Source organism: Rutidosis leptorrhynchoides, chromosome 6, assembly GCF_046630445.1.
Source record: "Rutidosis leptorrhynchoides isolate AG116_Rl617_1_P2 chromosome 6, CSIRO_AGI_Rlap_v1, whole genome shotgun sequence".
NCBI lineage: Eukaryota > Viridiplantae > Streptophyta > Magnoliopsida > Asterales > Asteraceae > Rutidosis > Rutidosis leptorrhynchoides.
Window position 1 is genome coordinate 78,980,305 of NC_092338.1, and position 144,179 is coordinate 79,124,483.

The 144,179-nt window shown below is 34.6% G+C and overlaps 1 protein-coding gene across 1 annotated transcript; it reads left to right on the plus strand.

Moving 5' to 3' along the window:
- The first annotated feature begins 67,499 nt into the window (after window positions 1-67,499).
- On the plus strand, window positions 67,500-69,190 carry LOC139853798 (heat shock cognate 70 kDa protein-like). Its single transcript, XM_071843152.1, has 2 exons — window positions 67,500-67,719; window positions 67,806-69,190. The coding sequence occupies exons 1-2, from the start codon at window positions 67,500-67,502 to the stop codon at window positions 69,188-69,190; spliced, it is 1,605 nt and encodes a 534-aa protein (XP_071699253.1).
- The last annotated feature ends 74,989 nt before the right edge of the window (window positions 69,191-144,179 follow it).

Below are 144,179 nucleotides of genomic sequence, written 5' to 3' on the forward strand. Positions count from 1 at the left end.
TTTAGATGTTTAATATACCCGCAATGAAATAAATAAAACCCCCAACGAAATAAATAAAACCCCATCGTATATGTATTGGTCGAGATTAATCTTGACCCACGGTACCGGTGTTGTCAAATGACGTGTTGCGTACATAAAGTACCGGTGTTGTCAAATGACGTGTTGCGTACAATCATGGGATCTTATGATTAATCTTCTCGTGTTGTTTACGGGTGATCCTGAACCATATAAAATTGAATTATATAAAATATCATGTTATCTTAGAAAGATGTGATTTTATTTAATTTTTCCCAATTAATCCCGAAGTTAAACAAGTCTTGGATAACCAATTTTGTTTCGGTCATAGTTTCTTCGTTACAAATCCGTTTTCGTTGATTCAACTTGCCATCTCCTTGGATCGAGTCCCTCTTTAAGACTATGAACTGAAAATACCTTGGTTTGTATTCAAAATCACACGGAATAGGTGAAACTTTAGTGAAACTTATGAAGTTAAACATTTTCCTTTATGTAAACAACCTTAAATGATTATTTTTCTAAAAATACTTATACTTTGAATTAAATCATGAAATTTTTATGTGTTATCATATTCATATTAAAAATCATTTTTCCAGAAGATAAACTTCCAATTCAAAGTTTAAGATGGTTTTTAATTATCCAACCCAAAACAGTCCCCGGTTGCATTCCGACGTCGTAAAAACAGTTTTTAAGGTGTTCTTTGAAAAACCAAGTTATACCTTGTTAAATTAGCATGTAATTAAGTTATATTACAGGTCTTGAAGTATTTTAAAAGTTAAGTTAGAAGGATCTATTTAGTTTGCAAACAAGTTTGAAAACTTTCAAACTATGTTCTTGTTGTTAAAATTTTATACCACAAAATAAGATAGCTATATATATATATGAATCGAATAAGGTTATGAACATAGTTACTACCTCAAGTTCCTTGGGCAAGGTTGCTGTAAAAGAGGAGTAAGAACCTAGAACTAAAAGGGTGATGGAATTGGATGAAAGATTGGAAGTAAGTTTGTGTTCTTGGAAGGATTCTTGAAGTGTTTTTGTAAGGGTTTTCTTATGGTGATTAAGTGATGTTTTTGAAGCTAAATGATGGGGAAAATGCTTGGAGATGATCAAGTATGAAGTTAAGAGTATTTTGAGAGAAAAATGGGAGTGTAAGTATGAGAAAATGGGGTAAAGAAATGGTGTGCATGCATAAAAACGTTTTTAGGTTATAAAGGAAAAAAAAGATACCTAACTTTGTTTTCTTGCTAAATAATTCATGCTACTTGACAAATGGTTGGTTCCACATGTTTCTTAATCATTTAAGGCTGCTAAGGAGCAGATTTTTATTGGTATATACCAATAGTAAATACATCTAGAAGCTGCGTATGATACGGGTACATATACCCTAGATATACGTGTAGAAATCTTTGAGAAAACGGAACGAGGATTCAAATATAGCTATCTTTTGTAAATATACTTATATTGTTTTATGTATGTAAGCCCTTTAAAAGTGATAAAATACATATCTATACGATGCATGTATAAGTATTATAGGTTATAAGTATTTATGTCGAAGAACGTTACGTATAGTTATCGTTTTGAAAACTTAAGTTAGTAGTTTCAAAATATACTTATAACTCATTGTTATTAGTACCCAATGAGATGTTAAACATCCTTAGATCATGTTAAATATATATAAATACATATATATACATAAACGTATAATTATCGTATGTTATATAGTTCGTGATATCATCGGTCAAATTGAACGGTCAAACGTTGTGTAAAACTCTTTTCGAAGACATAAGTCTCAACAATTTGGATTGCTTGTCATGTTGGTAAGGTTTAATTTATGTAAATATTAATCTTATAAATATAGAATGATCGAAAAAGTGCGGGTCATTACAGTACCTACCCGTTAAATAAATTGCGTCCCGAAATTTTAAAATTGTACCTATTTTGCGTCATCGGGAAACAAGTGTGGATACTTTTGTTTCATTTGATCCTCTCGTTCCCAAGTAAACTCGGGACCCCTTCGAGCATTCCAACGAACCTTAACGATCGGTATGTTGCTCTGCTTGAGCCGTTTAACTTCACGATCCATGATTTCGATTGGTTCTTCGATGAATTGTAGTTTCTCGTCGACATGGATTTATTCAAGAGGAATGGTGAGGTCTTCCTTTGCAAGACATTTCTTAAGGTTCGAGAGGTGAAAGGTATTATGTACTCCGGCGAGTTGTTGCGGTAACTCGAGTCGATAAGCTACCGGTCCAATGCGTTCGATGATCTTGAACGGGCCTACATATCTTGGGTTCAGTTTACCTCTTTTACCGAAACGTATTACACCTTTCCAAGGTGACACCTTTAGCATAACCATGTCACCGATTTGAAACTCTAATGGTTTCCTTCGGACATCGGCGTAGCTCTTTTGGCGACTACGGGCTGTTTTCAATCTCTCCTTGATTTGTACTATCTTCTCAGTCGTTTCGTGTATGATCTCGGGACCAGTTAATTGTCGATCTCCTACTTCATTCCAACAAATAGGAGATCTACACTTCCTTCCGTACAATGCTTCGAATGGCGCAACTTTAATGCTCGCATGATAACTATTATTATACGAGAATTCTGCTAATGGTAGATATTTATCCCATCCGTTTCCAAAATCGATCACACATGCCCTGAGCATGTCTTCAAGAGTCTGAATCGTTCTTTCACTCTGCCCGTCGGTTTGCGGATGATACGCGGTACTCATATCCAAACGAGTTCCTAGGGCCTCCTGTAGTGATTGCCAGAACTTTGATGTAAATCTACTATCACGATCGGATATAATGGAAATAGGTATTCCATGCCTTGAAACAACTTCCTTTATATACAATCGTAATAGTTTCTCCATTCTATCCATTTCCTTTATAGGCAAGAAATGTGCAGACTTGGTGAGACGATCAACAATCACACAAATGGTGTCGTATCCCCAGGCAGTCTTTGGTAACTTCGTGATGAAATCCATGGTAATACCATCCCTTTTCCATTCTGGGATTTCTGGTTGTTGAAGTAATCCTGACGGCTTCTGGTGTTCAGCTTTGACTTTGGAACAAGTTAAACATTCCCCAACATATGTTGCAACGTCTGTCTTTAAATTAGGCCACCAATAATGCGTATTAAGATCTTGGTACATCTTTCCAACTCCAGGATGTATCGAATATCTTGTCTTATGTGCCTCGTTCAATATCAACTTCCTTAATCCACCCAACTTCGGTACCCAAATACGATTTGCAAAATATCGAATTCCATCTTCCCGCATAACGAGTTGCTTCTCATACTTCTTCATTATTTCATTTCCTATATTTTCTTTAGTAAGTGCTTCTCGTTGAACTTCTTTGATTTGTGAGTTGAGATTCATGCGAATTTTTATGTTCATCGCTCGTACTCGAATTGGTTCTCGTTCCTTTCTGCTTAATGCGTCAGCCACTACATTCGCTTTCCTGGGATGATAGCGAATCTCACAATCGTAGTCGTTTATCAGCTCGACCCACCTACGTTGCCTCATGTTCAGCTGTTTCTGATCGAAAATATGTTGAAGACTTTTATGATCAGTAAACACAGTGCATCTAACCCCATATAAGTAGTGTCTCCATATCTTTAACGCAAACACGACTGCTCCCAGTTCTAGATCATGCGTCGTATAATTCCGCTCGTGAATCTTCAATTATCGAGATGCGTATGCAATAACTTTCTTTCGTTGCATAAGAACACAACCAAAACCTTGTCGCGAAGCGTCACAATATATTTCAAAATCATCGTTCCCTTCAGGTAACGATAAAATAGGCGCCGTAGTTAACTTCTTCTTCAGTAATTGAAATGCGTTCTCCTGCTCCGAGGTCCATTCGTATTTCTTCCCTTTTTGCGTTAATGCTGTCAACGGCTTAGCTATTCGGGAAAAATCTTGAATAAACCTTCTATAATAACCGGCTAAACCTAAAAATTGGCGTATCTGCGTTGGTGTCTTAGGAGTCTCCCATTTTTCAATGGCTTCAATTTTTGCTGGATCAACCTGAATTCCTTTGCTACTAACAACGTGGCCAAGAAATTGCACTTCTTTCAACCAGAAAGCACATTTAGAAAATTTAGCATATAGCTGTTCTTTTCTTAACAACTCTAATATCAACCTTACATGCTGCTCATGCTCTTGCTCACTCTTGGAATAGATAAGAATATCATCAATGAAAACGATAACAAACTTATCTAAATATGGACTACAAACTCGATTCATGAGGTCCATGAATACAGCTGGCGCATTCGTCAATCCAAGCATAACCAAAAATTCGTAATGACCGTAGCGTGTCCGAAAAGCAGTTTTCGGTATATCTTCTTCTTTGACATGTAATTGATGATAGCCCGATCTTAGGTCAATTTTCGAGTACACACATGATCCTTGGAGTTGATCAAATAAGTCGTCAATTCTCGGTAGTGGATACCGATTCTTGATAGTTAACTTATTTAATTCACGATAATCTATACACATTCGAAAAGATCCGTCTTTCTTCTTGACGAATAAAATTGGAGCTCCCCACGGTGAAGTACTTGGTCGTATGAATCCACGGTCTAGTAATTCTTTTAACTGACTTTGAAGTTCTTTTAATTCGGACGGTGCAAGTCTATATGGAGCACGAGCCACTGGTGCAGCTCCTGGTACTAAATCTATTTGAAATTCTACAGATCTAAATGGAGGTAATCCAGGCAACTCTTCCGGAAATACTTCAGGAAAATCTCTTGCCACAGGCACGTCATTGATGCACTTCTCTTTTTCTTTCTTTTCGACTTTATTAACATGTGCTAAAATAGCATAGCACCCTTTCTTCAAGCACTTTTGAGCTTTCAAATAACTAATGAGTTTTAGCTTTGAGTTACACTTCTCTCCATAAATCATCACCGACATTTTATCCTTACAAGGAATGCGAATTGCCTTCTTGGCACACACAACTTCAGCTCCTACTTTGGACATCCAGTCCATGCCGACTATTACATCAAAACTTCCTAATTCTACGGGTATCAAATCAATCTTAAATGTTTCTCCGGCTAAATTTATTTTACAATCACGGCAAATTTTATCGGCTTTAATTAGTTTACCATTAGCTAACTCAATCATGTACTTAGCATCTAGAGGTAATGATGAACAATTCAATTTAGCGTGAAAGTCTCTACACACGTAACTTCTATCAGCACCAGTATCAAATATAATAGATGCGGATAAGTTATTAATGGTAAACGTACCCGTAACAAGCTCCGGGTCTTCACACGCCTCTCTAACATTAATAACAAATGCTCTCCCTCGTGCAGGTCCGATATTTTTCTCTGGATTCGGGCACTGGCTCTTATAGTGACCTTGTTTTCCACACCCATAACAAGTAATGGTAGCCAAAGCAGTTCTATTTGCATTGGTGGCAGGAGTCTTGGTACCATTTGTATTTATAACGAGAGCCCTACAATCTTCAGCAAGATGACCCTTTCGATTACATTTGTTGCATACCACATTACAGTAACCAGAGTGATGTTTGTGGCATCGGTTGCATAAAGGATTTTGTCCTTTATAACCAAAGCTTAAACCACTACCCGCACCTTGCGTGATTTCTTGTTTCTTAAAAGATTGTTGTTGGTTACCTCGATCATAATTTCCATTCCACTTTCTTTTGTTACCTGATACCTTCACATCAGTATTGGATACTTTCTTATCCATGATGACCTGATCCATTAGCTCGTTTGCCATGGTTATAGCTTCATGAATTGTCTTAGGTTTCGATGCTGTAACGTTTGCCTTGACCTTTTTGGGCAAACCATCTTTGTACATTTCAATCTTCCGTTCTTCGGTTGGAACCAATTCAGGACATAGCAAAACTAATTCCATGAATCGCTGATTGTAGTTGGTGATTTCAGTACCAACAACCTTCAGACTTCGTAATTCATCTTCCAACTTCCTAACCTCGTTCCTTGGACAATATTCGTTGATTAACATTGTTTTGAATTCTTCCCATGGAGTATCATAAGCTACATCTCCTCCTACAGCCTTCACATAATTTTTCCACCACGTGAGTGCACTATCTTGTAAAGTGCATGATGCATACTTGGTCATGTCCTTTTCAACACAACCACTGATTTTAAACACAGTCTCCATCTTTTCTATCCATCGGGTTAAACCGATCGGTCCTTCTGTTCCACTGAATGATGAGGGCTTGCAAGCTTGAAAAGTTTTGTAAGTGCACCCCACACGAGGATTTGGGTTAACTGCAGCACCTCTTGCAGCCTCGACCCATAACATTCTGTCGTTCACTCGTTGATTGATGAGTTCCTGGATTTCTTGTTCCGTCATTCGGTTCAATCGCGCCATATTCTTCTATAAGAATGAAAAGAAAATAATTATTCACATGGAATATTATAGATGTAGTGTATATTTACAGTACATTATAGCTTATTAATAATATGAACCAGGTATTATTATAAAAGCCTTTTCTTCTTATTAGCGTTTTATAATTATATCTAGGGTAGTACCTACCCGTTAATGTCCATACTTAATAGCTTAGTACAGAATCAATTACTACCATCTAAATAATACTTAACCATGGAAAATTATTGCATTTCACACTTCACTATTTTACATATGCTTATCTTACATCGAACATTAAACAAACCACACTAATAATATTATACAAAACATTATATGATCCCATGGTTTAATACGGCAGCGCATCGTTTGGTCTATTTTCTAGGACGTTTAGGTTCAAAGAATCGCTTAACGCTTATCCTGGCTGTCTGCCTATATTTTGGCTGTGGGACTAAAGAACTGGATGCCGGGATAGAACGAATAGGAATAGCGGGAATAGGGGTGGTAGTGTCTAGTGGAGTTGGTGCCACATCATCCTTACTAAACTCGGGATTTGAATTTTCTAATTCATTAGCCTTTCGTTCCTTTCCTAGTTCGAACTCGTCTTTTGTAATTTCCTGTATTTCTTCCTCGGGTTCACTTTCCTCCTCGGGTTCACTTTCATCCTCGGGTTCACTTTCCTCCTCGGGTTTACTTTCCGGGTTCTCTATAGTCGGTTCATCCGGAATTTGTGAGTCTTCCCCAAAGATATTATTTTCGTCATCGGATAGGTTAATGACTGGAACACCATCTGAAGATTCTGGTTCGGAGTCGCTGAACGTGATGATAAGTTTTGAGCCCGACATCTATCACACAACAACTAACCCATTAGTACTACATAATATTTACATATAAATTTTAACCAACAATGATAAGCAATGGTTTTTAAATCAAACCCGGTCAAAGTCCAGACTTACTAATGTATCCTAACGACTTATCAGTTAGACACACTAATGCAAACCTGGTTCGCTAAGACCACCGCTCTGATACCACATGTCATAACCCGTCCTTAACCATAAGAACGTGTTAGATAACGTATGATTTCATTGCGAGGTATTGACCTCTATATGCGATATTTTTTTTAAAGAAAAACTGCATATATTATACATTACAAACCATGATCCTTATTTTTGATACAAGCTTTGGACAAAATAAAGATGATTATCGTTTAGTGATAATCTTCGACTTACAAACTTTACAAATGATAATAACAACCCGATTTCTAGCATATTTTACAACACAAGTTCTTGGATATGCAGTCTTATTTTTGACACAAATATGCGTACGCAAGATCCTGCTTAGATTCAACATGATGCAGCGGAAGCTTCTAATTATCACCTGAGAATAGACATGTTTAAAACGTCAACATAAAGTTGGTGAGATATAGGTTTAATGCCGGCAGCGATATAAATATAGACCACAAGATTTCATATATAAACATTTTAATAAAAATATTCTAAGTGGTTGAGCACTTGGTAACCATACTTAACATTTAATCACGTCGCATATTCCCTTTAATATGAAATCTTACTACACCGTACCAAGTGTAGTCACAAAACGAAGTACTGTGCAACCGTTGAATACTGGTCGTCCAGTCCGGTTGGGGTTGTCAGGCCCGATAGATCTATCAACAGGATTCGCGTTTACAATACCGCTGTAAATATTAGTTACCAAGCTACAGGGAAGTATGCCAGTGGTACAACTCAACGTAGAATATATTTTTCAGTTACTTGTGTCCATATTGTAAAACATAAAATACATGTATTCTCATCCCGAAATATTTAGAGTTTAAAAGTGGGACTATATACTCACCTTCGTCTTGAAGATATATATATATAATTTGACTTGGTCTCCGGTTGATATCACGAACCTATCCATATATAATATATCAATACCTTTTCTTTTTAAACAAACGTCACATATATATACTTGTTATACTTTTAATACTTTGAATAATTCCTTAGTCCGTAGTTAGCAGTTCGTTGTTAGTAATTCAATTTTAATGGTTCATTTTTAGATGTTTAATATACCCGCAATGAAATAAATAAAACACCCAACGAAATAAATAAAACCCCATCGTATATGTATTGGTCGAGATTAATCTTGACCCACGGTACCGGTGTTGTCAAATGACGTGTTGCGTACATAAAGTACCGGTGTTGTCAAATGACGTGTTGCGTACAATCATGGGATCTTATGATTAATCTTCTCGTGTTGTTTACGGGTGATCCTGAACCATATAAAATTGAATTATATAAAATATCATGTTATCTTAGAAAGATGTGATTTTATTTAATTTTTCCCAATTAATCCCGAAGTTAAACAAGTCTTGGATAACCAATTTTGTTTCGGTCATAGTTTCTTCGTTACAAATCCGTTTTTGTTGATTCAACTTGCCATCTCCTTGGATCGAGTCCCTCTTTAAGACTATGAACTGAAAATACCTTGGTTTGTATTCAAAATCACACGGCATAGGTGAAACTTTAGTGAAACTTATGAAGTTAAACATTTTCCTTTATGTAAACAACCTTAAATGATTATTTTTCTAAAAATACTTATACTTTGAATTAAATCATAAAATTTTTATGTGTTATCATATTCATATTAAAAATCATTTTTCCAGAAGATAAACTTCCAATTCAAAGTTTAAGATGGTTTTTAATTATCCAACCCAAAACAGTCCCCGGTTGCACTCCGACGTCGTAAAAACAGTTTTTAAGGTGTTCTTTGAAAAACCAAGTTATACCTTGTTAAATTAGCATGTAATTAAGTTATATTACAGGTCTTGAAGTATTTTAAAAGTTAAGTTAGAAGGATCTATTTAGTTTGCAAACAAGTTTAAAAACTTTCAAACTATGTTCTTGTTGTTAAAATTTTATACCACAAAATAAGATAGCTATATATATATGAATCGAATAAGGTTATGAACATAGTTACTACCTCAAGTTCCTTGGGCAAGGTTGCTGTAAAAGAGGAGTAAGAACCTAGAACTAAAAGGGTGATGGAATTGGATGAAAGATTGGAAGTAAGTTTGTGTTCTTGGAAGGATTCTTGAAGTGTTTTTGTAAGGGTTTTCTTATGGTGATTAAGTGATGTTTTTGAAGCTAAATGATGGGGAAAATGCTTGGAGATGATCAAGTATGAAGTTAAGAGTATTTTGAGAGAGAAATGGGAGTGTAAGTATGAGAAAATGGGGTGAAGAAATGGTGTGCATGCATAAAAACGTTTTTAGGTTATAAAGGAAAAAAAGATACCTAACTTTGTTTTCTTGCTAAATAATTCATGCTACTTGACAAATGGTTGGTTCCACATGTTTCTTAATCATTTAAGGCTGCTAAGGAGCAGATTTTTATTGGTATATACCAATAGTAAATACGTCTAGAAGCTGCGTATGATACGGGTACATATACCCTAGATATACGTGTAGAAATCTTTGAGAAAACGGAACGAGGATTCAAATATAGCTATCTTTTGTAAATATACTTATATTGTTTTATGTATGTAAGCCCTTTAAAAGTGATAAAATACATATCTATACGATGCATGTATAAGTATTATAGGTTATAAGTATTTATGTCGAAGAACGTTACGTATAGTTATCGTTTTGAAAACTTAAGTTAGTAGTTTCAAAATATACTTATAACTCATTGTTATTAGTACCCAATGAGATGTTAAACATCCTTAGATCATGTTAAATATATATAAATACATATATATACATAAACGTATAATTATCGTATGTTATATAGTTCGTGATATCATCGGTCAAATTGAACGGTCAAACGTTGTGTAAAACTCTTTTCGAAGACATAAGTCTCAACAATTTGGATTGCTTGTCATGTTGGTAAGGTTTAATTTATGTAAATATTAATCTTATAAATATAGAATGATCGAAAAAGTGCGGGTCATTACACTCTATGCATGGGACGTATATTTATGAGAACTGGAAATGAAATTCTTGTGGTCTATTAAAATGATGGAAATAAATGATTATGATAAACTAATGAACTCACCAACCTTTTGGTTGACACTTTAAAGCATGTTTATTCTCAGGTGTTAAAGAAATCTTCCGCTGTGCATTTGCTCATTTTAAAGATATTACTTGGAGTCTTTCATAGCATATTTCGAAGAACGTTGCATTCGAGTCATTGAGTTCATCAAAAATTATTATTAAATCAATTTATAGTTGGATAGTGGATATTATGAAATGGTATGCATGCCTGTCAATTTTTGATGTAAAGAAAGATTGTCTTTTAAAAACGAATGCAATGTTTGTAAAATGTATCATATAGAGGTCAAATACCTCGCAATGTAATCAACTATTGTGAATCGTTTATAATGTATATGAACGGGTCCTTTCATCTACCACTTCTTGTTACTACCATCACTACTCTAGGTGATTATCGTCATCACTACTTATCACTACAATTGCGTACCACTTGTTATCATAATTCGTTACTCTTTACGTACCTAAAGACATTATTGTTTGACTTGAACCGCATTGACGTGAACAATCATTTATACACTTCCCTCGGGAAACGCATCTTCAGAGTTGCACTATTTCTTTCGATTAATACAAGTCATGTTAGAGATGCTGTTACACTCTATTCATTTTAAATCTTCATGATTACACGAACTTGAAATTATGGAGTGATGTGGGAATGGAGGTATGAGTTAGCATAATATAACGACACTCGATCAACGTGGTTATATTATGGTAAGTCATACCAAAGTTCTAATGACACGTGATGGTGATTGGACTCGATCAACCTAATCACCACCATGTGCCATGTACATGACTTCATTTTTTTGGATGGATATCCGAAAACTCCGAGAATACTGATAACAACCATACCCGAGACACATCGTCGATTATTGTCGAACCATATTTGTGCTTCCGAATGAATGACGAATTCTTTCGACTTCAAACATGTGTTACACGTGTACACTATCTTGTTTTCGCGCAGTTTTATCGACGAACTACAAAATGTTTGGTATGCTCACATCGAGGTGGAAACTTCTCTCGCATTACACTCGTACTTCCGTTTAAGGAAATCTTTTATCTAAATTCTCAATGGATAGAGAGACTCTTCACATTATAATAGTATTCGCCACGAGGGGGAATAGTCCTAATAAACGTTTTCAGAAACCGATAAAAAACTTACTCTAACAAACGTTTCCGAAAATCGATAGATCTTCCGCGGCGCGAAATTCTTGAGAAACGAAAACTTGTTCAAATATATCTTAAAGAAATGTACCTCGTCTCGAATCGAGATTCTCGTTTCACTTCTAGATTTTTGGAGTGCCTTACAAAAAGCCTCGGGACCACGTTTAGACATGAGTACCTCACATCAACCACAACCCGACGGACCGAGCAAACATACGATTCAAACCTTGGAAATTGTAATACGAATTTGTGTTATCAACTTCAAATTTACTTGAGAAAAGTATTTGCCTTTAGCCGAATTCTAGTACTACAATAATTTTCATTCGAGTATTAACGCCATACTTTTCGAAAACTCATATAGCCGTAATTGTCGTTTTCTTAATTGTTGAACCGAAGTAGGTGACAATCAAACCACCGGACCCGAACTCATTCATGAAACAACCGAGAAATTGTTCAAACCCGAGAAAGGCTCAAGACGGCCGTAGTCGCCAAAAGAGCTATGCCGATGTTAGACGTAAACCTCTCGAATTCCAAATGGGGGACCCCGTAATGTTAAAAGTCGCACCTTGGAAAGGTAAAATCCATTTTGGGAAACGCAGAAAGCTAAATCCGCGATATTTTGATCCTTTTAAAATCTTGGGGCGTTTTGGGCCCGTTGCTTACCGTTTCGAACCCCCAACATAATCGAATTCTGTTCATCCTACATTCCATGTATCAAACTTAAAGAAGTGTCTTACCGAACATGAACTTGTCATTCCTTTCGATGAGCTTACTATCGATGACAAACTTCACTTCCTAGGAGAACTAGTCGAAACTATGAATCGTTAAACCAAACTCTGAAACAACATAAAACCCCGACTGTCAAAGTTCGTTGAAATGCCCAAGGGAGTACCTTCACTTATTCGTAGAAATTGCAATGCAAAGGTTTCGAAGAAGAAACAACGACTACTACTTCCAACCAAATTTCGGGACGAAATTTCTTTTAAGGTGTAGGTAATGTAACATCCCGCGTTTTTTCGTTAAATTTATTTTTAACACCGTCTTTTTTTTAGATAATATCTTTTGTTATCTAAATTCGTGTCTTTCGTTAACTAACGTTCTTAATATTTTCTTTATTGGATTATCACACCTCTCGTTACTCTAGTGTATTTAAATCATTCGTTCGGTTAATTCACGCGCCTGCATCCAAACTCGAGGGACTAATGTTGTCAAGTGAGGAAAGAGGTTGTAGTGACCCAGAAAATTTTGACTAATTTTAAATCAAACTCTCGATACGATATTGTATTTTCAACACGATAAGCAAAGTCTGTTAGGTTGGATCTCAAAAATTTTGAACTATTTCATATGTTCAAATGACCTTCGACTGTTCTCGACGATTCACGAACAACTAAATGTATATATATATATATATATATATATATATATATATATATATATATATATATATATATATATATATATATATATATATATATATATATAATTTGAAATATTAATTGAAATAATATATGAGTTAATTATTGGAAATAAATATGTAAAATAATATGAGATATAATGAAAACTATTATTACAAATGTGTATATATATATATATATATATATATATATATATATATATATATATATAAATACTACTTGTAAATATATAAAATAATATTAAATCTATTTGTTTAAAAATATATAATATATATTTATGTGATAAAACTTGTTATTTAAAACTGATTATATATAGAGAGAGAGTAAATGGAAAATGAATGATTTTGAGCTTAATTAGTAAAAGTCAGTAACACTCGGTTGATGTTTTGTTAGTTTTAATATAGATATTGTACATGTTCATGAAGGATTGAAATAAAAGTTGGACTGTAAATTGGTTACGAAGATTTTAGTTTTGACAAAAATATTTTTAGCTTTTTAGTTTAAATTTTAGTACTCCGTACATAAGATTTGGAACATAAAATAAATAATTATCAAACCTTTTTGATCAGGTTTCAAACAGTTAATGAGTGAAATAATTAAATATATTTAAGCTAAAAATTTGGGATTTTTAGGAACACTTTTACACGTTAACTGTTTAGCAATGGACACACTCCGTGAAAACTGTTAGCATGAAACAACAAAATTCCTCGGCTGCTTTACTATTACTTACAGTGCCTCAGAGTTTATGATTGATTACTATTACCTTTATTATATTATTATTTATGTTATATATACACATACATTCAGTGTATGATGAACCAAAAACACCATTACCCTTCAATCCCCTATGGTAACCGAGACCCAACCAAGATCACTACCACCTTCACCCTACCACCGGACACCACCCTACACCTCAGCACATCCACCACTAGCGGCCATATCAACCACCACAGTCACCCCTTCCACCGTGAGCAAACACCATCATTAAAACTCCATCATTTATCCACCACCTCAACCCTTCTCCTTTCCAAACCGAGACCTCCTTTGATTCACATGTATCCGTGTAGCCAACACCACCAGAGCCATCCTCTTCAACCGTTACCACCACCGTTGTTTTATCACTCTCTTCCATCCTCTCTCTCTCTCTCACTCTACTCTCTCTCCTATTGTAACCAAGAACCAATCCTTTACTTTTTCCTGATCAAAGACATCAAACCACAAGAACCACCACATCATCAACCACCACAACCATGTTGCTACAGCTGCAACTGCTATTTTTTTTGTTTTCTATCGTGAACACACTACCACCACTCACCAAATTCTGTTTATCGATACAAGCTACTACTACAGCCATTTTTTTTCTTTTTCTATTACAATCAAGTCATCATTACATCCTATTATTTTGTGTCTTGTTCAAGCTCATTCACAGCTATTGCAACTGCAATACAGACACGAAGATGACTAACGGTGATGATAATCGATGATGAAAATTGAAATGAAGAAGATGATGAATGTTGATGATGATGAACAGTAACCGTTTTGCACTTGCTCTCTTCCATTTCCATTTCGAATATAGTGGACGATGTTGTATGATGTTGAATAATAATGATAAACAAAGAAGAAGAAAATGGTAGAAAAGGGAATAAAGCTGACTAGAAAATGTTAAATGGGTTTTGTAGAAGACATAAGCATTTATAGGTTATGATAAATTAATTTACGAATTAAATCAGAAAGCATAGGTGTGGTTCAACGGTTTTCTGATTGTTTGTAGGCAAGAGGTTCCGGGTTCGAAACCATGGGTATACAAATAGATTTTTTTTTAATAAAAGCTGTTGGGCTGTTTGTTGTTGGTCTTTTTGTTGTTGGGCCGAGATCTAAGTTTGCTGTTAGGCCGTAATCCAGTTTAAATCTTTCTGTTGAGCAGAAACAAAAACAGGATAAAATGGGTTAAAATAATTTACGTATCAATTAATTCAAAAAAAAAAAAAGAAACAGTAGGGGAATGGTTTAAGGGTGTTTGTGCTTTAGCGAGAGGTCTTGAGTTCGAGCCTTGTTTGGGGCAATTCTTTTTGGAAAACTCTTTAAGGTAGTTTATATTATGATTATTATTGTTAACATTAATTGTTATTATTAATATCATAACGCAATTTATTATTATTATCATTAATAATAGTATTACTATCATATTTATAATTATTATTATCATTATTATTATAAGTATTATTATTAATATTATTAATATGATTATCATTATTTATATTGTTATTATTAAAAATATTATTATCACAAATATATTATTAGTATTATTATTATTATTACAACTATGTTATTAATAAAAGAATCATTATTAGTAAAACTAACATTTTATCATTAGTATTAAAAACATCATTTCTAGAAAAATTATCATTATTAAAGTTATTATCTTTATTAAAATTTTCATTTTTAAAATTAACATATTTATATTATTATCACTATTATTACTATTATTATTATTATTATTATCCTTAATCTAGTATTATTACAATAATTAATTTAACAAAATGATCTTAAAATAAAAATATATAATTAATACACATAACTTAATTATATTACTATTTTTATTTGTTTAAAATATATAAAATAAATATATTTAAGTAAATAATGAAACCTATAAGTTGTTAATATAAAAATGTTATTACTAATAAATATATATATAAATTTGTTCGATTACAAGGTGTTAATATATATACTTGATATAGGTGCGTGAATCCGAGGTCAACCCTACACTTGTTAAATGACGTCATATGTATTTTTACTACAAAATACAGTATAGTGAGTTCATTTGCTCCCTTTTACTCTTTACATTTTTGGGACTGAGAATACATGCGCTGTTTTTACAACTGCTTTATTAAATGCTTTTGAAATACATTTTGAACTGCGAATACATGAAATGCTTTTATAAATGTTTGATGAGATAGACACAAGCAAAACATTCCTCAAATGAATTATGTGGACGTGATAATTGCCACCATTGAATTATGTGGACGTGATAATTGCCACAATTGATATGAATATTTTTCTCCTGATTATTATTGCTTGGTAACCTAAGAATTAGGGAACATCACTAATTTTGAGAATTAGTGCACGCCTAATTGACGCGAATCCTAAAGGTAGCTACCGGGTTTAACACCCCCACCCAGAATGTTCACTAGACGGAAGGGCTAGTGGGCGTGGTGTTTAGTACTTCGAGGTTTATATATTATACAGACGAGATGTTCTGTTTTGGGGATATTATTTTTGCGCATTATATGTTAAGGTCGGTTACCAAGCCAAGCTATGAAAGCAATGAAAAGTGAATGTTATGTACCGAGAGAATGATTTTATACACAAGTTATGTGTATGTTATCTTTGTGCACAAGATATGTGTACGGTTACTAAGATTTATGAAAGATGATTTGGTACACGAGAAAGGTGTACTGTATTTAAAAGATATCGCATGTACATTACAGGTGGGTATAGGATTCGGGCCCATTTGTACCATGCAGGATTTAAATCTTGTGGTCTATCAAAATGATGAATTTTATTATTTTATGATAAACCTATGAACTCACCAACCTTTTGGTTGACACTTGAAAGCATGTTTATTCTCAGGTATGAAAGAAATCTTCCGCTGTGCATTAGCTCATATTAGAGACATTACTTGGAGTCATTCATGACATATTTCAAAAGAAGTTGCATTCGAGTCATTGAGTTCATCAAGATTATTATTAAGTCAATTATAGATGGATATATTATGAAAGGGTATGCATTTCCGTCAACTTTCGATGTAAATGAAAGTTTGTCTTTTAAAAACGAATGCAAGGTTTGTAAAATTTATCATATAGAGATCAAGTACCTCCCAATGAAATCAACTATTGTGAATCGTTTATAATGTATATGAACGGGTCCTCTCAGTTGGTATCAGAGCAGTGGTCTTAGCAAACTAGGTCTGCATTAGTGTGTCTAACTGAAAAGTCGTTAGGATGCATTAGTGAGTCTGGACTTCGACCGTGTCTGCATGTCAAAAGTTTTGCTTATCATTTAGTGTCGAAAATTATTTGCTTATCATCCTTAAAGTCTAGACACGTCTTACTGCCTCTATTGCATAGATTGTGTATAGATAAATTCATATCTTAGCGTATCTGTTATTGTTACCTTTGCCAGACAGCTTCCGTAGATTTCTCCGTAACTTATGGGATTTTAGTACTATATATGCATATGTAAATTATGTATTGCAGGGTACTAATCTACATCATATAATCTATTTCTTATCGAAAAATCCTTCATCTGATCGTACGAGATGAATCCCTCAATGTAAGACCCTAATCAGTTTGTACAGCAGTGTAAATATGTTACATAGAGTGTGGGTGATGTTGTGCAGTTAAACAGAAGTCACTGAGTGAGCTGAGCCTAGTGCGCGCCGCGTACACTAAAGGGAGCGCGCCGCGCACCCCTTACTGTAGCCGGGTTCCAACTTTTTAAATCAGATATTTTGATGGGCATTTTGATAAATTCACTTATAGACGAATTAAAGGCCCTAGATCAGTTTGGTTGAGCCTCATTACTCCATTTCTAACCACCAAACTTCATCCACTTAAATCCTAGTGAGAGAGTGTGATTCAAGTGTGAGAAAGCTCAAATCGAAAAAGAAGAAGAAGCGGGTTTCGAGTTTTAGCTCGAGCATTAAAGTTGTTCATCTCCTCGTTAGCTTCGTTTTGATTGTGGTGGTAAGCCCTAAACTTGATTACCTTAGTTTAATGTGTTTAAGGGTTAGGGTTTGGGTTAGTGTTGCACATAAAACCCATTTGTAAGTAATTTGGGGGTTTTGGGTAAGTTTGGGTCATGAAGACCCAAATGGTGACTAACCTAGGGTTTTGAAAGGGTAAATGGGTCTTAAAGGTCTAGCAAATCACTAGTACACTTATAGTTAATGTTAGTGGGTGTCATTTGGGTTGTGGATGACCCAAATGGGTGTGTTGACCTTGAAATGGGTCAAATGGGTCTTTAATGACCTAAGTGGTCTTGCATGTGTGAAAATGAGTTAAATTGGTGATTTAAAAAAATGTAATAAGACCATATTTGACTAGAGTTAGGGTTTTTGGTGAAGTTGACCCATTATTAGGGTTAATGGTGCAAAATGGGTCGGGATTGCACTTTGGGTCAAAATGACTTAGGAATGGTGAAAGAATTGGTTGACCGACTTGAGTTTGCGTTTGATAATATGTATAACGTGATAGGTGCGTTACTTTGAGGTTTCGCAAGCTCGGGTATATTTTCACAAGACTTTGAGGTGAGTGGAATAATTATATGCGTATGTATATAATGTATCTATTTGTTGTAGCGTGAAAGGTGTAGTGTCGAGGTGTTAAGACACCACGTTTCACGTGAAGGGTGTAGCATCGAGGTGTTAAGATGCCACTCGGGTGTAGCATCGAGGTGTTAAGATGCCACCTAGGAGTGTAGTGTCGAGGTGTTAAGACACCACTCCGTAAAATAATGAGTGTTGCATCGAGGTGTTAAGATGCCACTCGGGGTGATGTGCCGAGGTGTTAAGGTGCCACCCTAGGGGTTAGTGGTGCTAGGTGTTAAGTACCCCAATGGATGTTATGAACACCGATGGCGTTTTCGGGAGCGCCATTCCCTTGTACTATTGGTCGACCATGGTTACTTGTGTTGTAAGCATATTATATCATTTCGAGTTATATTATTATGCGGTTGTTACTAGCTTGTGGTATTGGAAATGTCCCGTTCTTATTGATTAAAAACGTTCCATATTAATTGATTTCGTTGCGAGGTTTTGACCTCTATATGAGACGTTTTTCAAAGACTGCATTCATTTTTAAAACAAACCATAACCTTTATTTCATAAATAAAGGTTTAAAAAGCTTTACGTAGATTATCAAATAATGATAATCTAAAATATCCTGTTTACACACGACCATTACATAATGGTTTACAATACAAATATGTTACATCGAAATCAGTTTCTTGAATGCAATTTTTACACAATATCATACAAACATGGACTCCAAATCTTGTCCTTATTTTAGTATGCAACAACGGAAGCTCTTAATATTCACCTGAGAATAAACATGCTTTAAACGTCAACAAAAATGTTGGTGAGTTATAGGTTTAACCTATATATATCAAATCGTAACAATAGACCACAAGATTTCATATTTCAATATACATCCCATACATAGAGATAAAAATCATTCATATGGTGAACACCTGGTAACCGACATTAACAAGATGCATATATAAGAATATCCCCATCATTCCGGGACACCCTTCGGATATGATATAAATTTCGAAGTACTAAAGCATCCGGTACTTTGGATGGGGTTTGTTAGGCCCAATAGATCTATCTTTAGGATTCGCGTCAATTAGGGTGCCTGTTCCCTAATTCTTAGATTACCAGACTTAATAAAAAGGGGCATATTCGATTTCGATAATTCAACCATAGAATGTAGTTTCACGTACTTGTGTCTATATTGTAAATCATTTATAAAACCTGCATGTATTCTCATCCCAAAAATATTATATTTTAAAAGTGGGACTATAACTCACTTTCACAGATTTTTACTTCGTCGGGAAGTAAGACTTGGCCACTGGTTGATTCACGAACCTATAACAATATATACATATATATCAAAGTATGTTCAAAATATATTTACAACACTTTTAATATATTTTGATGTTTTAAGTTTATTAAGTCAACTGTCCTCATTAGTAACCTACAACTAGTTGTCCACAGTTAGATGTACAGAAATAAATCGATAAATATTATCTTGAATCAATCCACGACCCAGTGTATACGTATCTCAGTATTGATCACAACTCAAACTATATATATTTTGGAATCAACCTCAACCCTGTATAGCTAACTCCGACATTCACATATGGAGTGTCTATGGTTGTTCCGAAATATATATAGATGTGTTGACATGATAGGTCGAAACATTGTATACGTGTCTATGGTATCTCAAGATTACATAATATACAATACAAGTTGATTAAGTTATGGTTGGAATAGATTTGTTACCAATTTTCACGTAGCTAAAATGAGAAAAATTATCCAATCTTGTTTTACCCATAACTTCTTCATTTTAAATCCGTTTTGAGTGAATCAAATTGCTATGGTTTCATATTGAACTCTATTTTATGAATCTAAACAGAAAAAGTATAGGTTTATAGTCAGAAAAATAAGTTACAAGTCGTTTTTGTAAAGGTAGTCATTTCAGTCGAAAGAACGACGTCTAGATGACCATTTTAGAAAACATACTTCCACTTTGAGTTTAACCATAATTTTTGGATATAGTTTCATGTTCATAATAAAAATCATTTTCTCAGAATAACAACTTTTAAATCAAAGTTTATCATAGTTTTTAATTAACTAACCCAAAACAGCCCGCGGTGTTACTACGACGGCGTAAATCCGGTTTTACGGTGTTTTTCGTGTCTCCAGGTTTTAAATCATTAAGTTAGCATATCATATATATATAGAACATGTGTTTATTTGATTTTAAAAGTCAAGTTAGAAGGATTAACTTTTGTTTGCGAACAAGTTTAGAATTAACTAAACTATGTTCTAGTGATTACAAGTTTAAACCTTCGAATAAAATAGCTTTATATGTATGAATTGAATGATGTTATGAACATCATTACTACCTTAAGTTCCTTGGATAAACCTACTGGAAAAGTGAAAAATGGATCTAGCTTCAACGGATCCTTGGATGGCTCGAAGTTCTTGAAGCAGAATCATGACACGAAAACAAGTTCAAGTAAGATCATCACTTGAAATAAGATTGTTATAGTTATAGAAATTGAACCAAAGTTTGAATATGATTATTACCTTGTATTAGAATGATAACCTACTGTAAGAAACAAAGATTTCTTGAGGTTGGATGATCACCTTACAAGATTGGAAGTGAGCTAGCAAACTTGAAAGTATTCTTGATTTTATGTAACTAGAACTTGTAGAATATATGAAGAACACTTAGAACTTGAAGATAGAACTTGAGAGAGATCAATTAGATGAAGAAAATTGAAGAATGAAAGTGTTTGTAGGTGTTTTTGGTCGTTGGTGTATGGATTAGATATAAAGGATATGTAATTTTGTTTTCATGTAAATAAGTCATGAATGATTACTCATATTTTTGTAATTTTATGAGATATTTCATGCTAGTTGCCAAATTATGGTTCCCACATGTGTTAGGTGACTCACATGGGCTGGTAAGAGCTGATCATTGGAGTGTATATACCAATAGTACATACATCTAAAAGTTGTGTATTGTACGAGTACGAATACGGGTGCATACGAGTAGAATTGTTGATGAAACTGAACGAGGATGTAATTGTAAGCATTTTTGTTAAGTAGAAGTATTTTGATAAGTGTATTGAAGTCTTTCAAAAGTGTATAAATACATATTAAAACACTACATGTATATACATTTTAACTGAGTCGTTAAGTCATCGTTAGTCGTTACATGTAAGTGTTGTTTTGAAACCTTTAGGTTAATGATCTTGTTAAATGTTGTTAACCCAATGTTTATAATATCAAATGAGATTTTAAATTATTATATTATCATGTATGAATATCTCTTAATATGATATATATACATTAAATGTCTTTACAACGATAATCGTTACATATATGTCTCGTTTAAAAATCATTAAGTTAGTAGTCTTGTTTTTACATATGTAGTTCATTGTTAATATACTTAATGATATGTTTACTTATCATAGTATCATGTTAACTATATATATATCCATATATATGTCATCATATAGTTTTTACAAGTTTTAACGTTCGTGAATCACCGGTCAACTTGGGTGGTCAATTGTCTATATGAAACATATTTCAATTAATCAAGTCTTAACAAGTTTGATTGCTTAACATGTTGGAAACATTTAATCATGTAAATATCAATCTAAATTAATATATATAAACATGGAAAAGTTCGGGTCACTACAGTACCTACCCGTTAAATAAATTTCGTCCCGAAATTTTAAACAGTTGAAGGTGTTGACGAATCTTCTAGAAATAGATGCGGGTATTTCTTCTTCATCTGATCTTTACGCTCCCAGGTGAACTCGGGTCCTCTACGAGCATTCCATCGAACCTTAACAATTGGTATCTTGTTTTGCTTAAGTCTTTTAACCTCACGATCCATTATTTCGACGGGTTCTTCGATGAATTGAAGTTTTTCGTTGATTTGGATTTCATCTAACGGAATAGTGAGATCTTCTTTAGCAAAACATTTCTTCAAATTCAAGACGTGGAAAGTGTTATGTACAGCCGCGAGTTGTTGAGGTAACTCAAGTCGGTAAGCTACTAGTCCGACACGATCAATAATCTTGAATGGTCCAATATACCTTGGATTTAATTTCCCTCGTTTACCAAATCGAACAACGCCTTTCCAAGGTGCAACTTTAAGCATGACCATCTCTCCAATTTCAAATTCTATATCTTTTCTTTTAATGTCAGCGTAGCTCTTTTGTCGACTTTGGGCGGTTTTCAATTGTTGTTGAATTTGGATGATCTTCTCGGTAGTTTCTTGTATAATCTCCGGACCCGTAATCTGTCTATCCCCCACTTCACTCCAACAAATCGGAGACCTGCACTTTCTACCATAAAGTGCTTCAAACGACGCCATCTCAATGCTTGAATGGTAGCTGTTGTTGTAGGAAAATTCTGCTAACGGTAGATGTCGATCCCAACTGTTTCCGAAATCAATAACACATGCTCGTAGCATGTCTTCAAGCGTTTGTATCGTCCTTTCGCTCTGCCCATCAGTTTGTGGATGATAGGCAGTACTCATGTCTAGACGAGTTCCTAATGCTTGCTGTAATGTCTGCCAGAATCTTGAAATAAATCTACCATCCCTATCAGAGATAATAGAGATTGGTATTCCATGTCTGGAGACGACTTCCTTCAAATACAGTCGTGCTAACTTCTCCATCTTGTCATCTTCTCTTATTGGCAGGAAGTGTGCTGATTTGGTGAGACGATCAACTATTACCCAAAAAGTATCAAAACCACTTGCAGTCCTTGGCAATTTAGTGATGAAATCCATGGTAATGTTTTCCCATTTCCATTCCGGGATTTCGGGTTGTTGAAGTAGACCTGATGGTTTCTGATGCTCAGCTTTGACCTTAGAACACGTCAAACATTCTCCTACATATTTAGCAACATCGGCTTTCATACCCGGCCACCAAAAATGTTTCTTGAGATCCTTGTACATCTTCCCCTTTCCAGGATGTATTGAGTATCTGGTTTTATGAGCTTCTCTAAGTACCATTTCTCTCATATCTCCAAATTTTGGTACCCAAATCCTTTCAGCCCTATACCGGGTTCCATCTTCCCGAATATTAAGATGCTTCTCCGATCCCTTGGGTATTTCATCCTTTAAATTTCCCTCTTTTAAAACTCCTTGTTGCGCCTCCTTTATTTGAGTAGTAAGGTTATTATGAATCATTATATTCATAGATATTACTCGAATGGGTTCTCTGTCCTTCCTGCTCAAGGCATCGGCTACCACATTTGCCTTCCCCGGGTGGTAACGAATCTCAAAGTCGTAATCATTCAACAATTCAATCCACCTACGCTGCCTCATATTCAGTTGTTTCTGATTAAATATGTGTTGAAGACTTTTGTGGTCGGTATATATAATACTTTTGACCCCATATAAGTAGTGCCTCCAAGTATTTAATGCAAAAACAACCGCGCCTAATTCCAAATCATGCGTCGTATAATTTTGTTTGTGAATCTTCAATTGTCTAGACGCATAAGCAATCACCTTCGTTCGTTGCATTAATACACAACCGAGACCTTGCTTTGATGCGTCACAATAAATCACAAAATCATCATTCCCTTCAGGCAATGACAATATAGGTGCCGTAGTTAGCTTTTTCTTCAATAACTGAAACGCTTTCTCTTGTTCATCATTCCATTCAAATTTCTTCCCTTTATGCGTTAATGCAGTCAAGGGTTTCGCTATTCTGGAAAAGTCTTGGATGAACCTTCTGTAGTAACCAGCTAGTCTTAAAAACTGGAGTATGTGTTTCGGAGTTTTCGGGGTTTCCCACTTTTCAACAGTTTCTATCTTTGCAGGATCCACCTTAATACCTTCTTTGTTCACTATGTGACCGAGGAATTGAACTTCTTCCAACCAAAATGCACACTTTGAAAACTTAGCGTACAATTCTTCCTTCCTCAATACTTCTAACACCTTTCTCAAATGTTCACCGTGTTCTTGGTCATTCTTTGAGTAAATAAGTATGTCATCAATGAAAACAATGACAAACTTGTCAAGGTATGGTCCACACACTCGGTTCATAAGGTCCATAAACACAGCTGGTGCATTAGTTAAACCAAATGGCATGACCATAAACTCGTAATGACCGTAACGTGTTCTGAAAGCAGTCTTTGGAATATCATCTTCTTTCACCCGCATTTGATGATACCCGGAACGTAAGTCAATCTTTGAATAAACAGACGAGCCTTGTAGTTGATCAAATAAGTCGTCGATTCTCGGTAGTGGGTAGCGGTTCTTGATGGTAAGTTTGTTCAACTCTCGGTAGTCGATACACAACCTGTATGTACCATCTTTCTTCTTGACAAACAAAACAGGAGCTCCCCACGGTGATGTGCTTGGTCGAATGAAACCACGCTTTAAAAGTTCTTGTAATTGGCTTTGCAGTTCTTTCATCTCGCTGGGTGCGAGTCTGTAAGGAGCACGAGCTATTGGTGCAGCTCCTGGTACAAGATCTATTTGAAATTCAACGGATCGATGTGGGGGTAATCCCGGTAATTCTTTCGGAAATACATCGGGAAATTCTTTTGCGATGGGAACATCATTGATGCTCTTTTCTTCAGTTTGTACTTTCTCGACGTGTGCTAGAACAGCATAGCAACCTTTTCTTATTAGTTTTTGTGCCTTCAAATTACTAATAAGATGTAGCTTCGTGTTGCCCTTTTCTCCGTACACCATTAAGGGTTTTCCTTTTTCTCGTATAATGCGAATTGCATTTTTGTAACAAACGATCTCTGCTTTCACTTCTTTCAACCAGTCCATACCGATTATCACATCAAAACTCCCTAACTCTACTGGTATCAAGTCAATCTTAAATGTTTCGCTAACCAGTTTAATTTCTCGATTCCGACATATATTATCTGCTGAAATTAATTTACCATTTGCTAATTCGAGTAAAAATTTACTATCCAAAGGCGTCAATGGACAACTTAATTTGGCACAAAAATCTCTACTCATATAGCTTCTATCCGCACCCGAATCAAATAAAACGTAAGCAGATTTATTGTCAATAAGAAACGTACCCGTAACAAGCTCCGGGTCTTCCTGTGCCTCTACCGCATTAATATTGAAAACTCTTCCGCGGCCTTGTCCATTCGTGTTCTCCTGGTTCGGGCAATTTCAAATAATGTGGCCCGGTTTTTCACATTTATAACAAACTACATTGGCATAACTTGCTCCGACACTACTTGCTCCACCATTACTCATTCCGACACCATTTGTTCCTTTCGTTCTATTAACCCCTGGTCCGTAGACCTCACACTTCGCCGCGCTATGACCATTTCTTTTACACTTATTGCAAAATTTGGTGCAGAACCCCGAGTGATACTTTTCACACCTTTGGCATAGCTGCTTCTGATTATTGTTGTTGCGGTTATTATTGTTGTTGGGATGATTGTTGTAGTTGTTGTTGTTGTTGTTGTTGTTGGGCCGTTTGTTGTAGTTGCGATTGATGTTGCGATTGTTGGGATAATTGTTGCGATTATTGTTGTAATTGCTGTTGTTGTTATATTGGTGATTCTTATCACCGTTTTCCTCCCACTTTCTTTTGACTTGCTTCACATTGGCCTCTTCAGCAGTCTGTTCTTTAATTCTTTCTTCAATCTGGTTCACTAGTTTGTGAGCCATTCTACATGCCTGTTGTATGGAGGCGGGCTCGTGTGAACTTATATCTTCTTGGATTCTTTCCGGTAATCCTTTCACAAACGCGTCGATCTTCTCTTCCTCATCTTCGAATGCTCCCGGACACAATAGGCACAATTCTGTGAATCGTCTTTCGTACGTGGTAATATCAAATCCTTGGGTTCGTAACCCACTAAGTTCTGTTTTGAGCTTATTGACCTCGGTTCTGGGACGGTACTTCTCGTTCATCAAGTGCTTGAATGCTGACCACAGTAGTGCGTACGCATCGTCTTGTCCCACTTGCTCTAGATAGGTATTCCACCATGTTAACGCAGAACCTGTGAAGGTATGCGTAGCGTACTTCACTTTGTTCTCTTCAGTACACTTACTTATGGCAAACACCGATTCGACCTTCTCGGTCCACCATTTCAATCCGATCGGTCCTTCGGTTCCATAAAATTCCAAAGGTTTGCAGGCAGTGAATTCTTTGTAGGTGCATCCTACACGATTTCCTGTACTGCTAGATCCAAGGTTATTGTTGGTATGTAGCGCAGCCTGTACTGCGGCTATGTTTGAAGCTAGAAAAGTACGGAATTCCTCTTCATTGATATTCACGGTGTGTCGAGTAGTCGGTGCCATTTCCTTCAAAATAGTCAAATGGAACAAGTTAATCATACATAATATTAAGAGTAGTTAATAGTATTTCGTAGCATAATATGAACTCATTTATAAAAGCTTTTTCTTCATATTAGCGTTTTATAAGTTTAAATTCGGGTAGTACCTACCCGTTAAGTTCATACTTAGTAGCTAATATACAATTCAACTACTACAATTCTATATGAAAAACTGATTATAATAATATTTCGCGTTCAAACTTTTATACAATATTTTACAAACTTACAATACTGCTTATTTTACATAAAGCATGAAATATAGCACACAATAACTTTGATACAAGATAGTTGTGAAGATAATTCTAGCTAGTACACAAGTCGTTCAGCAAAGGCAATAAAGACACGTAATTCATACGTCCAGAAACAAGTCATGCATTCTGGTTTTACTAAGACTACTTCCCATCCTTGGTCTTGTGGAACATAACCGTTATGGCCGTTGATAAGACAGCGTGTTGTAACGTCGTCAAAGGGACGAGGGTTACGTAATGTCCAACAGTCCCGTAACAATCTAAAAACCTCATTTCTTACCCCAATTACTGACTCCGTCACTTGTGGGAACGTTTTATTTAATAGTCGTAGGCCGATGTTCTTGTTCTCACTTTGGTGAGAAGCGAACATTACTAATCCGTAAGCATAACATGCTTCTTTATGTTGCATGTTAGCCGCTTTTTCTAAATCACGAAGTCCAATATTCGGATATATTGAGTCAAAATAATTTCTTAACCCATTGCGTAAAATAGCATTTGGGTTCCCCGCAATATATGCGTCAAAGTAAACACATCGTAACTGATGGATTTCCCAATGTGATATCCCCCATCTTTCGAACGAAAGCCTTTTATAAACCAAGGCATTCTTGGAACGTTCTTCGAATGTCTTACAAACTGATCTCGCCTTAAATAGTTGTGCCGAAGAATTCTGACCGACTCTAGACAAGATTTCATCAATCATGTCTCCGGGTAGGTCTCTTAAAATATTGGGTTGTCTATCCATTTTGTGTTTTTATACTGTAAAATAGACAAGAGTTAGATTCATAAAAAAAAAATACTTATTAATACAAGCAATTTTTACATATATCATAAAGCATAAGCACACTATATTACATATATTACACCACACGAATACAGCTATCTTATTCCGACTCACTTGTTTCTTCTTCTTCGGTTTTGGTTCGTTTTGCCAAGTTTCTAGGGATATATGATGTTCCCCTAATACGAGCCGTCGTTATCCACATTGGTTTAGAAAAACCTGGTGGTTTAGAGGTTCCCGGGTCATTGTTACAACTTAAGGACTTCGGGGGTTGACGATACATATAAAGTTCATCGGGGATGGAATTAGATTTCTCTATTTTTATGCCCTTTCCCTTATTATTTTCTTTTGCCTTTTTAAATTCAGTTGGGGTAATTTCTATAACATCATCGGAATTCTCGTCGGAATCCGATTCATCGGAGAATTGGTAATCCTCCCAATATTTTGCTTCCTTGGCGGAAACACCATTGACCATAATTAACCTTGGTCGGTTGGATGAGGATTTTCTTTTACTTAACCGTTTTATTATTTCCCCCACCGGTTCTATTTCTTCATCCGGTTCCGATTCTTCTTCCGGTTCCGATTCTTCTTCTGGTTCCGACTCTTCTTCCGGTTCCTCTTCGGGATCTTGTGAATCAGTCCACGAATCATTCCAATTTACATTTGACTCTTCATTATTATTAGGTGAGTCAATGGGACTTGTTCTAGAGGTATATATCTATCACATAATATCAAACGCGTTAAGAGATTAATATATCACATAATATTCACATGTTAAAAATATATAGTTTCCAACAAAATTTGTTAAGCAATCATTTTTCAAGTAAACACGGTCGAAGTCCAGACTCACTAATGCATCCTAACAAACTCGATAAGACACACTAATGCAAAATTCTGGTTCTCTAAGACCAACGCTCGGATACCAACTAAAATGTCCCGTTCTTATTGATTAAAAACGTTCCATATTAATTGATTTCGTTGCGAGGTTTTGACCTCTATATGAGACGTTTTTCAAAGACTGCATTCATTTTTAAAACAAACCATAACCTTTATTTCATAAATAAAGGTTTAAAAAGCTTTACGTAGATTATCAAATAATGATAATCTAAAATATCCTGTATACACACGACCATTACATAATGGTTTACAATACAAATATGTTACATCGAAATCAGTTTCTTGAATGCAATTTTTACACAATATCATACAAACATGGACTCCAAATCTTGTCCTTATTTTAGTATGCAACAACGGAAGCTCTTAATATTCACCTGAGAATAAACATGCTTTAAACGTCAACAAAAATGTTGGTGAGTTATAGGTTTAACCTATATATATCAAATCGTAACAATAGACCACAAGATTTCATATTTCAATATACATCCCATACATAGAGATAAAAATCATTCATATGGTGAACACCTGGTAACCGACATTAACAAGATGCATATATAAGAATATCCCCATCATTCCGGGACACCCTTCGGATATGATATAAATTTCGAAGTACTAAAGCATCCGGTACTTTGGATGGGGTTTGTTAGGCCCAATAGATCTATCTTTAGGATTTGCGTCAATTAGGGTGTCTGTTCCCTAATTCTTAGATTACCAGACTTAATAAAAAGGGGCATATTCGATTTCGATAATTCAACCATAGAATGTAGTTTCACGTACTTGTGTCTATATTGTAAATCATTTATAAAACCTGCATGTATTCTCATCCCAAAAATATTATATTTTAAAAGTGGGACTATAACTCACTTTCACAGATTTTTACTTCGTCGGGAAGTAAGACTTGGCCACTGGTTGATTCACGAACCTATAACAATATATACATATATATCAAAGTATGTTCAAAATATATTTACAACACTTTTAATATATTTTGATGTTTTAAGTTTATTAAGTCAACTGTCCTCGTTAGTAACCTACAACTAGTTGTCCACAGTTAGATGTACAGAAATAAATCGATAAATATTATCTTGAATCAATCCACGACCCAGTGTATACGTATCTCAGTATTGATCACAACTCAAACTATATATATTTTGGAATCAACCTCAACCCTGTATAGCTAACTCCGACATTCACATATGGAGTGTCTATGGTTGTTCCGAAATATAAATAGATGTGTTGACATGATAGGTCGAAACATTGTATACGTGTCTATGGTATCTCAAGATTACATAATATACAATACAAGTTGATTAAGTTATGGTTGGAATAGATTTGTTACCAATTTTCACGTAGCTAAAATGAGAAAAATTATCCAATCTTGTTTTACCCATAACTTCTTCATTTTAAATCCGTTTTGAGTGAATCAAATTGCTATGGTTTCATATTGAACTCTATTTTATGAATCTAAACAGAAAAAGTATAGGTTTATAGTCAGAAAAATAAGTTACAAGTCATTTTTGTAAAGGTAGTCATTTCAGTCGAAAGAACGACGTCTAGATGACCATTTTAGAAAACATACTTCCACTTTGAGTTTAACCATAATTTTTGGATATAGTTTTATGTTCATAATAAAAATCATTTTCTCAGAATAACAACTTTTAAATCAAAGTTTATCATAATTTTTAATTAACTAACCCAAAACAGCCCGCGGTGTTACTACGACGGCGTAAATCCGGTTTTACGGTATTTTTCATGTCTCCAGGTTTTAAATCATTAAGTTAGCATATCATATAGATATAGAACATTTGTTTAGTTGATTTTAAAAGTCAAGTTAGAAGGATTAACTTTTGTTTGCGAACAAGTTTAGAATTAACTAAACTATGTTCTAGTGATTACAAGTTTAAACCTTCGAATAAAATAGCTTTATATGTATGAATTGAATGATGTTATGAACATCATTACTACCTTAAGTTCCTTGGATAAACCTACTGGAAAAGTGAAAAATGGATCTAGCTTCAACGGATCCTTGGATGGCTCGAAGTTCTTGAAGCAGAATCATGACACGAAAACAAGTTCAAGTAAGATCATCACTTGAAATAAGATTGTTATAGTTATAGAAATTGAACAAAAGTTTGAATATGATTATTACCTTGTATTAGAATGATAACCTACTGTAAGAAACAAAGATTTCTTGAGGTTGGATGATCACCTTACAAGATTGGAAGTGAGCTAGCAAACTTGAAAGTATTCTTGATTTTATGTAACTAGAACTTGTAGAATATATGAAGAACACTTAGAACTTGAAGATAGAACTTGAGAGAGATCAATTAGATGAAGAAAATTGAAGAATGAAAGTGTTTGTAGGTGTTTTTGGTCGTTGGTGTATGGATTAGATATAAAGGATATGTAATTTTGTTTTCATGTAAATAAGTCATGAATGATTACTCATATTTTTGTAATTTTATGAGATATTTCATGCTAGTTGCCAAATTATGGTTCCCACATGTGTTAGGTGACTCACATGGGCTGGTAAGAGCTGATCATTGGAGTGTATATACCAATAGTACATACATCTAAAAGTTGTGTATTGTACGAGTACGAATACGGGTGCATACGAGTAGAATTGTTGATGAAACTGAACGAGGATGTAATTGTAAGCATTTTTGTTAAGTAGAAGTATTTTGATAAGTGTATTGAAGTCTTTCAAAAGTGTATAAATACATATTAAAACACTACATGTATATACATTTTAACTGAGTCGTTAAGTCATCGTTAGTCGTTACATGTAAGTGTTGTTTTGAAACCTTTAGGTTAATGATCTTGTTAAATGTTGTTAACCCAATGTTTATAATATCAAATGAGATTTTAAATTATTATATTATCATGTATGAATATCTCTTAATATGATATATATACATTAAATGTCTTTACAACGATAATCGTTACATATATGTCTCGTTTAAAAATCATTAAGTTAGTAGTCTTGTTTTTACATATGTAGTTCATTGTTAATATACTTAATGATATGTTTACTTATCATAGTATCATGTTAACTATATATATATATATCCATATATATGTCATCATATAGTTTTTACAAGTTTTAACGTTCGTGAATCACCGGTCAACTTGGGTGGTCAATTGTCTATATGAAACATATTTCAATTAATCAAGTCTTAACAAGTTTGATTGCTTAACATGTTGGAAACATTTAATCATGTAAATATCAATCTCAATTAATATATATAAACATGGAAAAGTTCGGGTCACTACATTTAATCCCAAACGCCATGCTCATTGTGTAGTTTGGAACTTAAACTTTTTGGTGGTCGAAACTCTAAACTTGTATTAAACTTGTATTTTGGGTCGTGTGGGCCTCGCTTGTAAAACATCATTTTTATGTTTGATTCGTGTTAGTTTTACATATATAAGTTTGTTGTGAAAAGCGTTCGGTCTAAAAGTGTCGGGAAGTCGAAGATCTTTTCGCGAAAAATGGACATTTTGATCAGAACTGTCTCAGGCCTTGTGCGCGCCGCGCATAGGCAGTGGTGCGCGCCGCGCACCCTCCAGATCAGTTTTAAATTTTTTTTTTATTCCGCGTTTTTGGTTGGTTAACGGGTTGGGTTGTTACAAGTGGTATCAGAGCATGGTCTAAGGGATTTAGGCGACTTGAGATAGGTGCCTAGACTTAGACCTTATTGTGTGAGCGCTTTATGCGGGACTTGTAGGACTTTGGGTCTAATCGGGAATTGTTAGTGCATTGGTTTATGAGAATTAACCTTGTGCTAATTGTTTGTGTTGTGTTTATAAAGCATCAAGCGAGATAGGCATTGTACTAGCGAGTTAATGCGACGTGCTCGCGTAGTAATGACTAGCTACCATTATTACGGGCGCAAGTCGTGTTAAACAAGCAATGTACGACGATTTTTGAGCGAGATGGAGTAGTGTGGCATATATGTATATATACATGTAATTGTCCTTTCGTTTTTGTGCTTTAACCTATTTCGTTTTATAGAATGAAGACGAGAAACGGTCCCGATCATGATAACGGAAGTACAAGCGAGGACGCCGAGTTTTCGGCCAAGGTTGAGGCCGTCTTTAAAAAGTTAAAAGCGGATTTTCTTACGGACGTCCGAAAGGTCTTTCAAGATTCGGTCGATGGGCAGGTGACCAATTTGATAAATGAACGAATGAAGGCCACTATCGAAGAGGCCCTTGACGCTAGGAATATCTATCCTCGCGGTGAAGGAGGCGAAGGAAGGTGGGACATCCACTACAAGAACTTCAAGGATGCTCAACCTCCGATGTTTAATGGGGTGCGGGATCCTTTAAAAAGTACATGTTGGATCTCCGATATTGAGGGAGCTTTCCGTACTGCGGAATGTCCTCCCGAAAAGAAGACGAGGTATGGTTCCAGCATGTTATGCGAAGAAGCTAAGTTGTGGTGGGACGATAAAATCAACTTGAATGGTGAAGAACAATGTATGGGTTTGACTTGGGAAGATTTCAAGAAAGAGTTTTTCAAAGAATACCGAACTTCTTCCGACCTCGATAGAATCCGGGACAAGTTGCACCATTTGCAACAAGGTTCCATGGATTTGGTTACCCTCAAGTCTACATTCTTGGCAAAGACTCATTTTTGCCCGGAATATGTTGGTGATGATCATAAGCTCATGAAGGATTTCTACCGTACTTTGAATGATGAGTACAAGGGGAAGATTAGTCGGGGTATGGCTAAGACTTTTGATGAATTGTTTGAGTTGGCTCGGGGTTTTGAGCCGGAGGTTCCAAGAAAGAGTGATTTCATGTTTTCCAAAAGAAAGTTTGAAGGTTTTAGTTAGTCTAACGCCTCAAGCAAGAAGAGCAAGAGCAAGAAGGAGGCCGAAAGTGTCAATAGTGCAAAGAAGGGCACTACCGGTGGGTTTTCTTATACGTGCTACAATTGTGGGCAACCGGGTCATATGGCTCGTGAGTGTCCGAAACCATCTTCCGGAAACAAAGTCACTTGTTTTAATTGCGGCAAAGAAGGGCATAAGAAGCCGGAGTGTCCCGACTTGCGAAACGACAATGTGAAGCGGTTAGAGAAGGCGGCGGGTACGGCTAGGGGTCATAACTATTTGATGACCAATGATGAAGCCAAACAATCGCACGAAGTTGTCTCAGGTACTTACATGGTTAATTCTAATCCGGCAAAGATTCTTTTCGATAACTGTGCAAATTTGTCGTTTGTGTCTCCTAAATTTGTGCCTAAACTTAATAGACCGTTAGCTAAGTTAAGTCGTCCGATAGAAGTCGAAATAGTGGATGACAATACGGTGCTAGTGGTTGATGTGTGTGAAAATTGTGATGTTGTTTTTGGTGCCGAAACCTTTAAAATTGATCTTATTCCAATGACCTTGGGCGACTTTGATATTGTCGTTGGTATGGATTGGCTCGATCGTTATAGAGCCGATATTGCATGCCATGATAAGTTTATTCGTGTGAAGACCCTAAGTGGGGGAGAGTTAATTATTCATGGTGATAAGCGAAGGAGACCGGTGCCGATATGCACTTTTGCACGAGCACGTCATTTTGTTGTTAGTGGTGGCATGGCTTTCCTTGCTCATGTTATTGATACTTGCAATGAGCCACCACCGATTCGTGAAATTCCGGTTGTTAGTGAATTCGAAGACGTTTTTCCGGACGAATTACTGGGTGTTCCGGCAGAAAGACAAGTTGAGTTTCGTATTGAGTTGGTTCCGGGAGCTACTCCCATTGCTAAAACTCCTTATCGTTTAGCACCAACGGAAATGCAAGAGTTCTTAAATCAAACCCAAGAGTTGCTCGAGAAGGGTTTTATTCGACCGAGTGCTTCGCCATGGGGCGCTCCGGTATTATTTGTGAAGAAGAAAGATGGTAGTATGCGTATGTGCATTGATTACCGTGAGTTGAATAAAGTGACGATCAAGAATCGTTATCCATTACCTAGGATTGACGATTTATTTGATCAACTTCAAGGTGCAACGTATTTCTCTAAGATCGACCTACGGTCCGGCTATCACCAAATGCGGGTCCGTGAGGAAGACATAGAGAAAACGGCTTTTCGAACGGGTTACGGGCATTATGAGTTTGTAGTTATGCCCTTTGGTCTTACGAATGCACCGGCGGCATTCATGGATCTTATGAACCGAGTGTGCCAACCTATGTTGGACAAGTCGGTGATCGTGTTCATTGACGACATACTAGTCTACTCGAAAAGTATGAACGAACATGAACGTCAATTGCGTGAAGTATTGAAGACTTTACAAAAGGAGAAGTTGTATGCTAAGTTCTCCAAATGTGAATTTTGGCTAAGGGAAGTCCAATTCCTTGGTCATATTGTGAACAAAGACGGTATTCAAGTAGATCCGGGGAAGATAGAGATGGTGAAGAGTTGGGGATGACCGACTACGCCTACGAAAATCCAAAGTTTTCTCGGATTGGCCGGTTATTATCGCCGGTTTATCCAAGACTTTTCCAAGATTGCTTCTCCATTAACAAAGTTGACGAGAAAGAATGCTAAGTTTAATTGGGAGAACGAACAAGAAATTGCTTTTCAATTGTTAAAAGAGAAGTTGTGTCAAGCTCCGGTGTTAGTATTACCGGAAGGTGTCGAAGATATGACGGTTTATTGTGATGCTTCGCTAAATGGGCTCGGGTGTGTTCTAATGCAAAGAGGTAAAGTCATCGCTTATGCCTCTCGACAATTAAAGGAACATGAAACGAGGTATCCGACTCATGATCTTGAGTTGGCGGCGGTAGTGCATGCGTTGAAAATTTGGCGCCATTACTTGTATGGTATCAAGTGTACGATTTATTCGGATCATAAGAGTTTGAAACATCTCTTTAATCAACGAGATTTGAATTATCGCCAACGTAGGTGGATGGATGTGGTGAAAGACTACGATTGTGAAATACTTTATCATCCGGGTAAGGCGAATGTGGTCGCGGATGCGTTGAGTCGAAAGAGTCAACATCCGGCGATACGAGTTGGATCGTTACGATTGATTATTACCAACGATTTTCTTGAAAAGCTTGGTGAGATTCAAATAGAGGCTTATGTTCACAACAAGCATACAGAGCGAATCGTGGGCCAATCGGAGTTTATTACTATGGGTCCGCGTGGTTTGTTGTCTTTCCAAGGAAGGGTGTGGGTGCCTAAGATGGGTGATTACCGACGAGTGCTACTTGATGAAGCACATAAGTCAAAATATTCCATTCATCCGGGCGCGATGAAAATGTATCTTGACTTGAAGAAAGATTATTGGTGGCCGGGCATGAAGCGTGATGTTGTGAAGTATGTTGAGCAATGCGTCACGTGTTTACAAGTAAAAGCCGAACACCAAAAGCCGTATGGTAAATTGCAACCGTTAGAAATTCCGAAATGGAAATGGGAGCACATTACCATGGATTTCATAACAAAGTTACCTAAGATGGCGAGAACCCAATTTGATACGATTTGGGTGATAGTTGACCGGTTGACGAAAAGTACTTTGTTTCTTCCCATTAAAGAAGCGATATCGTCGGAGACCTTGGCTAAGTTTTTTATCAAGGAAGTGGTCGCTCAACATGGGGTTCCTATATCTATTATTTCGGATCGAGATACCCATTTTACATCTCAGTTTTGGGAAAAGTTTCATGAAGATATGGGTACACAATTGAAGTTGAGCACGGCGTATCATCCTCAAACGGACGGTCAAACTGAACGTACGAATCAAACTTTGGAAGATATGTTACGGGCGTGCATTATTGATTTCGGTGGTAGTTGGGACGAGCATTTGCCTTTGGTGGAATTCTCGTACAATAATAGTTATCACACTAGTATCGGGATGCCACCTGATGAGATGCTATATGGGCGAAGGTGTCGAACTCCCATTTGTTGGGGAGAAGTGGGTCAAAGAGAAATCGGGAGTACCGATTTGGTTTTAGAGACGAATAACAAGATTGATATTATTCAGGAACATTTGAGAAAGGCTCAAGATAAACAAAAGTCGTATGCCGACAAACGTAGACGAATGATCGAATTTCAAGAAGGCGATATGGTGATGCTTAAGGTTTCGCCATGGAAGGGTATTATTCGATTTCGAAAACGGGGAAAGTTAGCTCCTCGGTTTATTGGTCCCTTTAAAGTTTTAGCTCGTGTTGGTGAAGTTGCGTATCGTTTGGAATTACCCGAAGAGCTTGCGGGGATTCATAATACATTTCATGTATATGAACGGGTCCTCTCAGTTGGTATCAGAGCGGTGGTCTTAGCGAACTAGGTCTGCATTAGTGTGTCTAACTGAAAAGTCGTTAGGATGCATTAGTGAGTCTGGACTTCGACCGTGTCTGCATGTCAAAAGTTTTGCTTATCATTTAGTGTCGAAAATTATTTGCTTATCATCCTTAAAGTCTAGACACGTCTTACTGCCTCTATTGCATAGATTGTGTATAGATAAATTCATATCTTAGCGTATCTGTTATTGTTACCTTTGCCTGACAGCTTCCGTAGATTTCTCCGTAACTTATGGGATTTTAGTACTATATATGCATATGTAAATTATGTATTGCAGGGTACTAATCTACATCATATAATCTATTTCTTATCGAAAAATCCTTCATCTGATCGTACGAGATGAATCCCTCAATGTAAGACCCTAATCAGTTTGTACAGCAGTGTAAATATGTTACATAGAGTGTGGGTGATGTTGTGCAGTTAAACAGAAGTCACTGAGTGAGCTGAGCCTAGTGCGCCCCGCGCACACTAAAGGGAGCGCGCCGCGCACCCCTTACTGTAGCCGGGTTCCAGCTTTTTAAATCAGATATTTTGATGGGCATTTTGGTAAATTCACTTATGGACGAATTAAAGGCCCTACATCAGTTTGGTTGAGCCTCATTACTCCATTTCTAACCACCAAACTTCATCCACTTAAATCCTAGTGAGAGAGTGTGATTCAAGTGTGAGAAAGCTCAAATCGGAGAAGAAGAATTGTGTTTCGGGTTTTAGCTCGAGCATTAAAGTTGTTCATCTCCTCGTTAGCTTCGTTTTGATTGTGGTGGTAAGCTCTAAACTTGATTACCTTAGTTTAATGTGTTTAAGGGTTAGGGTTTGGGTTAGTGTTGCACATAAAACCCATTTGTAAGTAATTTGGGGGTTTTGGGTAAGTTTGGGTCATGAAGACCCAAATGGTGACTAACCTAGGGTTTTGAAAGGGTAAATGGGTCTTAAAGGCCTAGCAAATCACTAGTACACTTATAGTTAATGTTAGTGGGTGTCATTTGGGTTGTGGATGAACCAAATGGGTGTGTTGACCTTGAAATGGGTCAAATGGGTCTTTAATGACCTAAGTGGTCTTGCATGTGTGAAAATGAGTTAAATTGGTGATTTAAAAAAATGTAATAAGACCATATTTGACTAGAGTTAGGGTTTTTGGTGAAGTTGACCCATTATTAGGGTTAATGGTGCAAAATGGGTCGGGATTGCATTTTGGGTCAAAATGACTTAGGAATGGTGAAAGAATTGGTTGACCGACTTGAGTTTGCGTTTGATAATATGTATAACGTGATAGGTACGTTACTTTGAGGTTTCGCAAGCTCGGGTATCTTTTCACAAGACTTTGAGGTGAGTGGAATAATTATATGCGTATGTATATAATGTATCTATTTGTTATAGCGTGAAAGGTGTAGTGTCGAGGTGTTAAGACACCACGTTTCACGTGAAGGGTGTAGCATCGAGGTGTTAAGATGCCACTCGGGTGTAGCATCGAGGTGTTAAGATGCCACCTAGGAGTGTAGTGTCGAGGTGTTAAGACACCACTCCGTAAAATAATGAGTGTTGCATCGAGGTGTTAAGATGCCACTCGGGGTGATGTGCCGAGGTGTTAAGGTGCCACCCTAGGGGTTAGTGGTGCAAGGTGTTAAGTGCCCCAATGGATGTTATGAACACCGATGGCATTTTCGGGAGCGTCGTTCCCTTGTACTATTGGTCGACCATGGTTACTTGTGTTGTAAGCATATTATATCATTTTGAGTTATATTATTATGCGGTTGTTACTAGCTTGTGGTATTGGAGATTATAGCTTGTTAATGTGACGATAAGTGATGTTTACAGCGTGGTATACGAAAATAGCTTATATTTTTACAGGAAATACTATTAAATACGATACATTTTTACACAAGATATTTATTTATTTATAGAATGGATATACTTAAACCTTGCTACAACACTTATAGGCAGTGTACCTAATCGTACAGTAGTGTAGTTTTTAGTAAGTCCGGTTCGTTCCACGGGGAATCTTTTTAAACAAAGCTTAACGCTATATTAGTTTACTTTTATAAAAATACAAATATATATATATAAGTAATATTATTATTATAAAGGGGGGGTTTTTACCGTTTAATGACCGGTTTGTCGATTTTAAAACTTTAGTCGCAGTTAAACCCAAATGTAAAATAAATACAAGACTTAAATTAAAGCATAAAGTAAATAACGATAGTGAAATTGCGAATAATAAAAGTGCGATAAAATAAACTAGCGATAATTAAAAAGTACGATAATTAAAAGTGCAATTAAATACAATAACAATAAAAATGCGATAATTAGAAGTGCAATTAAATATAAAATAAAGAAAATTAAATATGAAATAAAAGAATTATGCTTATTTAAACTTCCATAATCATGATGTTTGACGTGTTGATTTTAGTTTTATGCCCATGGGTTAATTGTCCTTTGTCCTGGATTATTTAATATGTCCGTCTGGTTTTTGTCCATAACAGTCCATCAGTCATAAATATAAAGTGTGAGTGTCCTCGTCAAATTATCCTTATACCTGAAGTTAAATATTCCAACTAATTGGGGACTTAAACTGTAACAAGATTTTAATACTTTGTTTAATAATTACACCAGGATGTCGACTGAGTGTAACCCAAGGTTTTAATATTTTGTTATCAATTATACCAAGTGTCCTTGTACATAATTTCACCCCTGTTTTAATTATTCTAGTGGCTATTAATCCATTCCCGTGTCCGGTTAAATGAACGATTATTCGTACATATAAATACCCCGCCCATCGTGTCCGATTGAGTGTATATGGTAATTTATAGGGACGCCCAATTGTAAATCTTTATATTAACATTAACAAACTATCATTTAGTTAAATAAATATAAAGCCCATTAATAGCTCATAGTCTAATTTCCACAAGTGTCGTTCTTTTGTCCAAACCCCAATTATGGTACAAAGCCCAATTACCCAATTTTAGTAATTAGCCCAACATCATGATTCCTTCGGATTAAATAAGCATAATAATAACTTAGCTACGAGACATTAATGTAAAAAGGTTGAACATAACTTACAATGATTAAAAATAGCGTAGCATTACACGGACAGAATTTCGACTTACACCCTTACAACATTCGCTAACATACCCTTATCATTAGAATTATAATTAAAATTAAAATATAAATTATAAATATATATATATGTTTTACGTATGAGAAAAGAGAAAGATGGATATGTTTTTGGTGCACCAAAGCTCGATTTTTATAGGCATGTGGGCTGGAACTGGGGCTCATGCGATCGCATGGATTTTTGCCTTCCAGGCCATGCGATCGCATGGCCAGCTGGGGAGGCTCATTTTTGGTTGTTTTCTTCTGCCGACGGTTTTATAAATAATATAATATATTAAATAATTATAAGAATTATTTAAATATTATATTATATTTATGTGCATAGTTGACTTGTAAATTTTAGTCCGTTGCGTCGAGCGTTGAGAGTTGACTCCGGTCCCGGTTCCGGATTTTCGAACGTCCTTGCGTACAATTTAATATCTTGTACTTTGCGTTTTGAATTTTGTACTCTTGTAATTTCGAGACGTTTCTTATCAATAATTGGAACCTCTTTGATTGTATTTTGTACTTTTGAGCTTTTTGGTCGTTTGCATCTTCAATTCGTCGAATCTGTCTTTTGTCTTCATCTTTTATTATTTAAACGAATATCACTTGTAAATAGAACAATTGCAACTAAAAGCTTGTCTTTCTTGAGGAATAATGCTATGAAATATATGTTCGTTTTTAGCATTATCAAATATTCCCACACTTGAGCGTTGCTTGTCCTCAAGCAATATCGTCTTGAAATACTAGAATTACTTCTTTATTCTTCACACTTTGTACATCAGTGATTTCTATACGGAGGTATAAACAATGATAGTAACGATAGAACCATGGTTAAAGGTGGGTGTGTCATTCACAGTTGCCTCGGGTTTAGGTCAACGACACTTGCAATCAAATAGCCGATTTACTTTCGGTTTCCAAAGCAAAGTGCACATTTGAAAGGCGGTTTACAGTCCCACATGACTATGAAAATGTAGATCCTTAAGGAAATTGGATCTTTATGAAAATATTTGATCTTTTGAAAATTCAATCTAGCTTTTACCCTAGATAAGTTTTCCGGAATAACCCTTCACCGGTGTTTGCAAAATATTTTGTGGGTTTGGTGGGTTTCAGATTTGAAAATTTTAGCTCAAAACTTGCGGTTTTGTGTCACCCACTTGCTAACCTTGTATTTGGAAAGCAACACGTCCAGTTTACTTGTCCCGTATATTACCTTTTGATAAACTACCGTCTGGTTGTAAAGGAAAGCGTTGAACAAGCAACTGTTAAGGCAATGTCCCCTGACATTCTTTTAATTATGGTCTATAACGTGTCGGACGAAATTACTATCCTTGGTAGGAGCAATAGTAAAGCTCACCCTTACGATTTTTTTGTCTGGCACAAGGTCCTGTCTTTGACCATGCTATGCAACCACCGTTCTTACGGTTGTCACCCGATTTGGTTCAGGTGACCTAATGAATTCCAGGTGAATTCTTAGGATTTTACGTTCAATGGTAATGAACGCATTGAAAATAGGGTTTTCAGAAAACAAATCGGTTTGTAATTTTGATCAAAATATTTTCTCGTTCAAGCTCGAGTTTAGATATCATTGAATTCCATGAGTTTGTAATTCTCAATCTTTAAAGTCAATCTCAAGGATTGAGTAATATCAGTCTTAAAAGCTGATTTTTGATCTTTTAAGGAGATTATCCTTTCCGGAGATCTGATTCATTAGTCTTATCAAGCTAATTTGCACGGTGCCCCCCATTGTACGAGATAAATCCTTCTCATGGTTAGGATAAATCTGACCACTTGGCGACCCTGTTTAATGCTGAGGTCCGTGGATTTCCTGCTGATTTTAGTGATGACTTTTCTAGATTTTTCGTCAACATACAGCTGGTCTGGACGACAACTTCTTGACCTAAATCAAGAAGCGCGTGTCTTTTTCGGAAGACTTTACTTCCTTTTAATGATGGAATTGATTCATCGTGTAGATCCATCTCTTCTTTTCTTTCATCGGGTAAAATGGTTTAGTTTAGTCCAAAGCAAAAGTATTTTCAGTTATTTGTTACAGATATATGTGACATATGTTTAAGATAACTTGGTAAATTTTCCCACACTTGGCTTTTATTTTCCTCTTTATCGTCCTCTATTCCATTTTAAATGAATTTCAACATTTTGGTTTGTTTCTCAATTTATGTCCTTTCCGAGGTAACAATAATTTCGGTGTTAAAACCTAGTTTTATCGTTCATAAATATGTATAAACATGATTTTAAGTTCATTTAATTGAAAATTTTGAAAAATTTTACTAGAATTGGGTAGTCAGTATATAAGACTAGGGCTGTTCTTTATTATCAGAGAGCACTAGATTCTAATACAACTACTACGTTACTAGTATTTTTAATGGTAACCAAGTGTATAAAGATAAAAATTTTAAAAAAATCCGAAAGAATTTAACCCCTTCCCACACTTAAGATCCTGCAATGCCCTCATTTGCAAGAAATCAGTAATAATTTAAATTATTGAGGGTGATTTGTGTGAAAATGATTAAATTTTACCAAAGTTTCCAAATATATTGGCGTTTGTTTGCTGAATGATAAATGGTGCATAGCATTTGTTCATTTCGTCTGTTGTTACATCACATTTATTTGTCATCTTGTCGTCAAAATTAGTAGCTTTTGCTGAACTTAATGCCAGTCTTTGAAAATGCGCTGTTTTACCCTGTTTTGAACAATCGACAATATACATATATACAAGTATAATCATGCATGGCAATTTGAAATGGGACTTAATATCCCACTATCAAATTCTAAATATGAAATATTAGTACATAATAATAATAAAATAATAAAAATTACACAAATTTATCCAATAACATAAGTTTAAACATGAAAAAGTCAAAAGATAAAAACATAATAATCATAAAAATAACCAAATGGAACTAAATCAGTCTGGATAGGGGTTCCAGTTCATCTCATCGGGTGGGTTCCATTGTTGGTTATAGGTGTTCTGATAGGCTTGGTTATAGTCATACCGGTTAAAGGGTGGTCGGATATCGGGGCTATGTGGCGGAAAATGAGCAGGTCGAGTAGGTACATAGTTATTTGGTACCTGATATGATAGCTGGCTCATGATTTGGTGCTGATGAACTAACCAGCTATCATGTTGGCGTCGCCTATAATCCTCGTATACTCGCTCGGAGTTCCACTGCTCATACATACTATGTCTTGCCGCGTTCGTCATTGCTTCCTCATCTATACGAATGTGGACGTCAAGAATAGCATCTCGAAAGACATCCCTAATGTCTTCCGCCTCCTCCATTTCCTCGTCTGAGCCTCTCTCTACCTGAGGATGAGATCCCTCATATGGTACTGCCTGGTTACGTCTGCTTTTCAATACCTTAGCACCCACATAAACCTTCAATCCTAAGGGCTCAACCTGTTCTCTACAAATCTATAATGGACCCCCTTGGTTCCTATCAACACCTAAATACTCTCCAATGAGAGTAATAAAAATACCTCCTCCTATTATACTCCCGTCCTGCATTCCCTCTACCATTTTAGATAAATAAAAAGCAACACAGTAAGGGATATTGACAAAGCTTCTAGGATCCCGAATACACTTTAGGTAGAATAAATCATATAAGGTAATTTTTTCTTTATTATGACCTCTTTGTGTAATCGAGTTAGCCAAAAATCTATGAATAATACGAAGCTCGGCTCTGTCAATATGTGTATAGGAGTGTCCTCCTGCTCGTGTAAAAACATCAAAATGTGACATATGCCTCCAAATGGCGTCAGCGTCAAAGTTACTATCTACCCGTTCACCATAATGAATCAAGTTTGTACAATCGGGTAATAGCAACTCACCAGGAGTATATATCTGTAAAGCCCTGGCCATGTCCAGCATGGACATTCTGTACATCCTACCGCCAAGGATAAACCTAAGAAATCTTCTATCATCTATCCTAACTATATTTGTATCAAGTGATACAGTACTCATCAACTCAACACACCATTCCTTATATACAGGTCTACGAATGGTGAAAAGACGTTCCCAATCTGTAAAAGAAGAACTGCCATACCTTTGAACTAAAAGTTGTCTAACACGGTCAGCTAGATGGACCGTTTCCAAAGGGGCCCAATCAATTACCCTTGGCACCTCTACATTTTTTGTTACCAATTTGAATTTGTTCCTTTGATATGTCTCGTAATCTCTCCATCTTCTATCAAATCTCAGATTAGGATGTAGAGTGTGCTCAGGAATTGTTGGGAATTCTACTGGCGGCCTCATTGGGAATACTATGAATTCATCAACAAACTGTACTGGATCATAATAAGGTATGTGCTGATCAGGCTGTTGTTGTTCCTGTTGCGGTTCTTGTTCTGGTGCTGGTGCTGGTCGTCTAGATGATGATGCTCCTGAACCTCCAGTATCGGCTCTCTGTAAAACACATTAAACACAAAAATTGTGCATCCAAATATGCATTAGTGTTAGCAAAATAACAACTTAAAACAATCACTATAACATGTTAAATCAAAATTAAACTGATACACATTTTCACAATTTTTCACAATTCTACACTTTTCAAATAAGCACATATGAAAATGTATACAAAATTCATAAGCATTTAACTCAAATAACATGTCAAAATATTCATTATTAATAATTAAACAAGTCTCAAATGGCAAATATATCAAATTAATCAGGTTCATGAATTTTGGACTTAAAAAGTCCACTTTAATCTCCAAAAATCATGTTTAGGATCATTGTTTGGATCATTTAACTATCTAAACATGTTACACTACTCAATTTAGCAATAATTCATGACAAAAATCGGCCATAACCTGTTTATATCAAAAAGCCCCAAATTGCTCAAGAACACAAACCCTAGATTTCTAAAAATTTTGAAGTTTTTGGCTTCAAATCATGTTAAATAGCATCAATCTAGGTTATACATGCATAAAATACTAACAATTTAACACTAATTACACTAGAAATTAACAAAATTGCATTAGGTAAAAAATTGGTAATTATCACAAAAACTAGGAATTTATAGAGTTTAGGAGTGTAATTTTTACCAATTTGCTGAAGAATGAGAATCTAGGCATGATTAGAGCAAGAAAAATGACGAATTACGGTGGAAAAATGGCGAAAATTGGTGAATTTTTGGTTGAGTTTCGGGTGTATGTGTGTGTGTTGTGGTGAAGAACAGACTCGCTGAGAGTTTTTTGATCTGGCCAGTTTTCCAGCCTCATGCGATCGCATGAGGTTGGTGTGTAAACCCCATGCGATCGCATGGGGTGCCGGCTACAGTGTTTTCAGCTTTTTTTTTTTTTTTTATATAAAACCTTATGCTTTATAAAACTTATAATTAATTAAATTTTAAAAATTTTGTTTTCCTTTAGGAGCGAGGGCGTTTCGGATCGTTGTCCTAGTCTGTCTCTCGACAAAATTTTAAAATTTGTCAAATCAAAGCGCGGTTTTTAAAAGTAAAGATTTTTGGGTTTTTTAATGTTTTTGGCATACTTTAATTCAATAAGATTAAAAATAATGATAATAAAAGTTCTCGTCCCTCCCTCGGGTAAAGCAATTTCGGTTCAAAGACCTAGTCTTCAACTTACGACGAATTTTAAAAATCATATTTTTAACTTAATAAGATAAAGTAAATTTTTGTTTTTAAATTCACACAAAAAAATTCACACCAAACTTAAAATTTGAAATGCATAAAATTAAAAATTCATATTTTAAAAATTAAAAATTCATATTTTAAAAATTAAAAATTCACACCAAACTTAATTTTAAAAATTCACATTATAAATTCATACCAAACTTATATTAATTTTTCAAATATTTACATTTTTAAAAATATTGTTTTTACAAAGTTTACAATATTAATTTAAGATTTAAATATTAATTTTAAAAACATGGTAAAAATAAAATTAAAAATCTTTTTGGCTTTTTATCCCACTTTAATCAATCAAATATTATCAAAAATATGCGCCCCTCTTTTCGGTAAAGTAATTTCGGTTCCAAGACCTAATTTAACTCATGACGAATTTTTGAAATATTTTGAGTTGATTGATTAAAGATATTTATACCTTAAGAATAAACGTTAAATTTCGCAGTGATGTAATAAATTTTTGAATGATATCAATAATTTCAGTCGCCAAACCTAATTTTATTCAATACCAATTTAATACTTTTTAGCGAACAAATTAGCGTTTATTATCAAAAGGTTAAAAATAAAAATAAAAATAAAAACTGTACAGACATACCTGTGAAATAGATTTCTTAGTTATATGATCTATCCCATTCATAAGATAGTCGGTTTAATTGGTTTTCCATGGCTACATAGGCGTAACCTCGAGCATTCAGTGTCTTTTCTTCTAAACATATGAACGGTCCGTCTCTGCATAAAGTAACAAATTCGGTATTTGAATAGGTTTGATTATTTGAACATTTACCTCCATGTGACCATTTTCCGCATTTGTGACATCTTTCTAGGTGTCGTGCTCTTCTTTTCGCTGCGGATTTTGATTTTCCTTTACCAAATTGTAATTTATTATCTTCGCATCTGGATTCTTTTCTAACTCCGTCCATTCTTTCTCTGATTACTGATACTAATTCACTCGGTAGTATGTCATTATTACGTTTAGTGATCAAAGCGTGTAGCATTAGACCATGGTTTAGTTCACAGGCAGTCTTCATTTTGTAAAAACCTAAAAAAAATAAAAATTCATAATGGGGGGAGAAGACTAGTTCTTTAGGGTCTGCTAGGAAAAGACCATTCGGGTTCCATTTTCGAGATTTACACGAAAACAGACAATCTAACTCTAACAGAAATACATATTATCCTTTAAAGACTTGATTCTCCCCACACTTAGTTAGCTGTGGTGTCAAAATTATGATTAACTTCGTTGTCGACTTCCATCGGACCATGTATGTAATGTTTAACTCTGTGACCATTAACTTTAAATTCCACCCCATTTGAATTTATTAATTCTATCGTTCCGTATGGGAAAACTCTTTTGACTATGAATGGTCCAGACCATCTTGATTTCAATTTTCCAGGAAATAGCTTGAATCGTGAATTGAAAAGAAGAACTCTGTCTCCTTCTTTAATTTCTTTTGAACTTCTGATTCTTTTATCATGCTATTTCTTCGTTCTTTCTTTATAGATTAACGAATTTTCGTATGCTTCATGTCTTAATTCTTCTAATTAGTTTAGTTGACTTAATCGTAGACGTCCAGCTTCATGTAAATCAAGATTACATGTTTTCAAAGCCCAAAATGCTTTGTGTTCAATTTCTACTTGAAGATGACATGCTTTTCCATAAACAAGTCTAAAAGGTGTGGTTCCAATTGGAGTTTTGTAGGCTGTTCTAAAAGCCCAGAGTGCATCCTCCAATTTAATGGACCATTCCTTCGGATTTGATCCTACGGTTTTCTCTAGAATACGTTTTAAAGCTCGGTTGGTATTTTCAACTTGTCCACTTGTTTGTGGATGATATGCGGTGGAGATTTTATGAGTTACTCCATATCTTTTAAGAACTTTCTCAAGTTGATTATTACAGAAATGAGTACCCCGATCACTTATTAAAGCTTTCGGTGTTCCAAACCTTGCAAAAAGACGTTTTAAAAAATTGACTACAACTCGTGCATCGTTAGTTGGGAGAGCTTGTGCTTCCGCCCATTTAGATACATAATCAATGGCTACGAGTATATATAGATTATTATGAGATTTTGGAAATGGACCCATAAAGTCAATACCCTAAATGTCAAATACTTCACATACTTGGATGACATTTTGTGGCATTTCATCACGTTGACTTATTTTTCCGGCCCTTTGACATGCATCACAGGATTTGCAAAGAAGGTGTGTGTCTTTGTAAATTGTAGGCCAATAGAATCCAGCATCATAAACTTTTCTTGCTGTTAGTTGAGGCCCATAATGCCCTCCAGTTGGTCCTGTGTGACAATGGTTTAATATTTTACTAGCTTCATCTCCAAATACACATCGGCGTATTATTCCATCGGGACAACTTTTAAACAGATGTGGATCTTCCCAAAAATAGTGTTTTATATCACTGAAGAATTTCTTTCGTCTTTGGTACGATAATCCTTTTTCAAGGAATCCACAAACTAAGTAGTTTGCATAGTCTGCAAACCATGGGATTTCTTTATAATCTATCTTCAATAGATATTCATCAGGAAAGTTGTCTTGTATGGTCGATTCATTTAAAACTTCTAATTCGGGATTTTCAAGACGAGAAAGATGATCAGCGGCGAGATTTTCTGCTCTTCTTTTATCTCGGATTTCAATATCAAACTCTTGTAAGAGTAAGATCCAACGGATTAATCTTGGTTTAGCATCTTGTTTTGAAAATAGGTATCTAAGAGCAGAATGGTCGGTATAGACCACTGTTTTTGCTAGAACGAGATATGATCGAAATTTGTCAAAAGCAAAGACAATAGCAAGGAGTTCTTTTTCAGTAGTTGTATAGTTCGTTTGTGCTCCTTGTAATGTCTTACTAGCATAATATATAGGTTGAAATCGTTTTTCAATCCTTTGTCCTAAAACGGCTCCCATTGCAAAATCACTTGCATCGCACATTAGTTCAAATGGTAGATTCTAATTTGGTGTTATCATGATCGGTGCATTAGTGAGTTTCTCTTTAATAATATTAAAAGATTTGATACACTCATCTGAAAAGATGAATGGAGCATCCTTTTCTAGGAGTTTATTCATAGGAGTGGCAATTTTAGAAAAATCTTTTATGAAACGTCGGTAAAAACCGGCATGCCCTAGAAAACTCCTAACTCCTCTAACATTGGTGGGATGTGGAAGTTTAGCAATTACATCTACTTTAGCTCTATCCACTTCAATTCCTTCTTTTGAAATTTTATGTCCAAGAACGATGCCTTCTTTAACCATGAAATGGCATTTCTCCCAATTAAGTACTAGATTTGATTGTTCGCATCTAAGAAGCATTCGTTCCAGATTAACTAGACATGATTCAAATGTATCACCGAAGACTGAAAAGTCATCCATGAAAACTTCCATGCATTCTTCTATCATGTCGTGAAAAATCGCCATCATACACCTTTGAAAGGTTGCAGGGGCGTTGCAAAGTCCAAATGGCATGCGTTTGTAAGCAAAAGTACCATAAGGGCACGTGAATTTGGTTTTCTCTTGGTCCTCGGGTGCTATTGGAATTTGAAAATATCCGGAAAATCCATCTAGAAAACAATAGTAACTATTTCCGGCTAATCTTTCCAACATTTGATCTATGAAAGGTAAGGGAAAGTGATCTTTTCTGGTGGCGTCATTTAATTTTCTATAATCAATACATACACGCCATCCTGTTACAGTCCTAGTAGGAATAAGCTCATTTTTCTCATTTGTAATGACAGTCATGCCACCCTTCTTAGGCACGCATTGAACTGGGCTTACCCATGGACTATCAGAAATTGGATAAATTAAACCTGCATCTAACAGTTTAATAATTTCCTTCTTAACAACATCTTGCATATTAGGATTTAGTCTTCGTTGGCGTTGCACATACGTTTTATGACCTTCTTCCATAAGGATTTTATGAGTGCAATACGAAGGACTTATGCCTTTAATATCATGAATCTTCCATGCAATAGCTGGTTTATGAGCTTTTAGTACAGAAATGAGTCGAGATTTTTCATCGTTTGTGAGAGAAGACGATATTATTACAGGTAATTCAGATTCACCATGTAAATAAGCATATTCCAAATAAGTTGGAAGTGGCTTTAACTCTAATTTCGGAGGTTCTTCTATCGATGATTTATATCGATATCTGTCTTCTTCTTTTAGCATTTGAATTTCTTCTGTTGTTGGTTCATATCCATTAGCTATAAGTGTAGCTAACATTTCAGCTTCATCAATTGGTTCATTACCTTCTCCTAAAGAACATTCTCCTGTTCCTTGTAATTCTAGAAATTCTTCTAATAATTCTGCATGTGCATCTATAGTTTGAATATAATAACATGTATCATCTGCAGATTGTGGTTGTCGCATTGCTCTATCAACTGAAAAGGTAACACTCTCATCCTCTATACTTAGGGTCAGTTTCTTACCGAACATGTCTATCATTGCTTTAGCCGTGTTTAAGAATGGTCTTCCTAATATGAGAGGAACTTGAGAATCTTCTTCCATGTCCAGAACAACAAAATCTACTGGAAATACTAAAGTACCAACTTTAACTAGCATGTTCTCCATTATCCCTCTAGGATATTTTATTGATCTATCGGCTAGTTGTATGCTTATTCTGGTTGGTTTCAATTCTCCAAGGTCTAGTTTAGTGTATAGTGAATACGGCATTAAATTTATACTAGCACCTAAGTCTGCCAATGCTTCTATTGAACTAAGACTACCCAGAAAACATGGAATTGTGAAACTTCCTGGATCAGATAGTTTTTCTGGTATCTTATTCAACAGCACTGCTGAACAATTAGCATTCATAGTAACAGCCGAGAGTTCTTCCATTTTCTTTCTATTTGAAATTAGATCTTTCAAGAATTTAGCATATCTAGGCATTCCTGAAATCACATCAATGAAAGGAAGATTTACATTTATCTGTTTAAACATATCCAAGAATTTGGATTGCTCGGCTTCAAGTTTCTCTTTCTTCATTTTACTCGGGTAAGGAAGTGGTGGTTGGTATGGTTTAACATAAGGTTTAGCCTTAACTGTGTTATCTTCATTAACCTTTTCAACTACCGGTTCTTTTTCCTTATCTTGATCAGGTTGTGGTTCTTGTGGAGTAGGAATAGCTTCATCAGAAGTTACAGGTATTTCAGGTGGTTTAAGTGTTATACCACTTCTTGTGGTAATGGCTTTAGCTGTTTCATTCCGGGGGTTGGCATTTGTATCACTAGGTAGATTTCCCGGTTTTCTTTCACCTATTAACCTTGCTAGGTTACTTACTTCTTGTTCCAGATTTTGAATAGAAGCTTGTTGATTTCTAAATGCTTGAGCATTTTGTTCATTGGTTTGTTTTTGAGATGTGAAAAACTGCGTTTGAGTTTCAACTAGCTTCGTCATCATATCTTCTAAATTCGGCTTTTTATCATCGGTTTGTTGTGGTGGTTTGTTTTGAAAATTTGGTCTTTGCTGATTGTAAGTATTATTGGATACTTGTTGATTGCTAGGACCTTGTTGGTTGTTGTATGGAATATTTCGGTTATAATTCTGGTTTTGATTGTAAATCGGTCTTGGCGGTTGATAATTATTCTGATAATTATTTCCAGGCCTTTGGTTTATGTATGAAATATTCTCTCTTTGTTCCATTGTTAATTCAATACTGAGACAATCTTTTGTCAAATGTGGTCCTCCACACTGCTCACAACTAATTCGTATTGAGTGAATATCCTTAGTCATCTTTTCCATTCGTCTCTCCACAGCATCTATCTTTGCGGAAATGGAATCTAAGTCATGGCTAGAATCGGCTCTAGCTGCTTTAGATGATCTAATGATATCTTTTTCTTGGTGCCACTCATGTGAGTGGGAAGTAGTGTTATCAATAATTTTGTAAGCATCAGTTTCGGTTTTCTTCATAATAGAACCACCAGCTGCTATATCTATGTCTTTCCTTGTAGTGATGTCGCATCCTTGGTAGAATATTTGTACTATTTGACAGGTGTCTAAACCATGTTGCAGACATCCTCTTAACAACTTTCCATATCTTGTTCATGCCTCATATAGAGTTTCATTTGGCTTCTGTGTAAACGTAACAATTTCTGCTTGAAGTCTTACGGCTTTAGATGCAGGAAAGAATTGTTTAAGAAATTTTTCAACTAAAACATCCCATGTATCAATCGCCCCTTCAGGTAACGATTCCAACCAATCTTTGGCTTCTCCCTTTAAAGTCCAGGGAAATAACATGAGATATATCTGTTCATCCTCCACTTCTCGGATTTTAAATAGTGTGCAGATCCTATTAAAGGTACGTAGATGTTCATTTGGATCTTCCTTCGGCGCACCACTAAATTGGCATTGATTAGTCACCATGTGTAGAATTTGTCCTTTGATTTCATAATCTGGCGCATTAATGTCTGGATGAGTAATTGCGTGACCTTGGCCAGTGCGTTTAGCTCTCATTCGGTCTTCCATACTTAAAGGTTCCAGATTCTCCATAATTGAATTTGTTGAATCGGAATCACTAGAGGATTCTGATTTAATGGTTCGTTCCTCAACAATCTCTGTTTGAATGATTGGTGGTTCCGGAGGAAAGTTTAGTGGTTCAGGATCTACGAACCTTTCCTGAATATTCTCCGGATTCTCAATTGTGAGGTCGGGTTCAAAAAATGAATTATCGGAAATTTGAACTGAAGTACTTGGTCGACTGGATGACGATTCTAAAGAAAAATCAACGGCGGTTATATTTGCTAAATGTCTTGATCTAGTTACAGGTGGTGAACGTACAAAAGGTGGTGAACGTCTTGCTCGGTGCATTCACTGAATATCCTATTAGTTTTTAAAAAAGAAAGAAAAATTATAATAAGTTATCCAATCAATAGACTTTTCTGATTTTGCCCACGTTTCGAATAGCTAAAAGATGCTGCAGAGGGGCAGGATTCGTTTGGTCTCAATATAATTGAGGACTGTTTGGCTCCAATAACCCGGTCCACGTACAAATCCAACTATTACTACGAACCAGAAAATTTTGATGTCTATTAATTTAACCACTCAAAATAAATTTTCGTAATTTTAAGAAATTTAGATAACAAGTAGAATAAAAATCTATGTCCTAAAACTAGAATAGCGAGAAATAAGAAAGAAAAAGAGTTCGTCGAAAAAGGTCGAAAAAGAAAAATGGTTGAAAAATAAAAGGTGACGGAAAAATAAAAGAAACTTATAAAACTTAAAAATACCTGACTAACCTAACCTTATTACAACAACTAACTTAAAATTATAATCGCAAATTGAAATTACTAATTGGAATGATAATTGATACATAGGTAAAAGTCGTCTAAAAATATTAAAGCTTACAAGAAAAACTAAATCCCAAATGGAAATATCTTAAAAAGAAAATAAAACTTAAAAAGGCGTCGCAAAATTCTAAAGCACTTAAATCTTAGTCTAAAGAAAAAGCACTTAAGGGATTTTACGGCAAATCCTAAAAATCTAGAAATAATAATAAATATGGCAAAGACTATGAATTAAAACTAAATATGAACGAAAAATACAAATATTACGCTAAAAGAGTAAAAAGAAAAAAAAATATAAAAATATATAAAAAGTTGTAAAAAGTACAATTTTTATAAAAATATTATTTTTATATTATTTATTTTATAAAACTATTAATTTTACAAATTAAATAAACTAATTAAACTAAAAATACAAATTAAACTTAAACTAATAACTAATTAAATAATAAAACTTAATTAGGGTTAATAATAAAATTAATAATTAATTAAAACCCTAATCGCATTAATTGCTGTACGATGATGGCCTGTCAGATACGCTCATGCGATCGCATGAGTTCTAAGTTACCCAGCCATGCGATCGCATGGGCTAGGGTTTCGGGCCAGAGTTGGGCTGCTACAGTACAGGCCGATTAAATTTTTTTTTTTTTTTTTGCTGTAAAATATAAAATATATTTATTAATTAAATAAAACTTATATTTTTACAAAATAAAAAAAAATAGAAATAAAGAAACTTTATAAAACTTAAATATTTACCAAACTTTAAGAAAAAATATTTATATTTTTGTTTTTCTTTTTATATTTTCGAATATTTAAAACGTATTTTTATAAAAACGAATTTTAATAAAAGTAAACTAAAAATCTTTTTTTTTTATATATATATATAGCGTTACGCTTCCGGCTTTTAAGACAATCCCCGGCAGCGGCGCCAAAAATACTTGATGTTTGCAGCGTGGTATACGAAAATAGCTTATATTTTTACAGGAAATACTATTAAATACGATACATTTTTACACAAGATATTTATTTATTTATAGAATGGATATACTTAAACCTTGCTACAACACTTATAGGCAGTGTACCTAATCGTACAGTAGTGTAGTTTTTAGTAAGTTCGGTTCGTTCCACGGGGAATCTTTTTAAACAAAGCTTAACGCTATATTAGTTTACTTTTATAAAAATACAAATATATATATATATATATATATATATATATATATATATATATATATATATATATATATATATATATATATATATATATATATATATATATAAGTAATATTATTATTATAAAGGGGGGGTTTTTACCGTTTAATGACCGGTTTGTCGATTTTAAAACTTTAGTCGCAGTTAAACCCAAATGTAAAATAAATACAAGACTTAAATTAAAGCATAAAGTAAATAACGATAATGAAATTGCGAATAATAAAAGTGCGATAAAATAAACTTGCGATAATTAAAAAGTACGATAATTAAAAGTGCAATTAAATACAATAACAATAAAAATGCGATAATTAGAAGTGCAATTAAATATAAAATAAAGGAAATTAAATATGAAATAAAAGAATTATGCTTATTTAAACTTCCATAATCATGATGTTTGACGTGTTGATTTTAGTTTTATGCCCATGGGTTAATTGTCCTTTGTCCTGGATTATTTAATATGTCCGTCTGGTTTTTGTCCATAACAGTCCATCAGTCATAAATATAAAGTGTGAGTGTCCTCGTCAAATTATCCTTATACCCGAAGTTAAATATTCCAACTAATTGGGGACTTAAACTGTAACAAGATTTTAATACTTTGTTTAATAATTACACCAGGATGTCGACTGAGTGTAACCCAAGGTTTTAATATTTTGTTATCAATTATACCAAGTGTCCTTGTACATAATTTCACCCCTGTTTTAATTATTCTAGTGGCTATTAATCCATTCCCGTGTCCGGTTAAATGAACGATTATTCGTACATATAAATACCCCTCCCATCGTGTCCGATTGAGTGTATATGGTAATTTATAGGGACGCCCAATTGTAAATCTTTATATTAACATTAACAAACTATCATTTAGTTAAACAAATATAAAGCCCATTAATAGCTCATAGTCTAATTTCCACAAGTGTCGTTCTTTTGTCCAAACCCCAATTATGGTACAAAGCCCAATTACCCAATTTTAGTAATTAGCCCAACATCATGATTACTTCGGATTAAATAAGCATAATAATAACTTAGCTACAAGACATTAATGTAAAAAGGTTGAACATAACTTGTAATGATTAAAAATAGCGTAGCGTTACACGGACAGAATTTCGACTTACACCCTTACAACATTCGCTAACATACCCTTATTATTAGAATTATAATTAAAATTAAAATATAAATTATAAATATATATATATATGTTTTACGTATGAGAAAAGAGAAAGATGGATATGTTTTTGGTGCACCAAAGCTCGATTTTTATAGGCATGTGGGCTGGAACTGGGGCTCATGCGATCGCATGGATTTTTGCCTTCCAGGCCATGCGATCGCATGGCCAGCTGGGGAGGCTCATTTTTGGTTGTTTTCTTCTGCCGACGGTTTTATAAATAATATAATATATTAAATAATTATAAGAATTATTTAAATATTATATTATATTTATGTGCATAGTTGACTTGTAATTTTTAGTCCGTTGCGTCGACCGTTGAGAGTTGACTCCGGTCCCGGTTCCGGATTTTCGAACGTCCTTGCGTACAATTTAATATCTTGTACTTTGCGTTTTGAATTTTGTACTCTTGTAATTTCGAGACGTTTCTTGTCAATAATTGGAACCTCTTTGATTGTATTTTGTGCTTTTGAGCTTTTTGGTCGTTTGCGTCTTCAATTCGTCGAATCTGTCTTTTGTCTTCACCTTTTATTATTTAAACGAATATCACTTGTAAATAGAACAATTGCAACTAAAAGCTTGTCTTTCTTGAGGAATAATGCTATGAAATATATGTTCGTTTTTAGCATTATCAATAAGCTAATTGTGTTGCTAGCATGTTTGCGGTTTGTGTAAGTGTATGCAAGTAGGTATAATTATATATGTATTCGTATAATTATTGCATTCACTAAGCTTTGCTTACCCTCTCGTTATTTACCATTTTATAGGTTCGGTTTTGGACAAGGGTAAGGGCATCGTATTGGACTAGAGATCCCGCTTGATACTAGGGGACGCTTTTGGCTTTAGTAGCTCTTGGAGTTTGACCGGTAGTTGGGTAGTTTAATCCCAAACGCCATGCTCATTGTGTAGTTTGGAACTTAAACTTTTTGGTGGTCGAAACTCTAAACTTGTATTAAACTTGTATTCTGGGTCGTGTGGGCCCCGCTTGTAAAACATCATTTTTATGTTTGATTCGTGTTAGTTTTACATATATAAGTTTGTTGTGAAAAGCGTTCGGTCTAAAAGTGTCGGGAAGTCGAAGATCTTTTCGCGAAAAATGGACATTTTGATCAGAACTGTCTCAGGCCTTGTGCGTGCCGAGCATAGGCAGTGGTGCGCGCCGCGCACCCTCCAAATCAGTTTTAAATTTTTTTTTTATTCCGCGTTTTTGGTTGGTTAACGGGTTGGGTTGTTACACTCAACCAGTTCGAATTCCTCGGATTCCGACAGCTATTCCGATATGGAGTTTCACCTAAGCTCTGAAAGCAGTGTCACTAGAATGAATCAACCAATTCATCTGATGAGTTCGTAGCCTACTTAATCATTAGAGACAAAAAGAAGATGATCCTTTCCATCAACCAAATTCACCTCTTGGCGAAGAACCTGAAGCACTTACCGGTGAACCAGTCCGAAATATCATTTTCACCCTCATTTCTCGAATATCTCGTCATGATTACATAATATCTCAGATTTTAAACCTTATTCATTCGCTCGTTCCAACCGACAAGCATCCCGGAATAATAGAAGAAGTCAACAAACTTCGCGCTCAAAAAATAAATTTGGAGAATATGGTGCAAAATTTACCAGCTTCAGCAACATCACCGGCACCAACAGTACCACCAACAACCCAAGTTTCAACATCACACGCCTCAACATCACAATATGTACTTCGAGCATAATCATCGTTCTACATGACGTTCTACATCATCTATCTTCATACGACATGACGATTATGTAATCTCTAATGTTCTAGAGATTATATTCTTGTTCTAACGGCAAATCAAATGAGTTTAATATCATATTGACTCATTAAATCCATGATTACATATGAAGAGAATATATATGTAAGTATATTTTCATAAAGATTGTAATTAAAAATTCTTTTGTACAAACGATTAATGGTGAAAATATTTTAACGGGTAGGTAATACCCGAGGAATATTTAGATTTCACATTAATAAATTACACTGTACATTATTCGAAGCTGATTCAACAGTCATTCACTAACCTACTTACAACCACCGATATACGTATCCGTTTACCGCGGAATAACCATTTTCATTTAATTTTATATTTGGATTTTGACCTATCAGAATCCAACAAGTGGCATAAAGAAGAAAACATTGGACAAAATAAAATTTGTTAGAAACAAACAAATTAACTATGAGAAATTTTGTTAAGAATCCACGCTAACAAAATACTAGCTAACTGTTCCTAGCTAACTATTAATTCCTTATTGTACATTTAATTATCCCAATTTATTTTATTGCAATTTAATTCTTGCAATTTTATTTATTGTCATTTACATTCTGTTATTTATTTTACGCACTTTATTTATCGTCATTTAAATACTGTTATTTACGCATTTTAAATATCGGGACACGTATACAAGGTTTTGACATATCATATCGACGCATTTATATATATTATTTGGAATAACCATAGACACTCTATATGCAGTAATGATAGAGTTAGCTATACAGGGTTGAGGTTGATTCTACAATAATATATATAATTTGAGTTGTGATCGAGTCTGAGACATGTACACGGGTCACGATACGTATTAATTAATTCAAATATTATATATTAAACTATATATGAATTATTGGACTGTCAACTGTGGACTATCGACTGTGGACTAATAATATTGGACAATTAAAATGAATTAAAATATTGATTATAACATATGAAACTAAACAATTCTTCAAGTTTGCCACTTGATTTCATATTAAACCTCATTGGTATTTTGACGGTTACAATCTGCGTTCAAACCTTTCATAATTCTTGAAAACACCTCAATCGAGAGGATGAACCAACTGCATCTCATCTACGGAAGAAAAGATTTATGCATATAGTTATGCACCTGAAAAACTCTTGGAACCTGAGTAAAGGTTTAACACGTATCTGTGCTAGCTCCTTTGGCATTGTTATTACAGAAAATAACATTGCAATTCTTTTTCACAATAGTCAGTTTTGTCACAGCTCCAGCAAGTCAACTTCGACTTTTCGTTCGAAACAATCTTATTATAACCTTGATATATATGCGTGCTCTTTTATTGTTACTGGAGACTGGAGAACCTTTTATATTCCCCCATATTACCAGCAGATGTACAAGCAACCTTGTTGCTCCTTGGTTTAAATCTCTCTGACAAATCACTATATTTATCTATTGAAGTCTTATCATGAACTCATCGGCATCTTGTAACAATAATTACCATACCAAATAACGGGAGGCATCAATCGATAATCTCGAATTCCTCAGCGATTCTACAACAACAATTATATATATAAGTGTATACATATATATATATATATATATATATATATATATATATTCTATCTCCTCGATTTACAAAACTTCAATTCTGAATTTCTGAAAAGCGCTTTAGTCTATGAATCAGTTTTCTGAGTTTTGAAAAAGCTGATGAAATCTTTAGTGAATACCTTGCTCCTTAATCTAAATCCTTGCGGACAAATTTCTTCATCATCTTCTGATCTTAAATATTTTAAATTCTAAAGATATCATCGTATCTTTTATTATAAATATCTTAGATATTTCTGAAGATACCTTCATAAATATCTTTATTCGAAATTATCTATCTCTTCGTGCTATCCGTGTTACGACATAAAGGAAACTATCTTAGATTCTAAATTTCTTTAAAATTCGAGTTTGAATTATGAATGGTTTCTGGAGAAGTGTTGGGAATTGAAGCATGAGTTAGTATAATATAATGACGTCAGGCCAACTAGGTTATATTACAGTAAGTCATGCTGAATTTCTAATGGAACGTGATGATGGTTCACAGATCTTACCCTCATCATGTGCCATGATACATAACTCTTTCATTCTACTTAACCTCTAAACATATCAAGAGATTATTTTCTTGATAGTTCTATCCTTACCGTGATTCCAGCAGTTTGCTAATTAATCATGATATTACATTTTCTTTCTGATTAGTAGATTTCCTTAAATTCCTTGAATTCCGAAAATCCGCCATGACTACGTCAAAAGTTCAGACGAAACTTTTCACTCTTTTGTGATAGCTTTACTCGTACGCTTCACATGATCGAATCATTTTATCTATATTAATCAATAATGATAAAACTCTAACTCATATTCGTCATGAAAACAATTTTATTGTTAGCCATGACGACCTCACTCAAATTTCGGAATGAAATTTCTTTAACGGGTAGGTACTGTAGTGACCCAGAAAATTTTGACTAATTTTAAATCAAACTCTCGATACGATATTGTATTTTCAACACGATAAGCAAAGTCTGTTAGGTTGGATCTCAAAAATTTTGAACTATTTCATATATTCAAATGACCTTCGACTGTTCTCGACGATTCACGAACAACTAAATATATATATATATATATATATATATATATATATATATATATATATATATATATATATATATATATGTATATATATATATATATATATATATATATATATATATATATATATATATATATTTAAATATATATAATAATTTAAAATATTAATTGAAATAATATATGAGTTAATTGTTGGAAATAAATATGTAAAATAATATGAGATATAATGAAAACTATTATTACAAATGTGTATATATATATATATATATATATATATATATATATATATATATATATATATATATATATATATATAAATATGTATATAAATACTACTTGTAAATATATAAAATAATATTAAATCTATTTGTTTAAAAATATATAATATATATTTATGTGATAAAACTTGTTATTTAAAACTGATTATATATAGAGAGAGAGTAAAGGGAAAATGAATGATTTCGAGCTTAATTAGTAAAAGTCAGTAACACTCGGTTGATGTTTTGTTAGTTTTAATATAGATATTGCACATGTTCATGAAGGATTGAAATAAAAGTTGGACTGTAAATTGGTTACGAAGATTTTAGTTTTGACAAAAATATTTTTACCTTTTTAGTTTAAATTTTAGTACTCCGTACATAAGATTTGGAACATAAAATAAATAATTATCAAACCTTTTTGATCAGGTTCCAAACAGTTAATGAGTGAAATAATTAAATATATTTAAGCTAAAAATTTGGAATTTTTAGGAACACTTTTACACGTTAGCTGTTTAGCAATGGACACACTTTGTGAAAACTGTCGGCATGAAACAACAAAATTCCTCGGCTGCTTTACTATTACTTACTGTGCCTCAGAGTTTATGATTGATTACTATTACCTTTATTATATTATTATTTATGTTATATATACACATACATTCAGTGTATGATGAACCAAAAACACCATTACCCTTCAATCCCCTCTGGTAACCGAGTCCCAACCAAGATCACTACCACTTTCACCCTACCACCGGACACCACCCTACACCTCAGCACATCCACCACCAGTGGCCATAACAACCACCACAGTCACCCCTTCCACCGTGAGCAAACACCATCATCAAAAGTCCATCATTTATCCACCACCTCAACCCTTCTCCTTTCCAAACCGACACCTCCTTCGATTCATATGTATCCGTGCAGCCAACACCACCGGAGCCATCCTCTTCAACCGTTACCACCACCGTTGTTTTCTCACTCTCTTCCATCCTCTCCCTCTCTCTCTCTCTCTCACTATACTCTCTCTCCTATTGTAACCAAGAACCAATCCTTTACTTCTTCCTGATCAAAGACATCAAACCACAAGAACCACCATATCATCAACCACCACAACCTTGTTGCTACAGCTGCAACTGCTATTTTTTTTGTTTTCTATCGTGAACACACTACCACCACTCACCAACTTCTGTTTATCGATACAAGCTACTACTACAGCCATTTTTTTTCTTTTTCTATTACAATCAATTCATCATTATAGCCTATTATTTTGTGTCTTGTTCGAGCTCATTCACAGCTATTGCAACTGCAATACAGACACGAAGATGACTAATGGTGATGATAATCGATGATGAAAATTGAAACGAAGAAGATGATGAATGTTGATGACGATGAACAGTAACCGTCTTGCTCTTGCTCTCTTCCATTTCCATTTCGAATATAGCGGACGATGTTGTATGATGTTGAATAATAATGATAAACAAAGAAGAAGAAAATGGTAGAAAAGGGAATAAAGCTGACTAGAAAATGTTAAATGGGTTTTGTAGAAGACAGAAGCATTTATAGGTTATGATAAATTAATTTACGAATTAAATCAGAAAGCATAGGTGTGGTTCAACGGTTTTTTGATTGTTTGTAGGCAAGAGGTTCCGGGTTCGAAACCATGGGTATACAAATAGATTTTTTTTTAATAAAAGCTATTGGGCCATTTGCTGTTGGGCCGAGATCTAAGTTTGCTGTTAGGCCGTAATCTAGTTTAAATCTTTCAGTTGAGCTGAAACAAAAACAGGATAAAATGGGTTAAAATAATTTACGTATCAATTAATTCAAAAAAAAAAAAGAAACAGTAGGGGAATGGTTTAAGGGTGTTTGTGCTTTAGCGAGAGGTCTTGAGTTCGAGCCTTGTTTGGGGCAATCCTTTTTGGAAAACTCTTTAAGGTAGTTTATATTATGATTATTATTGTTAACATTAATTGTTATTATTAATATCATAACGCAATTTAGTATTATTATCATTAATAATAGTATTACTATCATATTTATAATTATTATTATCATTATTATTATAAGTATTATTATTAATATTATTAATATGATTATCATTATTTATATTGTTATTATTAAAAATTATTATTATGACAAATATATTATTAGTATTATTATTACAACTATGTTATTAATAAAAGAATCATTATTAGTAAAACTAACATTTTATCATTAGTATTAAAAACATCATTTCTAAAAAAATTATCATTATTAAAGTTATTATCTTTATTAAAATTTTCATTTTTAAAATTAACATATTTATATTATTATCACTATTATTACTATTATTATTATTATTATTATCCTTAATCTAGTATTATTAAAATAATTAATTTAACAAAATGATCTTAAAATAAAAATATATAGTTAATACACATAACTTAATTATATTACTATATTTATTTGTTTAAAATATATAAAATGAATATATTTAAGTAAATAATGAAACCTATAAGTTGTTAATATAAAAATGTTATTACTAATAAATATATATACTTGATATAGGTTCGTGAATTCGAGGTCAACCCTACACTTGTTAAATGACGTCATATATATTTTTACTACAAAATACAGTATGGTGAGTTCATTTGCTCCCTTTTACTCTTTACATTTTTGGGACTGAGAATACATGCGCTGTTTTTACAACTGCTTTATTAAATGCTTTTGAAATACATTTTGAACTGCGAATACATGAAATGCTTTTATAAATGTTTGACGAGATAGACACAAGCAAAACATTCCTCGAATGAATTATGTGGACGTGATAATTGCCACCATTGAATTATGTGGAAGTGATAATTGCCACAATTGATATGAATATTTTTTCCCTGATTATTATTGCTTGGTAACCTAAGAATTAGGGAACATCACTAATTTTGAGAATTAGTGCACGCCTAATTGACGCGAATCCTAAAGGTAGCTACCGGGTTTAACACCCCCACCCAGAATGTTCACTAGACGGAAGGGCTAGTGGGCGTGGTGTTTAGTACTTCGAGGTTTATATATTATACAGACGAGATGTTCTGTTTTGGGGATATTATTTATGCGCATTATATGTTAAGGTCGGTTACCAAGCCAAGCTATGAAAGCAATGAAAAGTGAATGTTATGTATCGAGAGAATGATTTTATACACAGGTTATGTGTATGTTATTTTTGTGCACAAGATATGTGTACGGTTACTAAGATTTATGAAAGATGATTTCGTACACGAGAAAGGTGTACTGTATTTAAAAGATATCGCATGTACATTACAGGTGGGTATAGGATTCAGGCCCATTTGTACCATGCATGATTTAAATCTTGTGGTCTATCAAAATGATGAATTTTATTATTTTATGATAAACCTATGAACTCACCAACTTTTTGGTTGACACTTGAAAGCATGTTTATTCTCAGGTATGAAAGAAATCTTCCGCTGTGCATTAGCTCATATTAGAGACATTACTTGGAGTCATTCATGACATATTTCAAAAGACGTTGCATTCGAGTCGTCGAGTTCATCAAGATTATTATTAAGTCAATTATAGATGGATATATTATGAAAGGGTATGCATTTCCGTCAACTTTCGATGTAAATGAAAGTTTGTCTTTTAAAAACGAATGCAAGGTTTGTAAAATGTATCATATAGAGGTCAAGTACCTCGCAATGAAATCAACTATTGTGAATCGTTTATAATGTATATGAACGGGTCCTCTCAGAGGTAACTAGTGGTTGACTAGTCAACCACCTCCCGCCCCACCATTCATTATTTTTCTTTTCTTTTCCATTTTCTCTCCATTTTTTTTACTTCCAAACTTCCACCATTTGATCTTCATCACTAATTCATCATCTAAATTCGAATCAAGAAGCTAACCTCAAAACAAATCGTACTTTTGGAATCCTCTCTTCATCGTCTACATTTTGGTATCAATTTCACTACTTGGGGTAAAGTTTTTAAGAACTCTAGATTTCTAAAATTCATTTTATAGACTTAAAATGGTGTTAGTTAGTGTCTATGGCTCAAGTCTAACATGAATATGTGTTTAGTTTGCTCGATTTGTTGTTTTGAGTAACTAGTTTGAATATGAAAAATGGGTGTGTTTAATCTTCAGTTTTGAGTGATTAAATGTTGTTTAAATGTTAAAGTTCATGTATTAAATGTGTTACTAGCATCATTAGCTTCAATTTAATGTGTTGGTTGATTTAGAAAAGCTTCAATTGCAAAATGGTTGAATTCATCATTTTGGTTAGGGTTTGATGAACTTTAAAATAACCTTTTGACGCATTGAATGCTATGAAATGTTGTTAATAAGTGTTTAGTTGTATTGTATGTTTCATTACCTTCAAAACGGCGTATCGTATGTGTAAATTGGATTCCCGAGTCAAGAAATGCGTTTTATGAGCTTGAAACTTTGATTTTGAACATTTAACGATCATTCGACGAGGTTTTTGTTGTTGTAAATGATGAGTTTGATTTATGAAATGTGTTTAGTTGTATTCCTTGTAAAATACCTTTCCAACGATATAAGATACGTGTTTTGAATGTTTACGGATCATAAGTTATGATTGTTTGAAGTTGGATTCGTGCTTGAGTGTTCAAAAACTGCCAGACTTGCTGAACAGCCATACTGAGCGCCGCTCAGGGTCCTGGAGCGCCGCTCCGGGCCCTGGCTGTCCAAAAATACGCATTTTCGTTTAATTCTAACTATGCTACGCACCCCCGATCAACATGAAACTTGGCCAACATGCTTATATATGATTAAAAACCTCAGAAAAATTGTCGGATACCCGACCCGACTCCGTTGACTTTTTTGTTGACTTTGACCAAGTTTGACTTTAGTCAAACTTAACCAAACACTTATGCAATCGTTCTAACGTGCCTTTATACTTAATTCTTGCATGAAACTTGACAACGTGATTCACATGCTATATATTTGAGTCGTAACGAGCCATAGGACTAATTGAACACATTTCGCCCGACCGTGTGTCGTAACCGGTTAATTGATACAACTTACTTGTTTAGGTCAAGGCTAAACAACTTTCATGCACACGTTTACTTTGTGAAGTACATTTATACTCGTGCACTCGAGGTGAGATCATAGTCCCACCTTTTCAATAACTTTTATACTTTAAATCGTGGGCTGAGAAACATATACTTTGTATACATTTTATACGGTTTATACTCTTATACTTTGAACACAAATACGAAAGCAAAGATACGTACGAGTTAGAACAAAAATCCTCAAGTCCAATTATCATCAGTTACACTTGTAGGGTGTAAGCGTAAACTTATGTTGTGTGGCCATACGGATTTAACGTACCCTCATTCGGATGGTTTGCTACCGTTAGCGGGTGAAATATAATTTTATCGGAATAGTGTAGGTTCTAACACTATATGCAGAGGTAAGATTCAGTTAAGCTTTGATAATTAGATGCTCGTGATACAAACACATCTTTTGAGATGTATACGCTTGATAATCGGTTTATACTAAATCTTGTGGTTCAAAACATACTTTATACAAACACCTATGATTTCACCAACGTTTTTCGTTGACAATTTTCTATACGTTTCTCAGGTTCATACTTGGCTACTTGATACATGCTTCCGCACACTTTGATTACTTGCTTGGGGTCAAGCATACATGCATACGCTAGTGATAACACCTTTGGATTTAAACTTAATGTTTACATGCATACGCTATTGATAGCATTCGTGATTTTCAACTTATATTATGTCGCAAGTTATTTTTTTTATACTTTATACTTTTGTAAACTTAAACTTGTTGTCGAACCGTTTGGTAAACTAAACTTTGCAAGTCATACACGTTTCAAATGAATGCGACATAATTTTGGTCAAACGCGTCTCATTTAGGGACTATGACCACGCAACAGGACCTGAGTTAACGGCGCCGTCAATGACGATTTTGTCGGGTCGTTACATTAAGTACATCAAGGTAATTCATTTATTCTGACCAAGTTAAGTACAAATCAATATATTTGTAAATATGACAAGTTTCTTAGTCAGAATTCGTTGTTCCACGGGTCATTAAACTAAATGAATTTAGTATTTACATTCTCTTAATACCTAAAACATATTATTAAACTGTTTCGTTTAAATAAACCCGTGATTTCACGGGTCATTTCACTAGTAAAATCTATCATATATTCAGATGAAAACCTTAGGCTTCTAAACATTTTGTTAATTTTTAATTATTATTATATTTTATTACATTTAGTTTATATTTATTTATAGTTTATATTTATATAATTTATAATTTATTTATATATATATACGGAGTAAGCAATAATATTGCATTAAGAAACTCCCATAGTCCCATCGCCTCCCTTTCCTGAAAAAGTCAGTCAACACCCTCCTTCTTCCGGCTCAACTCCCCACCGGCCACCTTCTCTTTTCCATCGGCTGCTGCTTGTGGTTTGTAACAGGTACCACATATTATGACTTCTTTTATTGTGTAAATTAATAATATATGAAATATAAATATATATGAAGGTTTGTTGACTATTTGTTGACTTAGTTATGATATATGTAAAGAGCTAAAGATCAACAAATTAAGTTTCTTGTAGTGTTCTTAGTTATTCGTTTTCATGGATTAAAAATGATGTGGAGACTTTTGTGAATTCATTTGACATGATGTTACGGATGCTATTTATTCATTTGCAAACGGATTCAAGAAATTACACAAGTTCTTTAGAATAATTGTATAGTTCACTCATTTTTTATTATCTTGTTTTCCAAAGTCATGCATAGTTTTAAATGATTTCGTAGGTTACTCAAATTCGTAATTTGATCCATGTATATCAAATTTGATCAACATGGTTAAAGTTAAAAATATAATGTCTATATAACTATTATGGAGTATATTTTAGGGTAAGAATTGATAGATGTTTGACAATGATAATGTATTGATGTATTTAGACACTGTTTGTTTAAATGTAGCGAGAGTTTCTTTCAATAGGATGATGAAATAGTTTGATTGGATCTTTTCATTGATTTTTTTTTTCAAAATTAATTATATACTATAAATTCCAAAAATATATGGCGTCGTATATGTCACATATAATTTGAAGAATACTCTGTAAAAAAAATCCCAAACAAAGGTTTCACGGACCCCGGCCGTTACTACATATATTGAATAACCCTTGATATTGTCAGTCAGACGTGTTAAGTATCTCACTTAGATCTTTTGATCTATTATAATTTTTAGTTTTACTAAAATAAACATAAAAAATTGCATATAAAAGTTCTGCGTTGTTTATTAAAGTGTCTAACCAGAGTATCAATATAATATAATGGGGCCTGAAAATGTCCCCCACCTTGCCCAATTCTATATGGACATTTTAAAGTGGAAGCACAAAGTCTCTTCAGTATCTTTATAAAAGATTTATAAACCAAATATTCAAATTAAAAAAATATCTTTCCCCAACTCAAAAAATGTATGTAAATTACCCAGTATTCATTCCTAACAAGAATAAAAAACTAGAGTTTCAACTATTTTTCTTATCTGATTTCTATGAAGAGTCTATATTCATTTAATATATTCCCTTTCTTTGTCCAGAGCTACGTATTCAAAATGTCTTCAAGAGTTAAGCCAACAGCAATCGGTATTGATTTGGGTACCACATTCTCGTGTGTTGCTGCTTGGTTTGATAAACACAATCGTGTTGAGACCATTCCTAATGAACAGGGTTACAATATTACCCCATCATGTGTAGCTACTAACGAGACAGAACTTTTAGTTGGTGACAGTGCAAAAAATCAAATGATCAGGAACCCTACTAATACCGTTTTTGGTAAGTTACTTTTATCAACAACATTAACATATTTACCCATCCTATGTGTATGAAGCCTCTTATACATCTATTATCATAACTTTCAGATGCAAAGCGGTTGATTGGAAACAGATTCAATGATAGCAGAGTGCAGGAGGATATTCAATCATGGCCTTTTAGGGTAGTAGAAGGGTCACCCGATAAGCCAATGATAGTTCTTGAACACAAAGGCATAAAAAAGCAATTTTCAGCCGAAGAAATTTCATCAATGATTCTAAAGCATTTGAAAGCTGCTGCAGAAGCATACCTTGGAACAACAGTGACCGATGCAGTGATCACCGTACCTGCGTATTTTAGTGACAAACAAAGACAGGCAACAAAGGATGCTGGAACACTGGCTGGCCTCAATGTGTTGCGATTGATTAATGAACCGACAGCAGCTGCAATTGCCTACGGTCTAGACAAAAGTGCTGATAGAAACCTCCCAAATGAAAAAACTGTCCTCATCTTTGACTTGGGTGGGGGAACATTCGATGTGTCGCTTTTGACTATTACAAAAGATGGAACCATTAGTGTTAAAGCGGTGGGTGGCGACACTCGTTTAGGTGGAGAGGATTTTGACAAGTCGATGGTCAAACACTGTGTACAAGAATTCAAGAGAACACAAAAGAAAGATATCAGCACAAATGAAAAAGCAATGGGGAAATTAAAAATTGCTTGTGAAAAAGCAAAGAGGGATCTGTCTTCAACAACTCAAACATCCATCGAAATTGATGCTCTATACAAGGGAATTGATTTTTCAACAAAGTTCACCCGTGCTAAATTCGAGGAGCTCAATGCAGGTTTTTTTAACACGTGCATTAAGCAAGTCGAGAAATGTTTGACAGATGGGAATGTTCAAAAGAATGATGTTGATGATATAGTCCTTGTTGGTGGGTCGACACGCATCCCCAAGGTACAACATATGTTGCGTGAGTTATTTGATTGGAAACAACTTTGTAAAAGCATTAATGCAGATGAAGCTGTGGCTTATGGTGCAGCAGTCTTGGCGGCAAACTTAACTGATAATGGCAATAAAACTGTGAAAGATATTATACTTTTAGATGTGACACCTCTGTCCCTTGGCGTTGGGGTTTGTGAATCACATATGAGTGTAGTAATCCCGAGAAACACACCAATACCTAGCATGAAAGAGAAAATTATTTATACAAGGTTTGACAATCAAACATCTATATCATTCCCGGTTTATCAAGGTGAGTGCAGCAATATAAAGGACAACATACTTCTTGATAAATTTATCCTTTACGGTCTTCCACCTGCGCCTGCCGGTCAAGAAAAAGCGAATGTTCGCTTTAACATGGATGCGAATGGCATCCTTAACGTCACTGCTGAGTCGCAATCTAATGGTAATAAAGAAGGTATAATAATTGCTGGGAGTGGAAATGTGTCCAACGATGACATTGAGAAGATGCTGAAAAAGATTGCGCTATGAAGCTGATTGTCACAGTGAGGACCAAAGGAGACCAATAATGTTTCTGTTTTCAAGTATTATCTGTATATGTATATATATGTATCTTTTACTTTTTCTACTTAAGTTTCTGACTATGATTCATGTAAATGTTAAATAATATTTATGAAAAAAAGCTATGAATGATTTGATTTCATGGCCAAAAACAGAGCAACAGAATGCAAAAAAAAGTAATGCAATCAAGAAACACAATGGAAATAACAATTTACTAATACAAATGCAAATTGCTACAAAGAATACTTGCTTAGTTGCAAATATTTTTGAAGCTGAGAGCTGACAAGAGATATTTTAAATATGTCAAGTTGAATAGTTGGTTTATATAAATACGGAGTATGTTATAAAGATGATCGAAGACTTTGTCTTTCTATCTATATAGTCATATAAAACTCTAAAATGATGATATCATCAGTTAATTACCCTTTACTTTTTATAATGATGATGACATAATTATATATTAATTTAATTAAAAAAATAATACGAAATCTTTTATAAAAGGAAATATTAATCTCTCCTAAATTGTAATTTTAATTTTTAAAAAAAAATTAAAAGGCGTTTATTATTACTTATTATTATTATTATTAATAAAAATATAAATATAAACTTTGAGCGAATTTTATTATTATTATTTACTTTTAATATAATAATTATAATTATTATATTATTAATATTTAAATACGGATTCTTTTTACGAAATTAATTATGTTACATATGTATACAAAAATACATGTCTCTATATATTTGTAAAAACACCGACAAGTTTCTTAATCAAACGGGTCATTAAAATAAATGAGTTTAACATTTACATTCATTTAATACCTAAAACATGTCATTAAATTCTTTCGTTTAAACAAACCCTTGATTTCACGGGTTATTTCACTAGTCTTTATATATCCATCTAATTTCAAATTATAGACTTCCTCTAAATGAGCTGATACTGACGGGTATATCCACCATATTTGTAGACTTCATTTTGATAGATCCACTATATTTTTACACAAATTACTAAAATTGCCTTGAATGTGTAAAAGAATAGGGAGAGGTGAGAGATAATATAAAGGGTATTTTGAGAAATGATAGTAAAACAGATCTATCAAAAAATGAATGTGAAAATACATCTCCCTTATCTATAATCTATACAGTTTATTAATGAAATTTCATGGATTGTCAATCTTTTTATACGACAAAAATAATATCCAATCCCACCCTTTTTTACAACCTTTTATTTACTCGCTTCAAATTCATGGTTAGGGGCATCACTTGGCAGCTAGACGTACAACCGCATTACTAATTTTAAGAAAAAATGATTACAAGTTCAAGTACTCAAAACGGTTATCAAATAGGTGTAGAATATACAAATTCAATCATCCATATTTAAGCAGAAAAGAATAATTTCCCAACTGACAAAACTACTTGACGCTCTCATAGTATAAAGAGAATGGCCTATGTTAGAAATAAAAAGGAAATGAACAAATCCGAGATTCCAGCATTAGCCATATGTAATATATATAGCATTAAAAACATTCAGTACATTCAGTTTATCAAAACAAATGGTATGAGAGCTTTCTGAATTTTTTTTTTTTTTAAAATAGTAATATTTTCATACTATACTAGCTTAAGACCCGCAAATTTGCGGGTTTTGGCAATGAAAATTAGAAATGTACAAATTTTGTGAATAAGATGCACTAATTGAATTGTTCCCATATTGTTAACGGATGGCCTACCTAAGACATAACAAAAACATATCAATTAAGTAAATATGTAATAGTATAAATCTGGTAGGTTTGTGGATCATAAATGTGTGCAATGACACTCATGTCAAGTGTTTTGACTTAAAAAAAGTGAAAGTAGCATGACAACAATTATAACAGCACCAATACAACAGATTTCCACAAACCGATATTTATACACACTTGAGCTGCACCTCCCTAAGAGCAACATAACATAAAGAGTGACTTATCACTAAAAGTTTTAAGGATTACCAGCGTCATACACACATGTTTCTTGAAAACTAATATCAAGATCCCAGAAGCAGCAGCCGCATCCCTGGACTGATTTGAGCTTCTAATCTTCAATGCCATTACCTTCAACCTGATCACATTCTTTACTTGGACTTGCAGCTCTTCAAGTAAATGTTTAGCACAACAAATGAATACTTTATCAAACAAATTAGCAGCTAAATGAAATCTTTATCAAACAAATTATAAAATATATATGTGAGTTTGTATTACACAAACCTTAAGAACAGGAAACAATGCAACACCAGCAAAATAGCTTAAATTTTTAATCAAATAATGTCAAACATGTTACCCAACCATTATATTCATATAAAAAAAAAAATTCACTTTAAAATTTGAAAACAACATAATATGACAAATATTTAATCTAAATACGCCTCGATACACAATCTTGGTTGTTTTTGAATCCTTCCTGTCCTCGTCCAAGATGAGCACCTTCAAACCCTGAGAGGAGAGATTCAAAGGGTTTAAAAGTCTGTCTATCTAAAGTCTCCACATTAAAATATTGACTTTACGTGTAACATCCCAACCCGTAATACAAACGACCAAGCGGAAATATCAATTAAAATTTTTTTTTTTTTTGCTGGAACAGCATATGACGCGGCGCGCCATATGGCCGCGCGGCGCGCCAAACTGGCCTGTCCAAAAAGTCATGAAATGCGAAAATGTTTGACCACTTCCCGACGTATTTAGACAAAACGCTTTTAACCATACATTAATATATGTAGAACTAACACGTTCCATTAATAAAATTAGTTTTACGAAGACCGGGCCCACATCGGCCGTTTTACGACTTTCGTACGAAAATACAAGTTTTCAACCACATGATTTGTAATACAAAATAAAGGCCGAGCATGGCGATTGGGGATACGCTACCCAATCCTAATCAATCCAAAAGCAAGCCTTCTAAAGAAACTACGCAAGTCCACTAGTCCTCGCTTACCCGAGCCTCCGCATCCATGCAATCTATAAAAAGGTCAACAACGAGAGGGTAAGCTAACGCTTAGTGAATGCAATACTTATACATATACATATGTAATTTACCTACACGCATCCACTTACAATACCATGCAAACAAAATGCATAAACGAGCTAGCAACACCAAACATACGACTAGCAACAACGTTAGTATATAAATCGCCACAATAATATACTAAATCACAACAATGCATAAATATAACAAACCGTTCCCAGCTATGGCACTACCGACTTGTAAACGACCAATAACGTCGAGTCTCACTCGTATGATGTCACCGACTTGTGACTCATCATAAGGTGTCACCGAATTGTGAATCACCATGTGGCATCACCGACTTGTGAAGCCCCACCTAGTGTCACCGACTTGTGAACACTAAGAAATGTCACCGACTTGTGACTCATCATAAGGTGTCACCGACTTGTGAATCACCATCTAGTGTCACCGACTCGTGAACACTACGAAGTGTCACCGACTTGTGAATCACTTCCCCAACTTATGGTATCACCGACTTGTGAACCATCAACCAATTACCAAAGTGGGTCACCGCCTCGTGAACCACCATGAGGTGTCACCGACTTGTGAGGCACCTAACGAGACACTACCAACCCGTAGTTCTCTTCACCCTTAACCTCAATAAGTCACCATCTTGTGACATAACGCCCAATACTCACGATGTGGCACCAAAGGCCCACATCGTGTACGAGTAAATAAACTACATACATACATGTATAAATATTCCACTCACCTTGTCGCCTTGAAGAATGCCACCGAATAATCCGCAACACATCGATGGAATGTACCTATTCCATTATCACAAACACAACAACACAATTAGGGTGGATTTACAAATCAACCCAAATTGACAACTAGTGCAATTTCGACCCAAATGCACTTCTAAGCACAAACCGCGCCCAAACTAACCAATAATCACTAACACAAGTGAGAATGGTCCTAATATGCCAATCAAACCCAATCATAGGTGTTAAACACCTATCTTGCCCAAAATGACACTTAAACCCTAATTTGACCCATAAGAAGTCAATATCGCGCCATTAGCAAGTTTTAACAACAAAACATATTTAACTCGGTTTTATACTTCAACTTAATCCATTTTAAGTTTATAAACCTTATTAAATCGACAATTGGGTCATAATCATCACCAAACCCTAATTTTGACTCTAGTCAAAGTTAGTCAACCATAAGAACCCTAATGGTTTCCAAAACATCAATAATCACTAACACTAGTGATTATACACCATTTACGAGTCTTAAACATGGTTAAATCATTAACCAACCCAAAATCCGCCAAATATCAAAATAGCAAGTTTCCATAAACCCTCTTCATCAACCAAATGGGTTTTACAACTAACAATCTCAAACCCTAACTTGAATATCAAATCTAACAAATGAAATTCGAAGTTAGAACTTACCATTACTACCAAAACGTAGCTGATGTTATGCGAGGTGTATATAAAATAGCTTTTAAATTTTACTAGGAAATACTATTAAATACGATACAATTTTACACAAGATATTTATTTATTTATAGAATGGATATACTTAAACCTTGCTACAACACTTATAGGCAGTGTACCTAATCGTACAGTAGTGTAGTTTTTAGTAAGTCAGGTTCGTTCCACAGGGAATCTTTAAACAAAGCTTAACGCTATATTAGTTTTATTTTATAAAAATACAAATATATATATAAGTAATATTATTATTATAAGGGGGGGGGGGGGGGTTTACCGTTTAATGACCGGTTTGTCGATTTTAAAAAACTTTAGTCGCAGTTAAAACCTAAAAATAAATATAACTTAATTTAAAGCGTAAAGTAAATAACGATAATGAAAGTGCGATAAAATAAAATTGCGATAATTAAAAAGTACGATAATTAAAAGTGCAATTAAATACAATAACAATAAATAAAAGTACGATAATTAGAAGTGCAGTTAAATATAAAATAAAGGAAATTAAATATGAAATAAAAGAATTATGCTTATTTAAACTTCCGTAATCATGATGTTTGACGTGTTGATTTTAGTTTTATGCCCATGGGTTAATTGTTTTTTGTCCTGGATTATTTAATATGTCCATACGGATTTGTCCATAATAGTCCATCAGTCATAAATATAAAGAGCGAAAGCCTTCGTCAAATTATTCTTATTCCCGAAGTCAAATATTCCAACTAATTGGGGATTCGAATTGTAACAAGGTTTTAATACTTTGTTTAATGAATACACCAGGTTATCGAGTGCGTGTAAACCAAGGTTTTACTACTTTGTTAACAATTACACCAATTACCCTTGAATGTAATTCACCCCTGTTTCAACAAGTCTATTAACTATTAATCCAGTTCCGTGTCCGGTAAAATGAATAATTATTGGTATTTATAGATATCCCGCCCACCGTACCCAGTCAAGCGTATGTGGTTATATATAAATACGTCGAATTATAAATTTGTATATTAAATTAACAAGGTATTGTTTAGTTAATATAAAACCCATTAATAGCCCATAGTCTAATTTCCACAAGTGTCGTTCTTTTATCCAAACCCCAATTATGGTACAAAGCCCAATTACCCAATTTTAGTAATTAGTCCAACATCATGATTACTTCGGATTAAATAAGCATAATAATAACTTAGCTACGAGACATTAAATTAAAAAAGTTGAACATAACTTACAATGATTAAAAATAGCGTAGCGTTACACGGACAGAATTTCGACTTACACCCTTACAACATTCGCTAACATACCCTTATTATTAGGATTTAAAATTAAAATTAAAATTAAAATATAAATATATATATATATATATATATATATATATATATATATATATATATATATATATATATATATATATATATATATATATATATAGATATATATATATTGAGAGAGAGATAGATTATGGATATTTTTTTACGATCAGAATGTGCGAGCTTTATAGGCAGTTTCAGTTTTTGGGGCTCCGCGACTCGCGTAATTTTTTCACTACAAACTCCACAACTCGCGGAGTTCGTATTTCCAGCTCACACAGCCTTGGCTGCTAGCTTGCCGACGGTTTATAATATATTATATAATATATAAATAATTATAAGAATTATTTAAATATTATATTATATTTATGTGCATAGTTGACTTGTAATTTTTAGTCCGTTGCGTCGAGCGTTGAGAGTTGACTCATGTCCCGGTTTCGGATTTTCGAACGTCCTTGCGTACAATTTAATATCTTGTACTTTGCGTTTTGAATCTTGTACTCTTGTAATTCTGAGACGTTTCTTATGAATAATTGGAACCTCTTTGATTGTATTTTGTACTTTTGAGCTTTTTGGTCGTTTGCATCTTCAATTCGTCGAATCTATCTTTTGTCTTCACCTTTTATTATTTAAACGAATATCACTTGTAAATAGAACAATTGCAACTAAAAGCTTGTCTTTCTTGAGGAATAATGCTATGAAATATATGTTCGTTTTTAGCATTATCAAATATTCCCACACTTGAGCGTTGCTTGTCCTCAAGCAATATAGTCTTGAAATACTAGAATCACTTCTTTATTCTTCACACTTTGTACATCAGTGATTTCTTTACGGCAGTATAAACAATGGTAGTAACGATGTGGTTTACAGTCCCACATGACTATAAAATTTAGATCCTTTAAGGAAATTGGATCTTTATGAAAACATTTGATCTTTTGAAAATTAAATCTAGTTTTTACCCTAGATAAGTTTTTCGGAATAACCCTTCACTGGTGTTTGCAAAATATTTTTGTGGGTTTGGTGGGTTTTAAATTTGAAAATTTTAGCTCAAAACTTGCGGTTTTGTGTTACCCACTTGCTAACCTTGTATTAGGAAAGCAACACGTCCAGTATACTTGCTCCGAATATTACCTTTAGATAAACTACCGTCCGGTTGTAAAGGAAAGCGTTGAACAAGCAACTGTTAAGGCAATGTCCCCTGATATGCTTTTAATTATGGTCTTATAACGTGTCGGACGCAATTACTATCCTTTGTAGGAGCAATAGTAAAGCTCACCCTTATAATTTTCCAGTCTGGTACAAGGTCCTGTCTTTGACCATGCTATGCAACCACCGTTCTTACGGTTGACACCCGATTTGGTTCAGGTGACCTAATGAATTCCAGGTGAATTCCTAGGATTTTACGTTCAATGGTAATGAACGCATTGAAAATGGGTTTTCAGAAAACAAATCGGTTTGTAATTTTGATCAAAATATTTTCTCGTTCAAGCTCTAGTTTAGATATCATCGAATTCCATGAGTTTGAATTCTCAATCTTTAAGGTCAATCTCAAGGATTGAGTAATATCAGTCTTAAAAGCTGATTTTTTTGATCTTTAAGGAGATTATCCTTTCTGGGGGTCTGATTCATTAGTCTTATCCAGCTAATTTGCACGACGCCCTCCCCATTGTACGAGATAAATCCTTCTCATGGTTAGGATAAATCTGACCACTTGGCGACCCTGTTTGATGCTGAGGTCCGTGGATTTCCTGCTGATTTTAGAGATGACTTTTCTAGATTTTTCGTCAACCTACAGCTGGTCTGGACGACAATTTCATGACCTAAATCAAGAAGCGCGTTTCGTTTTCGGAAGACTTTACTTCCTTTTAAATGATGGAATTGATTCATCGTGTATATCCATCTTTCTTACAGTAAATTGGGTAAAACTTTTTAGTTTAGTCCAAAACAAAAGTATTTTCAATTATTTGTACAAAAATATGTGATATATGTTTTAAATAACTTGGTGAATTTTTCCACACTTGGCTTTTATTTTTCCTTTTTGTTCTCCTCTATTCCATTTTAAATGAATTCTAACATTTTGGTTTGTTTCTCAATTTATGTCATTTCCGTGGTAACAATAATTTCGGTGTTAACACCTAGTTTTATTGTTCATAAATATGTATAAACATAATTTTGAGTTCATTTAATTGAAAATTTTGAAAAATTTTACTAGAATTGGGTAGTCAGTATATAAGACTAGGGCTGTTCTTTGTTATCAGAGAACACTAGATTCTAATACAACTACTGCTTTACTAGTATTTTTAATGGTATAGATTCTAATACAACTACTGCTTTACTAGTATTTTTAATGGTAACCAAGTGTATAAAGTAAAAATTTTAAAATCCGAAAGAATTTAACCCCTTCACACACTTAAGATCTTGCAATGCCTTCATTTGCAAGAAATCAGTAACAATTTAAATTATTGAGGGTGATTTGTAGCGACCCGACCAAATCGTCATTGACGGCGCCGTCTACTTAGGTCCCGTTACGTGGTCATAAGTCTTTAAAACAACGTTTGACCAAAAGATATGTCGCCTTCATTTCAAAATAAAGATTGTTCCCAAAGTTTACAAGAATTGTTCAACCAATAGTTAAGTTACAACGTTATAATACGAATGAAATCTAGGCGACACGGTTTAAAGTAAGGTCAAAAGACGCTCCATGAAATGCACATATACTCGACATCCAATGCAAGTATCAAATAATGAGCGGAAGCATGTATCATGTATCGTTCAAGGACCTGAGAAAAACATAGAAATCTGTCAACGAAAACGTTGGTGAAATCATAGGTTTAAGTAAGTAAGTACAAGTGAACCACAAGATTTGCATCAATGAAATAATAGTAATACATTCCAAAAGTTTGTTTCACGAGCACCCAATTATCAATGCTTAACGTTTCCTTCCATTGAACCCCATCACTTAGTGCTAGAACATACACTGTTTCTCGAAAATATATTTCATTCGTAAACGGTAGCGAACCGTTTGAATGAGGGTTTGTCAAACCCATATGGATCCATACAACATAAGTTCTCGCTTACACCCGGCAAGTGTAACTAATGATAATCGAATTGAGGATTTTGTTCTAAACTCGTATGTAGAATGTTTGTTTTCCTGTACTTGTGTTCACTTAGTTCAAAAGAATCGTTTATGTTTTCTCATCCCAAATATAAGTTCAAAAAGAGTAAAAGTGGGACTATGATCTCACCTTGAGTGCACGAGTAGTAAAGTACTTCAACAAGTAAACGTGTGCAAAGAACAATGCTAGTCTTGACCTAAACAATAGGTTGTATCAATAACGGTAAACACGATAGGTCAAAGATGTTCAATTAGTCCTATGGCTCGTTACGACTCGATTATTTAGCATGTGAAATCAAATTGCCAAGTTTCATGCAAGATACAAGTATATAAATAAGTTAGGAAGGTTGCATAATCATTTGGTTAAGTTTGACAAAAAGTCAAACTTTGGTCGGTCAAAGTCAACGAAAGTCAACACGTTCGGGTCGGGTTCCGAACTATTTTTCTAATCTTAGAAATCATATATGAGCATGTTGGCCAAGTTACATGTTAATCGGAGGTGCGTAGCATGCCAAACATTATTCAAAAATTGACCAAGTTGGACAGAATTCTGGCCAGGCCATTTGGCGCGCCGCGCGGGGTAGGGGCGCGCCGCGCCACCCTCTGTGCAGGTCTGATTCTGTTTTTCCAAAGTATGCACGAGCCAAAACCTTTTCCAACCCAACTCTTGACCCGCAAACACTTATAATGCCTATTATATATCGTTGGAAAGGTATTTTGACGAGGAATACAACTAAGTACATTTCATCAATCAAACTTCCACTTACAACAACCAAAAACTGTAATTAAACATTCATAATCAAAGTTTAAGTTCCAAAAACGCATTTTATGATTCGGGCAACCAATTTACATGTACGTTATGCCATTTCGAAGGTAATCAAACACACATTGCAACAAAACACTTAACAACAATATCTCATAGCATTTGACGCATCAAAAGTTCATGTAAAGCTCATCAAACCCTAATCCAAAATCACAAATTCAACAATCTTGCATATGAAACTAATCCATGTCAACCTACATACCAATTTGAAGCTAGTGATGTTAGGAACACAATTAAAACATGAACTTTCATCATTCAACAACATATGAACACCTAAAACTCAAGATTAAGCAAGCATTCTTTCAATATGAACTAGTTACATCAAAATATCAAAAACGAGCATACAAATCACATAAACAAACTAGACTCGAGCCATAGACACTAATTAACAACCTTATAACTTAAAAATCTCAAGAACACAAGAATTAGTGATTTTAGAAAGTTACCCAAAATTGATGAAATCGGTATGGAAACGAAGAGGAGATCACGAGGAGTTCAAATATGCAATTTGTTTTGATCGAATCCTCCTTGAACGAATTTAGATGATGATTGAAGGTTTGAGGGTTTGAGAGGAAAAGGTGAAGTATTATTTTGGGGGAGGTGATAGAATGAATGGAGAGGAAAGAGTTGACTAGTTGACCTAGTCATCTCTTTCTCCATTTGGCAACTTTAGTCCCTCAACTTAGGAACCGGGTACGGGAATTACCTAAACGAGATAATTCAAACGCGTATTAACGAGATGTGTTATGAACATATAACGGAACTTAAATAGTTAAACGGAAAAGTAAATGGAAAAAGGCGGGATGTTACATTACCTACACCTTAAAAGAAATTTCGTCCCGAAATTTAAGTAGGCGTAGTAGTCGTTGTTTCTTCCTCGAGATCTTGCGTTTCCGAATTCACGAATAGATGAGGATACTTCCTTTGCATTTGATCTTGTCTTTCCCAAGTAAACTCGGGTCCTCTTTTGGCATTCCAACGAACCTTGACAATCGGGATTCGGCTTTGTTTCAATGTCTTGACGGAGGTGTCCACAATTTCAACCGGTTCCTCCACAAAATGAAGTTTGTCATCAATAGTAAGTTCTTCGAGAGGGATGACGATATCGGGTTCGGCAAGACACTTTTTCAAGTTAGATACATGGAAGGTAGGATGAACGGAGTTCAATTGAGGCGGAAGATCTAAACGATAAGCAACGGTTCCAATACGCTCCAAGATTTCGAAAGGACCAATATACCGCGGATTTAGCTTCCCGCGTTTCCCAAAACGGATTACACCCTTCCAAGGTGCGACTTTTAACATTACTCGGTCACCGACTTGAAATTCAAGATCGTTGCGTCGTTTATCGGTATAGCTCTTTTGACGACTTCGGGCCGTCCTAAGCCTATCTCGGATTTGAACGATTTTCTCGGTGGTTTCGTGAATGAGTTCGGGTCCGGTGATTTGCACGTCGCCTACCTCGGCCCAACAAAGAGGTGAACGACATTTGCGGCCATATAGCGCTTCAAAAGGTGCGGCTTTAATACTCGCGTGATAACTATTGTTGTAAGAGAACTTGGCGAGAGGTAAGTGCTTGTCCCAAGCTTTTCCGAAATCAACCACGCAAGCTCGTAACATGTCCTCTAAGGTTTGAATTGTACGTTCGCTTTGTCCATCGGTTTGAGGATGATATGCGGTGCTCATGTCTAAACGTGTTCCCAACGCTTCTTGCAATGTACGCCAAAATCTAGAAACGAAACGGCCATCTCGGTCGGAGATAATCGATAAAGGTACACCGTGTCGGGCTACGATCTCCTTAATGTAAAGTTGTGCAAGTTTCTCCATTTTGTCCGTTTCTTTCATGGCAAGGAAGTGTGCGGATTTGGTGAGACGGTCAACAATAACCCAAATGGTATCATAACCGCCCGTCGTTTTTGGTAGTTTGGTGATAAAATCCATCGTTATCCCTTCCCACTTCCATTGCGGGATCTCGGGTTGTCGAAGTAGTCCGGACGGTCTTTGGTGTTCGGCTTTGACTTTGGAACATGTCAAACACTTGGAAACATAAGTAGCTACTTCCCTTTTGATATTCGGCCACCAATATAGCTGTTTAAGGTCGTGGTACATCTTATTGGCACCGGGGTGAATCGAGTATCGTGACTTATGGGCTTCATCTAAAATAAGGCTTCGTAGGTCCCCATAACTAGGCACCCAAATTCTTCCGGCGAAATATCGGAGTCCGGTTTCTTTAACTTCGAATCGAGAGGTGAGGACGTTCAAGTGTTCGAGAGAGATGTTTTCATCCTTAAGAGCCTCATCTTGGGCTACCCGAATTTGGCTATTAAGGTTTGTGTGGATGGTGATGTTTAAAGCTCGGACACGGAGAGGCACCACTCTTTCTTTTCGAATTAAGGCATCGGCTACTACATTTGCCTTCCCGGGATGGTAACGAAGCTCGCAATCGTAATCGTTCAAAGTTTCAATCCACCGTCGTTGTCTCATGTTTAGTTGCTTTTGATCGAAAATGTGTTGGAGACTTTTGTGATCGGTGAAGATAGTACTCTTGGTTCCATAAAGATAGTGTCTCCACATTTTAAGTGCAAAGACGACGGCTCCGAGTTCGAGATCATGTGTCGTATAGTTTCGTTCATGAATTTTAAGTTGTCGAGAAGCATAAGCAATGACTTTCGTTCGTTGCATCAATACACACCCAAAACCATGTTTTGAGGCATCGCAATATACAACAAAGTCATCATTGCCTTCGGGAAGTGACAAGATAGGAGCGGTGGTTAGCTTCGTTTTCAAGATTTGGAATGCGGATTCATGTTCGGTCGCCCAAATGAATTTCTTTCCCTTGTGAGTCAAGGCGGTTAGAGGACGTGCAACCAAAGAGAAATTTTCGATGAATCTACGATAGTACCCGGCGAGACCCAAAAATTGACGAATGTGAGTAGGAGTAGTAGGAGTCTCCCATTTGCTAATGGCTTCGATTTTCGATGGATCGACTTTAATACCTTGGTCACTTACAACATGACCAAGAAATTGAACTTCCTTTAACCAAAATTCACACTTGGAGAATTTGGCATAGAGTTGTTCTTGTCTTAAAAGTTCAAGCACAAGTCGGAGATGTTGTTCGTGCTCTTCTTCATTTTTAGAATAGATCAATATGTCATCGATGAACACAATAACGAATTTATCGAGATACGGTTTGCACACGCGGTTCATAAGATCCATGAACACCGCCGGTGCGTTAGTGAGACCAAATGGCATGACAAGGAATTCATAACTACCATAACGAGTTCGGAAAGCGGTTTTGGAGACATCTTCCCCCTTAACCCTCAATTGATGATAACCCGAGCGGAGATCGATTTTCGAATATACACAAGACCCTTGTAGTTGATCAAAGAGGTCATCGATGCGAGGAAGAGGATATCGGTTCTTAACCGTCAATTTATTTAGTTCGCGATAATCAATGCACATTCGTAGGGATCCGTCTTTCTTTTTAACAAACAAAATCGGAGCGCCCCAAGGTGAATGGCTAGGTTGGATAAAACCACGATCAAGTAGTTCTTGGATTTGACTTTGCAATTCTTGCATTTCAGATGGAGCGAGTCTATATGGTGCACGCGCTACGGGTGCGGCTCCCGGAATAAGATCGATTTGGAATTCAACCGGTCGATGAGGCGGAAGACCCGGCAATTCATCGGGAAATACATCGGAATAGTCACTAACAATTGGCACATCATCGATGTGCTTCTCATCGGACTCGACTTTCTTAACGTGGGCAAGGATCGCAAAACAACCCTTACGAAGTAGTTTTCTAACTTTAAGGCACGAAACGAGGTTGAGTCTGGTGCAACTCTTATCGCCATAAACAATCAAAGGTTCACCATTCTCGATAGGAATTCGGATTGCGTTAAGATCACAAAGAATGTGAGATTTCGTTTTGACTAACCAATTCATACCGATTATTACATCAAAGCTTCCTAGTTCCATGGGTATCAAGTCAATTTCAAATTCCTTACCCAAAATGTTTAACGTACACCCCCGGTAATATGTGTCGGCACTTAATAGTTTTCCGTTAGCTACTTCTATGGTATAAGTGGTATCTAATGGAAGAGGTGGAGTGCTAAAAGAATGAGTCAAAGTCTTGGATACAAAGCATTTATCGGCACCCGAATCGAATAAGCAAGAGACATAAGAATTGTTGAGAAGAAACGTACCCGTGACTAGTTCAGTGTCATCCCGGGCTTCCTCGGTGTTGATGTTGAAAGCTCGGCCGCGCGTATTGGTGTTATCTTTCCTTTTCGGGCATGCATTTCTATAATGACCCGTTTGGCCACATTCGTAACAAGTGCCCGTCTTTGGTGCATTGGGCCACTTTCGAGCGACGGGAGTGGCACTTTTACAATCGTTGGCCTTATGACCAACTCCTTGGCACCGGTGGCAAATTATCTTACTACATTCGCCAAAGTGATGTTTGTTGCATTTGTTGCAAAGAGGTAGGTTCCCGGCATAACCTTTCTTGCCGTCGGAGGTGTAAGGCTTCTTAGCAAAGTTGTTGTTGCTTGATTGGGAGGGTTCCCACTTTCTTTTGTTGCCGCTCGATTTATCCTCGGCTTTAGGTGCCAGAACTACGATTTCGTCAACCGTTTCGATTAGTTGGCGAGCCATGTTCATAGCGGCTTGATGAGTAGTGGGTTTGGATGACATCACCCCTTGTTTGATGCTTTTTGGAAGACCGAGCATGTAGAGCTCAATCCTTTGAGATTCGGGGTTAACAAGATTAGGACACATCAAGGATAGTTCGGCGAAGCGTTGATTATAAGCTTTAAGGTCGTTTCCGACCGCTTTCAAAGCTCTTAGTTCTTCCTCAAGCTTTCGGGTTTCTTCGCGCGGAAAATATTCAACAATCATCTTTTCCTTTAGGTCGGCCCAAGAGAGGGCATGAGCTTCATCGGTACCCACCGATTGAACATAGGTGTTCCACCATGTTAGAGCAATTCCGGAGAAAGTGTGAGTGGAGTATTTGACCTTGTCTTGGTCCCGACAACCGCTTATGCTAAAGACGGCTTCCGTTTGCTCAAACCATCGGGTGAGCACGACCGGTCCCCCGGTTCCATCAAAAGTGTGAGGTTTGCACCCCATGAAAGCTTTATAGGAGCATCCCTCGTTTGAGTTTCCGGCTCCATTGTTGTTGTTGTTGTTGTTGTTGTTGTTGTGGTTGTTATTATTATTGTTGTTGGATGAGTGACCGGCCATGGCCGCATCTACGGCGGTAGCTATCATCCGTTCGAGAGCTTGTTCGGGAGTTTCATTGCGGCGTACACGACGAGGAGCCATTGTTCCTTCAAGACACAAGAATATCATTGATTAGTATTCTCAATAATACTAACCGTGATATAGAATAAAGATAAAGAGAAGTTTTTTTTTTTTTTTTTTTTTTTTTTTTTTTTTTTTTTTTCTCGACTCGCCTTAAATTCTTTATGTCATAATGTCGGAACGTTCATACGAGTCACCGTAATATAATCCCGGAAATTATATTACCCTAATTCATATGTGCATTCGACATCATTTCATATAGTCAAGGTGGCGTGTCAATCAAATTAAACAACGTGAGATTAAGATGAACTAAGAGTAGATATGAGTAGAAACGTTCGAGTATAAATGCACAAGTAGTCAAGTAATTCCTACTTCAAGTCTATATGCCGGTTGTAGTCTAGACTCACCAATGTACCCTATGACTCGGGGTTGACACTAATGAACTCTAAATCCCTACAACCAACGCTCTGATACCATCTGTAGCGACCCGACCAAATCGTCATTGACGGCGCCGTCTACTTAGGTCCCGTTACGTGGTCATAAGTCTTTAAAACAACGTTTGACCAAAAGATATGTCGCCTTCATTTCAAAATAAAGATTGTTCCCAAAGTTTACAAGAATTGTTCAACCAATAGTTAAGTTACAACGTTATAATACGAATGAAATCTAGGCGACACGGTTTAAAGTAAGGTCAAAAGACGCTCCATGAAATGCACATATACTCGACATCCAATGCAAGTATCAAATAATGAGCGGAAGCATGTATCATGTATCGTTCAAGGACCTGAGAAAAACATAGAAATCTGTCAACGAAAACGTTGGTGAAATCATAGGTTTAAGTAAGTAAGTACAAGTGAACCACAAGATTTGCATCAATGAAATAATAGTAATACATTCCAAAAGTTTGTTTCACGAGCACCCAATTATCAATGCTTAACGTTTCCTTCCATTGAACCCCATCACTTAGTGCTAGAACATACACTGTTTCTCGAAAATATATTTCATTCGTAAACGGTAGCGAACCGTTTGAATGAGGGTTTGTCAAACCCATATGGATCCATACAACATAAGTTCTCGCTTACACCCGGCAAGTGTAACTAATGATAATCGAATTGAGGATTTTGTTCTAAACTCGTATGTAGAATGTTTGTTTTCCTGTACTTGTGTTCACTTAGTTCAAAAGAATCGTTTATGTTTTCTCATCCCAAATATAAGTTCAAAAAGAGTAAAAGTGGGACTATGATCTCACCTTGAGTGCACGAGTAGTAAAGTACTTCAACAAGTAAACGTGTGCAAAGAACAATGCTAGTCTTGACCTAAACAATAGGTTGTATCAATAACGGTAAACACGATAGGTCAAAGATGTTCAATTAGTCCTATGGCTCGTTACGACTCGATTATTTAGCATGTGAAATCAAATTGCCAAGTTTCATGCAAGATACAAGTATATAAATAAGTTAGGAAGGTTGCATAATCATTTGGTTAAGTTTGACAAAAAGTCAAACTTTGGTCGGTCAAAGTCAACGAAAGTCAACACGTTCGGGTCGGGTTCCGAACTATTTTTCTAATCTTAGAAATCATATATGAGCATGTTGGCCAAGTTACATGTTAATCGGAGGTGCGTAGCATGCCAAACATTATTCAAAAATTGACCAAGTTGGACAGAATTCTGGCCAGGCCATTTGGCGCGCCGCGCGGGGTAGGGGCGCGCCGCGCCACCCTCTGTGCAGGTCTGATTCTGTTTTTCCAAAGTATGCACGAGCCAAAACCTTTTCCAACCCAACTCTTGACCCGCAAACACTTATAATGCCTATTATATATCGTTGGAAAGGTATTTTGACGAGGAATACAACTAAGTACATTTCATCAATCAAACTTCCACTTACAACAACCAAAAACTGTAATTAAACATTCATAATCAAAGTTTAAGTTCCAAAAACGCATTTTATGATTCGGGCAACCAATTTACATGTACGTTATGCCGTTTCGAAGGTAATCAAACACACATTGCAACAAAACACTTAACAACAATATCTCATAGCATTTGACGCATCAAAAGTTCATGTAAAGCTCATCAAACCCTAATCCAAAATCACAAATTCAACAATCTTGCATATGAAACTAATCCATGTCAACCTACATACCAATTTGAAGCTAGTGATGTTAGGAACACAATTAAAACATGAACTTTCATCATTCAACAACATATGAACACCTAAAACTCAAGATTAAGCAAGCATTCTTTCAATATGAACTAGTTACATCAAAATATCAAAAACGAGCATACAAATCACATAAACAAACTAGACTCGAGCCATAGACACTAATTAACAACCTTATAACTTAAAAATCTCAAGAACACAAGAATTAGTGATTTTAGAAAGTTACCCAAAATTGATGAAATCGGTATGGAAACGAAGAGGAGATCACGAGGAGTTCAAATATGCAATTTGTTTTGATCGAATCCTCCTTGAACGAATTTAGATGATGATTGAAGGTTTGAGGGTTTGAGAGGAAAAGGTGAAGTATTATTTTGGGGGAGGTGATAGAATGAATGGAGAGGAAAGAGTTGACTAGTTGACCTAGTCATCTCTTTCTCCATTTGGCAACTTTAGTCCCTCAACTTAGGAACCGGGTACGGGAATTACCTAAACGAGATAATTCAAACGCGTATTAACGAGATGTGTTATGAACATATAACGGAACTTAAATAGTTAAACGGAAAAGTAAATGGAAAAAGGCGGGATGTTACATGATTAGCGTAGAAAAATGATTAAATTTTACCAAAGTTTCCAAACATATTATTGTTTGTGTTGAATGATAAATGGTGCACATCATTTGTTCATTCCTTCTTGTTGTTATTTCACATATATTTTGTATCTTGTCGTAAAAATTAGTTGCTTTTGCTGAACTTAATGCCAGTCGTTGAAAATGCATTGTTTTACCCTGTTGTGTACATAAGATAAACTGCAAACATATATACATATTTTTGAAGTTTGGTATATTACCCCACATTCAAAAATTATTAAAATCTAATAATAATAAAAGTTAGAAAATTATAAAAACTATTACAATATCAACATAAGTGCTAAATGTAGTAACATTACAAAAATAAAATAAATAAAACTAAATAAACTAGGGTTGTTACTGATACCAGTAGGGGTTCCATGCATAACCGTATGTGTTATAAAATGCTTCAGCTGGGTTATAAGTAGGATACGGTGGTTGCATCTCTATAGACCAGGGAGGAAATATGGGTGTTGGAGTAGGAATATAGTTTCTACCTACATGTTGGCAATGAGCTATGATTTGGTTTTGATGAACTTGCCAATCTTCAAATGCTCGATGTCTAGCATTTTCATACTCTTGTGAAGCTATAAACCTTTGCATTTCTGTCATTTCATTTCCCCCTACCACATTACCTGGCTGTTGATTTCTCTCAACCTGTGGATGTCTTCCATGATATTGTACTGCGGCGTTATTTCGCCTCTTCAAAACCTTAGCACCATGATATACATTTAAACCAATTGTATCGCGGGGTTCTGGTTCTTCGGTTAATAATCCCCCCGACTTATATCCACATTGAGATACTCAGCAATTAATGTAATAAATATACCACCTCCTATTATACTGTGCGGTCTCATCCCCTTAACCATAGCTGATAAATAATAACCCACACAATAAGGTATACTTACAGCGCTTTGTGGGTCTCGAATACACATGTGGTAAAACAAATCCTGTTCATTTAACTTTTCCTTACTCTTACCTCGTTGTGTAATCGAATTGGCTAAAAACCTGTGAATTACTCTTAATTCAGCTCTATCTATATCCAAATAAGAGTAATTTCCCCCTTTAAATCGGTGATGGCTAGTCATTTGACTCCATACACCATGCGTATCAAAATTTTCATCAATTTTCCTACCATTTAGTATCAACCCTCGACAATCGGCAGATGCTAGCTCCTCAGGCGTATATATACGTAAGGCCTGAGCCATGTCTAGTAGAGACATGTGGCGCATCGAACCTCCTAACAAAAATCTAATAAAAGAATGATCGGTTAAACTAGCTACCCGATCATTTATTTCTATACTACACAATAATTCTTCACACCATACTTTATATACAGGTCTACGCATGTTGAATAATCGTACCCAATCGTTAAAAGTAGAATTACCATACCTCTGTGTAAGTAATTCCCTAATTGGCTCGGCCAATTCTACGGCTTCTAATGGTTCCCATTCTATTACCCTAGGTACTTCAACAGCTTTAGAATGAAGAGTATGCAAGGCCCTTTGGTATTTTAGATAATCTATCCAACGTCTGTCTAATCTCAAGTTCGGGTGCAAATTCTTCACGTGCATATCTGAAAATGTCATAACTGGATGAGGTATATCTTGTTTGTAATGGTTATCAATATCCTGTTGTTCCGCATTCTCAGGAGGAGCAATGCGAGCTTGGGATGAAGATTCACCCCTTTCAGTCTGCAAAATACATCAAACACAATTTTTGTGCATCCAAATATGCATTAGTGTCAGCAACATCATCAATCAAAATAATTACAATGACATGATCAATTTATATCAAACTTATGCTCATTTTCATATTTTTATCAAATCTACACTTTTTCAAATAAGCATATACGAAAATGTTCGCCAAGTTCATAAGCTTTCAACTCAAATAACATGTCAAAATAATCATTATTAGCAATTAAACAAGTTTCAATTGGCATTATCTCTCAAAAATCAAGTTCATGAATTTTAGACTTGAAAAAGTCCACTTTAATTCTCAAAAATCACGTTTATGCTCAAAGTTTGGATCATTTAACTACCTAAATATGTTACACTACTTAATTTAGCAATAATTTATGACAAAAATCGGCCATAACCTGTTTATATCAAAAAGCCCCAAATTGCTCAAGAACACAAACCATAGATTACTCAAAATTTGAAGTTTAAGGCTTCTAATCATGTTAAATAGCATCAATCTAGGTTATACAAGCATAATACATAAGCAATTTAAGCATAATTACACTAAAAAAGCATCAAAATTGAATTGGGTATAAAATTGCTCAAGAACACTAATTTTCGGATTAAATGGTGTTTAGGTGTAGAAATTTACCGTTTTTCTTGAGTAATTCCTTGATAGCATCCTTCTCAACATGATTTTAGTAAAAAATGTGATGATTTTTGGTGATCTGTTTCCAGCGTTTTATTTTTTTCTGTATTTTTCAAACTCCGCGACTTGCGGTGTTTGCCTCTTTCAAACTCCGCGAGTCGCGGCCCCTCTTTTTTTTTTTTTAATAAACTTTAACTTATAAAAAAATATAAAATAAATTTAAAATTTTGTTTCCCTTGTTATTTAGGACGAGGTCGTTTCGGAATGATGTCCTAGTCCGTCCCTCGACAAAATTTTAAAATTTGTCAATTTAAAGCGCGGTATTAAAAGCAAAGATTTATGGGTTTTTTTAATGTTTTTGGCATACTTTAATTCAATAAGATTAAAAATAATGATAATAAAAGTTCTCGTCCCTCCCTCGGGTAAAGCAATTTCGGTTCAACGACCTAGTCTTCAACTCACGACGAATTTTTTAAAAATCATATTTTTAATTTAGCGAAATAAAGTAAATTTTTGTTTTTAAATTCACACCAAACTTAAATTTAAAATGCATAAAATTAAAAATTTACACCAAACTTAATTTTAAAATGAATAAAATTAAAATTCAAAATTCACACCAAACTTATATTATATTTTTGTTTTTATACATTAAAAATATCAATTTTTCAAATATTTACAATTTTAAATATATTAATTTTAAAAAGTTTACAATATTATTTTAATTTTTATATATTAATTTTAAAACATGGTAAAAATAAAATTAAAAATCTTTTTGGCTTTTATCCCACTTTAATCAATCAAATATTATCAAAAATATGCGCCCCTCTTTTCGGTAAAGTAATTTCGGTTCCATGACCTAATTTAACTCATGACGAATTTTTAAAATATTTTGGGTTGATTGATTAAAGATATTTATACCTTAAGAATAAACGTTAAATTTCGCAGTGATGTAATAAATTTTTGAATGATATCAATAATTTCGGTCGCAAGACCTAATTTCATCGAATACCAATTTAATACTTTATAGCGAACAAATTAGCATTTATTATCAAAAGGTTAAAAATAAAAATAAAAATAAAAATAAAAACTGTACAAACTTACCTGTGAAATATAATTCTTAGTGATATGCTCCAGCCCACTCATAAGATAGTCGGACTAATTGATTTTCCATGGCTACATAGGCGTAACCTCGAGCATTTAATGTTTTTTCTTCTAAACATATGAACGGTTCATCTCTGCATAAAGTAACAAATTCGGTATTTGAATAGGTTTGATTATTTGAACATTTACCTTCGTGTGACCATTTTCCGCATTTGTGACATTTTTCCAGGTGTCGTGATCTTCTTTTCGCTGCTGATTTTGATTTTCCTTTACCAAATTGTGACTTATTATCTTCGTATTTGGATTCTTTTCTTACTCCGTCCAATTTACCCCTAATTAATGATACTATTTCACTTGGAAGTGTGTCATTATTACGTTTAGTGATCAAAGCGTGTAGCATTAGACCATGGTTTAATTCACAGGAAGTCTTCATTTCGTAAAAACCTAAAAAAAATAAAAATTCAGAATGGGGGGAGAAGACTAGTTCTTTAGGGTCTGCTAGGGAAAGACCATTCGGGTTCCATTTTCGAGAACTACACGAAAACAAAAAATCTAACTCTAACAGAAATACATAAACCTCCCTATACTTAGTTGAAATTGTGATTAACATTATTTTCAATTGAATCATCAACAACTTGTATATCTTTGACTTTTACTTCAATCCATTTGTTGATTTCCTCTGTAACTTTCACAAATTCAACTAACATTGCCTTTTCTTTTGGCAATAAATTGAATACTAATCGGTTACATAACTTAAAGTTTCCCTTAATCTTAGCATCGTGAATCCGTTTATAAAGTTTCTTCGTTGAACTGTTAAAAATGGGTTCATCTAATTTCGTATCTTCAACGGCATTCTTTGTGATTGGATCATCATTAAGTGTTTCTTCATCTTCCCCACACTTATGCGTTTTTATTGGTCTAACAGTTTTGGTTGGTGGAGATCTAAACTTTCGGTTCACAAAGGTGATCGATGTATCACCATCCCTAAGTGTGACGATCGCTCCAAATCCATATGGACGAACACGTCATTCATTGATTACATTGTGAGGTATTTGACCTCTATATGATACGTTTTGTAAACATTACATTCTTTTGAAAAGGCACACCATAAATGTATATTTAAATCAAAGGTTTTCGACATTTGATGATTCCTACATATAGACAATCATCGTATATAATAGTTTACAATAGTGCTTTCGTTGACAATGCAGTCAAAATAAGGTACATGGTGATGAATTGGTGAATGCAACGTTTTCTTGAAAAATATGCCATGTAAGACTCCATGCACATAGCTTGTCTATCATATAAGCAAACAGCGGAAGACTTCTAGGGAACCTGAGAATAAACATGCTAACAAGTGTCAACACAAAGGTTGGTGAGTTCATAGTTTGTATGTTTCGCATAATCTGTATATAAAGATGGATCACAAGATTTCAGTTGTTTCATCCAGAAACGTTTATCAAAATATTCTAAAAGAATGAGCACCCTGGTAACCAAGCCTTAACATCTATAATAAGTACCCCTCGTTTAACATGCAACCAACATGTACAATACACGCAATCCAACGTGTACTAACTTCAAATAGCATACGTCTGTTTTATAGTTCAGGCTAGAGTTTCTTTCTATACCTGGAACAGACGGGGATGTCAAACCCTATGGATCCATATACTACTACTCACGCCCACCAGTTCTTATAACTGGCAGTTAACAGTTACCAAAGCTAAGGGATTTTCGGTTCAAACTCAGTGTAGAATTAAGTATGTACTTGTATCCATTGCGTTTAAAATAAAGTGCATGTATTCTCAGCCCAAAAATGTATAGAGAAAAAGGGATTGTATGAAACTCACCTTAGCAGCATATAAAGTCGTTCACCAAAATGTGATCGAAACACGGAATATCAAATAACCGTAGTCCTCAACCTAGAGAACATATGTTGGTCAATATATGTCTATCAAGCTAGGTCAGGTCATAGTGTATCACAATCCTAATGCTCGAGATCGACAAACAAAAGTTATCCAAAGTCGTTTCAAAAAGTCAATTTTGATAATAGTTCAACAAAACGAGACGTGCCTTATATAAGGATTCATTTACCCGGCTAGTAGTATTCAAAAATCCAATTTATCAATCTCATAAACAGGTTGTTTAAATCTTAATTGCGGTTTCAAAAGCAATTCCAATTATTATTAATCATAATTCAGTTGATCATAACTTTTAATCCGTTCATCGAAACTATTCGATATCTAAATGAAAAGTTATTGATTTTTCGCTAGCTTTCCAAAAACATGTATATCATATACCTTTTACTAGTAATATATGTATTTAATTCGTGATTCATTAAAAACTGTTTAACGATGAAATTTAGCATACAAGCATATATAAATATATATATACTCGAGCACTAGACATGGATACACAATTAATATATAAAAGATAAAATATGAGTGCTTACGTATCAATATTGAGATTCAATATTTTAGGAAAGTACGTAGACGCAACAGAGATGATAAACACTAGGTTTGATTCACAAATATACCCCCGAACATTACCCATAACCTCCTTGGCAATAACCCATTATTTCTTTAGCTCTAGCTTGCTCGAAAACTCGTTTTGAAATCATTTGGACATCACTCCGTCGTAATATTTTATGTATAAATAATACTAATAATAATAATCATAAGATTATTAATAATAATATTAATTTTAATAATAATAATAATAATAATAATAATAATAATAATAATAATAATAATAATAATAATAATAATAATAATAATAGAGAGGATAGAGAGAAAGATGGATAAATTCGGCCAGAAACCTGGGCTATTTATAGAAGAATTCTGATTTCTGACCCCCATGCGATCGCATGGGTTTTGTGCCTATATGCCATGCGATCGCATGGCCCTCTGATCCAGCTCACAAACTTTTGTTTTCTTGTTTGTCGACATAATATTTAATTATATATAATTTATATAATTAATTATATATTATATTAAATTCATGTGCATAGTTGACTTGTAATTTTTGTCCCGATAAGTCGTACGTCGTCACTCGACTTAAGTCCCGGTTCCAGTTTTTCGAACGCATTTTCGTACGCTGAGAAAACTAGTACTTTACGTTTAGTGACTCGTACTTTTGCCAAAGTATAGTCTTAAATTATCTATAAACTAAACCACTCCAGATATAACTTATGCATTTGAGTGTTTTGGTCATTTACTTCTATAAATCATCGTCTCGTTGTTTAATCAAAACGTTTCATATCTAGTTAACATTATAATTAATCACATTGCAAAATATGTATATATAATTTAAAATAGTTTAAACAATAGATATTATCATAACACCTAACGTTTGTGCTTTAGAATTTAATTTGATATAATTTATTTATACGTCAATGTTTATTTTAATTTCCAAAACGTTCTATAAATCTTTCGAATCGAACAACCAAATGTTACTATCGTTTATCAACAAATTTTGAAATCACATATATTCAATAGTTATATATACGTTTTAAATACACAATATAAATTATTTATATATATATATATATATATATATATATATATATATAGTTCTAACAATTTACATTTATTCCGAATACCGTTAATCATGAATGATTTCTCAAATCAACATGGACTTCTCAACAGAGACCCGTAATAATATCATAATCCTTAAGAGACCCAGTAAATATATTTTACTTGAATCGTTTGGCATAATCTTTTAACTCTGTAGTTAAATATATCAATCAGGTAATCAATCAAATAAGTTTAATGCACAGTATCATATACCCAACACTTAGTTACGTTTTCAGGTTATAGTATGTATATCTATTTACATATAATTGTTCGCGAATCGTTGAGAACAATCGAAGGGTAATTGAACATTTTAAAATTTTGATATTTGACTTCATAGACTTTGCTTATCGTGTCGGAAACGTTAAAGATTAAGTTGAAATTTGGTCAGAAATTTGCAGGGTCATCACAGTATCCCCCCGTTAAAGAAATTTCATCCCGAAATTTGAGTGAGGTCGTAATGGCTAACAATAAAAATGTTTTCATGACGTATATGAGTCGATAAATAGAGTTTTATCACAGTTGAATAATATGGATATAACAATCCGATTACTCGAAGCGTAAGAGAGAAGTTATCGCATAATAGTGAATTTGAAGGAATAGAGATTCGTCTTAACTTTTGATGTAGTAACGATTGATTTCCGGAATTTAAGGAATAGAAAATCTTCATAATCTAAATAAGATTTGATTCTTTGGGAATTAAGGAGATTTTACGTAATCTGCCTCGATTGCTATGTCTGATCTTTTGCTATAAATTGACCTCTTCCGTTTCATTATTTTCACCACTCCTACATCTTCTTCCTTGCTGCATACTTTCACAAGATTGTGAAAATGCTTCATCCAGTTCTGATTCTTAATATTATTCTGACTACCACCACAATCATCCTTCTATTCCAACTCCCACCGGAGGAATCTGTTTACCTTTACTTCGCTCTTGGGGTAGTGGTTTTCATAATCCTTTATGCATTTGTCTTTCCATAATTATTGACATCTACGGTTAATGATCTCTTCTATTTGCTGTGATTTATACTCCTCTTTATATTTAGAAGCTGTGTTATTGTTTTCTCTTCTCGACCTTAAGGTAAGCGGATAATGGTCCGCAATTCGTAGGTATGGATTTCGGAATGAACATAGTTAATGTTCTAAGAAAGAAATTATAATAACACGATCTTGATTTGTCAAATTACCAGAATATTCTGAAAAGACCGAATCATCAAGAAATATATTTTCTTGATATATTTAGAGAGTATATAGAATGAAAGAGTTATGTAACATGGTTCATGATGAGGGTGGGATCTGTGAACCTTCATCACGTTCTATTAGAAACTCAGCATGACTTACTGTAATATAATTACGTTGGCCTGACGTCATTATATTATACTAATTCATGCTTCAGTTCCCAACACTACTTCAAAACATTCATATTTTAAACTTGAATTTTTCAGAATTTAGAAACTAACACAGTTTCTTTTATGATGTAACACAGATAGCGTGAAGGAATGAATAATTTCAGATAGTCACGAAATTAGCCTCAGAAATATTGAGGATATTTAAAATGAAAGATACGATAATATCTTAGAATATTCAAGATAAGATGATGATGAAGAATATTATCCGTAAGGGTTTTAGAGTAAGGAGTAAGGTATTCGTTAATGGCTTCGGCAGATACTGAATCATTTGGATTCTTTGAAGGCAGGTTCAGTCTTTGTGATTTATCCACAGCCTCCTTCATACTTTACCTAATTCGTTTTCCAGTTCCAAACCTTCTCTTTTTCTCAGCTTTACCACTATACTATTCCTGATCATCAAACTTTTGACTGTTAAGGCCGTTTACAGTTTTTGCTGCTTCATCAGCATTGTTCCAAAATTCGGAGAACTTTTTTCACATTTTGGGGTGTTTTTCAGAAACTTCACATTCAAAGTAAGTAAGTCTAGGAGATAGACATTATATGTATATATATATAACTGTTGGCGTAGAATTGCTGCGAGATTCAAAATACTGATTGCTAATTCTCGGTAATTGGTATAGCAATTCTTGTTACAAGATGCGGATGAGTACACGATAGAGTTTTGATGAGTATAAGGATTTTTCGAAAGATCATGGATAAATGAAGTTGTTGGTAAATTTACTGCTAATGTGGTGGAACATGAAAGGTTCCCCGGTAATAAAACCGTATATGCCAAAGTTACCGGTCTGAAAGGTCGTCATTGACTGGTTGAATGGTTGATAATACTGGATACTTTGAAAAGGAATTGCAAGATTATTTTTGGTAAAAACAACGCTAAAGGATCTTGCACGATTTTGAAGTAAAAGTATAGCTTTGAAAGATGTAGAGATCTAGGAATGATGTCATCGGTTCAGAGTTATGAATTGGATTCTGATCCGTCAATATCAGAATGTGTAATTGAATTTGTATGAGATGATTGTGTATCATTGTGAGCATGATTAATAGATTTGTGAATCAAAGTTGAAGAATGTACAATCTAACATATTAATTGTGAACTTATATATTTCCCGAGTATTACCTACCCGTTAAAGATTTCACAATTAATATTTTGTACAAAAGAATTTTCATTACAGTCTTTATGAAAATATATGTATGTATATTTTCTTCAGATGTAATACTGATTTAATGAGTTAATATCATATTAAGCTCATTTGATTTTTGGCTTGAATTAGAAATGAATAATCTCTAAAACATTAGAGATTGCATAATCTTCGCGGAGTATTTCACTAATGAAATCAATATTCTTATTGATATTCCTCGATAAAGGATGTTGGTATTCGTGGGATTCTTCCTAACTTCGCAAGGTGCAAATGATATTTTCTAGAAAGTTTCGAGTGCATCGAAGATGAAAGTGTAAAATCAACCATGTTATTGAATAATACACTTGGTTTATTATGAAACGAAATTCATTGAATTGAAACAAAGATTGTAGTTAACGAAGGTTGTACATCATAGCATATTAGTAATATGAATTAACCGAGTAGTTAAGTTCCTTACATAATAGCTTAATACAGAAAGATTTATTAGGGTTTAAAATTTATATATATAAGATATACATATAAATTCTTCGGAGGGAATGAGTTATTATTTCATAACTCATTGATTCAATATACTCGTTATTGATTCGTAATGATGTCCACGGTAATTCTTGAACTGGCGGAGCTTGTGATGTTAGAGGTGCTGACGATTCTAATGATGTTGACAGCACTGACTGTGTTGGTGAGGCTAAGGATATTGTTGATGTTGTGATATAACAAGTCTAGCTTGTAAATCATACATTATTCTGATTAAGGTTTCTACTCTATCTGATTTATGGTTAAGGCTAGAATAGATAATCTCTAAACTTTAGAAATTACATAATCACCGTAGAATGTTTCTCCTATGAAGTTATGAATCCATACTTCATTGTTTATTGTTGTTGATACTCCCTGGTATCTATGGTGCGTATGATGTTGATGTTCGAGGTACAGATCGTGATGTTGAGGCGTGTGATGTGGATGTTGTTGGTGGTGGTAATGGTACTGTTGGTGCTGTTGTCAGTGGTACTAGTGCTGTTGGTGCTGAGGATGGTGATGTTACTGGTGTTGGTGATACTGCTGCTGTTTGTAAATTGTGTACCGTGCTCTCTAAAGTTAACACTCGAGCTCGAAGTTCTTTAACTTCTTCTACTAACCCTGGTTGGTTATCGGTGTAAGGTAGAGGTCGGATATCTTTTCCAGTTCCGTTAATGGTAGCTTCAAGATGAAAAATTCTCGCAAAAAGAGTATAAACGGTGTTACGAACAGGTTCACCGGTAAGCGGATCGAGTACTCCGACGTTAGGCGGTAAGTTTGGCTCATGGTATGGAGTACCTTCTTCATTTCTCCATAGAGTAAGTATTTCGCGAACCCATCCCCATTTTCTAAAGAAATCACGGTAGTTGATCGATCGGTGCGGTCCCGTCACGCTGTCTTCGGAGTTGGAGGGACTTGGTCTATTCGAGGAGGCCATCTTACGTGTTCGCAGAAAGTTATGAAATGATTCTTGGTATGAATTGAGGGTTAAAAACTGGATGATATCTCCGTCTTCTCGTATACGTATATATATAGTAAAAAGATTCCGTAATTTACGGAGGGAAATTCGAAAAACGCCAAATAAGATTCACTGTAGTAGATATGATAGGATATGATTTGTCTATTCACCGTGTATGCAATAAATGCAAAAACACGTGTCAAGACGTAAGATTGATAAACAGGTAATTTCAGACAAGAAATGATAAGCAAAACTATTGACATGCAGACACGGTCGAAGTCCAGACTTACGAATGCATCCTAACATCTATCAGTTAGACACATTAATGCAAGACCTGATTCGCTAAGACCAACGCTCTGATACCAACTGTGACGATCGCTCCAAATTCATATGGACGAACACGTCATTCATTGATTACATTGCGAGGTATTTGACCTCTATATGATACGTTTTGTAAACATTACATTCTTTTGAAAAGGCACACCATAAATGTATATTTAAATCAAAGGTTTTCGACATTTTATGATTCCTACATATAGACAATCATCGTATATAATAGTTTACAATAGTGCTTTCGTTGACAATGCAGTCAAAATAAGGTACATGGTGATGAATTGGTGAATGCAACGTTTTCTTGAAAAATATGCCATGTAAGACTCCATGCACATAGCTTGTCTATCATATAAGCAAACAGCGGAAGACTTCTAGGGAACCTGAGAATAAACATGCTAACAAGTGTCAACACAAAGGTTGGTGAGTTCATAGTTTGTATGTTTCGTATAATCTGTATATAAAGATGGATCACAAGATTTCAGTTGTTTCATCCAGAAACGTTTATCAAAATATTCTAAAAGAATGAGCACCCTGGTAACCAAGCCTTAACATCTATAATAAGTACCCCTCATTTAACATGCAACCAACATGTACAATACACGCAATCCAACGTGTACTAACTTCAAATAGCATACGTCTGTTTTATAGTTCAGGCTAGAGTTTCTTTCTATACCTGGAACAGACGGGGATGTCAAACCCTATGGATCCATATACTACTACTCATGCCCACCAGTTCTTATAACTGGCAGTTAACAGTTACCAAAGCTAAGGGATTTTCGGTTCAAACTCAGTGTAGAATTAAGTATGTACTTGTATCCATTGCGTTTAAAATAAAGTGCATGTATTCTCAGCCCAAAAATGTATAGAGAAAAAGGGATTGTATGAAACTCACCTTAGCAGCATATAAAGTCGTTCACCAAAATGTGATCGAAACACGGAATATCAAATAACCGTAGTCCTCAACCTAGAGAACATATGTTGGTCAATATATGTCTATCAAGCTAGGTCAGGTCATAGTGTATCACAATCCTAATGCTCGAGATCGACAAACAAAAGTTATCCAAAGTCGTTTCAAAAAGTCAATTTTGATAATAGTTCAACAAAACGAGACGTGCCTTATATAAGGATTCATTTACCCGGCTAGTAGTATTCAAAAATCCAATTTATCAATCTCATAAACAGGTTGTTTAAATCTTAATTGCGGTTTCAAAAGCAATTCCAATTATTATTAATCATAATTCAGTTGATCATAACTTTTAATCCGTTCATCGAAACTATTCGATATCTAAATGAAAAGTTATTGATTTTTCACTAGCTTTCCAAAAACATGTATATCATATACCTTTTACTAGTAATATATGTATTTAATTCGTGATTCATTAAAAACTGTTTAACGATGAAATTTAGCATACAAGCATATATAAATATATATATACTCGAGCACTAGACATGGATACACAATTAATATATAAAAGATAAAATATGAGTGCTTACGTATCAATATTGAGATTCAATATTTTAGGAAAGTACGTAGACGCAACAGAGATGATAAACACTAGGTTTGATTCACAAATATACCCCCGAACATTACCCATAACCTCCTTGGCAATAACCCATTATTTCTTTAGCTCTAGCTTGCTCGAAAACTCTTTTTGAAATCATTTGGACATCACTCCGTCGTAATATTTTATGTATAAATAATACTAATAATAATAATCATAAGATTATTAATAATAATATTAATTTTAATAATAATAATAATAATAATAATAATAATAATAATAATAATAATAATAATAATAATAATAATAATAATAATAATAATAATAATAATAATAATAATAATAATAATAATAATAATAGAGAGGATAGAGAGAAAGATGGATAAATTCGGCCAGAAACCTGGGCTATTTATAGAAGAATTCTGATTTCTGACCCCCATGCGATCGCATGGGTTTTGTGCCTATATGCCATGCGATCGCATGGCCCTCTGATCCAGCTCACAAACTTTTGTTTTCTTGTTTGTCGACATAATATTTAATTATATATATAATATATATAATTTATATAATTAATTATATATTATATTAAATTCATGTGCATAGTTGACTTGTAATTTTTGTCCCGATAAGTCGTACGTCATCACTCGACTTAAGTCCCGGTTCCAGTTTTTCGAACGCATTTTCGTACGCTGAGAAAACTAGTACTTTACGTTTAGTGACTCGTACTTTTGCCAAAGTATAGTCTTAAATTATCTATAAACTAAACCACTCCAGATATAACTTATGCATTTAAGTGTTTTGGTCATTTACTTCTATAAATCATCGTCTCGTTGTTTAATCAAAACGTTTCATATCTAGTTAACATTATAATTAATCACATTGCAAAATATGTATATATAATTTAAAATAGTTTAAACAATAGATATTATCATAACACCTAACGTTTGTGCTTTAGAATTTAATTTGATATAATTTATTTATACGTCAATGTTTATTTTAATTTCTCAAACGTTCTATAAATCTTTCGAATCGAACAACCAAATGTTACTATCGTTTATCAACAAATTTTGAAATCACATATATTCAATAGTTATATATACGTTTTAAATACACAATATAAATTATATATATATATATATATATATATATATATATATATATATATATATATATAGTTCTAACAATTTACATTTATTCCGAATACCGTTAATCATGAATGATTTCTCAAATCAACATGGACTTCTCAACAGAGACCCGTAATAATATCATAATCCTTAAGAGACCCAGTAAATATATTTTACTTGAATCGTTTGGCATAATCTTTTAACTCCGTAGTTAAATATATCAATCAGGTAATCAATCAAATAAGTTTAATGCACAGTATCATATACCCAACACTTAGTTACGTTTTCAGGTTATAGTATGTATATCTATTTACATATAATTGTTCGCGAATCGTTGAGAACAATCGAAGGGTAATTGAACAGTTTAAAATTTTGATATTTGACTTCATAGACTTTGCTTATCGTGTCGGAAACGTTAAAGATTAAGTTGAAATTTGGTCAGAAATTTCCAGGGTCATCACACTAAGTGTCATTCTTCCTTCTCTTACATCAATGAATGCCTCGGTGGTTACTAAAAATGGGCGACCTAGAATTAGAGGAATATCAAGGTTTTCCTCTATATTAATCACTATGAAGTTTGCAACAAAGGTCAAACTTCCCACGTTAACAAGTAAATTATTTGCTATTCCAATCGGGTGTTTAATGGTTTGGTCAAATGATTGAACACCTATTTTGGTTGGTTTTAATTTACCCATGCCTAATCCTTTGTATAAGGAAAGAGGCATAATATTTGCACTTGCTCCTAAATCTGCGAGTCCATTATATACAGCACCATCATTAAGCAAGCAAGAAATGATAAATTCACTCGGGTCTCCTGCTTTAGTAAGTCGAGTTGGTTTGTAAACCTTTTTCGGGTGTTCTTTTCTTGGTTCTTTCACTTCTATTTGAACTTCTTGTTCACGTTTTTCTTCGTTTCTTGGAATGGGAGGTTTGTATAAGAATTCTTCTTCATCACTCAAATTTGACTCCTCCCTATATTCCGATTTTGATTTTTCATATGTTGTTGATAACATATTTATGTTTTCATTTTGAAGGTTTTCTTGGGTGGTGAAATTATGATTAACTTCATTGTCAACTTCCATCGGACCATATATGTAATATTTAACTCTGTGACCATTAGCTTTAAATTCAATCCCATTTGAATTTATTAATTCTACTGTTCCTTATGAGAAAACTCTTTTGACTATGAATGGTCCAGACCATCTTGATTTCAATTTTCCAGGAAATAGCTTGAATCGTGAATTGAAAAGAAGAACTCTGTCGCCTTCTTTAAATTCTTTTGAACTTCTGATTCTTTTATCATGCCATTTCTTCGTTCTTTCTTTATAGATTAACGAATTTTCGTATGCTTCATGTCTTAATTCTTCTAATTCGTTTAATTGACTTAACCGTAGACGTCCAGCTTCATGTAAATCAAGATTACATGTCTTCAAAGCCCAAAATGCTTTGTGTTCAATTTCTACTGGAAGATGACATGTTTTTTCGTAAACGAGTTTAAAAGGTGTGGTTCCAATTGGAGTTTTGTAAGCTGTTCTAAAAGCCCAGAGTGCATCCTCCAACTTAATAGACCATTCTTTCGGATTTGATCCTACGGTTTTTTCTAGAATACGTTTTAAAGCTCGGTTGGTATTTTCAACTTGTCCACTTGTTTGTGGATGATATGCAGTGGAGATTTTATGAGTTACTCCATATCTTTTAAGAACTTTCTCAAGTTGATTATTATAGAAATGAGTTCCCCGATCACTTATTAAAGCTTTCGGTGTTCCAAACCTTGCAAAAAGACGTTTTAAAAAGTTGATTAAAACTCGTGCGTCGTTAGTTGGGAGAGCTTGTGCTTCCGCCCATTTAGATACATAATCAATGGCTACGAGAATGTAGAGATTATTATGAGATTTTGGAAATGGACCCATAAAGTCAATACCCCAAATGTCAAATACTTCACATACTTGAATGACATTTTGTGGCATTTCATCACGTTGACTTATTTTTCCGGCCCTTTGACAAGCATCACAGGATTTGCAAAGAAGGTGCGCGTCTTTGTAAATTGTAGGCCAATAGAATCCAGCATCATAAACTTTTCTTGCTGTTAGTTGAGGCCCATAATGCCCTCCTGTTGGTCCTGTGTGACAATGGTTTAAAATTTTACTAGCCTCATCTCCGAATACACATCGGCGTATGTAATGACCCGCACTTTTTCGATCATTCTATACTTATAAGATTAATATTTACATAAATTAAACCTTACCAACATGATAAGCAATCCAAATTGTTGAGATTTATGTTTTTGAAAAGAGTTTTATACAACGTTTGACCGTCTAGTTTGACCGATGATATCACGAACTATACAATATATGATAATTATACGTTTGTGTATATATATGTATATATACATATTTAACATGATTTAAGGATGTTTTTGTAACATCCCGCCTTTTTCCATTTACTTTTCCGTTATACTAATATAAAGTCCGTTATATGTTTATAACATCTCCCGTTGATACGCGTTTTAAATTATCTCGTTTAGGTAATTCCCGCACCCGAACGAAAGTTGAGGGACTAAACTTGACAAGGGATCAAACCCTTGACTAGGTCAAAGGGTCAACCCCTTTCACCCATTCATTTCCACCTCCATCTCTCTCTCTTTCTCTCTAACAAGAACACACACCCAAAAACCATATTCATTCATTCATCATCTAAATCCGGATTAGGGAGCTAGCAACCAAATAAATTACATATTCGTGATCCTCTCTTCATCCTCTTCATTTTGGTACCAACTTCATCTCATTTGGGTAACTTTCTAAAATCACTAGATTTTGTGTTCTTGATGTTTTTAACTTATAAAAGTGTTAATTAGTGTCTATGGCTCAAGTCTAACATGAATATATGATTTATATGCTCGATCTCGTTGTTTTAGTGTAACTAGCATGAACTTGAATTTTGGTGTGTTGTTCTTGAATTTTGGATGATCATATGTTGTTAGATGTTAAAAGTTGATGTTTTAATTGTGTTACTAGCATCACTAGCTTCAATTTGATGTGTAGGTTGCCTTAGAAAACTTCATGAACTTGATTATTGATTTTGGTGAATTTGGGTTAGGGTTTGATGAACTTGAAATGGACTTTTGATGCATTGAATACCATGGATTATTATTGGTAAGTGTCTAGTTGGATTGTATGCTTGATTACCTTCGAAACGGCATATCATTCATGTAAATTGATTGCCCGAATCATTGAATTGCATTTATGAACTTGTATGCGGTTAATGTTAAGCATTAGATGCGGTTTTGGTTGTTGTTAGTGATGAATTGCTTGATGAAATGTGTTTAGTTGTTTTCCTTGTCAAATTACCTTTCCAACGATATATAGTATGCATTTTGGATGTTTTCGGTTCATAAAATATGTTAATTTGAGTTTTGGTTCGTGACTTGGTCTTTTTCTGCAAACTGCATGTTTCCCAGGTATTGCGCGCCGCGCATATACCCGCGCGCCGCGCAAAATTAGAAATCCCAGATGTTTGCCTTCGTGGTTAAGTTCTGACCAAGATTTACACTTGGGTGCGCGCCGCGCAATCCTTTGCGCGCCGCGCATATGCCCAGCTCATTTTAGTTTTTATTTTTCCTTTCACAAAATGTTTCCCGCTTAACCGTAACTCCGATTAACATGAAACTTGGCCATTCTGCTCATAAATGATTTCTCATCATGAGAAAATTGTCGGACACCCGATCCGACCCCGTTGACTTTGACTTTGACCAAGTTTGACTTTTAGTCAAACTTAACCAAACAATTATACGATCGTTCTAACATGCTTAGTTACTTGTATCGTGCATGAAACTTGACTAGTTGATTCACATGCTACATAATCGAGTCGTAACGAGCCATAGGACTAATTGAACATCTTTGACCTATCGTGTTTACCGTTATTGATACAAACCTATTGTTTAGGTCAAGACTAGCATTGTTCTTTGCACACGTTTACTTGTTGAAGTACTTTACTACTCGTGCACTCAAGGTGAGATCATAGTCCCACTTTTACTCTTTTTGAACTTATATTGGGATGAGAAAACATAAACGATTCTTTTGAACTAAGTGAACACAAGAACGGGAAAACAAACATTCTACATACGAGTTTAGAACAAAATCCTCAATTCGATTATCATTAGTTACACTTGCCGGGTGTAAGCGAGAACTTATGTTATATGGCCATATGGGTTGACAACCCTCATCTTTGACGGTTAGCTACCGTCTACGGATGAAATATATTTTCGAGAATCAGTGTTTGTTCTAGCACTAAGTGATGGGGTATACAATGGAAGGAATGTTAAGCTTTGATAATTGGGTGCTCGTGAAACAAACTTTTGGAATGTATTACTATTATTTCATTGATGCAAATCTTGTGGTTCACTTGTACTTACTTACTTAAACCTATGATTTCACCAACGTTTTCGTTGACAGATTTCTATGTTTTTCTCAGGTCCTTGAACGATACATGATACATACTTCCGCTCATTATTTGATACTTGCATTGGATGTCGAGTATATGTGCATTTCATGGAGCGTCTTTTGACTTTACTTTAAACCGTGTCGCCTAGATTTCATTCGTATTATAACGTTGTAACTTAACTATTGGTTGAACAATTCTTGTAAACTTTGGAGAACAATCTTTATTTTGAAATGAAGGCGACATATTTTGGTCAAACTTTGTCTTAAAGGCTTATGACCACGTAACGGGACCTAAGTAGACGGCGCCGTCAATGACGATTTGGTCGGGTCGCTAAAAATGGTATCAGAGCGTTGGTTGTAGGGATTTAGAGTTCATTGGTGTCAACCTCGAGTCATAGGGTACATTGGTGAGTCTAGACTACAACCGGCATATAGACTTGAAGTAGGAATTACTTGACTACTTGTGCATTTATACTCGAACGCTTCTACTCATATCTACTCTTAGTTCATCTTAATCTCACGTTGTTTAATTTGATTGACGCGCCACCTTGACTATATGAAATGATGTCGAATGCACATATGAATCAGGGTAATATAATTTCCGGGATTATATTACGGTGACTCATATGAACGTTCCGACATTATGACATAAAGAATTTAAGGCGAGTCGAGGAAAAACTTCTCTTTATCTTTATTCTATATCACGGTTAGTATTATTGAGAATACTAATCAATGATATTCTTGTGTCTTGAAGGAACAATGGCTCCTCGTCGTGTACGCCGTAATGAAACTCCCGAACAAGCTCTCGAACGGATGATAGCTACCGCCGTAGATGCGGCCATGGCCGGTCACTCATCCAACAACAATAATAATAACAACCACAACAACAACAACAACAACAACAACAACAATGGAGCCGGAAACTCAAACGAGGGATGCTCCTATAAAGCTTTCATGGGGTGCAAACCTCACACTTTTGATGGAACCGGGGGACCGGTCGTGCTCACCCGATGGTTTGAGCAAACGGAAGCCGTCTTTAGCATAAGCGGTTGTCGGGACCAAGACAAGGTCAAATACTCCACTCACACTTTCTCCGGAATTGCTCTAACATGGTGGAACACCTATGTTCAATCGGTGGGTACCGATGAAGCTCATGCCCTCTCTTGGGCCGAACTAAAGGAAAAGATGATTGTTGAATATTTTCCGCGCGAAGAAACCCGAAAACTTGAGGAAGAACTAAGAGCTTTGAAAGCGGTCGGAAACGATCTTAAAGCTTATAATCAACGCTTCGCCGAACTATCCTTGATGTGTCCTAATCTTGTTAACCCCGAATCTCAAAGGATTGAGCTCTACATGCTCGGTCTTCCAAAAAGCATCAAACAAGGGGTGATGTCATCCAAACCCACTACTCATCAAGCCGCTATGAACATGGCTCGCCAACTAATTGAAACGGTTGACGAAATCGTAGTTTCGGCACCTAAGGCCGAGGATAAATCGGGCGGCAACAAAAGAAAGTGGGAACCCTCCCAATCAAGCAACAACAACTTTGCTAAGAAGCCTTACACCTCCGACGGCAAGAAAGGTTATGCCGGGAACCTACCTCTTTGCAACAAATGCAACAAACATCACTTTGGCGAATGTAGTAAGATAATTTGCCACCGGTGCCAAGGAGTTGGTCATAAGGCCAACGATTGTAAAAGTGCCACTCCCGTCGCTCGAAAGTGGCCCAATGCACCAAAGACGGGCACTTGTTATGAATGTGGCCAAACGGGTCATTATAGAAATGCATGCCCAAAGAAGAAAGATAACCCCAATACGCGCGGCCGAGCTTTCAACATCAACACCGGGGAAGCCCGGGATGACACTGAACTAGTCACGGGTACGTTTCTTCTCAACAATTCTTATGTCTCTTGCTTATTCGATTCAGGTGCCGATAAATGCTTTGTATCCAAGACTTTGACTCATTCTTTTAGCATTCCACCTCTTCCATTAGATACCACTTATACCATTGAAGTGGCTAACGGGAAACTATTAAGTGCCGACACATATTACCGGGGGTGTGCGTTAAACATTTTGGGTAAGGAATTTGAAATTGACTTGATACCCATGGAACTAGGAAGCTTTGATGTAATAATCGGTATGAATTGGTTAGTCAAAACGAAATCTCACATCCTTTGTGATCTTAACGCAATCCGAATTCCTATCGAGAATGGTGAACCTTTGATTGTTTATGGCGATAAGAGTTGCACCAGACTCAACCTCGTTTCGTGCCTTAAAGTTAGAAAACTACTCCGTAAGGGTTGTTTTGCGATCCTTGCTCACGTTAAGAAAGTCGAGTCCGATGAGAAGCACATCGATGATGTGCCAATTGTTAGTGACTATTCCGATGTATTTCCCGACGAATTGCCGGGTCTTCCGCCTCATCGACCGGTTGAATTCCAAATCGATCTTATTCCGGGAGCCGCACCCGTAGCACGTGCACCGTATAGACTTGCCCCATCCGAAATGCAAGAATTGCAAAGTCAAATCCAAGAACTACTTGATCGTGGTTTTATCCAACCTAGCCATTCACCTTGGGGCGCTCCGATTTTGTTTGTTAAAAAGAAAGACGGATCCCTACGAATGTGCATTGATTATCGTGAACTAAATAAATTGACGGTTAAGAACCGATATCCTCTTCCTCGCATCGATGACCTCTTTGATCAACTACAAGGGTCTTGTGTATATTCGAAAATCGATCTCCGCTCGGGTTATCATCAATTAAGGGTTAAGGGGGAAGATGTCTCCAAAACCGCTTTCCGGACTCGCTATGGTAGTTATGAATTCCTCGTCATGCCATTTGGTCTCACTAATGCACCGGCGGTGTTCATGGATCTTATGAACCGCGTGTGCAAACCGTATCTCGATAAATTCGTTATTGTGTTCATCGATGATATATTGATCTATTCTAAAAATGAAGAAGAGCACGAACAACATCTCCGACTTGTGCTTGAACTTTTAAGACAAGAACAACTCTATGCCAAATTCTCCAAGTGTGAATTTTGGTTAAAGGAAGTTCAATTTCTTGGTCATGTTGTAAGTGACCAAGGTATTAAAGTCGATCCAACGAAAATCGAAGCCATTAGCAAATGGGAGACTCCTACTACTCCTACTCACATTCGTCAATTTTTGGGTCTCGCCGGGTACTATCGTAGATTCATCGAAAATTTCTCTTTGATTGCACGTCCTCTGACCGCATTGACTCACAAGGGAAAGAAATTCATTTGGGCGGCCGAACATGAATCCGCATTCCAAATCTTGAAAACGAAGCTAACCACCGCTCCTATCTTGTCACTTCCCGAAGGCAATGATGACTTTGTTGTATATTGCGATGCCTCAAAACATGGTTTTGGGTGTGTATTGATGCAACGAACGAAAGTCATTGCTTATGCTTCTCGACAACTCAAAATTCATGAACGAAACTATACGACACATGATCTCGAACTCGGAGCCGTTGTCTTTGCACTTAAAATGTGGAGACACTATCTTTATGGAACCAAGAGTACTATCTTCACCGATCACAAAAGCCTTCAACACATTCTCGATCAAAAGCAACTAAACATGAGACAACGAAGGTGGATTGAAACCTTAAACGATTACGATTGCGAGCTTCGTTACCATCCCGGGAAGGCAAATGTAGTAGCCGATGCCTTAAGTCGAAAAGAAAGAGCGGTGCCTCTCCGTGTCCGAGCTTTAAACATCACCATTCACACCAACCTTAATAGCCAAATTCGGGTAGCCCAAGATGAGGCTCTCAAGGATGAAAACATCTCTCTCGAACACTTGAACGTCCTCACCTCTCGATTCGAAGTTAAAGAAACCGGACTCCGATATTTCGCCGGAAGAATTTGGGTGCCTAGTTATGGGGATCTACGAAGCCTTATTTTAGATGAAGCCCATAAGTCACGATACTCGATTCACCCCGGTGCCAATAAGATGTACCACGACCTTAAACAACTATATTGGTGGCCGAACATCAAAAGGGACGTAGCTACTTATGTTTCCAAGTGTTTGACATGTTCCAAAGTCAAAGCCGAACACCAAAGACCGTCCGGACTACTTCAACAACCCGAGATCCCGCAATGGAAGTGGGAAAGAATAACGATGGATTTTATCACCAAACTACCAAAAACGACGGGCGGTTATGATACCATTTGGGTTATTGTTGACCGTCTCACCAAATCCGCACACTTCCTTGCCATGAAAGAAACGGACAAAATGGAGAAACTTGCACAACTTTACATTAAGGAGATCGTAGCCCGACACGGTGTACCTTTATCGATTATCTCCGACCGAGATGGCCGTTTTGTTTCTAGATTTTGGCGTACATTGCAAGAAGTGTTGGGAACGCGTTTAGACATGAGCACCGCATATCATCCTCAAACCGATGGACAAAGCGAACGTACAATTCAAACCTTAGAGGACATGTTACGAGCTTGCGTGGTTGATTTCGGAAAAGCTTGGGACAAGCACTTACCTCTCGCCGAGTTCTCTTACAACAATAGTTATCACGCGAGTATTAAAGCCGCACCTTTTGAAGCGCTATATGGCCGCAAATGTCGTTCACCTCTTTGTTGGGCCGAGGTAGGCGACGTGCAAATCACCGGACCCGAACTCATTCACGAAACCACCGAGAAAGTCGTTCAAATCCGAGATAGGCTTAGGACGGCCCGAAGTCGTCAAAAGAGCTATACCGACAAACGACGCAACGATCTTGAATTTCAAGTCGGTGACCGAGTAATGTTAAAAGTCGCACCTTGGAAGGGTGTAATCCGTTTTGGGAAACGCGGGAAGCTAAATCCGCGGTATATTGGTCCTTTCGAAATCTTGGAGCGTATTGGAACCGTTGCTTATCGTTTAGATCTTCCGCCTCAATTGAACTCCGTTCATCCTACCTTCCATGTATCTAACTTGAAAAAGTGTCTTGCCGAACCCGATATCGTCATCCCTCTCGAAGAACTTACTATTGATGACAAACTTCATTTTGTGGAGGAACCGGTTGAAATTGTGGACACCTCCGTCAAGACATTGAAACAAAGCCGAATCCCGATTGTCAAGGTTCGTTGGAATGCCAAAAGAGGACCCGAGTTTACTTGGGAAAGACAAGATCAAATGCAAAGGAAGTATCCTCATCTATTCGTGAATTCGGAAACGCAAGATCTCGAGGAAGAAACAACGACTACTACGCCTACTTAAATTTCGGGACGAAATTTCTTTTAAGGAGTAGGTAATGTAACATCCCGCCTTTTTCCATTTACTTTTCCGTTATACTAATATAAAGTCCGTTATATGTTTATAACATCTCCCGTTGATACGCGTTTTAAATTATCTCGTTTAGGTAATTCCCGCACCCGAACGAAAGTTGAGGGACTAAACTTGACAAGGGATCAAACCCTTGACTAGGTCAAAGGGTCAACCCCTTTCACCCATTCATTTCCACCTCCATCTCTCTCTCTTTCTCTCTAACAAGAACACACACCCAAAAACCATATTCATTCATTCATCATCTAAATCCGGATTAGGGAGCTAGCAACCAAATAAATTACATATTCGTGATCCTCTCTTCATCCTCTTCATTTTGGTACCAACTTCATCTCATTTGGGTAACTTTCTAAAATCACTAGATTTTGTGTTCTTGATGTTTTTAACTTATAAAAGTGTTAATTAGTGTCTATGGCTCAAGTCTAACATGAATATATGATTTATATGCTCGATCTCGTTGTTTTAGTGTAACTAGCATGAACTTGAATTTTGGTGTGTTGTTCTTGAATTTTGGATGATCATATGTTGTTAGATGTTAAAAGTTGATGTTTTAATTGTGTTACTAGCATCACTAGCTTCAATTTGATGTGTAGGTTGCCTTAGAAAACTTCATGAACTTGATTATTGATTTTGGTGAATTTGGGTTAGGGTTTGATGAACTTGAAATGGACTTTTGATGCATTGAATACCATGGATTATTATTGGTAAGTGTCTAGTTGGATTGTATGCTTGATTACCTTCGAAACGGCATATCATTCATGTAAATTGATTGCCCGAATCATTGAATTGCATTTATGAACTTGTATGCGGTTAATGTTAAGCATTAGATGCGGTTTTGGTTGTTGTTAGTGATGAATTGCTTGATGAAATGTGTTTAGTTGTTTTCCTTGTCAAATTACCTTTCCAACGATATATAGTATGCATTTTGGATGTTTTCGGTTCATAAAATATGTTAATTTGAGTTTTGGTTCGTGACTTGGTCTTTTTCTGCAAACTGCATGTTTCCCAGGTATTGCGCGCCGCGCATATACCCGCGCGCCGCGCAAAATTAGAAATCCCAGATGTTTGCCTTCGTGGTTAAGTTCTGACCAAGATTTACACTTGGGTGCGCGCCGCGCATATGCCCAGCTCATTTTAGTTTTTATTTTTCCTTTCACAAAATGTTTCCCGCTTAACCGTAACTCCGATTAACATGAAACTTGGCCATTCTGCTCATAAATGATTTCTCATCATGAGAAAATTGTCGGACACCCGATCCGACCCCGTTGACTTTGACTTTGACCAAGTTTGACTTTTAGTCAAACTTAACCAAACAATTATACGATCGTTCTAACATGCTTAGTTACTTGTATCGTGCATGAAACTTGACTAGTTGATTCACATGCTACATAATCGAGTCGTAACGAGCCATAGGACTAATTGAACATCTTTGACCTATCGTGTTTACCGTTATTGATACAAACCTATTGTTTAGGTCAAGACTAGCATTGTTCTTTGCACACGTTTACTTGTTGAAGTACTTTACTACTCGTGCACTCAAGGTGAGATCATAGTCCCACTTTTACTCTTTTTGAACTTATATTGGGATGAGAAAACATAAACGATTCTTTTGAACTAAGTGAACACAAGAACGGGAAAACAAACATTCTACATACGAGTTTAGAACAAAATCCTCAATTCGATTATCATTAGTTACACTTGCCGGGTGTAAGCGAGAACTTATGTTATATGGCCATATGGGTTGACAACCCTCATCTTTGACGGTTAGCTACCGTCTACGGATGAAATATATTTTCGAGAATCAGTGTTTGTTCTAGCACTAAGTGATGGGGTATACAATGGAAGGAATGTTAAGCTTTGATAATTGGGTGCTCGTGAAACAAACTTTTGGAATGTATTACTATTATTTCATTGATGCAAATCTTGTGGTTCACTTGTACTTACTTACTTAAACCTATGATTTCACCAACGTTTTCGTTGACAGATTTCTATGTTTTTCTCAGGTCCTTGAACGATACATGATACATACTTCCGCTCATTATTTGATACTTGCATTGGATGTCGAGTATATGTGCATTTCATGGAGCGTCTTTTGACTTTACTTTAAACCGTGTCGCCTAGATTTCATTCGTATTATAACGTTGTAACTTAACTATTGGTTGAACAATTCTTGTAAACTTTGGAGAACAATCTTTATTTTGAAATGAAGGCGACATATTTTGGTCAAACTTTGTCTTAAAGGCTTATGACCACGTAACGGGACCTAAGTAGACGGCGCCGTCAATGACGATTTGGTCGGGTCGCTACAGTTTTAATATCTCATTTTGTATTAATAACAATAAGTTATAAGTATATTTTGAAACTGCTAACTTAAGTTTTCAAAACGATAACCGTACGTAACGTTATTTGACATAAATACTTATAACATATAATGTTTATACATATATCGTATAAGTAATGTATTTAATCACTTTTAAGGACTTAAATACATAAAACTATATAAGTGTATTCACAAAAGATAGCTATATTTGAATTCTCATTCCATTTTTCACAAGATTTCTATACGTATATCTACGGTATATGTATCGTATCATACCTAGCTTCTATACGTATTTACTATTGGTATATACACATCAAATCACCACCTAACCAGCCCTTGTACATGCCTTATGTATAAGGTAATTAGTATTTGGAAGTTTGTTGACTAATTACATAAAATAACAAACTTGAAAATCTTGTCTTGTCCTCCCCATTCACGTTTTTAAGTACCATGGGGATATCCTCATTTTGATTCATTTTAACTTCCATTTTCTAGCTAAAACACACACTCTTTCTTAACCCTTAAACTCCATAACCATTCAGCAAGAAACCATGAAGATCTAGCCATAGAAACAAGCCTTAATCACCATAAGAAAACCCTTACAAAAACACTTCAAGAATCCTTTCCAAGAACACAAACTTACTTCCAATCTTTCATTCAATTCCATCACCCTTTTGGTTCTAGGTTTTTACTCCTATTTTATAGCAATCTTGTCCAAGTAACTTGAGGTAGTAACTTTGTTCATAACCTTATTCGATTCATATATATATAGCTATCTTATTTTATGGTATAAAATTTTAACAACAAGAATATAGTTTGAATGTTTTCAAACTTGTTTGCAAACTTAATAGATCCTTCTAACTTAACTTTTAAAATACTTCAAGACCTGTAATATAACTTAAATATATGCTAATTTAACAAGGTATAACTTGGTTTTTCAAAGAACACCTTAAAAACTGTTTTTACGACGTCGGAGTGCAACCGGAGGCTGTTTTGGGTTGGATAATTAAAAACCATCTTGAACTTTGAATTGGAGGTTTATATTCTGGAAAAATGATATTTCTTATGAATATGTTAACACATAAAAATTTCATGATTTAACTCAAAGTATAAGTATTTTTAGAAAAATAATCATTTAAGGTTGTTTACATGATGGAGAATGATTAACTTCATAAGTTTCACTAAAGTTTGACCTATGACCTGTGATTTCGAATACAAACTAAGGAATTTACAGTTCATAGTCTTAAAGAGGGACTCGATCCAAGGAAGTGGCAAGTTGAACCAACGAAAACGGAGTTGTAATGAAGAAACTACGACCAAAACAAAATCGGATATCCAAGACTAGTTTAGCTACGAAAATAATTGGAGAAAATTAAATAAATCACATCTTTTTAAAATAACATGATATTTTATATATATGTACTCATAATTTAATTTTATATGGTTCAGGATCACCCGTAAACAATACGAGAAGATTAATCATAAGATCCCATGATTGTACGCAACACGTCATTTGACAACACCGGTACTTTATGTACGCAACACGTCATTTGACAACACCGGTACCGTGGGTCAAGATTAATCTCGACCAATACATATACGATGGGGGTTTTTATTTATTTCATTGGGGGTTTATTAAACACCTAAAAATGAACCATTAAAGTTGAATTACTAACATCGGACTGCTAACTACGGACTAAGGAATTATTAAAAGTATTAAAAGTATTATAAGTATATATATGTGACGTTAGTTTAAAAAGAAAAGGTATTGATATATTATATATGGATAGGTTCGTGATATCAATCGGAGACCAAGTCAAAATTACATATCTTCAAGACGAAAGTGAGTATATAGTCCCACTTTTAAACTCTAAGTATTTCGGGATGAGAATACATGTATTTTATGTTTTACGTTATGGACACAAGTAACTGAAAAATATATTCTACGTTGAGTTGTACCACTGGCATACTTCCCTGTAGCTTGGTAACTGTTATTTACAGCGGTATTGTAAACGCGAATCCTGTTGATAGATCTATCGGGCCTGACAACCCCAACCGGACTGGACGACCAGTATTCAACGGTTGCACAGTACTTCGTTTTGTGACTACACTTGGTACGGTGTAGTAAGATTTCATAATAAAGGGAATATGCGACGTGATTAAATGTTAAGTATGGTTACCAAGTGCTCAACCGCTTAGAATATTTTTATTAAAACGTTTATATATGAAATCTTGTGGTCTATATATATATTGCTGCCGGCATTAAACCTATATCTCACCAACTTTATGTTGACGTTTTAAGCATGTCTATTCTCAGGTGATAATTAGAAGCTTCCGCTGCAACATGTTGAATTTAAACAAGATCTTGAGTATGCATATTTGTGTCAAAAATAAAACTGCATATCGGAGGATTTGTAATGTAAAATATGCTAGAAATCGTATTGTTATCATCACATGTAAAGTTTGTAAGTCTAAGATTATCGCTAAACGATAATCATCTTTATTTTGTCTAAAGCTTGTATCAAAATAAGAATTATGGTTTGTAATGTAAAATATATGCAGTTGTTCTTTTAAAAATGTCGCATATAGAGGTCAATACCTCGCAATGAAATCATACGTTATCTAACACGTTCTTATGGTTAAGGACGGGTTATGACATGTGGTATCAGAGCGGTGGTCTTAGCGAACCAGGTTTGCATTAGTGTGTCTAACTGATAAGTCGTTAGGATACATTAGTAAGTCTGGACTTTGACCGGATCTGATTTAACAACCATTGCTTATCATTGTTGGTTAAAATTTATATGTAAATATTATGTAGTACTAATGGGTTAGTTGTTGTGTGATAGATGTCGGGCTCAAAACTTATTATCACATTCAGCGACTCCGAATCAGAATCTTCAGATGGTATTTCAGTCATTAACCTATCCGATGACGAAAATAATATCTTTGGGGAAGACTCACAAATTCCGGATGAACCAACAATAAAGAACCCGGAAAGTGAACCCGAGGAGGAAAGTGAACCCGAGGAGGAAAGTGAACCCGAGGAAGAAATACAAGAAATTACGAAAGACAAGTTCGAACTAGGAAAGAAACGAAAGGCTAATGAATTAGAAAATTCAAATCTTGAGTTTAATAAGGATGATGTGGCACCAACTCCACTAGACACTACCACCCCTATTCTCGCTATTCCTATTCGTTCTATCCCGGCATCCAGTTCTTCAGTCCCACAGCCAAAATATAGGCAGACAGCCAGGATAAGCGTTAAGCGATTCTTTGAACCTAAACGTCCTAGAAAATAGACCAAACGATGCGCTGCCGTATTAAACCATGGGATCATATAATGTTTTGTATAATATTATTAGTGTGGTTTGCTTAATGTTCGATGTAAGATAAGCATATGTAAAATAGTGAAGTGTGAAATGCAATAATTTTCCATGGTTAAGTATTATTTGGGTGGTAGTAAATGATTTTCGTACTAAGCTATTAAGTATGAACTTTAACGGGTAGGTACTACCCTAGATATAATTATAAAATGCTAATAAGAAGAAAAGACTTTTATAATAATAACTGGTTCATATTATTAATAAGCTACGATGTACTGTAAATACATACTACATCTATAATATTCCATGTGAATAATTATTTTTTTTCATTCTTATTGAAGATTATGGCGCGATTGAACCGAATGACGGAACAAGAAATCCAGGAACTCATCAATCAGCGAGTGAACGACAGAATGTTATGGGTCGAGGCTGCAAGAGGTGCTGCAGTTAACCCAAATCCTCGTGTGGGGTGCACTTACAAAACTTTTCAAGCTTGCAAGCCCTCATCATTCAGTGGAACGGAAGGACCGATCGGTTTAACCAGGTGGATAGAAAAGATGGAGACTGTGTTTAAAATCAGTGGTTGTGTTGAAAAGGACATGACCAAGTATGCATCGTGCACTTTACAAGATAGTGCACTCACGTGGTGGAAAATTTTTGTGAAGGCTGTAGGAGGAGATTTAGCTTATGATACTCCATGGGAAGAATTCAAAACAATGTTAATCAACGAATATTGTCCAAGGAACGAGGTTAGGAAGTTGGAAGATGAATTACGAAGTCTGAAGGTTATTGGTACTGAAATCACCAATTACAATCAGCGATTCATGGAATTAGTTTTGCTATGTCCTGAATTGGTTCCAACCGAAGAACGGAAGATTGAAATGTACAAAGATGGTTTGCCCAAAAAGGTCAAGGCAAATGTTACAGCATCGAAACCTAAGACAATTCATGAAGCTATAACCATGGCAAACGAGCTAATGGATCAGGTCATCATGGATAAGAAAGTATCCAATACTGATGTGAAGGTATCAGGTAACAAAAGAAAGTGGAATGGAAATTATGATCGAGGTAACCAACAACAATCTTTTAAGAAACAAGAAATCACGCAAGGTGCGGGTAGTGGTTTAAGCTTTGGTTACAAAGGACAAAATCCTTTATGTAACCGATGCCACAAACATCACTCTGGCTACTGTAATGTGGTATGCAACAAATGTAATCGAAAGGGTCATCTTGCTGAAGATTGTAGGGCTCTCGTTACAAATACAAATGGCACCAAGACTCCTGCCACCAATGCAAATAGAACTGTTTTGGCTACCGTTACTTGTTTTGGGTGTGGAAAACAAGGTCACTATAAGAGCCAGTGCCCGAATCCAGAGAAGAATATCGGAGCTGCACGTGGGAGAGCATTTGTTATTAATGCTAGAGAGGCATGTGAAGACCCGGAGCTTGTTACGGGTACGTTTACCATTAATAACTTATCCGCATCTATTATATTTGATACTGGTGCTGATAGAAGTTACGTGTGTAGAGACTTTCACACTAAATTGAATTGTTCATCATTACCTCTAGATGCTAAGTACATGATTGAGTTAGCTAATGGTAAACTAATTAAAGCCGATAAAATTTGTCGTGATTGTAAAATAAATTTAGCCGGAGAAACGTTTAAAATTGACTTGATACCCGTAGAATTAGGAAGTTTTGATGTAATAGTCGGCATGGACTGGATGTCCAAAGTAGGAGCTGAAGTTGTGTGTGCCAAGAAGGCAATTCGCATTCCTTGTAAGGATAAAATGCCGGTGATGATTTATGGAGAGAAGGGTAATTCAAAGCTAAAACTCATTAGTTGTTTGAAAGCCAAGAAGTGTTTAGAAAAGGGATGTTATGCTATTCTAGCACATGTTAATAAAGTCGAAAAGAAAGAAAAAGAGAAGTGCATCAACGACGTGCCGGTGGCAAGAGATTTTCCTGAAGTTTTTCCGGAAGAATTGCCGGGATTACCTCCATTTAGATCTGTAGAATTTCAAATAGATTTAGTACCAGGAGCTGCACCAGTGGCTCGTGCTCCATATAGACTTGCACCGTCCGAGTTAAAAGAACTTCAGAGTCAGTTAAAAGAATTACTAGACCGTGGATTCATACGACCAAGTACTTCACCGTGGGGAGCTCCAATTTTGTTTGTTAAGAAGAAAGATGGATCTTTTAGGATGTGTATAGATTATCGTGAATTAAATAAGTTAACTATCAAGAATCGGAATCCACTACCGAGAATTGACGACTTATTTGATCAACTGCAAGGATCATGTGTGTACTCAAAAATTGACCTAAGATCGGGCTATCATCAATTACGCGTCAAAGAAGAAGATATACCGAAAACTGATTTTCGGACACGTTATGGTCATTACGAATTTTTGGTCATGCCGTTTGGATTGACGAATGCGCCAGCTGTATTCATGGACCTCATGAATCGAGTTTGTAGTCCATATTTAGATAAGTTTGTTATCGTTTTCATTGATGATATTCTTATCTATTCCAAGAGTGAGCAAGAGCATGAACAGCATTTAAGGTTGATATTAGAGTTGTTGAGAAAAGAACAGCTATATGCTAAATTTTCTAAATGTGCTTTCTGGTTGAAAGAAGTGCAATTTCTTGGTCACGTTGTTAGTAGCAAAGGAATTCAGGTTGATCCAGCTAAAATTGAGGCCATTGAAAAATGGGAGACTCCTAAAACACCAATGCAGATACGCCAATTTTTGGGTTTAGCCGGTTATTATAGAAGGTTTATTCAAGATTTTTCCCGAATAGCTAAGCCGTTGACAGCATTAACGCAAAAAGGGAAGAAATACGAATGGACCTCGGAGCATGAGAACGCATTTCAATTACTGAAGAAGAAGTTAACTACGGCACCTATTTTATCGTTACCAGAAGGGAACAATGATTTTGAAATATATTGTGACGCTTTGCGACAAGGTTTTGGTTGCGTTCTTATGCAACGGAAGAAAGTTATAGCATACGCATCCCGACAATTGAAGATTCATGAGCGGAATTATACGACGCATGATCTAGAATTGGGAGCAGTCGTGTTTGCATTGAAGATATGGAGACACTACTTGTATGGGGTTAAATGCACTGTGTTTACTGATCATAAAAGCCTTCAACATATTTTTGATCAGAAACAGCTGAACATGAGGCAACGTATGTGGGTCGAGTTAATAAACGACTATGATTGTGAAATTCGTTATCATCTCGGGAAAGCGAATGTGGTGACTGACGCTTTAAGCAGAAAGGAACGAGAACCAATTCGAGTACGAGCAATGAACATAAAAATTCGCATGAATCTCAACTCACAAATCAAAGAGGCTCAACGAGAAGCTCTTACTAAAGAAAACATAGAAAATGAAATAATGAAGAAGTATGGGAAACAACTCATTATGCGGGAAGATGGAATTCGATATTTTGCAAACCGTATTTGGGTACCAAAGTTGGGTGGATTAAGGAAGTTAATATTGAATGAGGCACATAAGACAAGATACTCGATACATCCTGGAGTTGGAAAGATGTATCAAGATCTTAAGACGCATTATTGGTGGCCTAATTTGAAGACAGACGTTGCAACATATGTTGGGGAATGTTTAACTTGTTCCAAAGTCAAAGCAGAACACCAGAAGCCGTCAGGATTACTTCAACAACCAGAAATCCCAGAATGGAAATGGGACGGTATTACCATGGATTTCATCACGAAGTTACCAAAGACTGCCTGGGGATACGACACCATTTGGGTGATTGTTGATCGTCTCACCAAGTCTGCACATTTCTTGCCTATAAATGAAATAGATAGAATGGAGAAATTATTACGATTATATATAAAGGAAATAGTTTCAAGGCATGGAATACCTATTTCCATTATATCTGATCGTGATAGTAGATTTACCTCAAAGTTCTGGCAATCACTACAGGAGGCACTAGGAACTCGTTTGGATATGAGCACCGCATATCATCCGCAAACCGACGGGCAGAGTGAAAGAACAATTTAGACTCTTGAAGACATGCTCAGGGCATGTGTGATCGATTTTGGAAACGGATGGGATAAATATCTACCATTAGCAGAATTCTCGTATAATAATAGTTATCATGCGAGCATTAAAGCTGCGCCATTCGAAGCATTGTACGGAAGGAAGTGTAGATCTCCTATTTGTTGGAATGAAGTAGGAGATCGACAATTAACTGGTCCCGAGATCATACACGAAACGACTGAGAAGATAGTACAAATCAAGGAGAGATTGAAAACAGCCCGTAGTCGCCAAAAGAGCTACGCCGATGTTCGAAGGAAACCATTAGAGTTTCAGATCGGTGACATGGTTATGTTAAAGGTTTCACCTTGGAAAGGTGTAATACGTTTTGGAAAAAGGGGTAAACTAAACCCAAGGTATGTAGGCCCGTTCAAGATCATCGAACGCATTGGACCGGTAGCTTATCGACTCGAGTTACCGCAACAACTCGCCGGAGTACATAATACCTTTCATGTCTCAAACCTTAAGAAGTGTCTTGCAAAGGAAGACCTCACCATTCCTCTTGAAGAAATCCATGTCGACGAGAAACTACAATTCATCGAAGAACCAATCGAAATCATGGATCGTGAAGTTAAACGGCTCAAGCAGAGCAACATACCGATCGTTAAGGTTCGTTGGAATGCTCGAAGAGGTCCTGAGTTTACTTGGGAACGAGAGGATCAGATGAAACAAAAGTATCCACACTTGTTTCTCGATGACGCAAAATAGGTACAATTTTAAAATTTCGGGACGAAATTTATTTAACGGGTAGGTACTGTAATGACCCGCACTTTTTCGATCATTCTATACTTATAAGATTAATATTTACATAAATTAAACCTTACCAACATGATAAGCAATCCAAATTGTTGAGATTTATGTTTTTGAAAAGAGTTTTATACAACGTTTGACCGTCTAGTTTGACCGATGATATCACGAACTATACAATATATGATAATTATACGTTTGTGTATATATATGTATATATACATATTTAACATGATTTAAGGATGTTTTAATATCTCATTTTGTATTAATAACAATAAGTTATAAGTATATTTTGAAACTACTAACTTAAGTTTTCAAAACGATAACCATACGTAACGTTATTTGACATAAATACTTATAATATATAATGTTTATACATATATCGTATAAGTAATGTATTTAATCACTTTTAAGGACTTAAATACATAAAACTATATAAGTGTATTCACAAAAGATAGCTATATTTGAATTCTCATTCCATTTTTCACAAGATTTCTATACGTATATCTACGGTATATGTATCGTATCATACCTAGCTTCTATACGTATTTACTATTGGTATATACACATCAAATCACCAACTAACCAGCCCTTGTTCATGCCTTATGTATAAGGTAATTAGTATTTGGAAGTTTGTTGACTAATTACATAAAATAACAAACTTGAAAATCTTGTCTTGTCCTCCCCATTCACGTTTTTAAGTACCATGGGGATATCCTCATTTTGATTCATTTTAACTTTCATTTTCTAGCTAAAACACACACTCTTTCTTAACCCTTAAACTCCATAACCATTCAGCAAGAAACCATGAAGATCTAGCCATAGAAACAAGCCTTAATCACCATAAGAAAACCCTTACAAAAACACTTCAAGAATCCTTTCCAAGAACACAAACTTACTTCCAATCTTTCATTCAATTCCATCACCCTTTTGGTTCTAGGTTTTTACTCCTCTTTTACAGCAATCTTGTCCAAGTAACTTGAGGTAGTAACTTTGTTCATAACCTTATTCGATTCATATATATATATAGCTATCTTATTTTATGGTATAAAATTTTAACAACAAGAATATAGTTTGAATGTTTTCAAACTTGTTTGCAAACTAAATAGATCCTTCTAACTTAACTTTTAAAATACTTCAAGACCTGTAATATAACTTAAATATATGCTAATTTAACAAGGTATAACTTGGTTTTTCAAAGAACACCTTAAAAACTGTTTTTACGACGTCGGAGTGCAACCGGGGGCTGTTTTGGGTTGGATAATTAAAAACCATCTTGAACTTTGAATTGGAGGTTTATATTCTGGAAAAATGATATTTCTTATGAATATGTTAACACATAAAAATTTCATGATTTAACTCAAAGTATAAGTATTTTTAGAAAAATAATCATTTAAGGTTGTTTACATGATGGAGAATGATTAACTTCATAAGTTTCACTAAAGTTTGACCTATGACCTGTGATTTCGAATACAAACTAAGGTATTTACAGTTCATAGTCTTAAAGAGGGACTCGATCCAAGGAAGTGGCAAGTTGAACCAACGAAAACGGAGTTGTAACGAAGAAACTACGACCAAAACAAAATCGGATATCCAAGACTAGTTTAGCTACGAAAATAATTGGAGAAAATTAAATAAATCACATCTTTTTAAAATAACATGATATTTTATATATATGTACTCATAATTTAATTTTATATGGTTCAGGATCACCCGTAAACAATACGAGAAGATTAATCATAAGATCCCATGATTGTACGCAACACGTCATTTGACAACACCGGTACTTTATGTACGCAACACGTCATTTGACAACACCGGTACCGTGGGTCAAGATTAATCTCGACCAATACATATACGATGGGGGTTTTTATTTATTTCATTGGGGGTTTATTAAACACCTAAAAATGAACCATTAAAGTTGAATTACTAACATCGGACTGCTAATTACGGACTAAGGAATTATTAAAAGTATTAAAAGTATTATAAGTATATATATGTGACGTTAGTTTAAAAAGAAAAGGTATTGATATATTATATATGGATAGGTTCGTGATATCAATCGGAGACCAAGTCAAAATTACATATCTTCAAGACGAAAGTGAGTATATAGTCCCACTTTTAAACTCTAAGTATTTCGGGATGAGAATACATGTATTTTATGTTTTACGTTATGGACACAAGTAACTGAAAAATATATTCTACGTTGAGTTATACCACTGGCATACTTCCCTGTAGCTTGGTAACTGTTATTTACAGCGGTATTGTAAACGCGAATCCTGTTGATAGATCTATCGGGCCTGACAACCCCAACCGGACTGGACGACCAGTATTCAACGGTTGCACAGTACTTCGTTTTGTGACTACACTTGGTACGGTGTAGTAAGATTTCATAATAAAGGGAATATGCGACGTGATTAAATGTTAAGTATGGTTACCAAGTGCTCAACCACTTAGAATATTTTTATTAAAACTTTTATATATGAAATCTTGTGGTCTATATATATATTGCTGCCGGCATTAAACCTATATCTCACCAACTTTATGTTGACGTTTTAAGCATGTCTATTCTCAGGTGATAATTAGAAGCTTCCGCTGCAACATGTTGAATTTAAACAAGATCTTGAGTATGCATATTTGTGTCAAAAATAAAACTGCATATCGGAGGATTTGTAATGTAAAATATGCTAGAAATCGTATTGTTATCATCACATGTAAAGTTTGTAAGTCTAAGATTATCGCTAAACGATAATCATCTTTATTTTGTCTAAAGCTTGTATCAAAATAAGAATTATGGTTTGTAATGTAAAATATATGCAGTTGTTCTTTTAAAAATGTCGCATATAGAGGTCAATACCTCGCAATGAAATCATACGTTATCTAACACGTTCTTATGGTTAAGGACGGGTTATGACAGCGTATTATTCCATCGGGACAACTTTTAAACAAATGTGAATCTTCCCAGAAATAGTGTTTTATATCACTAAAGAATTTCTTTCGTTTTTGGTACGATAATCCTTTTTCAAGGAATCCACATACTAAGTAGTTTGCATAGTCTGCAAACCATGGAATTTCATTATAATCTATCTTCAATAGATATTCATCAGAAAAGTTGTCTTGTATGGCCGATTCATTTAGAACTTCTAATTCGGGATTTTCAAGATGAGAAAGATGATCAGCGGCGAGATTTTCTGCTCCCTTTTTATCTCGGATTTCAATATCGAACTCTTGTAAGAGTAAGATCCAACGGATTAATCTTGGTTTAGCATCTTGTTTCGAAAATAGGTATCTAAGAGCAGAATGGTCGGTATAGACCACCGTTTTAGCTAGAACGACATATGAACGAAATTTGTCAAAATCAAAGACAATAGCAAGGAGTTCTTTTTCAGTAGTTGTGTAATTCGTTTGTGCTCCTTGTAACATTTTACGAGCATAATATATAGGTTGAAATCTTTTTTCAATCATTTGTCCTAAAACGGCTCCCATTGCAAAATCACTTGCATCGCACATTAGTTCAAACGGTAGATTCCAATTTGGTGTTATCATGATCGGCGCATTAGTGTGTTTCTCTTTAAGAATATTAAAAGATTTGATACATTCATCTGAAAAGATGAATGGAGCATCCTTTTCTAGGAGTTTATTCATAGGAGTTGCAATTTTAGAAAAATATTTTATGAAACGTCGGTAAAAACCGGCATGCCCTAGAAAACTCCTAACTCCTCTAATATTAGTGGGATGTGGAAGTTTAGCAATTACATCTACTTTAGCTCTATCCACTTCAATTCCTTCTTTTGAAATTTTATGTCCAAGAACGATGCCTTCTTTAACCATGAAATGGCATTTCTCCCAATTAAGTACTAGATTTGATTGTTGACATCTAATAAGCATTCGTTCCAGATTAACTAGACATGATTCAAAAGTATCACTGAAGACTGAAAAGTCATCCATGAAAACTTCCATGCATTCTTCTATCGTGTCGTGAAAAATCGCCATCATGCACTTTTGAAAGGTTGCAGGGGCGTTGCAAAGTACAAATGGCATGCGTTTGTAAGCAAAAGTACCATAAGGGCACGTGAATGTGGTTTTCTCTTGGTCTTCGGGTGCTATTGGAATTTGAAAATATCCGGAAAAACCATCTAGAAAACAATAGTAAGTATTTCCGGCTAATCTTTCCAACATTTGATCAATGAAAGGTAAGGGAAAGTGATCTTTTCTGGTGGCGTCATTTAATTTTCTATAATCAATACAAACACGCCATCCTGTTACACTCCTAGTAGGAATAAGCTAATTTTTCTCATTTGTGATAACAGTCATGCCACCCTTCTTAGGCACGCATTGAACTGGGCTTACCTATGGACTATCAGAAATTGGATAAATTAAACCTGCATCTAGCAGTTTAATAATTTCTTTCTTAACTACATCTTGCATATTAGGATTTAGTCTTCGTTGGCGTTGCACATACGTTTTATGACCTTCTTCTATAAGGATTTTATGTGTGCAATACGAAGGACTTATTCCTTTAATATCATGAATCTTCCATGCAATGGCTGGTTTATGAGCTTTTAACACAGAAATGAGTTGAGATTTCTCATTTTCAGTAAGAGAAGACGATATTATTACAGGTAATTCAGATTCACCATGTAAATAAGCGTATTCCAAATGGTTTAGAAGTGGCTTTAACTCTAATGTTGGAGGTTCTTCTATCGATGATTTATATCGATATCTGTCTTCTTCTTTTAGCATTTGAATTTCTTCTGTTGTTGGTTCATATCCATTAGCTATAAGTGTAGCTAACATTTCAGTTTCATCAATTGGTTCAGTTCCTTCTCCTAAAGAACATTCTCCTGTTCCTTGTAATTCTGGAAATTCTTCTAACAATTCTGCATGTGAATCTATAGTTTGAATATAATAACATATATCATCTGCAGATTGCGGTTGTTGCATTGCTTTATCAACTGAAAAGTTAACACTCTCGTCCTCTATACTTAGGGTCAGTTTCTTACCAAACACGTCTATCATTGCTTTAGCCATGTTTAAGAATGGTCTTCCTAATATGAGAGGAACTTGAGAATCTTCTTCCATGTCCAGAACAACAAAATCTACTGGAAATACTAAAGTACCAACTTTAACTAGCATGTTCTCCATTATCCCTCTAGGATATTTTATTGATCGATCGGCTAGTTGTATGCTTATTCGTGTTGGTTTCAATTCTCCAAGGTCAAGTTTAGCGTATAGTGAATACGGCATTAAATTTATACTAGCACCTAAGTCTGCCAATGCTTCTATTGAACTAAGACTACCCAGAAAACATGGAATTGTGAAACTTCCTGGATCAAATAGTTTTTCTGGTATCTTATTCAACAGCACTGCTGAACAATTAGCATTCATAGTAACAGCTGAGAGTTCTTCCATTTTTTTTCTATTTGTGATTAGATCTTTCAGAAATTTAGCATATCTAGGCATTCCTGAAATCACATCAATGAAAGGAAGATTTACATTTATCTGTTTAAACATATCCAAGAATTTGGATTGCTCGGCTTCAAGTTTCTCTTTTTTCATTTTACTCGGGTAAGGAAGTGGTGGTTGGTATGGTTTAACATAAGGTTTAGCCTTAACTGTGTTATCTTCATTAACCTTTTCAACTACCGATTCTTTTTCCTTATCTAGTTCAGGTTGTGGTTCCTGTGGAGTAGGAATAGCTTCATCAGAAATTTCAGGTATTTCAGGTGGTTTAAGTGTAATACCACTTCTTGTGGTAATGGCTTTAGCGGTTTCATTCCGGGGGTTAGCATTTGTATCACTAGGTAAACTTCCCGGTTTTCTTTCACCTATTAACCTTGCTAGGTTACTTACCTCTTGTTCCAAGTTTTGAATAGAAGCTTGTTGATTTCTAAATGCTTGAGCATTTTGTTCATTGGTTTGTTTCTGAGATGTGAAAAACTGCGTTTGAGTTTCAACTAGCTTCGTCATCATATCTTCTAAATTTGGCTTTTTATCATCGGTTTGTGGTGGTTTGTTTTGAAAATTAGGTCTTTGCTGATTGTAAGTATTGTTGGATACTTGTTGATTGCTAGGACCTTGTTGGTTGTTGTATGGAATATTTCGGTTATAGTTCTGGTTTTGATTGTAAATTGGTCTTGGCGGTTGATAATTATTCTGATAATTATTTCCAGGCCTTTGGTTTATATATGAAACATTCTCTCTTTGTTCCATTGTTAGCTCAATATTGAGACAATCTTTTGTCAAATGTGGTCCTCCACACTGCTCACAACTAATTCGTATTGAGTGGATATCTTTAGTCATCTTTTCCATTCGTCTCTCGACAGCATCTATCTTTGCGAAAATGGAATCTAAGTCATGGCTAGAATCGGCTCTAGCTGCTTTAGATGATCTAACGATATCTTTTTCTTGGTGCCACTCATGTGAGTGGGAAGCAGTGTTATCAATAATTTTATAAGCATCAGTTTTGGTTTTCTTCATAATAGAGCCACCAGCTGCTATGTCGATGTCTTTTCTTGTAGTGATGTCGCATCCTTGGTAGAATATTTGTACTATTTGACAAGTGTCTAAACCATATTGCGGACATCCTCTTAATAACTTTCCAAATCTTGTCCACGCCTCATATAGAGTTTCATTTGGTTTCTGGGTGAACGTAACAATTTCTCCTTGAAGTCTTACGGCTTTAGATGCCGGAAAGAATTGTTTAAGAAATTTTTTAACTAAAACATCCCATGTGTCAATCACCCCTTCAGGTAACGATTCCAACCAATCTTTGGCTTCTCTCTTTAAAGTCCAGGGAAATAACATGAGAAATATCTGTTCATCCTCCACTTCTCTTATTTTAAATAGTGTGCAGATCCTATTAAAGGTACGAAGATGTTCATTTGGATCTTCCTTCGGCGCACCACTAAATTGGCATTGATTAGTCACCATATGTAGAATTTGTCCTTTGATTTCATAATCTGGCGCATTAATGTCAGGATGAGTAATTGCGTGACCTTGGCCAGTGCGTTTAGCTCTCATTCGGTCTTCCATACTTAAAGGTTCCAGATTCTCCATGATTGAATTTGTTGAATCTGAATCACTAGAGGATTCTGATTTAATGGTTCGTTCCTCAACAATCTCTGTTTGAATGATTGGTGGTTCCGGAGGAAAAATTAATGGTTCAGGATCTATGAATTGTCCCTGAATATTCTCCGGATTCTCAATTGTGAGGTCGAGTTCAAAAAATGGATTATCGAAAATTTGAATTGGAGTACTTGGTCGACTGGATGACGATTCTAAAGAAAAATCAATGGCGGTAATATTTGCTAGATGTCTTGATTTAGTTACAGGTGGTGAACGTACAAAAGGTGGTGAACGTCTTGCTCGGTGCATTCACTGAATATCCTATTATTTTTTAAAAGGAAAGAAAAATTATATAAGTTATCCAATTAATAGACTTTTCTGATTTTGCCTACGTTTCGAATAGCCAAAAGATGCAGCAGAGGGGCAGGATTCGTTTGGTCTCAATATAATTAAGGACTGTTTGGCTCCAATAACCCGGTCTACGTACAAATCTAACTATTACTACGAACCAGAAAATTTTGATGTCTATCAATTTAACCACTTAAAATAAATTTTCGTAATTTTAAGAAATTTAGATAAGAAGTAGAATAAAAATCTATGTCCTAAAAACTAGAATGGCGAGAAATAAGAAAGAAAAAGAGCGCGTCGAAAAAGGTCGAAAAAGAAAAGGGTTGAAAAATAAAAGGCGTCGAAAAATAAGAAAGAAAAAGAGTGACTTATAAAACTTTAAAATACTCGACTAACCCAACCTTATTACTATCACTAACTTAAAATTAAAATTTCAAATTGAGATTACTAATTGGAGTGATAATTGATACATAGGTAAAAGGCGTCGAAAAATAAAAATAAGAAAGTAGCGCGTTGAAACTTAAAAAGGAACTAAAAACTAAAAATTAAAAGTTGCGTCTAAAAATATTAAAACTTACAAGTAAAACTATATCCCAAATGGCAATAACTTAAAAAGGTACTAAAACTTAAAAAGGCATCGTAAAATTCTAAAGCACCTAAATCTTAGTCTAAAGAAAAAGCACTTAAGGGATTTTACGGCAAAGCCTAAAAATCTAGAAATAAAAATAACTATGGCAAAAACTATATTTAAAACTAAATACGAGCGAAAATTACAAAAGTTACGCTAAAACAATTAAAAAGGAACAAAATATAAAAATATACTAAAATTTGTAAAAAAAGTACAATTTTTATAAAAATATTATTTTTATATTATTTATTTTATAAAACTATTAATTTTATATTAATTAAACTAATTAAAACTAAATAAAATAAGAAAATTAAAACTAAATATTATACTAATAATACCCTAATTAGGGTTTAAATAAAAATAATTAATTAATTACTCCGTATTAAATGCGAGATTAGGGTTCTGGTCTGGCCTGTCAGGGCGGCTCCGCGAGTCGCGGTTGGCCCGGTTCAATATCTCCGCGAGTCGCGGAGGTTACAGGTTCATGTGCACCAGATTCAAATTTCGACAGGTCAGTTTTTTATTTATATATATATTTTTTTTATTTTTCTATTTTTAATAATTAAATAAAATATTTATATAAATGAAATAAAAACTTATGTTTTAAAAACTAAAATAAAAATAGAAATACTTTATAATTTTATAAAAATCTAAAAAATAGATTTATATATATATATTTTTTTCGGTTTTTTTATATATGTTTTAAATAAACACAAAATATTTAAATAAAACTTATATTTTTATAAAATAAAAATAAAGAAACTTTATAAAACTTAAATATTTAACAAACTCTTAAAAATATTTTTTTTTTCTTTTTATGTTTTCGAATATTTAAAACGTATTTTTACAAAAACGTATTTTTATAAAAGTAAACTAAAAATAAAAATCTGTTTTTTTATATATTAGCGTTGCGCTTCCGGCGTTTAAGCTAGATTTTAAGTTCCGCGGCAGCGGCACCAAAAATACTTGATGTTATGCGAGGTGTATATAAAATAGCTTATAAATTTTACTAGGAAATAATATTAAATACGATACAATTTTACACAAGATATTTATTTATTTATAGAATGGATATACTTAAACCTTACTACAACACTTATAGGCAGTGTACCTAATCGTACAGTAGTGTAGTTTTTAGTAAGTCCGGTTCGTTCCACAGGGAATCTTTAAATAAAGCTTAACGCTATATTAGTTTTATTTTATAAAAATACAAATATATATAAGTAATATTAATATTATAAAGGGGGGTTTTTACCGTTTAATGACCGGTTTGTCGATTTTAAAAAACTTTAGTCGCAGTTAAAACCTAAAAATAAATATAACTTAATTTAAAGCGTAAAGTAAATAACGATAATGAAAGTGCGATAAAATAAAATTGCGATAATTAAAAAGTACGATAATTAAAAGTGCAATTAAATACAATAACAATAAATAAAAGTACGATAATTAGAAGTGCAATTAAATATAAAATAACGGAAATTAAATATGAAATAAAAGAATTATGCTTATTTAAACTTCCGTAATCATGATGTTTGACGTGTTGATTTTAGTTTTATGCCCATGGGTTAATTGTTCTTTGTCCTGGATTATTTAATATGTCCATACGGATTTGTCCATAATAGTCCATCAGTCATAAATATAAAGAGCGAAAGCCTTCGTCAAATTATTCTTATTCCCGAAGTCAAATATTCCAACTAATTGGGGATTCGAATTGTAACAAGGTTTTAATACTTTGTTTAATGAATACACCAGGTTATCGAGTGCGTGTAAACCAAGGTTTTACTACTTTGTTAACAATTACACCAATTACCCTTGAATGTAATTCACCCCTGCTTCAACAAGTCTATTAACTATTAATCCAGTTCCGTGTCCGGTAAAATGAATAATTATTGGTATTTATAGATATCCCGCCCACCGTACCCAGTCAAGCGTATGTGGTTATATATAAATACGTCGAATTATAAGTTTGTATATTAAATTAACAAGGTATTGTTTAGTTAATATAAAACCCATTAATAGCCCATAGTCTAATTTCCACAAGTGTCGTTCTTTTATCCAAACCCCAATTTTGGTACAAAGCCCAATTACCCAATTTTAGTAATTAGTCCAACATCATGATTACTTCGGATTAAATAAGCATAATAATAACTTAGCTATGAGACATTAAATTAAAAAGGTTGAACATAACTTACAATGATTAAAAATAGCGTAGCGTTACACAGACAGAATTTCGACTTACACCCTTACAACATTCGCTAACATACCCTTATTATTAGGATTTAAAATTAAAATTAAAATTAAAATATAAATATATATATATACACGTTTACATATATTGAGAGAGAGATAGATTATGGATATTTTTTTACGATCAAAATGCGCGAGCTTTATAGGCAGTTTCAGTTTTTGGGGCTCCGCGACTCGCGTAATTTTTTCACTACAAACTCCGCAACTCGCGGAGTTCGTATTTCCAGCTCACACAGCCTTGGCTCCTAGCTTGCCGACGGTTTATAATATATTATATAATATATAAATAATTATAAGAATTATTTAAATATTATATTATATTTATGTGCATAGTTGACTTGTAATTTTTAGTCCGTTGCGTCGAGCGTTGAGAGTTGACTCATGTCCCGGTTCCGGATTTTCGAACGTCCTTGCGTACAATTTAATATCTTGTACTTTGCATTTTGAATCTTGTACTCTTGTAATTCTGAGACGTTTCTTATCAATAATTGGAACCTCTTTGATTGTATTTTGTACTTTTGAGCTTTTTGGTCGTTTGCGTCTTCAATTCGTCGAATCTATCTTTTGTCTTCACCTTTTATTATTTAAACGAATATCACTTGTAAATAGAACAATTGCAACTAAAAGCTTGTCTTTCTTGAGGAATAATGCTATGAAATATATGTTCGTTTTTAGCATTATCAGTAGCTAGGAGTGAGATGAACAACTTTAAAACCCGAGCTTTGGCGAGAATTTGACTCCTTCTTCTCCAAATCAAGCTCTCTCACTCTAGAACTCTTCCTCTCTCTCTAGATGTGGATGAGAGTGTTTGTGTGGGTGAGAAATGAGCTCCAATGGGGTTCTAGATCAGTTTTATTGACCCTAAACCAACCCTAAATGAAAAGACCAAAGTACCCCTCATTTAAGCCTTTTAAAAAGGCTGAAAATTGCATCAGACGGGTTCAGCGCGCCGCACCAAAAGGTGGAGCGCCGCTCCAACCTACAGGTCAGTTTTCAGAAACTTGTTTTGGCCATAACTTTTTGACCGTAGCTCCGTTTTCGATGAATCAAATATCGTTGGAAATGTAATAAGATTTTGTTTCCAATGGTAAGGCTTTAAAACATCAACAAAAACTTTATTTGGGGTTGAAAAGATACGTACACACCTTATCACTTCAGACAACGTCCAGTTTCCTTCGGCGTTCGAGCAAGCAACACGTACACTTCATACACGCATCGTACACCATAAATACATTATGTACAATAAATATTTGGGTCTTACATTATGATGAAGGAATTTGTGCATACTCGTGTGTAACGATTTGAGTTGTTTTGTGAGTTACGTAAGAGAGAGAGAGAGAGAGAGAGAGAGAGAGAGAGAGAGAGAGAGAAGGTGTTTCATGTTTTGATATTTTCACGAGTTTATATGAGTACGTTGCCTTTTAGGTTCATAATCTATGTATCCAAACGTTCATCAAATAATATATGCACTTAAACTTTTAGTTGGAGGAGTTACTTCAATAACGTCGGATCAATAGGCATTTGATTCCAATTCCTACTTGTGGTAACAATCGTCAACATATCAATAAACATTCTCATCAGTTTCGCTCCCATTCTAGTATTCAAGGACACCAATGGCAGCACCATTATCCTCACTCGCCATCACTTTTTAGTCACTTTCGTGTCGGGATCACAACTTTGAGAGCAAAAGAAAAGAATAAATGTCTTGTAACATTAACATTAATACTCATACTTTGATTTAATTCATAATTATTTAGTTCTGAAAAAAGGTTAAAGGAGGTGTCAACGTGATGCTAATGTGGCGGTTAATTTTGGGAGGAAGTTTAATAATAAATGAGAGTGGTAAGTAAATTGATCAAAATTGCCCACATCTAATCAAATAGCTCAAAAGAACTTTGAAGTATACTCAATGTATTAAGAAGCCCACTAACAGAATTCATTTCGAACTGTTATCCAACCCAATTGACCCACCCATCGTTCCACCACTACCTACAATAATAAAAAGGGACTACTCTTGGCCAAAAACAAACCTGTTATAATATGCAGTCCCCAAACTTCGATCAACTTGCATAGCTGCAACCATAGCATCTTCTACCACCTGTCATTGCATTAAATTGCGCACTGATATTGCTTTAAACATACATATATTTCGACGCAATATCATTTATATTTCATCAGCTTTTACCGTTTACGAAGACATTCAAATGCATAAGTCACGAGAAAAACGACAAAAGTAAACACGAGCTTAAAGTTTGAAGAAACGACGATAAACGACGGATTTAAACCAAATATATATCGAGATAACGTTACTCTAATACAAGTTAAAGATGATCGAAGAAAAAGAGTTCAAATGAAAGTTCCAAGTCAATATACGCCGACACGGGATCAACAAAGAACAAACGCAAAAATAAAAATAAGAAAATTTCGGTTTCAACTTACGCGGATCGTGTAAGTATTCACGCGAAACGCGTAAGTTATGTTATAATGCAGATTCAAATTTGCTCTTATGCGTACCGTGTGGCATATTACGCGAAACGCGTAATGTTTGATCCAGATCCAGATTCAAGTTCACATGGGACGGTTGCTTTTGGGTTTAATATTACTACTTTACACTCCTTTTCAGCTTTATAGAATTAAACGGAGTATACAGCTCAAGCCTACCTACTACTCATTCTCTCAAACATGTTAAATATGGACAGTATACATTGGGACAGACACATACAGAAAAATATCGAGAGTAGAGGGATATCACAAAAAATAATTTTACTAGTATCTTTGTACTTCGTATAATTAAAGTACAGTTCCAATTAATTTTCAAGTTCAATATTTAGGATAGTTTCAATATTAAGGGTGTATTGTTCGTGATTAAGGGTATTATTGTGCGAGTGCAAGGGTGTTGTTATTGTAATTTTCTACCATTTGAAGTTAATGAAAGTGAAGATTTTCGTAAGTTTATTCTATTAAAATTATCGTTATCAATTTTTATCGTTATTATTATGTTTGTATACTTGTATTTTTATGTTTACCCTAGTATAATGAGTAGCTAAATTTCCATAGTGTTTGCTTAGATGTAGAGCTCCTAGTGAAATAGATTGTTATCATTTGTAAAAATTAAAATGTAACTTAAGTATTTTTAACATTGAGCCTAATTAAAAGAACCATTATTATGTATTTAGATATGTAACCCTTGTCACTTAATTTATTAGATTCAAATAACGAAAGTTATTTTATTTATATAAATTAAGCTTCAACATTAATAGTGATTTAGACGAACTTATGAACAATTTATTAACACTAAATTAGAAATAAAGTTCGGTGGTTTGGGTAATATCATTAGTTATATAAAAGTGAAATTGTAAAATGGAAAACCATTATGATTTGGGTTTTGGCGAAAGTCAAAATTAGATTGGGTCTCAATTTAAATACTTGAGAAATAGTAAACTATCTAAATAAAGTCAAATGAAAATGAGATTTAATTTAGTTAGTTAAACCTTTATATATTCGAAAGAAAAATATTAAGTTTTATACTAAAAACATTTTAATAGAGCCTAATTTTAAAACAATCCATGGATCTAGAGGTGAAACATTTAAGTGAACACTCCCATTTTTATACTGCAAATAATTATTATTATTATCCACATATTATTATACAGAAAAACTAAAATTTAAATCAATATACTTCAGTCTTTATACATACTGTTTGTCACATCGTATAAAACATACGCGGATCGTGTACACTTTCACACGAAACGCGTGTCTTCAGAATATACGCGGAACACATATATCAATACGCGAAACGCGTACATATTATACTAGTACTGTTACGAATTTTAATTAAATTTCAAAGTTTAAATTAAATCTTTTATTATTATTTTAAAGTAATTAATTTACAATTAGTTTAATTATTATGATTATCTTTAATTCATCTTTAATTTAATTAAAACTTATTATTTAGTTAATTTAAATAGATTTGTATTTTATTGTTTAAAACAAATTCCTAAACATTTAGTTTTAATGCAAGATTATTGTTTTACTTATTACTATTTAATAATACAATTGTTTTATCACAAATAGTATAGTTTCATTTAGTTCACTTTTAATTTAATGATTATAAATCATGTAATCGTGTAATTAATAAGTAGTTAAATTAAATTAAGATTAAGTTATATTTTATTATTATTATGCTAAATATAAATTCCTAATCTAAAACCCCTTTAAATCAGTTTAACTTCAAAAACTATTAAAAACCATTAAAACACTCCATCTCCCTGTGGAACGAATCGGATTTACCTATAAAACTAAACTACGCGGATATGACTAGTTGCCTATATATGTGTGAAATCAACCCGAATTCATTAAAACACCATATATATAATAAAACAATTCGTGTAACAAAATCGCTCAAATCCGTTCATAAATAAAGGTATAGTTTCACCACATCACACACCTTATAATAACATCAATATAACAATTCATCTTGATATTATGTATCTCGTTTATTTCCTTCAAGAAAACTACTTGCATGCCATACGATAAAAAGTTGTAAATGAATAACTTAATCAACTCCATCATACCTTTTGTAATTATGTCCCAATAGAATGTGGCAATGATCTAAGAGTCACCATTTACCATCTCCGCGCATTTAACGTTTGTTCATCTACAATTCCCACATAGCCCACAGATGACAAGTGGAACGGGAGAACTAAATTAGCTGGTAATATGTTTAATTTTCCTTCAGAAAGAATCAGTAATTGAACATCTGTATCCATCTTCATCTGATAATATTTAAAATCATATTTCACCTGCAAATAAATCAAAAAATGAATACACCACAAAATTATACTCAATAACATTGTATAAACCTACAAAGTACCTTTTGAAGATCCATTAAGTACTTTAGCAATCGAGTATTCTCCACACCGTTACTGTTTAGAGTCCCTAATTGTAACGATGTCTCGTCTATTGTAAAATGCGTGCCATCTGCACACATTTGTAAAATAGAATTCCTTAATTCCATGTTCTTAGTTCCAGTTTCTGCTTCCTGAATACATCAAATTTGTGTCATACATATAAAATGCATTTGACCAATAAATGTAACGACCCGACCAAAACCGTTATTGACGGCGCCGTTAACTTAGGTCCCGTTGCGTGGTCGTAGTCCCTATATGAGACTCGTTTGACCAAAATTATGTCGCATTCATTTGAAAGGTACAAGACTTGCAAGTTTAGTTTACAAAACCTGGCTCTGATACCACTTGTAACGACCCGACCAAAACCGTTATTGACGGCGCCGTTAACTTAGGTCCCGTTGCGTGGTCGTAGTCCCTATATGAGACTCGTTTGACCAAAATTATGTCGCATTCATTTGAAAGGTACAAGACTTGCAAGTTTAGTTTACAAAACCGTTCGACAACAAGTCTAAGTTTACAAAAGTCATAAAGTATAAATGAAATAACTTGCGACATAATATAAGTTGAAAAACACAGTTGCTATAAATAGCGTATGTATGTAAACAAAAGTTTGAATCCAAAGGTGCTATCACTAGCGTATGTATGTATGCATCTTGACTCCAAGCAAATAATCAGAGTGTATGCATGTATGCTTGACCCCAAGCAAGTATGAGTGTACGCGGAAGCATGTATCAAATAGCCAAGTATGTACCTGAGAAAACATGTAGAAAACTGTCAACGAAAAACGTTGGTGAGATCATAAATGTATTTGTGAAAGTATGTTTTTGAATCACAAGGTTTAGTATCAAGGCGTATACATCTCTAAAGATGTGTTTGTAAACCATAAGATTTAGTATAAAGTGAATATCAAGCGTATACATCCCAAAAGATGTTGTCTGTATCACGAGCACCCAATTACCAAAACTTAACTGAATCTTCCCTCTGAATTTTGAATATAGTGTTAGAACATACACTATGCACGTTGAAATTATATTTCATCCACTAACGGTAGCGAACCGTCTGAATGAGGGTTCGTTAAACCCGTATGGCCACACAACATAATCACTCGCTTACACTTACACCCTGCAAGTGGAACTAATGATAATTGGATTGAGGACTTTTGTTCTAACTCGTCTGTATCTTTGCTCTTGTATTCGCATTTGTATCCAAAGTATGAAAGTATAAACCGTATAAATGTATATAAAGTATATGTTTCTCAGCCCACGATTTAAAAGTATAAAAGTATTTGCAAAGGTGGGACTATGATCTCACCTCGAGTGCACGAGTATAAAAGTACTTCAACAAGTAAACGTGTGCATGGAAGTTGCTTAGCCTTGACCTAAACAAGTAAGTTATATCAATTAACCGGTTACGACACAAGGTCGGGTGAAATGTGTTCAATTAGTCCTATGGCTCGTTACGACTCGATTAAGTATAGCATGTGAATCACGTTGTCAAGTTTCATACAAGAAACAAGTATAAAAGCATGTTAGAATGATTGTATAAAAGTTTGGTTAAGTTTGACTAAAAGTCAAACTTGGTCAAAGTCAACGAAAAAGTCAACACGTTCGGGTTCAGTCCCGAACTATTTTTCTGAGGTTTTTATTCATATATAAGCATATTAGAACAAGTTTCATGTGAATCGGAGGTCGGTAGCTAGTCAAACATTTCGCGTGAAATGTGACAAAGTGAGCAAAATCTGGCCAGGCGATTCTGCGCGCCGCGCGGGGATGTGGCGCGCCGCGCCACTACCTGGCCAGAGAATTCTGGTCAGTTTTTCCAAGTGTGCACGAACCAAAACCTTTTCCAACCCAATTCTTGACCCGAAAACACTTATAATGCCTATCATATATCGTCGAAAAGGTATTTTGACGAGGAATACAACTAACCACATATCATCAATCAAAAACATCATTTACAATAACCGAAAACTCGTCAATTGATCAAGAAAGGTTTATTTTCAAAGTTTCAAGTTCGTAAAACGTATTTTATGATTCGGGAATCCAATTTACACATACGATATGCCGTTTTGAAGGTAATAACGCATACATTGCAACTAAACGCATATTCCAAGTTTCAATAAACATTTACTACGTCAAAATCACTAGCCACGTTATCGTTTCAAAATCAATTTCGACACAAATGAGACTTATGATTCACTAATCAAACGCTAGCATACATCACACCATTTCGAAGCTATTTACGCATACAATTTAACTAGTTAACTAGCATACATTCAAACAAGTGTCTCAACTAGCATTGAACCGCATCAAGTTCCTACCAAAACGATAATCGATTCACCAAAAACACATTTCATGTTATTGAGCTAGTTTTTCATCATCCAACATATCAAAATGAAGCTAATGAAGTAACTAACACTTTTAACACATACACTTTATCTTATAACATCATTTGAGCAACCAAAACTCAAGATTAAGCTAGACCCATTTGGGTGTTCATGTCATATTTTCAAAACACGAAGAACGAGCATACAAATTACATACACGACATCCCTACGAGCCATAGACACTAATTAACCACTTGACAAGTCTAAAAACGAATTTAACAAGTTAGGGTTTCATGAGAAATTCTTACCCCATGCCATGAGACTAGTATCAAATCGAAGAGGATGAAGAGAGGATTCCAAATATGTAATTTGTTTTGTTGCTAGCTCCCTAAACCGAATTTAGATGATGATTTTGTGTTTGAGGTTTTGAGAGAATAAAAATGGAAGTAATGAAATGGGGAGGTTGAAATGAATGGAGGAGGGTGAAGGTTGACTAGTTGACCTAGTCATCTCTTTGCCCTCTTGGCAAGTTTAGTCCCTCAAGTTTCAAAGCGGGTGCGGGAATTAACCAAACGAATATTTTAAAAACGCTCGAGTAAACGAGTGATGTTATAATTAAATAACGAGAATATTATGAACGTTTGTTAACGGAATCTACGAATATAAATAACGAAAGATATTATTTAAAAAAAAAGACGGTGTTAAAAATAAATTTAACGGAAAAAGGCGGGATGTTACAATAAAGATCACAACCTTATGAACTCGAATATTCCATATAACCTATACATGTTTACAGCCCTATTTAACATCAACATTGCTAGACAAATATACGTGATAACTTCAGTGTTCCAAAACAAATAAGTCAGAATTATGAAAATAAAACTGAAACATACCAACATTGAGGTGGCAAAACAAATAAGTCAGTATACAACAAATAACATTACCAAACCTACATGCAGATTTATGAGTATAAAAGGTATTTATAATCTACAGATACCTCTAAAGAATTGCAAAAATGAAAATCAGCCACTTAAGAAACGTTAATCACCTTATGTCAGAATGTGTAATTGAAGAACTGAAACTCTCAAATCAGAAAGTATGTTTGTCCTACGATCTGCAAAACCTCAAACCTAACCACAAACGGCCCTTCAAAAGAAATTCATGAAGATCGACGGTGTTAGCTTGATATATTTGCAATTATATAAGCTACTTTTCATAGTTGCAATCGATCAAAGCCAAAATAAAACCCTAATCCATTGATATAATTACCTTAATTTCTTCTCAAATTAGATTTAAGAAGAAAATCTTGAAAACGACGATAGCGTAGTTTTTGATTATTTGATTCACGATTGTTTGTTTCTTGATTTTTGAACCCTATTTTCATCCGATGTCGCCGTACAAATATGGAAAAAGCGATTGAAATTGTAATTTGGAAGGACCGGGTGCGTGTTTTTCAGGGGTATAAAGGTCAGGAAAAAGCTTACCTTCTACTTATTGAGCAATAACTAAATCAATGGTGAGATTTTCGGGGTAGAGTATGTCTTTTTTCTAGGATTGTAAATGAGCCGAGCTACTCTTGAGCTACTCGAGCTCGGCTCGTTAAAAACTCGATTCGAGCCGAGCTTAAACGAGCTCGATCCCGAGCTCGAGCATAAGAATGAGCTCGTTTAATAAACGAGCTCGAGCTCGAGCTTTTGGTGTCGAGCTCGTTTAGACTCGCGAGCCTAAACAAGCTTTTTATATAATATAATATAATATATAATATTATAATATATTATATATATATATATAATATATATATATATATATATATATATATATATATATATATATATATATATATATATATATATATATATATATATATATATATATATATATATAATATATATATATTAATAATAATAATAAGAACAAATAAATAATATTAATACTGATTTTTAATAGTTATTAATAATAATCCTAATAATATTAGGTAATAACAATAATTTTAACTATAGACATGGTAATAATACATAATAATAATGGTAATACTAATCATATTAATGATAATAATAATTTGTATTTTTTTGCCTTGGTCTTGTGCTTTGCTTTTTCGAATTTTCTAAAGAATCTGTGACATTATTTCACGGATTTCAGACGACGCTAATCGGTATGGAGCTTTTGCAACTGGAGTTGTTCCAGGAACCAACTCAATCTTATATTCGACTTCCCTTACCGGCGGCAGACCTGGTAACTCATCTGGAAACACTTCGGGAAATTCTGATACTACCGGAATATCGGCCACTGATTTCTTTTCTTTCTTCGCATCAATCACATATGCAAGAAATGATTCACAACCCTTTGTCATCGACTTTTTCGCTTTCATCATGGTTATCAACGAAAAATTATACCCGCCCCGCTCCCCTTGAGCCATCACTATAACTGCCACCACTCGCCACTTTTCGTTGATGAACGTAAGATGATGATCATGTATTAAAACTTAATATATATTTATTTTCAATATTTGAAATAAGTACTTAATATTAATTTAAAAAGGTATATTATCAATGTTAATATATTAAATAAAAATATTTTTGTGTTAGTAATAATAATAATACTTATACTAGTAGTAAAATGATAAAGTTATATTTTAAATGATATTAGTAATAACATTAACAATAATGCAAATCATATTTGTATCTATAATAATAATAAATGAATTTCTATAATAATACTTATATTTGTAATACTAATACTTAATAATAACATTAACAATAATAATAATAATAATAATAATAATAATAATAATAATAATAATAATAATAATAATAATAATAAGAATAAAAATAATAAAAGCTTAGATAGATCTTTACTGAATTTGTATTGTACTGAATATTTGATATTAACAGATTGGAGATAGGAACAACATGTAATACAGTTTGATGGGTAAGTTAAACAGAATTGATTCTTTTATATAATATATAATTTATATTAATAATTAGTAAATATAATTATATAAATAGTAATACCTTTAATATTAGTAAAAATAATTATTATAATAATAATAATATCAAAAAAATACTTGTAATATTAATAATAATGATGAAAGTAATAAAAATCTTGAAAATGATAATTTTTACTACTAATAATGATAACAATAATATAAGTAATTAAATATATAAAATTTCATATTTATGTATTATATATAGTAATAATACTAACACTGATATTAGTATTTAAGATTTATTTTAGTAATAGTAATGAAGACTAAGATGAGCTGTCAAGAACGTAGAGGAGGTAGGATGGGCAGTTGGTCAATACAAATTTTGATAAACTCATGATAATTCTTAATAATTAGTTGATCAACTACTTGTTATTTCTTGTACTCAATTACACTTATATACCTTATCTCAGTAGCATATGTATCTAATTCAGGATTCAATCATAACTTATCTAATGACAATATCAAACATACAAGCATGCATAATCCTATAAACTCGAGCACTAGTCAAGGATACACTAATAATATATAAAAGTTAAGTTATGAATGCTCACGTATCAATATTGTGATTCAATATTGCAGGAAAGTACATAGACGCAACTGAGACGATAAAATACTAGATTTACCTTACGTGCATACCCTTGAACCATACCCATAACCTCCATAGCTATAACCCATAATTTTCTTAGCTTTGCTTCGCTCGTAAAACCCGTCTTGAAATAATTCTCTCATGATCTCGTCGTAGTATTTTATGTAAATAATAATAGTATTAATAATAATAATAATAATAATAATAATAATAATAATAATAATAATAATAATAATAATAATAATAATAACATTAATCTTAGTAATAATAATAATAATAATAATAATAATAATAATAATAATAATAATAATATAAATAATAAAAATAATAAGAACAGAGGGAGTAATATATCGGTGACATATGTGTGTGTGTACAAGTGAATGACCCGTTCATTTTATAGATGTGTTCAGCACTCTCAATCCATGCGATCGCATGGAGTCTCTATGCTTAAATCATGCGATCGCATGATATGAAATACCAGCTCACTTCCCACTTAATGATGGCTGCCAACACCGTTTTTAAATAATAATATATATATATATATATATATATATTAATAATTAATAATCTATATAATTATTTATATATTACATAATGTACAGTGTACTTATTAATGTGAAATCTAAATATTCCTCGGGTATTACCTACCCGTTAAAATATTTTCACCATTAACAGATTGTACGGAAGAATTTTTAATTACAATCTTTATGAAAATATACTTACATATATATATTTTTTCTTCAGATGTAATCGTGGATTTAATGAGTCAATATGATATTAAACTCATTTGATTTATGGGTAAATCTAGAGTACATAATCTCTAAAACATTAGAGATTACATAATCATCATGTCGAACGGAGATAAATGATGTAGATCGATTCGTAGAATGATGATTATACTTGAGGTACAGGATGAGATGTTGAGACCTGGATTGTTGATGGTACTTGTGCTATTTATTGATGGTACTGTTAGTGCCGGTGATGTTGTTGAAGCTGGTAAGTTTTGCACCATATTCTCCAAATTGATTACTCGAGTGCGAAGCTCGTTGACTTCTTTCATTATTCCGGGATGATCGTCGGTCGGAACGAGTGGATGAATAAGGTTTAGAATTGTGGATAGAATATAATTGTGATGAGCTACCCTGAAAATGAGGCTGAAAATGGTGTTTCGGATAGGTTTGCCGGTAAGTGCTTCAGGTTCATCGTCAAGAGGTAAATTCGGTTGGTGAAAAGGATCGCCTTCTTCGCGATAGATCTTTACTGAATTTGTATTGTACTGAATATTTGATATTAACAGATTGGAGATAGGAACAACATGTAATACAGTTTGATGGGTAAGTTAAACAGAATTGATTCTTTTATATAATATATAATTTAAATTAATAATTAGTAAATATAATTATATAAATAGTAATACCTTTAATATTAGTAAAAATAATTATTATAATAATAATAATATCAAAAAAATACTTGTAATATTAATAATAATGATGAAAGTAATAAAAATCTTGAAAATGATAATTTTTACTACTAATAATGATAACAATAATATTAGTAATTAAATATATAAAATTTCATATTTATGTATTATATATAGTAATAATACTAACACTGATATTAGTATTTAAGATTTATTTTAGTGTATATATATATATATATATATATATATATATATATATATATATATATATATATATATATATATATATATATATCATTTACAGAGTAAATCAAATTAAATTGGGAGTAAATCAAATTAAATTGTAGTCTACTCTTTTGTAGTTTCCCACAGATCACCTCACACACGCTTTTACATTTCCCACATTTTACATTATATTTTACTTGTTACGGAGTACTTTTTAAAATTTTGTCGATTCATTTACTTGTCTTTTTCCGAATG

What these genes read in the sequence shown, in the direction of transcription:
- LOC139853798 (XM_071843152.1), top strand. Translation starts at nt 67,500, where the DNA reads ATGTCTTCAAGAGTTAAGCCAACAGCAATCGGTATTGATTTGGGTACC. An exon ending in CCCTACTAATACCGTTTTTG is followed by an intron (nt 67,720 to 67,805) that starts GTAAGTTACTTT and finishes CATAACTTTCAG; the next exon opens with ATGCAAAGCGGTTGATTGGA.